We start from the raw sequence: 144,179 nt of genomic DNA, 5'->3' as shown, positions 1-144,179 counted from the left end.
GAACGCCTTGAATTTGATGAAGAACGACTTGAATATTGTAGAGAGAATTTTCTCATACGGTTTTTATTCTTCTTGAGTTGTGTCTTGAATTGTGTAGGGAGGGTCCCTATTTATAGTGGTAGAATAAGAGTCCTACACAAAGTCTTCTTGATGACGTGGCGCGATTTGATTGGCTCTCTTTAAATTGATATTTATCTCTTATAACTTGGAAGAGAAGAAACAATCCTATTGGTCAATAATTAATTGATAATTATCTCCATGACTTATTTTGCAAGATAAATTATAATCTTGGGATTCAATTTAATATAATATAAATTATATTAAATTTACGTGTCTACAAATGCCCCCTCGAGACTTGTTCACGGACAATGCGTCTTGGAGTGAATGAGTCTCGATAATTGTTTAACTTCAATTGCAGCTTGATCTAGCAAAGCACATACATTTTTTTGAAATCATGACTGGACTTAGAGAGATTCTAAGTTGCCTACGTACCCTATAGAGGGATCAAGTCATAACGTAGTTGAAAATATATCCTTTTGGGGGATGTCATGCACAGTTTACACTCATGTGGACAAGGAGAAACATTTGCAGTTTAAGCTCGTGCTGAAGGAGCATTTGACTTGAATTTGTAGATAGTTTACGCTCGTATCAAGGATCCTTGACTTGATTCCGATATATAGATAGTTTATGCTCATATCGAGGAGCCTTGACTTGATTTGGATATATAGATAGTTTATGCTCGTATCGAGGAGCCTTGACTTGACTTGGATATATATATAGTTTATGCTCGTATCAAGGAGCCTTGACTTGATTTGGATATATAGATAGTTTATGCTCGTATCAAGGAGCCTTGATTTGATTTGGATATATAGATAGTTTATGCTCGTATCAAGGAGCCTTGACTTGATTTGGATGTTAGAGTAGGTGACCAACAAGCCAACTTGTGGCTGTGGTCTTTCGTATTTATTATTGTAATAAACGAACCTTTATTCGTATTAATGATAAAACATCTTGGCATTCTATATCTTTGTCCCTTTGTCACAAGCATAGATATAGTCCTTACAGTTATTACAAGTACTAGTAATTGATCGTTAGGATCGTGAGATATTTACTTAAGTATTATAACTGTTAAACGTGTTCCTAGTCGAAGGGTTACGCCACCAATGAGGATATCGGCCTTTCCCATTAGAAGACTAGCACTTAGTGTATGTGTACTGCATCTCATCAGTAAACGGTATTGTGATATCGGCATGCATAAGTGGGTGCTCGTAAGTTGACGAGTTCACTGAACTCCCTCACCCTAGAAATTTCTAAGTGGTTCCCAATAATCGAGTAGAGATATCTATGGTATAGTTGTACACCATTAGTCCTTATGACCTAGACATCACCGTGACTTCACTAGAGGACCAGCTGTATCGTGACCTGTCCCTGAGTTCCACCGAGGACCATCCCAAGGGCCAGTGTTCGTGCAGTCCGAAATCTAGTGGGAGGTCTGTGCATTGTAGTCGGGGATTCGATCGCTAGAATAGTCTTGGATGTCCTGTGTGTTCTGAAAGTTTGTAGTCATTCTAAGTCTCTGGCCAGAGCTGACTGAGTGATGATTAGAGAATTCGATTCTCTAAGTCATGCACGTAAGGATTACAACACTTAGAACGATCGCACCGTCATCGAACATATAAAGAGGTCTCGATGAACCAATGCCTCTAGTTCGATCCGGACATATGTATCGAAGGGACCGTACTGTACGTTAACTATATCTGAAGGTTCTTGCAGGCACTTCATTTGTATCTAGGGAATCATGACGCGTAGTTGCTAGACGCCAATCTTGATTCGTTGGGTGATTAAGGTGAAACGAGTTTCATCTTAATCGTAACTCTAAGGGGACGAGTTTTGACCACAAAGGGTTGTGGGCCCACGGCTAGCTTACACCTGAACCATCGAGGGTCACACTGCTCGTGTACATGAGATCTTTGAATAAACGGTCAGAGATAAAATAGTTTATCTTTGCATGATTGGAAGTCAATATGATTGGATCCAACATTCGTAATTTAAATTATGAATGAGAATAAGAAAAGGAAAAGAATAGGCGAACGTGTTAGTGAACTTTCTAAATCGGGAAGTTTCCAAATTTAGAAAGTGCACTGAACTAGGGTTTCCACTTTTGGAAAGTTGGAAAATGAGAGTTGACACTCGTAATGACGAGGATATTATAATGATTCCGAAAATGTAATTGTTGCAATTTTCCGATCATTGAATTGAGAGAGACGAGCGAGTAAAAGAACTAACAAGCTTAAGCTGTTGGGCCCGGTCCAACTTAAGCCCGTTAGGGTTTTATGCAAGACATATAAATACTTGATTTATAGGTCTTGCACACACATAACTAAGTGAACACACGTTCATAACCCTAGCCGCTGCCTCTCTCGATCAGCCACCCTCTCCCACGGCCACCACCACCGCGCCGTCGCCGGAAATTCGCCGGAATCGGCCACCCGTTGGCCGATCTCTTTCGGTATTTCTTTCCTTCTTTCTTTTCTTCCGTTATTCTGACTATTACGTGTCTAGTGCCACGAGTTTAGTAGATCGAAGTATACGAGGTGAAATCCAAGAGGAGGAAGATCGAAGAATCGAAGATGCGAGAAGGCAATTCCGAAAAACTGCTCTCGGATTTTCTGCGCTGCCCACCGAGAAAATTCGCCATAAATCAACCAGTCATCCGATAGACGTGAAATTTTGACAGCAGCTTCAAGACTCATAAATCTACCATCGTCCAGAAGGAATTGTTCATCCAGTAAATACGCATGGAGATACTGAAGTCGGAGCAAGGCTGTAATTTCAGATCAGCAAACAAGTTGGATCAATAGGAGTGGGAAGAGCAGCTAGCCATCTTCTCTGCGCGTGTACCTCACGCGCCGCCGTGGCTGATTCGCCGCTGCTGCCGCTGCACCGCTGCTGCCCCGATTGTACGGATTGGTTTCCGTAGCAATCTCGACTTGCTAAACGCTCCTACCTCACGCTTCAAGAGGTAAATATACGAAACCCTAGTTTCGATTCGTTTATGTTTAAACTATGAATTCATGTTTGCTATCGTATGATTTTATGTGATTATGTGTAATCGTTTTAATCTTTGCAAGCATGATTATTGGTTTAAACGCGAGCATGTTAATTGATTTAAATTCGGTTAAATTATTTAGCATGTATGTTGTTTTTAATTTCGCTGGAAGCGCAAAGGTACGCAATTAATTGATTTAATTTGTCGGACATGTACTTGTGTGCTTTAAAGTCGTTTAAATCACATTAAATTTTTGTTTTTCGCTGCGTATGCGTGCCCGAAACCCAACAGTGGTATCAGAGCTCGTTGCGTAATTAATTGCGTTGTATAATATGCTATGATTTTATGCATGTTCGATTTATTAAAGTAGTGATTGTTGTATTATGTAATTGGGAGTTTTCGTAAGTTTAAAATATTTTTGAAATATTGTTTAGAATTTTTCCAGCTTTAAAATTGTTTAAAATTGGAAAATCGGATCTGAAATTATTTTTAAAACGTCGGTTTTTAATTGTTCGGATCGAACCGGTCGAACCGACCGGTTCGATGGTTGTGTGCGATTTAGTTGACCGAATCCACGTGGATTCGGGTCGGTCCGACCGGTTCCCGGTCCGACTGACCCGGCCCACTGATTTGGGTCAGCTGGACCGGACAGAACCGGACCGCTTCGGTCCGAACCGGTCAGACCGGTTGGGCCGAACCGGTTCACTGAAAAAAAAAAAAAAAAAAAAAAAAATATTTCAGATTTCTAAAATTAAACTTAAAACAAATTGATTTTAATTTTTGGAAAATTATTTTCAATTAATCCCAATTAGATAATTGGATCAACAATCATCTATTTTAGTAAATAGGTGTTGGATTAATTAATTAATTTAAATTGTTAAATTGATTTCAATTAATAGAACACATATATAATATTGATTATAGTTCAACTTAATTAGTAGTACCTCAACATTATTTGAATGATTTATGCTAGTTGAGGTTCTATAATTATTTTGAAAACCCGATAATTAATTAATGTAATTAATTATGAAATTAGGTCGTATGTTCCTCTTAGGACAATATGCGTTTCCATATACCTTTAGAGAACATAGATGTAAGAATCACATAGACCAATCCAAAACCTTCTGATGAGATAAAACATTATAATAAAAATCCCTCATTCTTAATTTAATTAAGAATCATTTCAAGCTATAAAGAAAAACCCAATCTGTTGAGTTATTTCTTTCCTTCTGCCAACGGTTGGATTATGTGTAGCCCTTTGCTGTAGTGCAGTAAGCCGTGTTAGCGGGGAGTGCTATGGTAGAGTAAGCTGTAATTCAATTGACATAACGATGAAGGTAGCCATAGAAAAGGGTTATGTTGGATTAACGTGGTCGGCTAGATTAACTAGGGACTGCATTAGTTTGGCATAATCAAGTTCTATGAGCATCTTTGATTGGTAGGTTAGACTTGACACACGACGATTTTGATATTCGCGAGATTAACTTAGGTCATTATCAAGTGTGAGGAAAATAGATTTAGGGTCATATTGTGGATATGATTGATTGTGATCTACCTTTGGGCAAATATAATCGGGCTAGATTAACTACGGGTTATATTTGTCTATTGGACCTAAAGCCCATTAAGAAAAATCAGTTTTCTCGTTTGTCTACTAGAGGGAAGTGGAACTCGATAAAATTAGTGGGAGAACAATTAAATAACATAAGTCCAAACATTTAATTGTAATAATCATTTAACGCGAATCTCTAATAATCCTCTTCCCTATACCTCTCAGATAATCATGTCTAAGAATCCCATAATGTCAATCCTCGACAATAAACTCAATGGCCCTAATTACCTGGATTGGTTGCGTAGTCTTAAGCTTGTGCTAACCGATGAGGGGCGTCTCTATGTTTTGAACGAGAGACTTCCCGCCACTATACCTGCCACAGCGACTGGTGCTGAAAAGGAAACTTATGAAGCTTGGAAGAAAGATGACACACATGCTAGGTGCTATATGATAGCCGCCATGGAGCCCGCGCTTGCGAGGAAATATGAGTCTCACATGCATGCTTTCGATATAAAGGCTCATCTCGATAGCATGTATAGTGAGAATATTAGGGCATCGAGGTACATTGCTACAAAGGAGTTGATCACAGCGAGACTGCGCGAAGGGACTTCGGTCCACGAGCACTGTCTCAAAATGATCAGTCTCCTTGAAAAGCTAGTGCATCTCGATGTCACCCTCCCGGCCGAGCTCTCGTTGGATTTGATCCTGTTGTCTCTTCCTAGTTCCTATGAATTGTTCATAGTGAACTTCAACATGAACAAACTAGATCCTCCCTTAGATTAGTTAATGAACATGTTGGTCAGTTTCGAGTCCACCATTAAGAAAGAGAAGTCTGTTCTCATTGCTGTTACTTCTAGAAAGAAGAGTTCTTCCTAAAAGAAGAAAAATGAAAGAGTTCCCTTTCCAAACAGCAAGTTCGAAGTGGGTGAAGGTAGTGGGGGCCCCTAAGGCGAAATTCAGCAAAACGTAAGGAGATAGGTCAAAACCCCGCACAACTTTGGCACGCTAGATTAGGTCATGTCACTTTAAGAAGGATGAACGATTTTGTTAGTGAAGGACTGTTCTCTTTGGAGGACGTGAAATCACTACAAATTTGTGAATCTTGCCTTAAAGGGAAAATGACCAAGTCACCCTACAAAGGGAAAATGGAACGAGCCGAGGGTCTTTTGGATTTGATCCATACAAACGTATGTGGTCCACTAAGTGTTAGTGCGAAGGGTGGATATAACTACTTCGCTACCTTTACCGACGATTATTCTAGGTATGGGTATGTGTACTTGATGAAGTACAAGTCTGAAACATTTGAAAGGTTCAAAGATTTTAGACACGAAGTGGAAAATCAACTCGGACGAAGTATTAAGAAGCTGCGATCCGATCGTGGTGGAGAATACTTGAGCATCGAGTTCATTGACTATCTTAAAGAGAATGGGATACAATCCCAATGGACTCCACCGGGAACTCCTCAACTTAATGGAGTCTCCGAACGTCGGAATCGAACTTTATTAGATATGGTTCGATCAATGATGGGGTTCACAAACTTACCGGCATACTTGTGGGGTCATGCACTTCGTACTGCCGCGTATTTGCTGAATAGAGTTAACACCAAAGCAGTTAAATCCACACCTTATGAACTTTGGCATTCCCGGAAACCCAACTACAAACATATTAGGATATGGGGTTGTCCCGCTTATGTGAAGCGATTAGTGGGAGATAAGTTGGATAGTAAATCCGACTTGTGCTATTTTGTGGGGTATCCCGAAGACTCGATGGGATACGAGTTCTACTATGTCAAAGAAGCAAAGACGTTTGTTTCGAGAAACGCCACCTTTTTGGAAAGGGAGTTTCTATCCGATAGAAAGGGCAGCATAATAGAACTTGAAGTAGTTCAAGAACCACAAAGTGAAGTTCAAACGCAAGAACAAGTAATCGAACCAATACAACAAACCACTAATATACCTCCTGAACCTACGGTACGTAGATCCGAAAGAGTTCGGAAAATGCCGGATAGGTTATTCCTCCTCGAAAATGATGAAGATCATGTTGATCTTGGACAAGATCCAAGAACATACAATGAGGCCGTATCGGATACGGACATGGGACATTGGCTAACTGCCATGAAATCCGAAATGGACTCCATGTACTCCAACAAGGTATGGACCTTGGTAGATCCACCCAAAGGAATTGTTCCTATAGGCTGCAAGTGGATCTATAAGAAGAAAATTGGAGTTGATGGAAAGGTATCGACCTATAAAGCTAGATTGGTAGCAAAAGGATACACTCAAAGGCAAGGTGTTGACTATGAGGAAACCTTTTCGCCAGTCGAGATGCTGAAGTCCATTAGGATTTTGCTGGCCATAGCTGCGTGGTACGACTACGAAATATGGCAAATGGATGTGAAGACCGCCTTCCTTAATGGAGATATTGAGGAAGAAATTTACATGGCGCAGCCGGAAGGCTTCATATCTTCTGGAAGTGAGCAAAAGGTTTGCAAGCTCCAGCGATCCATTTATGGATTGAAGCAAGCATCCCGTAGTTGGAACATTAGATTCGACTCAACTATCAAAGAGTTTGATTTTGAGAAGAATCCGGAGGAACCTTGTGTATACAAGAAGGTTAGTGGGAGGGCAGTGATATTTTTAGTGCTTTACGTTGATGACATCCTACTCATTGGGAATGACGTAGGAATGCTGCAACAAACGAAAGCATGGTTGTCCACACGTTTTTCAATGAAGGATTTGGGAGAAGCATCTTACGTATTAGGAATACGCATCTATAGAGATAGAGCGAGGAAGATGCTTGGCTTATCCCAAAGCCTGTACATAGACACCGTTATGAAACGGTTTAGCATGGAAGAATCCAAGAAGGGATTCTTGCCAATGTCCCATGGGGTTCGTCTCTCGAAATCTATGTGTCCGCAAACACCTAGTGAAATCGAGGAGATGAAAAGGACGCCCTATGCTTCTGCCATATGAAGCATAATGTATGGCATGCTATGTACGAGACCCGATATTGCGTATGCTGTGAGTGTCACAAGCAGATATCAGTCTAACCCCGGCCCGGCTCACTGGAAAGCCGTGAAAGATATCCTCAAGTACTTGCGAAGAACTAAGGATATATTTTTGGTCTATGGGGGTGCCGAGTTGAAATTAGAGAGTTTTACTGACTCTAGTTTTCAATCGGATGTAGACGACTCAAAGTCGAATTCTGGATTTATATTCACGCTTAATGGTGGTGCCGTGTGTTGGAAGAGTTCCAAGCAAAGCACGACGGCCGATTCCACTACCGAAGCGGAATACATTGCAGCGTCCGAAGCTGCAAAAGAAGGGACTTGGATAAGGAAATTCATCCAAGAGTTGGGTGTAATTCCTGATGCTAGTGATCCAGTACCGTTGTACTGTGATAACACCGGAGCCGTGGCGCAAGCTAAGGAGCCACGATCTCATCAGAAGTCGAAGCATATTCTGAGGAAGTATCACGTGATCCGAGAGATCATTGATAGAGGTGAAGTTAAGGTTGAACGAGTCACCTCGGAAGAGAACGTTGCAGACCCCTTCACGAAGCCTTTACCGAGATCGGTCCATGAGAAACATCGAGAGTCGATGGGATTGCGATTTATGGGTAGTTGGCTTTAGGTCAAGTGGGAGATTGTTAGAGTAGGTGACCAACAAGCCAACTTGTGGCTGTGGTCTTTCGTATTTATTATTGTAATAAACGAACCTTTATTCGTATTAATGATAAAACATCTTGGCATTCTATATCTTTGTCCCTTTGTCACAAGCATAGATATAGTCCTTACAGTTATTACAAGTACTAGTAATTGATTGTTAGGATCGTGAGATATTTACTTAAGTATTATAACTGTTAAACGTGTTCCTAGTCGAAGGGTTACGCCACCAATGAGGATATCGGCCTTTCCCATTAGAAGACTAGCACTTAGTGTATGTGTACTGCATCTCATCAGTAAACGGTATTGTGATATCGGCATGCATAAGTGGGTGCTCGTAAGTTGACGAGTTCACTGAACTCCCTCACCCTAGAAATTTCTAAGTGGTTCCCAATAATCGAGTAGAGATATCTATGGTATAGTTGTACACCATTAGTCCTTATGACCTAGACATCACCGTGACTTCACTAGAGGACCAGCTGTATCGTGACCTGTCCCTGAGTTCCACCGAGGACCATCCCAAGGGCCAGTGTTCGTGCAGTCCGAAATCTAGTGGGAGGTCTGTGCATTGTAGTCGGGGATTCGATCGCTAGAATAGTCTTGGATGTCCTGTGTGTTCTGAAAGTTTGTAGTCATTCTAAGTCTCTGGCCAGAGCTGACTGAGTGATGATTAGAGAATTCGATTCTCTAAGTCATGCACGTAAGGATTACAACACTTAGAACGATCGCACCGTCATCGAACATATAAAGAGGTCTCGATGAACCAATGCCTCTAGTTCGATCGGGACATATGTATCGAAGGGACCGTACTGTACGTTAACTATATCTGAAGGTTCTTGCAGGCACTTCATTTGTATCTAGGGAATCATGACGCGTAGTTGCTAGACGCCAATCTTGATTCGTTGGGTGATTAAGGTGAAACGAGTTTCATCTTAATCGTAACTCTAAGGGGACGAGTTTTGACCACAAAGGGTTGTGGGCCCACGGCTAGCTTACACCTGAACCATCGAGGGTCACACTGCTCGTGTACATGAGATCTTTGAATAAACGGTCAGAGATAAAATAGTTTATCTTTGCATGATTGGAAGTCAATATGATTGGATCCAACATTCGTAATTTGGAATTATGAATGAGAATAAGAAAAGGAAAAGAATAGGCGAACGTGTTAGTGAACTTTCTAAATCGGGAAGTTTCCAAATTTAGAAAGTGCACTGAACTAGGGTTTCCACTTTTGGAAAGTTGGAAAATGAGAGTTGACACTCGTAATGACGAGGATATTATAATGATTCCGAAAATGTAATTGTTGCAATTTTCCGATCATTGAATTGAGAGAGACGAGCGAGTAAAAGAACTAACAAGCTTAAGCTGTTGGGCCCGGTCCAACTTAAGCCCGTTAGGGTTTTATGCAAGACATATAAATACTTGATTTATAGGTCTTGCACACACATAACTAAGTGAACACACGTTCATAACCCTAGCCGCTGCCTCTCTCGATCAGCCACCCTCTCCCACGGCCACCACCACCGCGCCGTCGCCGGAAATTCGCCGGAATCGGCCACCCGTTGGCCGATCTCTTTCGGTATTTCTTTCCTTCTTTCTTTTCTTCCGTTATTCTGACTATTACGTGTCTAGTGCCACGAGTTTAGTAGATCGAAGTATACGAGGTGAAATCCAAGAGGAGGAAGATCGAAGAATCGAAGATGCGAGAAGGCAATTCCGAAAAACTGCTCTCGGATTTTCTGCGCTGCCCACCGAGAAAATTCGCCATAAATCAACCAGTCATCCGATGGACGTGAAATTTTGACAGCAGCTTCAAGACTCATAAATCTACCATCGTTCAGAAGGAATTGTTCATCCAGTAAATACGCATGGAGATACTGAAGTCGGAGCAAGGCTGTAATTTCAGATCAGCAAACAGGTTGGATCAATAGGAGTGGGAAGAGCAGCTAGCCATCTTCTCTGCGCGTGTACCTCACGCGCCGCCGTGGCTGATTCGCCGCTGCTGCCGCTGCACCGCTGCTGCCCCGATTGTACGGATTGGTTTCCGTAGCAATCTCGACTTGCTAAACGCTCCTACCTCACGCTTCAAGAGGTAAATATACGAAACCCTAGTTTCGATTCGTTTATGTTTAAACTATGAATTCATGTTTGCTATCGTATGATTTTATGTGATTATGTGTAATCGTTTTAATCTTTGCAAGCATGATTATTGGTTTAAACGCGAGCATGTTAATTGATTTAAATTCGGTTAAATTATTTAGCATGTATGTTGTTTTTAATTTCGCTGGAAGCGCAAAGGTACGCAATTAATTGATTTAATTTGTCGGGCATGTACTTGTGTGCTTTAAAGTCGTTTAAATCACATTAAATTTTTGTTTTTCGCTGCGTATGCGTGCCCGAAACCCAACATTGGATATATAGATAGTTTATGCTCATATCGAGGAGCTTTGATTTGATTTGGATATATAGATAGTTTATGCTCGTATCAAGGAGCCTTGACTTGATTTGGATATATAGATAGTTTATGCTCATATCGAGGAGCTTTGATTTGATTTGGATATATAGATAGTTTATGCTCATATCGAGGAGCCTTGATTTGATTTGGGTATATAGATAGTTTATGCTCATATCGAAGAGCCTTGACTTGACTTGGATATGTAGATAGTTTATGCTCGTATCAAGGAGCCTTGATTTGATTTGATCTTGTAGACATTTTAAACTCGTGTCAAGGAGTATTTCATTTTTTTTTTTTTTTTTGGACATGTAGACCTTTTAAATTCGTGTCAAGGAGTGCTTCATATGAACTTGAATTTGATATGTGCTCGTAGACCTTTTAAACTCGTGTCAATGAGTGTTTCACTTGACTTGGACTTGTAAACCTTTTAAACTCGTGTCAAGGAGTGCTTCATTTGATTTGGATATGTAGACCTTTTAAACTCGTGTCAAGGAGAACTTCATTTGATTTGGACATGTAGACCTTTTAAACTCGTGTCAAGGAGTGCTTGATTTGATTTGACTTGTCATATTGCATAGGGTGTTGTTTCTTCAAAAGACTTGCCCCCGTCCTCGTGATCTTCTTGTTCTTCTTCGACATGTTCTTCATTGAGCTGGTACGACTTTTGGAATGAAGGTTCTTTGACTTCATTTGCAGTTATGCTCAATTCCATATCATGTGCTCGAGTGGCCAACTCTTCAAAACTTTTAGGTTGAATTCCTTGAATGATATATCGGAGTCCCCATTGCATTCCTTGGATGCACAGTTCAATAGCTGATGTCTCGGGCAGTCGATCCTTGCAATTAAGACTCAAATTTCTCCAACGGTTGATGTAGTGGATGACAGGTTCCTTCTTCCATTGGCGGGAATTGGTGAGCTCAATCATGCTGACTGTTCTTCGAGTGCTGTAAAAGCGGTTGAGAAATTCTTCCTCTAAGTGCTTCCAACTATCGATGGAGTTTGCCCCCAAATCAATGTACCAATCAAACGCATTGTCTTTGAGCGATCGGACGAATTGCTTGACGAGGTGATCTCCGTACGTCCCGGCATCATTGCAAGTCTCGACGAAGTGTGCCACATGTTGCTTGGGGTTGCCTTTGCCGTCAAATTGTTGAAACTTTGGAGGTATATAGCCCATTGGCATCCTTAGATCATCAATCCTTTGCGTGTATGGCTTGACATAGGTTGATGGAGACTTCGAGCTTCCTTCCAACTTGTCTTTGATGGTTCCACTGATCAGCGTTATCACTTGATCTACATGAATCATCCCTTCTGGAGAAACTTGAAGTTCTTGAGCTGGAGCCTTCTCGTTTTCAACTGGTTGTTGCTTTGTGGATGTCTCGACTTCGTCTTGAACTTCTATCTGATTCTCCACAGCTTGACTAGCATCGGCTTTGTCCATCTTGTTGATCAACTCGGCAATTTGAGAATCTCGTTGTTGAACATGCTTTGTGAGTCCCTCAATTGCCTTTGTCAAACTTGCAATTTGCTCCTCCATGGTTGTAGCGTTTGTTGTCATGACGGATGCCACCTCTGAGTAGCTTGATGTTGAACGAGGCGTGGGCTGTGAAATCTTTCGTTTTGAACCTTCCACGTCTGCGCTTGTGTTGACAAGAGGTGGTAAGCCTTTCTGAATGGTTTGAGGCGTCGAGTTAGTCTCGGAGGACGCTTGCAGCTGCAACACTTCGAGGATCTTCGAGAGAGAGAAGAGATGAGAGGTAGAGATGTCCCCACCGGGTGTGCCAAAAATTTGTAGCAACAAATTCTTATCTGCGAATTTAACAAACAAGAAAATACTTGCACAAAGATAATTTATTGAATTAAAATAAAATATTGCGGGTTACAAACTCTAATTTAATCCTCTGATTATTCTCTCAAGAAAAATATATGATTGACTTTGAATTTCGGAGACGAGTCGTTGACTTGATCTTCTCCGGATTTGATTTGGATTTGAATAACGTCTTCCGAGGGTCTTGCGACTTGAATCTCGGATCGAACGCTGAACTTTGACGGATTTTGACTTGAAGATCTTGGAGTTCTTGATGGATTTGGCCCTTCAATCTTCCTTCGATCTTGATTTGATGTTAATAACGTTAATTCGAGGGTTTAGCACCGTAATCTCGAATTAAACGCTTTAACGCCTTGATTTGATGAAGAACACCTTCGATTTGATGAACTCCTTCGATTTGATGAAGAACGCCTTGAATTTGATGAAGAACGACTTGAATATTGTAGAGAGAATTTTCTCCTACGGTTTTTATTCTTCTTGAGTTGTGTCTTGAATTGTGTAGGGAGGGTCCCTATTTATAGTGGTAGAATAAGAGTCCTACACAAAGTCTTCTTGATGACGTGGCGCGATTTGATTGGCTCTCTTTAAATCGATATTTATCTCTTATAACTTGGAAGAGAAGAAACAATCCTATTGGTCAATAATTAATTGATAATTATCTCCATGACTTATTTTGCAAGATAAATTATAATCTTGGGATTCAATTTAATATAATATAAATTATATTAAATTTACGTGTCTACAGAGGGTATGGTAGGTTGTTTATGGAGGCGGGTATGGTGGCAACGGCGGGTATGGTGGCTATGGCGGGTATTGCTGGACTGGTTGAGGCGGTTCTCTGGTTGTGGGGCTTGGATATGAAAACTGCTATGATGGTTGGTGGACCTAGCAGCGACTATGGTGACGATGGGTATGAAGGCGGCTATCGTGGATGACGGACTGGCGAGACGGCTATGGAGGCTGTTAGGGTGGTGGTGGATCCGATTACAGTGGGGAGTGGTTATGGGAAAAAAGGTAAGACGATGGCTATGGCGGCGACGCGGCTGTGGTGGTAGATCTGTGGTTGTAGATCTAGGGTTTCATTTTTTTTACGATTTCGTTTTTTTTACGAGTGTGACTACGAATGACTATGGTTTACTGTGCCTACAGATGGATGGCGGCTAGGGTTCAAAGGCAAAGTTAGGGTTTGTAAATTGTGAGTACGAATGACTATGGACAATTACGATTACTACGGGTTCCTATGTGTGTCTACGATTACTATGGGTTCCTATGGGTGTCTACGATTACTACAAGTTCCTATGGGTGTCTGTTGGTGACTATAGCAGAAAAAAAAAACAATCATAATTTTCAATAATATGTAGAATAAAAGGGGGAAAAAGATTTTTATAATACTGAAAAAAAAAAGTAAAATGAAGAACAAAAATCCGTGTTAAACGTAAAAATATCAAAATTATTAGATGCAAAAATTAAAATGTATATAGCAGATTTTTTTTTTATAAATGCAGTTTAAAATATTATTTAGTGCAGATTTTATTTTTTGTGTATGGAGGGCATTTTTGGAATAAAATTTATAAAGGATGTGAAGCAAATTTTAGTTAGACTTGTCATTTAGTTCTAATAAGGTTTGGCACCAGGGACTTATATCTTAAGACCCCTTTAATCTTTTATACATCTCTAGACAACATGTGGACTTTTCTATTAAAAAAATTATTTGGACCCCTTTATTTGTAATGAATAAGGATGCCATGATAGGCTTATTTGTAATGAATCCTATTTATTATCATAAATCTCAATAGACAATAAAACATTACATCAATTTATGGCCACTTGTTTATTTGAAGCATATGGTTTGATGGTGTTTCATCATAACCAACGTAGAAACCTTGGTTGTTCACTACGTAAGTATATGTGTGATGAAATCCCTTTGTTTCCCAACTAGCATCAAACACATCGAAAGCGGTCGTCTTTTGGTCCCACCAGAATCGGCAAAAGAAAAGAGTTGATCCCCAAAAGTTGGTTCTGAACGACCAGTTGAAATCCTGACCTGTATAAAAGGTACGATTTCCGAAATCGTCATCTTTGGACCCACAATGAACTGTTAATGGTGGAGTACCTTGAGACATACGGTTGTAGATTTTAATTAGATGTCTCTTCTTTAGATTAGCTTCAATCTCATGACAAAAGTTCAATGATAAAAAAATTAAGAAGAAGACAGTGATGCTTGGAAGAGACATGATTAAACTAATGATTTATAATTGTGTGTGGTTAGTTATATTTGTCTCTCTTTCACCATTTTATAGCTATATATTTGTATGAAATTAGTGAGAAAATAGTTTAAATTTTAGTTTAAAAGCCTAGATTTCCGTTGACTAGATTGTAATTCAAGACTCTAGTCAACTAAATATATTTATGGAATCTGATTAACTTGATTACATGTGTAGATTAACAATTCTTAGTGGGATTATCATTACTAAAACTTCAAATAACGATGGTGCCTTCAAGATTTCATCTTTTTAAATTGATGAAAAGATTGAATCGATAATATTTGTAATACTATTATTAATATTTTTAAGCAATACAAAAGATTTGTTTTAATGTTAGTATGTACAAAAAGACTTGGGTTTCAAAGTTTTTAAATATAATTCCAATTAATGTTAGTTTGTAATACTATTATTAATATAATATTTTTTTTTTTTTTAATATAATTCCAATTAAAAAAAAATTGGAATAACAAAAAGTGATTGTGCAATGGGGCTAGCCCAATCAGCTTAAGTGGGCCGAAGTAGCACTGACCCGTAATCCTTCCACTGTAGTGTATTTTCTCGGAAAAAAATAGAATTTTTTGGGATTTAATTTCGGAAGTAAATCGGTGCGGAAATCCCAACTTTTTTTTAAATATAATTCCTATTAAAAAAAATCGGAAAGTAAGCCGGTGCCAAAATCCCTTTTTTTTAATGTAATTCCATTTAAAGCAAAAATAATATTTAATTTAAATCAAGTAGTTATTTTTTTTAGGAAAATAATAACAGTATTATTAGGCAATATTCGCCAAAATAATGGAAGAATGGCCCATTCGTTACACGAGTAACCATAAGGTCCATAACGCGTAGCTGTAGAATGTGCCATACCATTACCTCGGCGGTTTAACAAATTAGAACGATAGCACGAGCGCACCGTGAAGTTACCATGAGTCATGAGATGCCTTTTTTCAAGTATGAGAAGATGCCTTTTAAATATATTACAATTTACCCCTTAAGTAATTAGCATGCTTATAGTTATTCAACAATAGCAAAAATGACATTTTCAGAGGTCTTCCATGGAGTAAAAAAGATTCCGTAAAAGATAACATCTTAGGGGGACTGTGCAGACAATAAAATACCTCTGAGAGAATTTTCATAAATACGCAAAAAATGACTGGAATTTTTGTAACTAAATTTTACCTCAAGGGGTTTCTCATAATTTACCCATTTGCTAAATCAAATAGGGGTTATTTTACATACCCCCTAGCCACCAAATAAACTAGAGATAAACTCAAGCCCAAATCATCCTTTGACATACCCCTCTGGAGAAGCAAAAGTACTATACTACTCTTATATACAATTTTCAGCCAAACTGCATTCAGCATTTCTGGTCCTGCATTTATCATTTTCGCTGAATTATTTATTATTATTTTCCTTTTTTTTTCTTTTTTAATAATAAACCTGTTTGTTAAATTTATATATATACATTGATTTTTTTAATTTTTTAAGTTTTTTTTAAAAAAATTAAAAAAAATATATATTTTTTTAAATTAAAAAAAATTAATTAATTAATTAATTTTTTTTTTAATTTTCAAAACAATATGTTTACTGTACTGAAAATAACTACACGTAACTATAGTAATTCGTAGTTATGTTCGTTTTTTTTCCCCATATTTTTAGTCGATCAATCATATACACACACGAATACTGGCTTATACAAAAGAAATTCATAAAACCCCAACAAATATTTACAAATTTTAATATTTTTACTATAAATCACCTCAAAACCAATAAAATACAAATCGAAAATACGCAAATATAAGCATATGTAACTACATGTTACTATAGTAATGTACAGTAATGTATACAGTCTGTTGAACAAAGCAGATGTAACTTCAAACAAAAATTTTGACACCACTACTAGAAAGATCGGCTTTCATGACGCCTTAAAGCGTCACTACATCGAGATATTGTGACGCTTTGACTTTTGTGACGCTACACAAAAGCGTCACATAGGTGGCCGTCATAATAGATTTTTGTGACGCTAATCGTCGTCTCCAAAGCTACACTATTATGACGCCTTATCCGTCCCAAATACATAGCTTTTACGATGCTAAGCGCGTCACATTATGAATTATTTTGTGACACTGATAGGCGTCACATTATATGAATATAATGACGCTTTCGAGTGTCTCTAGAAGTTTAACACGTGTCTTAATAACTATTTGTTGCGACGTTTTATGTGCCATTAGAAGAGTAGTGGTGAAGCCTTAATTCGTCTCATAATATTGTTAGAAGATTTTATTCTCGTTTAGAGAGAAGCCTTAGTACAGTAACACTTCAATCATTCAACATAATCCACACATAAACAATCATAAACCATTTACACATCACTTGCATAGTAAAACTTGTTCTTAAAATGAATTCATTCATTTCAATGGTTCAAAATTACAAAAAAATATTAACAAGCATCCCAATATCTAGAGAATAAATCATCTCCACTTAATATTCTCATGTAAAACTTACACACCTGTACTTTTTCAATTCTTGTAAAAAGAAACTTCTAAGATTTAATTCATGATAATCTACACTGGAAAACAATCTTCAAATATGCATACTAATGTACGACTTGCCCATAAAACTGCTAGCAAAATTTTCTTCGGTATTGTTTATGGATCCATAGTAACCTATTAAAATAATCAGATATCAGTGGAATTCAAATAAATAAAAAATCAAAATGTAAGAGCGTTTAATAAGAGATCAATACCAAGTAATACGGCCAAGTAACTTCAATCGTATAACGACTATCTTTTGCGTTTCCCATTACTGCAAAATAATTATCACATTATAAATGAATAAAGTAACCACTATTTCACATCTGTAATCGAAAACATACTAAAACTTTAGATTAAAAGCACATAAATTAAATAACTTACAAAATAAACCCGAAGAGGTTGTGTAATAGGACCTCTCAGATATTTTTATAAAATCTCATTTTTATAAGGTTAATATGAGTAACATCCAATAAACTGGTACCTAACCTTTAGGTCAACATGCCCACGATGGATACATTTATTTGATTAGAAAGATCGAACATATTCAACTGGTCAGTAGATAGCAAATGAATAAGTTCATGGATAACTCTAATCTCTACGGAGAGATTGGTTAACTCATCTTCTTCAGGTCAAAAGAATAAAAATAAAAAGCAATTAAGGTCCTGCAAATTTCATATGTGTTTAATTTTCCCATTTATATAGCTTGTAATAATAACTTACAAAATTCTATAACAAAAAATGGTAGATTATATAAAACATAAAGTCTACATCATACCTCGGAAGTTGTCAATCATGAAATTCATAATCTCTTGACCTCGAAAACTTTATTCTATGATTACCTATTAGGAGAATCAAATAAATTAAGGAAAAATGAATAGTCATATTAAAAATAAATCTCTTTTAATAATCGAACTTCAATTATAATAAAGTGAGAAGATGAACTTCAATTCATACCATCAATTCGACATCAAGGTACATTTCCGCATTCTATTGCTGAACAAAGTTTGCTTTTTTGTATAGATATATATCATCACAAATTAAATCACCCAAGCAAATCTCAGGTCTCATAATTTTTTTTTATTTAAAATCAACTATTATAAACCAAAAATATCACCGTCTCAGTGTCTCTACTGTAAATAACCTGCATAAAGCACATAAAACTAATACACGATTTTTCTTAACCACCATTGCACCAAATCAGTCCATTTTATACCAAAACCTATAAAAGAAACCAATATTGTTCATGCATACAAACACATAGATACACAAACACAAAATCATATCTTCAGATTTTCAACATGAACAAATTTTACCTCATCAATCTTAACAACATTAGCCAGCTCTAGCCGCAGTCCTGCCCCCCTATTAACAAAGAAACAAACAAACAGCAGGGGCATGGATTATTCCACAATATTACACATTATAGCTAATATTAAAAGACAAAATATTCTTATTCTATCAAATATAGAAGTTAATTATTTGAAGAAATAGAAAAATGTTGAAGCCACATACACATCGCACCTTACACAAATTGAGAGATTCCACACTAGGGCATCATGAGAAAAATAAAGTCAAAGTTAAAATCATTTTTGTAATTCGTAAACACCAAAGACATGTATAAATACCTAATATTGAGTCCCAGTGTCCCACGAATCATATGAGCACTACTCAATTTCAATTATAGAAAAATAGGGTTTTCTTTTTCTTTTCTTCCATCTCAAAAGACTGAAATCAACCTCTGGTATCTCAGCTTTCGCCGGGCCAAAATTAAAACCCTAGCAAAAAAACAAAATCATAACAATAACAATTTAGTTGTACCTCGATGGGGTTACTAAGTAAAAACTCGCGTACGTGTCATCTTCGTCGGATTAGAGAACGCAATTGTGCAAAAGATTGAGAATATGGCATCCATTTGCAGCGGCGTTATAAGAAAACTAAATTGGCAGAAGAGGAGAGAAATGGGATAGAAGGGTTTAGGAGAAAATTGAGGGAATTGAATGGCTACGATAATTTTTGGTGAATATAATGTTTGGTGAAAACTGAAAATGAATCTGAATTATTTTGGTGAACACTGAGCGCTAATTCTACGTTTTTCCTTTTTTTTTTTTTTTCTGTTTTTTTTAATTGAAAAAGAATTATGTTATGACGCCCTACAAGAAGTGTCGCTATAGTGCCGCTATTTTATGGCACTTTTAGTTGAAAGCGTCACAAAATATAAATTTTGATAAATAAAAAAAGGAATAATAAATTCACGTGACCAAAGTACCGCATTTCTAGTTTAAGGCGTCATAATTGTATAGTTATTGATACGCCTTTCTAATACCGTCATATTAAGCCGTTATTAGAGCGTCACAAAAGACTATTTTTCTAGTAGTGCACCTTCAAGGAAATGATCAATGGCCTTCATTAAAGCTGCAATTGCAAAATCAAAAAAAAAAATTACTTTAGTGCAAATCAACAAAATTTTAAGAAACATCAAAACACTAAAAAATCAACAAACCTAAGAGATCGAGAGATAGAGAGAGGTTATTGCTGGGAAATGCTACATATTTTAAATCAAACAGACAGTGACTCTTCACCCCCTCGCCTCCTACCAAAACCCTAGGCGCTGCTAATAACCACCCATGGTTCCGCGCGCCCACAAATGCAAAAAAATATAGAAATAAATCAGAGAATATAAAAACAACGAAATTACCATCAAAATATAGATCTCGACGAGAGGAATCCGAGGGTGGGTAGCCCGTCAAATTCCGAAGGGTGGAACACAAAATATACCTCCGGCAAGACCACCGTCGTCGAATGAAAAAAAATTGCAAAAACAGATCTGCGCTCCAAACTGAATGAAATCACCACCAAAAGAAAGAGCTTGACGAGAGGAATCCAACGGTAGTTAAACCATCGAATTCCGACCACTGGAGAGAGAGTTATGACTCCGGGAAGCTATTTCGCCGGTGGGAGGTTTGTGGAGGCGGGATTTTGAATTTGGGAGAAGAAGAGAGAGACCGAAATGTGAGTGCTAGGGTTTAAAACTGATTTTAGAAGGGTATTATAGGAACTTCAGGGTGGCCCAGGGGGGTGTGTCAAAATATTTTCGAAATGATGGGGGTTTCCCCTAGAGTGTAATCCACTTGGTAGTTAGTTCTATATAATTTGGAAATGAGGGGGTCTACAAAATAATCCCAATCAAATATTCCACCATCAGAAATAACTAATAAGGGAGAATGGCAAAAAGGCCCATCACATGGGACTTAAATGCATTTTGGTCCACACAAAAAACAGTCTCTCAATTAAACCCATCCCCATGTCTTTAGTCTAAAATACCCTCCATAATATAATTCTTATCAATTCCATCCATTATGCTCTAACTTCCTTAATATTACACATTGACCCCGGATTTAAACAAATATATCACATTAACCCCCAATTTCTTTTTCAGAAAATAATTTTTTTTTCTGATTTTTTTTTCCAGCCAGATTCCGGCGTTGACTGCCGGAGACCGCCAGTCTCCGGCGTTGACTTTTTTTTTTTTCTTTTTTGAAAACTTTTTTTTCGCCCGGTCAACCACCGTTGATTAAGAAATATTATTTTTTTTCTGAAATATTTTAATTAATATTACTGTCTTGGCTACTAAATTGCTGTCTCAGACAGTAATATTAGTGTTTGCGACAGTAATATTATGAATATTATTTTCCCGAACAGTAATATTATTAGTATTATTGTCTAAGACAGTTAAATTACTGTTGGATACAGTAATTTAGCAGCCAAGGCAGTAATATTAATTAAAATATTTTTTAATAAAGAAAATTAAAAAAAAGTCAATTAACAGTTAAATTACTGTCTCGGACAGATAAATAACTGCTGGAGACAGTAATTTTGCAATAAATACAGTAATATTAATTAAAATATTTTAAAAAAAGTCAATTAACAGTTAAATTACTGTCTCCGACAGTTAAATAACTGCTGGAGACAGTAATTTAGCAACGAATACAGTAATATTAATTAAAAATATTTTTTTTAAGAATAAAAAAGTCAATTAACAGTTAAATTACTGTCTCCGACAGTTAAATAACTGCTGGAGATAGTAATTTAGCAGCCACGACAGTAATATTAATTAAAATATTTTTTTTAAGAAAAAAAAAAGAAAGTCAATTTACAGTTAAATTACTGTCTCCGACAGTTAAATAACTGCCGGAGACAGTAATTTAGCAGCCAAGACAGTAATATTAATTAAAATATTTTTTTAAGAAAAAAACAAAATTATAAAAAAAAAAAAAAAAAAGGTCAACGCCGGAGACCCGGCGGTCAACAACAGTTGATCGGTCGGAAAAAAATTTTCAGGGAAAATAAAGTTTTTCAAGAAAAAAAGAAAAAAAAAAAAAAGTCAACGGCGGCTGACCGGCGGTCTCAGTTGGTGGCAGGTCAAAATTGAAATTAGGGTTAAAATTGGTTAATTGATGAAATTGAGATAAATTGGGGTGTAAATCATGAAATTGGAGTTGAATTGAGTTTCAATGAATTTGATGTAATTTTGGTATATATAAAAAGATTTTCTTTATTTGCAAATAAGTTTGAATTAGCTGGATTTATTTGAAAGACAAAAAAATTTGATGTCCCTCTTTTAATTAAGTGCCCTTGTCATAGGCCTTTTTGTGATTACCCGAAAATAATTCTTCTCGTATAATAAAAATTGACAAATCTTGAAATTCTACAAAACATTTCCATTATTTAGTCGGGATAAGCCAATGAACAAAGTTCGTGTTGGAGTTGTGCAATATATATATAATTAAGAAGGAAAAAACATATGAAACAAATTTCAATAATTTTTTATCATAGATCCCAATATTTTTAAGCACAATATACATCAATTTTATGGCCAAGTCTGGATGAACCTCATATGGTTAGATGGTGTTTCATCATTACTAACAAAGGCACTGGCTCTATTCACTTCATAAGTATATGTGTGATGATCATATCCCCTATTTTCCCAAGAAGCGTCAAACACATCGAATGCAATCGTCTTTTGGCCCCACCAAAATCGACAAAAGAAAAGAGTTGTTCCCCAAAAGTTGGTTCTGAACGACCAATTGAAATCCTGACCAGTAGAAAGTGGACGATATCCTAAATTATCATTTTTAGACGCACATTGGACTGTTAATGTTGTACCTTGTGGCATACGATTGTAAATTTTAACTAGAGCCTCTTTCTTAGCTTCAGTCTCATAACAAAAGTTCAATGATAAAATAATTAAAAGAAATATCGTGATTTTTGGAGGAGACATGATTGAACTAGTAATTTGTAATTGTGTGTGGTTATATTCTTTTATCTTTTCCACCATTTTATAGCCATATATTTGCATGAAATTGGTAGGAAAATAATTTAAATGCTAATTTTAGGTGCCTTGATTTCCTTTGACTAGATTCTAATTCAACACTCTAATTAGCAACATAATATGTGGGATCTAATTAACTTAATTTTATATAATACGGCCTTGTTTGGTTATTAAGATAAGCCAAGATTAACTAAATAGTTGGACTTAATTTGATATTTGGTATCCCCAATAAATTGCCGGGTCGACCTGCCAAAATTATGTAATCTTGGTTTGTCTTGCCTTCTAGTGTGTTTTTTTGTTGTACGTCGCAAACTCCAATAAAATAATTAAGTTTCATTAGACTATTTAATCTTATATTGACTAATCTTATCTTGCCAACCAAACGGGAATGAGATTATCACTACATATACTCAAAATAAGGATGGTGCTTTCAAGATTTTTTTCGGTTGAGATGAAATAATTGAATCAATAATACCAATTGATAATACTAGAGTAGTACTAATATTATCAAGAAATACAAAAGATTAGGATTTTAAAGTATAAAATTAATATTTAAGTTTAATCGGTATATTATTTCTAGATATATGTATTCTAGCTAATCTTATTCAACAACCGATTATATATATCACTATGAAATTAAAGTATTGAACTAAATAAATGGCTTCAATCATCCATACTCATTAATTAAATAGTTGACTTGCAGAAATTTAAGACGCATAATTTTGAAATAAGTTGCTTCATACATCCACTTATTCATATTTAATGTTTCTCCCATTCCTTATCACATCTCATCACATCAAGATCATTCTACCAAGAACTATGTTGCCAACACCATTGAAGAAGATATTCCGTAAGAACCAGTTATTAGAGTGCGTAGAAACAGGCAGGGACGGAGCCGGAGTTTAAATGTAGGGGGGCGAGCCAGAATTTATTTAGGTTCAAAAGACATTGCAAAAATAATTTTATATGGCTAATTATTAATTAAAATAGTATATATTATAATTTTATCATATTTTAAGCATAAAAAAATTCTAAATAAATTCAAATTATTCTAATAACGTACTGCACTTAATATTCTGGGGATTCATGGCATCGTCTCATATTATTTTTTAGAGACATTGAAAAAAATATTCAAAAATATAATGTCAAATACCTAAAAAAAAGCGAATAAGAAAGAAGTTATCAGGGTTAAGACTATTATAATCAAATAAGAGTAATATTAGTATTATAATATTACTAACGTGCCAAACTCCTAAAGGAGGTTCTCACAAATTAGGAAAAAAAAAAAAAAACAGGGGGTTTTCTCTCACGGAAATTTGCCAAATGAGGATGATGAAGTCCATTTGGACCTCCTCATCGTATTTCGTATATTTGTATGTATTTTGGATATAATGTGTGTTTTTGGTATATTGTATTTCTTCTATGTGGTTTTTGTGGTCATTTTTCTCATGAATCTCCTTCACTCATTTCTTATCTCCTTATTTATATTAACTCGAGAGAGAAGAGAGGACAGTGGGCTGGACCTCTAGAGGGTATATAATTGGCCTTTAGGGGGTAGGCAACTGGTTTTTCGGCCTAGGCAAAATAGCCCGGATCAGAGGAGGTCCTGCTAATTTTACTTCATAATAATTATATCCTTGAATATTCATAATTATGATTCGGATATCAAACTAATAAACATAATTATAAGAGTAGATGTTTACCCAATGCACATATAAATTAGTTGTTGGTTTTTTTAGTATTACAAAAAGAAAAAAGATCATAGTTTTTGATTTGGACAGTTGGCTTAATATTTTTGTTTTGTAATTTTCATTCACGTATAGAGGGTAAGTATATATAAAAATTCGATAGTAGAAAATTAAAATGGTCGTAAAAGATATTTTAACTTCGGATATTATCGCGGAGATCATATAAAATTCAGATTAACAACATATATTGTAGCTATGTAGCTAGAAAAGAAAATAAAGATAAAACCATTAAACTTAAAAAAGAAAGTGACCATTGTAAGAAAGATAAAAATTTCATTAATTTCATATCATAAATATTAATATTTTGGAGTACGATTTACATTAAAATATTACATTCAATTTATGGCCACTTCTGCATTTCACGCATATGGTTTGATGGTGTTTCATCATAAGTAACAAAGGCACCATCTTTGTTCACTACATAAGTATACGTGTGATGAAATCCATCCGCTTCCCAAGCCGCATCGAACACATCGAAAGCAATGGTCTTTCGGCCCCACCAAAATCGACAAAAGAAGAGAGTTGTTCCCCAGAAGTTGGTTCTGAACGACCAATTGAAATCCTGACCAGTATAAAGTTGACGGTTTCCGAAATCATCGTCTTTAGACGCACAATGAACTGTTAATGCTGGAGTACCTTGTGGCATACGATTGTAAATTTTAATAAGATGCCTCTTTTTAGCTTCAATCTCGTGACAAAAGTTCAATGATAAAAGAATTAAGAAAAATATAGTGATGCTTGGAGGAGACATGATTGAAAACTAGTGATTTGTGATTGTGTGTTGTTACATTTTAGTTTTTTTCACCATTTTATAGCCATGCATTTGTATGAAATTAGGAAGAAAATAATTTAAATGCTAATTTTAGGAGCCTTGATTTCCTAGATTGTGTCTCATCACTCTAATTAACAACATGATTTATGGAATCTATTTAAATTAATATTATATAATACATATATGAACAAACCGTAATGAAATAATTGAATCAATAATATTAATTGATAATACTTAATTGAATCAATAATACTAATATTGTTAAGCAATAAAAAACATTTTTGTAATATTACTAAATAATATTTAGACCAATACAGAAGATTAGGGTTTTAAATTATATTATTGTATAAAATTAATATTCAATTTTACCCAATATATTATTTCTAGATATATGTATTCTAGCTACTTTGATTTAGCAACCTACTGCATATATCAGTTGGTGCAAGGTAAATCAAACTAAATAAACTGCTTTAATCATTCATTCTCATTAATTAAATAGATGATTTGATGAGAGAAATTTGAGAGGCAAATTTTTGAAATAATTAAAATGGGGGGAATCAATTAATAAACCATCCCATTTATCATAAATATACTATTAATTTCAAAATTGGAGATTATGATTATCCAAAGACAATCATATAAGATTAGGGGCTGCATGATTATTAAACTTATAAAAACAATAAACCCAATCAATACAAGATGTCAACTAGCGAAAATGGAGTCACAAAAACGTAAAAACAATATATATATATATATATATATATATATATATATATATATATATATATATATATATATATATATATATATATATATATATATATATATATATATATATATATAATTTTCAAATACATTCTCAAGTAAAATTACAAATTTAATTTTAAAGCTATAAATTTATTAAATAAAAGGACGAGAACCCTAGTGATGGACTGATGGTATAATGTTTTGAAAAAAGAATAATAATAATTAAAATATTATTTGGAAATTAAAAAAAGGATTAAAAAAATAAAATACATATAATTTGGATTTTGATTAAATAAAGGAAAATGTGGGAAATCGGAATGGAATAATAATTACGTAACGAGAATTTTCCGGATCGAAATCGGTATAATTCTAAAATTTTGTTATGATTTCCACCCTTAATGGATTTTTTTTACGTCATTCAATCACAGTTAATAAGATGAAACAATTGCGATGATGGTGAGACAAACTAGGGTTATTTTTATGCTACACCTGGTGATGACTAATCGGGTGATTTTTTTACCGTTGATCTACATATAACACCGTGTGTGTGTGTGTATTTGTGTTCATATAGATGATAATAATCTACCCGACGTATCATAATATTATACTCCCTATGTCCCATAATATTTCTTTTGGGGTAGTTTTTTGGTCCAAATACATTGGTCACTTTATATTTTCAATGAAGTATTAACTGCATTTTTTTCAATTTTTCTCTGAGTAAATTGCAAATATCACCTCTGTGTAATACTTAATTGTCAAATACCCCCGTTAAAAAAATAATTCACTTATACCCCCTTGTGTAATATTTTTCGAAGCACACTGCACCAATTGGTAGTTTAATTGTTGACCAAGGGTGAAAGGACATAAATGCCCTAGGGTTTTTTTGTAATTAGTAAAACTTACAATTATTTAACAAATTTTTAATAATTTTATTGTTTTAAATAAATAAAATATTTAACAAATATAAATAATAATAAGAAAAATTGAAGGAAAAAGAAAAAAGGAAAATAGTCATCTTCTTCGCAGCACCCCATAACCTGCACACCACCCTACCCCATTCACCCACTCACAGCACCATCCACCATTTCTCCCAGCCCTCCGCGTTGATTTTGTTGACTTCTTTACTAGCTATTGTTACACAAAGTCCACCGCTGGCGATTGAAGACGACGGCCATGGTGTGCCGCCGGCGAAGATGACTGCAAATCTACAGCTGGAATTTCGACAACCATGGATTAGGAGTTTTTGACGGAGAGGGGTTGATTGGTGACGACGATGACGAGGAAAGAAGAAAAAAAAGATGTTGGGGGCAAATATGTCATTTCACAAAGCAAAAGTGAAGAAAAATCGCACAACTCGCGCATGTGAGACACGATTTACCCCCGGGGTCTTAATGCTTTGACTTTGATTACACAGGGTGGTTTGAGTGAATTTTTATTTGACAGGGGCACTTGACAATTAGATATTACACAGGGGTGGTATTTGCAATTTACTCATTTTTCATTATATATATCACCCTTCATTAGTTAGTTGATCAACAATTAATAATAATGGTAAATTAATATTTTTTTATGTATACTGTTATAGTTTATGATATTTATTGATTTTCTTAATATGAACAACCATAAAAAAAAAATTCATTTAATGTAAAATAGAGAGAGTTATACTTGATCTAAAGCACGGAAATTTGGTCTAAAAATTAAAAAAACAAAAACAACACCAAAAAAGTGTTTTGATTCACTCTTTTGCTATATAGTGATACCACACACATACTAAACATATCAAATTATTTGTGACAATTTATTACAACTATATATTTTATTATGAATGTATACATCAATTGAATTGAAGTACTAAAATCAATTAAAATTGAAAATTAATTGCAACAATCATTCGTCATCCCATCTGAGTATTTCAGTTAAATCACTTGTTGGATTGTCATCATAGCCAAGATAGATGCCCTCATTGTTCACTATATAGCTATACGTGTGGTGATAACTATCCACATCCCATTCTGCTCTAAATACTACGAATTTCCGCAAATAATGTTCCCACGAAAAAGAACAAAAGTACAAAGTAGTTCCCCAGAAATTGACACGAAAATTCCAAGTAAAAGTCTGGCCAGAATAAAAGGTCTGGTCGCCAAAATCATCTTCTTTAGACGCACAGTGCAGATAGAGCGGGTTCGATTTTTCGGGTAAGCGATTATAAACGTGGATTGTGTGCCTGCGCATGAACTTCCTTTGAGCACCAGTTTGATGGGCAAAGTTCATTGAGAGCAAAAATAAAAATAAAACGGTGTTCGTGATTGTGCGATCCATCCTTCGAATTTTGAAAACACGCACGAATTTATTTTCTTGTATTTGATTATTTAGAGTTTCATCTTCCCCAATTTATAGTGAATGATGGCGAATAGAAGGTACAATGATTTCAAATCCATAATATTTGATTTAGTATTATGTCAATCATTGCCTAGATAATTGGGATATTACAAATAATTTGGAAAATCAAATGTTAGATAGCTAGAATGAAATTTAGAAGTGTGAAATCTGATCTTAAATTTTTAGCATTTGAGTTGATGATACAAATGATGGAATACTAATACATAAATAAATTATGTGAACTTATTTGAAAAGCCCCCTAAATTATGCAATACAAGCAAATTACATTTGATTTTTATTTTTTTTATTAGGTTTTTTAATTTAATTTAATATAAATTTTTTTTTGGTATTCTTTGATGGTTTTATTCAAAATTAACTATAATTGATGTTTTTTGTTAACACAATTATAATTATATTTAAGCCTATTAGATTAAGGAACGGAGTAGATAACAGGTACACAGAGTCGGTCCTGACATTTCCGAGGCCTTAATGAAATTAAAAGATATGATTTTCACTTGTTTTAATATTATTTAACGCTTTGTCATTGTAGATAATGTTTTAATAAATATCTTGTTAACTTCATGAAAAATAATTAATCTACTAAAACAACAAGAATTTTTTTTTTATAATGGGCAAGACAAAAGTATAATTTTATTTAAACATTACGTTTATAACATTTCTTTTAAACTTGATACATATATAATATTAGTTGTAACTATTAGTTTGTTTGTTATTTCTTTAGGGCCCCAAATTAAAGTGGGCCCTAATTGGCGGCATCTCTGGCATCACCTCAAGACCGACTCTGTTGGTACAGGTGAATAAATAAAACCGAAACTTCGAACCAAAAATGAAAAATCGAGCCATTTCAAACTGCTTTGTTAGCAAACAATTAGTACAATTTAATTTTATCGTTGAATGGAATTATTCGGTTCATTATGGTGCAAACTGCAAAAGGTCAAAAACCAAACTGAAATCGATTTTTCGAATTTTCTATATTATTTTATATCGTTCTCAATTTACTCATATTTTTCTCTACCTTTTAGTTTTTCTTGATCTTTATAATGTAGAGTAAACTGCAAAAAGTACCCCTGTGTAATCTCTAAATAGCGAAAACCCCCCTATGATAAATAAACTAGCAAAAACCCCCCTTGAAATTATTTAAATAGCACACTCGGCCCATTTCTCATTTGAGTGTTGACTTCATATAAAAAGACACAAATACCCCCGGAATTTTGCAACTAATAAATTCTTATGTTCTTTTAAATATTTTAATTATTTTATTTTTGTTATATTTATAAAGGTACAATGGGGGTAGTCTTTAATTTATTTTCATTTTTATTATCACATAATTTTTCTATATATTTTAAATTATCGCTACATCAAAAGAAAACTTTAATTCCATTATTATTTATTTAAAAAATCTATACTTAATTTGATTAACAAATTTTTTGATTATTTTTTAATTTAATTATTTACTATTTTTTAACAATATTTTAATTTCTAAACAATCAAATTAAAAGGAAAATATATATACATATAATATATATACATATAAATACATTTTTAGGGTCAATTTCGTCATTTCACATCCAAAAACCAACTACCAGTCGCGCAACCCGCGAGTGAGCCACACTTAAGTCAACCAGGGGGGTTTTTGCCTTCGACTAAATTTCACAGGGGGGTTTTTGCTAATTTTTTTATCACATGGGGTTTTTGCTATTTAGAGATTACACAGGGGTACGTTTTGCAGTTTACTCTTATAATGTATGTAAAATTTATATCGTACTTTTCACTTCATCTCATTTGCTTTTATTGAGCGTAATAAAGTATTTTAACAACCTTTTTTTATTGAATTATCATAAAACATATTTTAAAAATAACTAACATGATCAATATGTAACACATATCTCCAATAACGAGATTTTTTGATCGAAATTGGAATATATATGAGATTCCGATTTTCGATCCGATTAAAGTTCTGAAAATAATTCCAAAAATTCCAATTTCTTTTTCCGAATATTACAATTAAAATAAAAATACTATTATGCATTTTATATTTAAGGTGAGAAAAAATTAAAAAAAATTCCAAATTCCAAATTCCGCCGATTCCCATTCGAAATTTTGCAATCTTGGAACAAGTTTTTTCGCTCCAATTTCCAAAATTCCGATTTCCGATTTTTTCCTATTTTTTTTTTGGAACGTAATTGGAACTAGTACTTCACTTCTGAAAAATCGGAACTTTTCCGAAAGGGCTAATTATGATACTACCGATTTACTATTTCCGATGATTCTCATTGCAGAACAAAACAAAATTTTCTCTACTTCAACTCTCTCAACCAAAGCAAATGATAAACAAAAGAAAACTAAACACTAGAATTTGGTTAGACCATACAATTCTTTTTGTTACCCTAAAGATAAATTAAAGTTCAAATTCTAGATCATCATATATCTAAACGGCCAAAATGCAAGAAAAAAAAAATCACAAAGTTTCGAACAAATAATTCATCGACACTACTCGGCATTTGTTCCACCTGATCTTCAATCGTAACCGACACTCCGTCTCGGTTACTATCACCAAGGACAGGATCGTCATTAATAATAATAATATTTTTAAGCAATAAAAAAAAAATTTGCAATATTTACTAAATAATATTTAGACCAATATGAAGATTACGGTTTTAAAGTATATTATTGTAAGAAATTAATATCCAATTTTAACCAATATATTATTTCTAGATATATGTATTCTAGCTACTTTAATTTAGCAACCTACTACATATATCACTAGGTAAATTGAACTAAATCAATTGCTTTATTCATTCATTCTCATTAATAAGCTATCCCATTTATCATAAATATACTATTAATTTCAAAATTGGAGATTATGATTATCCAAAGACAATCATATATTAAAATTAGGGGTAGCATGATTATTGAACTTATAAAAACAATAAACCCAATTAACAACGCCTCCCAATAATCAATACAAGATGTCAACTAGCAAAATGGAGTAACAAAAAACAATAAAAAAATTTATGGAAATTTTTATAGAAGTAATAAATAAAGAATTGAAATTATCCCTAAAAGAATCAAGCATTGTGTATATACGAAGTGGCCCGTGATTAATTGGAATATATACGAAGTGGCACGTGATTAATTGGAGTATATACGATGTAACCCGTGATTAATACGAAAATCGTAGAACTTATTAGAAGACCAGTGTGTATTGTAAGCTAAAGGAAGAAATGGAGCCAAAACAAATGACTCAAGTTTGATGGAACAAATAATAATACTCCCTTATTTTCTTAATATTTGTCACTTTTGTTGGTTGCACACATATTAAGAAATTCAATAAATATGCATAGATAGTAGCAAAGAGTATAGTAAATCACTAAAATGCCCATGCCATTAATTGATTTTTAAATAATTATATTTCAATTAATTATGAGTGAGAAAGGGCAAAATTGAAAATTAATTGCAATTAATTATTCATTAGAATAGTAAAATGACAAATAATTTGAAATATGAAAAATAGCAAAAGTGACAAATATTAAGGGAAGGAGGGAGTAATAATCACATAGCTACACAAGTCATTATTATCAGAATATTAATCCGGTGGTTATTACGGGTTTATTCTATGCTATACCGGGTGAAATATACCGGATAGATCTTTACTATTCATATACATACAAACACAAAACACCGGGTACAGTCTTCACCGGGTGTAATATAGAAATAACCCCTAGTTTGTGCAATACACTCGGTGAAACACATTGGACGATTCTGCATCATTGATATACGCATAGTATAACACACACCCATGTGTATATATATGTTTAATGGATGGTTATTTATACAAAAATATGATACAAAATCACCCGATATTTTTTTATTTATGACCAACAAGATATATTATTTATGAAAATTTATTACTACTTTGATATATTTTATTATGAATGTATACATCAATTGAAGTACTAAGATCAATTAAAATTGAAAATTAATTGCAACAATCACTAGTCATCCCAGCTAAGTATTTCAGTTAAATCACTTGTTGGATTGTCACCATAGCCAAGATAGATGCCCTCATTGTTCACTATATAGCTATACGTGTGTCGATAACTATCCCCATCCCAACCAGCTCTAAATACTTCGAACTTCCGTACATAATTTTTCCACGAAAAAGAACAAAAGTACAAAGTAGTTCCCCAGAAATTGACACGGAAATTCCAAGTAAAAGTTTGACCAGAATAATAGGTGTGGTCGCCAAAATCATCGTCTTTAGACGCACAGTGCAGATAGAGCGGGTTCGATTTTTCGGGTAAGCGGTTATAAATGTGGATTGTGTGCTTACCCATGAACTTCGTTTCGGCACCAATTTGATGGGCGAAGTTCATTGAGAGCAAAAATAAAAAGAAAACGGTGATCGTGATTGTGCGATCCATCCTTTGAATTTCGATAACACGAGTTTGTTTTCTTGTATGTGGGTTATTTGCACTTCATCTTCCCCAATTTATAGTGAAATGCTGGCGTGTAGAAAGTACAATGATTTCAAATCAATTATATTTTGATTTAGTATTATGTAAATCATTGCCTAGATAATCGTGATATTACAAATAATTTGGAAAGTTAAAAGTTAGATAGCTAGAATGAAATTTAGATGTGGGAACTAATCTTATTTTAAATTTAGGCATTTGAGTTGATACAAATCATGGAGACTAATACATAAATAAATTATGTGAACTTAATTGAAAAAAGCCCCATAAATTAGGAAATACAAGCAAATTACATTTGATTTCTTTATTAGTTTTTTTTTTTTTATTTTAATTGCTGTTTTTTTTTTTTTCTTGGTATTCTTTAATGATTTTATCAAAATAAACTAAAATTGATATTCTGCTAAAAAAAATGATGGTTTTTTGGTAATACAATCATAATTATATTTACCCCTATTAGATTAAGGAGCGGAGTTGATAACCGGTACACAGAGCTGGTCATTTTCGGAGCTTAAACAAAATTAAAAGATATGGCCTTCACTTGTTTTAATATTATTTAACGCTTGTAGATTTTTGTTTAGAATGGCTTGTTAACTTCATGAAAAATAATTAATCTACTAATATAACAACAATTTTTTTATAAGGGGCAAGACGAAAATATAATTTATTTAAACGTTACACTTATAACATTTCTTTTAAACTTTATAGAATATTTCTTTTAAACTTTATAGTTGTAAATATTAATTTTCTTTTAGGGCGCCAAATTAAAGTGGGTACCTAGGTGGAGGCATCTCTGGCATCCCCTCAAGACCGACTCTGTTGGTACGGGTGAGCAAACATAACTGAAAAACTCCGAACCAAAAATGAAAAATCAAGTAATTTAAAACTGTTTTGATTAGCAAACTACTAGTACGAATTATTTTCGTCGTTAAACCGAATTATTCGGTTCATTATGGTGCAACGGGTCAACAACCGAACCGAAACCGATTTTTCTCTCGATTTTTTTATAACGTTATGGATTGTTCTCAACTTACTCATGTTTTCTCTACCTTGTAGTTTTTTCTTAATCTTTATAATTTAGGTTGAATTAATTTTACATTCTTCCTAGTGATAAGATTAAAGTATTTTAACAACCTTTATTTTATTATTTCAAAAATAACTAACATGATACCAACATGTAAAACACATCTCCAATAATGAGATTATTTTGATTGAAATTGTAATATATATGACATGCCGATTTCCAATCTGATTAAAGTTCCGAAATACTTCCAAAAATTCCAATTTATTTTTTTATTTTATTTTTCCGAATATTACAATTAAAAGAACAATATTATTATGTGTTTTATATTTAAGGTGAGCAAAAATTGTAAATTTCCAAATTCCGCCAATTTTGGAACAAGTTTTTCTGTTCCAATTTCTAAAAATCCAATTTTGAATTTTATGATTTTTTTGGAACGGAATTGGAACTAGTACTTCACTTCCGAAAAAATCAAAACTTTTCTGAAAGAGCTAATTCCGATTCGTCCGATTTACTATTTCCTACAATTCTCATAGCAGAACAAAACAAAATTTTCTCTACTTCAACTCATCTCAACCAAAGCAAAATAATAAACAAAAGAAAACTAAACACTAGAATTTGGTGAGACCATGCAATTAATTTAGTTACCCTAAAGATAAATTAAAGTTCAAATTCTAGATCATATATCTAAACTGCCAAAATGCAAAAAAAAAAAAAAAAAAAAAAAAAAAAAAAAAAAAATCACAAGTTTGGAACAGATAATTCATCGACATTACTCGGCATTCGTTCCACCTTCTCTTCAATCGTAACCGACACTCCGTCTCGGTTACTATCACCAAGGGCAGGATCATCATTAATGTCAATACGCTCATTCGGCTGTCTTGTCTGCAAATCGAATGCTTCGTCGCCCATAACCTCGATATTCACATTCTTCAATTCGTTCGAGTATTCGCCGAAATTATTATCGTAGTCCTCCTTATCTCCTCCACTCTCGTCGGAACTCGTCTCGTTTTCCTCCGTGTAGGCGGCAGAGGCGGGCCCGCCACCTCCTTCGGATTGAATATTAATCATATTAAGATCCGTCAAATTGATCGGAACCTGAGGAGGCCGTTGTTGTGTGGGCCCCACGGGACCCACACATGGTATCGTTTGACCGATTCTCAATCTTTCACGGTACCCCTCCATTTCCATCTTGTATCTCTCCTTGTCTTTAAGAGCTTTCTCCTGATAAACCTAAATCAAAAAAAAAAAAAAAACATGTGAATGCAAAAAACTTAAGATTTTTTTTCTTTCGTCCCTCTACTATATACTTTACTACTAAAAAAGTTTTATTCGACGAAAATAAAAGGGTTTTATTTGCATTCAACACCCCTGTAGTTTCTCTACTCCTCAAAATACCCCCATATTAATTTATTACCAAAAAGAACCCCATACAAATCAACTTTTCTTAGCAAACTTAACCCCAAGGACTTCTTTAGGGGTACCAAACATTTGAAGAAAGTCGAGAATATTATATTTTTTTCGTCCCTCCATAATTTTAGTCGATAGAAACCAAAGGGTTTTATTTGCATTCGGCACCCCTCTATTTTCTCTAATCGTCAAAAAACTCCTTACGTAGCAAAAAACCCCTAGATTCAACTTTTTTTTAGCAAACTATCCCCTAAAAACTTTTCTTGGGTGGTGTGTGCTTCAACAAATGCATTACAAGAGGGGTTTTGCTAATATTCATAGCACGAGGATTTTTTTTTAACAATTCGATATTACGAAATGCAAAACCAACTCAAGAAACCAACTCGACAAATAAATGAAACGATCAATCAAAAGACAGTGAATTTTACCGATCTATCAGGTTCTTGAAGTTTGTTCCAAGATTCTCCGATAATCCGACTAATCTCTCTATCTTTCCCATGGTAGAGCGGTTTGAGCCGTGCATGCTGCTCGGCGAAGAAGAAATTGTAGCCGCTTCGGTTGGGCTTCGGGTGGGCCGGGTCCCGCTTTCTGATCTCGCACTTTTTCCTACGCTTTCTGCGAGGTTGTTGTCCTAATTGTAGCGGTGAAGGCGAAGATGAAGCATAGTTGTTCATTGATGGTTTGATTGATTCTTCGCCTTGGCGGTTTTCGTTTTCCGGGATTTGGTATAGAACGCCTTTGAACTCCTCCGTGCCGATTTTGACGGTGATTAGATATCCACCGTCGAATTTTCCGTCGATCACTCCACAAACTCGAGTACCGGATGACGATGATTCTGCAAAACACTCGAAATGTAGTAGAAAGAAAGTTAATTACTATTTCTTACGAAGGTGTAGATTCATTTATACACACACACACACAAAAAAAAAATTGAATCTTTACTATGTTTACATTCAAGAAACTCGAAAAAGATCGTGAAATAATAGAAAAAAAGGAACCTATGGGTATTGAAGTTGAAGTATTCACATTCGGTTGTGGTGAGGCTGTGTTGATTTGTTGCGCCACGTATTCATTCGGAGCTGCTGTCACTGTCGCTATAGCATCTACGCAAGATTTATATATATATGCTCAAATTAATTATTAACTACGAAATGCATTAATCGAACAAGACTAATTAATTTAAACTCACCGGTAGGCGAACGAGTCCAACATTTGGCGTTAAAGAAGTAAATTTGTTCGTAGTGATAAAGCAGCGAAACGTAATACTTGCGCAGTATGAACGAAGCGTTTGTAGCTGACGAGGGGAAGTTGAACACTGCAGTAACTTCTCTCCATCTTCGATCCTTCAAAACCTGATTTGTTTTTTTTTTCGATAAAAATAAAATTAATTAGTTAATTAAATGAATGAATTAAAATTAAAACAATTAACAATATACAACAGAATAAACTGACCTTTGTAATGCCACCACGTGACGTAACTTCGACAAAGAGACGATGCAAGTCCAAATCCCGGCCCCCCACGATCGGATTCCTAAACCAAATTATACGAACTAATTTAAATTAAAAATAAACAATCTTGGAATAGAAAAACCATATATGTATATATATGTATGTATATATATATATATATATATATATATATATAGCAAACAAAAACTAAGCAAGTTGAAGAGTAATAAACTGCAGCAAGTAATGATCTCTCTTCACACAGAATACATGCTATATAAAATTTATCGAGACGAACATTAAATTGCATATCGAATAATAATTCCGATTCAAAATAAATAAATAAATTACACTAAATTTAGTTTTATTGCTGTCTTGGAGCTTCAACAATTGTTTTATTGAACAAAAATGCCTCTATGAATGTTTATTACATTCGATTTGCACCTTCGATTATGCTTATTTGTTCGATTTTACGACAAATAAAATGCATCGATAATTACCACACCTTAAGTTCCACATTAACATACAACAACCCTTTTGATTTCATTACAATCACAAAAACACAATAGTACTACTACCAATAGCAACTACACAGATTTTAATTTGTGATAAAAGTAAATATAGTAACCCCCAAATTCAAGAAAATAACATATATATAATATATATACATATGTATGTATATATATATATATATATATATATATATATATATATATATATATATATATATAGATACAAATAGTAAAATCTTACATGAATTTAGTACCCATAGAAAGATGGAGCTTCTTCAAAGTATCCATGAATATTTGAGAAGAAGCAACTACATTATCATATGTTGCTAATGGAGATGGATATGGATGATAACCAGAAGATGACTGTTCAACCATCATTTCTCTATTTTCTGCATCAAACATTCTAGAGAGAGAGAGTAAAGAGAGAGAGAGAGAGAAGTTAGTGAACAGTGAAAATTAGTGTGCAAAAAAAAATGGTAAATCTTGAATTTTTGCTAAATAGTAAAACCAAAATTTTGAACACATAGAAACACAGAAAGGACAAAAGGGCAAACACCAGATTTGTAAATACAGTTGTGAATAGTAATTACACTTCAATGATAAATTTAAATAAATAAATAAATAAAATTATTAAATCACAAAGCCCAAGAAGCAAGCAACCAAGAAAAATTAATGGCATTGTAGCTGCTAATTTTCTGCAATAAATTACTTAGAGAATCACAGCAACAGTTACCAGCTTTCTCAATGAATCTTGTTTAAATCAATATATAAAAATTATAATATATATAATATATATAGATCACTAATATGTCCAAAAAAGAAAACTCAGTTGTGCAGTAAAATTTCATGGAAAAAGTAGTATTCTTATAAATGTAAGAAATTGAATACAGAAGTAGACCTTTTCTATCATCCTATGATGGCCTTCCTAAAAGCATATAATCTTGATTCTCTCTCCTCTCCCTCTCTCTCTAGAAATCTCTCTCTCTCTCTCTAGAAATATGCGCATGCAAAAGGCTATAAATGAACTGGATATATACTGCAGGTCTACGTGGGCTACACAATCTTTGGCTGACAATCGAAGATATGACATGGAATTACTGTAATTAAAAACACAGTCTTGACAGAAAAAAATAAAATAAATAAATAAATAATAATATTAAATTAAAGTAAGTATTGCTTCCATTAACACAAAGATCCAGAGGTCTATTCTGTTCCATCTAAGCCCTTTTCTGCTGACAGTTTTTTCAGATTCCCGAACTAAGATTTCTTGTGGGCCCACTTCCCAAGATTCAATTTTTTTTCTTCTTAATTTTCTTTTCTAGGGTCAAATCAAGATTCGATTTTTTTTTAAATCGGTAAATCAAGATTCCAAATTGAATATCAAGAAAGGGAGAGAGAATGGATTAATACGGAACCCAGATACCAGAATGAAGAAAAGAATAAAAAAATGGAAAAAAGATTTCATTTTTTGTAGCGTGAAACAAATTTGGAGAGAGAGATTCAGAGAGATTGAGAGAGATGTGGGAATAATATATGGTATGTTTTGGCAGATCAAGAAAATGTGAGAGATATAACCAAACGTGACACAAAAACAATTTGCATGTGGGGGAATTAAAAGAAAATGACATGAGAAAAAGGGCAGAATCATTACCTTGTTTTGTTTTTTTTTTTTTTTAGGTTTTGCAATGTTTATTTCGTTGGTTTCTGAGGGAAATATTTGTATAAGATGGTAATAAATAATGTAATAGTTTTGAATGATGATGATGATAATGATGAAGAAAGCATATCAAATCTTATATAACCCTACATATCTATCTCTACTAAATGTGTGTGTATATATATATATATATAACATATATATAAGTGTTGATGATGCCCGATTTTATACGAGAGCCCTTCTTTATCTCAATTTATTTGATTGAGATCAATTCTATTTTCTTTTTTTCTGGTTACTCTTTGAGTGTTTCTTCATTTTCTTTTTATTTTTAGGGCAAATTACGGTTAATACCTGAAGTAAGGTAGAATTACGAAAAACAACATCACATTTTGATAATTACAACTAGGGTAAATTTACACCTAGGCCTATGAAGTATGTTAAAATAACTTCAAGGTCCATGTGATGTCGGTAATTACAATCACCTCTGAAAACATTGTTATAAACTTTAGGGTAAATTACACTCACACCCTTGAGGTATGCCAAAATAACTTTAATATCCATGTAGTATCAGTAATTGCAATTACCCCCTAAAACATTGTTAGAAATTCTAATGGGATATGCATTGGATACATTATTCCGATAGAGTTCTAATGGACTATTAGTTTTAGGAGTGGTGGAGACAACATAGAGCTATGGGTGATTTAAGAAATGTTGGGAGAGTCGTGTCACCCTCTAGTTCTATGTTGTTTCCACCATTTACTGAAATTAATAGTCCATTAGAACTATGTCGAAATAACGTATCAACTGCATTATCCCGTTAGAGTTTCTAACAATAGTTCAAGGGGGTGATTATAATTACCGGTATCACATGGACCTTAAAGTTATTTTACCTTACCTCAGGGGTGACTGTGTAATTTAGCCAAATAATAATGCATGTGAGGACATAAATTTTGGCTTTGGTAATTGTTTTAGGGGTGTGACTGTAATTACCAATACTATAAGGACCTTAAAGTTATTTTAGCATACCTCGGGGGCTTAGCAATAACTTACCCTTACAAATAACTATGTATTTTCTTACGAAAAAACCCTCATTCAATTGGTAAATTTAACACTGTAAGCATGAACGTGTAAGGCAACATATAGTTGAAGGGATAATTGTAATTATCCGAACATGATGGAGTTTTTCGTAATATGACCTTACCATAAGGGGTGGTCGTAATTTATTCTACTTTTTATTTACTTGAAAATTGAAATTGATTGGCTTCTTATAATACAAGTTTGATTTTGGTTTACTAATTAAGCAGGCTGAAACTAGCTACCATGCTTCTTTTTTTTTTTCTTTTTAGAAGGAAAAAATTAATTTTATTCATAACTCATCTCGGAGAGAATGATATTTTTGATGTTCACATGGATATCATAGTATTCATAGGACCGATCTTTTGATAGCGCTGCTATCACATGTGCCGCTTTATTTGCTTCCCTAAGAATATGTTTAAATTGAAATTGCTCAATGATGTTCCCGAAAATAGCTCGTGAGCTTGAGCTTTCTCCAGTGGCTGTGATCACCGTCTTCGAGTCACCGTCAATCACAACTTTTCTCCAGTTTTTCACCCTGGCCATCTCTATTGCCATAAGAGCCGCACTTGCTTCTGCCGATGTAGGGTCATAAGGTTGATTTATACAACCATCCCATGCACTCTTCCGAGTTTGACCTTGCCACAACTCCAATACCACATGTCCCATTCATCGCCGGCCACGTCGAAATTTAGCTTAATTGTCTCGGTCTTGGGGGGGGGGGACGCCATTTCACATCAGTCCTTTGAATGCAATTTCTCTTAAAACCATTCAAGCTTGAACCCAATACTTGCATTGTAGCAGCTTGTAGGTCATGCCAATACCTACTAGCAAAATCAAATTGCGTCCATTTCAGCCCCCTCGAACACTTTTTTTTATTTCCGGCATGCCAAAGTGCCTAACGCAATATTATGCTTCTTTCCAAAATATCCATTTTTGGGTTTTTCTTTATCTTCGGCATCCATTCTCGTATATCCCCATGTGTCACGGAATATTTTGAGAAAGGTATCACTAGTAGAAAAATGGTTTTTTACTACGATCATTAACCGTAGCAAAAGGTATCAAATTCGTAGTAAAAAGGTTTTTGTTACGAATTTACCCCGTAGCATATACGGGCGTGACAAAAGCTTTGCTACGGTAAATGGCCGTACGAAATACTTTTAATTTGCTACGGTAAATCCTAGTATTTAGTACGACTTCAAAATTGTTCCGTAGTAAAAAATACATTTTATTACGGTTTTTCACCGTAGCAAACAAATTCGTAGTAATAAGCAAATTTTCTACTAGTGTATATTGCTTAAAGCCCAAGTTTGACATGATGGGTGGCAAAGAAACAAGCGATGCAATATATTTTCCCTAGCTTCGTTACATATAAGACACCTCTAGCGATCCACGATTTTTCTTTACATTAGGTTTTCACTAGTAGGCAGTAAATTTTTGCAAACTCTCCACATAAATATTTTAATTTTGCTCGGCAAGTTTAGCGCCCAAAGACATTTTCAATCAACATCGCTCTGAGCACTCGAGCTACTTCTTTCCCCAACCCCCACCTCTCTGTTCATTTGCATTGCAAGATGATATGCACTCCGGACAGAAAACATACCGAATTCCCCTTTCCGGAGAGAGTGCACCAAAGGAGCCTCCATTTACCACAAAAGAGTATGTAACCGTAATAACACAAGTCATTATCATATTAACAACTGAACTAATTGCCAGCCCCAATTTTTCCACCACCCTTCGCAAAAACACCCGTTCAATGCGATCATAAGCTTTGCTAATATCCTCCACTTCAACATCTTTCTCACACCACAGCCATGCTGAGAGTTTCGCAGACCATTTATTATATTTTTCTTTTTTCGAGATGATGCCCTTGCATGGAAAAACTTTGTATTTTTATCGCCTTCGGTTATCCAATGCGATTTAGCCCGTTGTCTCCACATCATCTCCTCTTTATCCTGAAGATCTTCCAATTCCAGACTCTTAGTATTAATTTGATTAAGCCGGAAAATTTCTTTGTAACTCCCCCAAATAATATTCTACTCCAATTGATCAACTTCCTTTTACAAATATCCAGAGTCCTCTCTTGTTCCCCAATCCCATTTTCATATAGTCGTTGAGTCTAAATCTCCTCGATGAATTTTTCACATTCTTCATTACTTAGCCACATGGCCTCGAATTTGAAATTATTTTTCCTTCGGCTATTACCCCTACTTTCTTGACGCTTTAGCACAGTCAAGATCGGAGAATGATCCGAGTTCATTGCATGCACGCGAGAATTCGGAAAAACATTTTTCCGTTCATTGGTAACACATGCTCGATAAATACGCTCTTTTATTGTGTATGGGTGTTTTCTATTTTTCGTCCAAGTATAAGGGTATCCACTGAACCCATATCATGAAGCTTTGTATCACTTTTAAACACCTTCGGAACTCAAGAATATTACTAACCGAGGCCATATTTCCCCCAAAAAAAGAGAAGATGGAATTCTGCCAATTTCGATTCAATTTCTTTTGGACCTATTTTTGCTTTTCTATTTCAGATTTTCTGAAAATGTTCGAAGCGAAATTGGAATTATATATCAAAGTTTGAAATGATATTCCATTCGATTTTAACTTTTTTTTTTAAATATGGCTTAATTCCACTTTCTTCTTCTTGAAATATACCATATTGGCACTTTGCATTAGAAAATATAATTTCGACTTTTGTTTAATTTTTGACTCCCGACCGGCAACTCAAAATACAAACAAACGTTAATGTGTTCTTTTTTCTTTTTCCTTTTTTCCAAACTCACCTCAACTCCAAAAACTGAATAAAATGTGCTTGAAAGTCATAATTCTCATGTTGCTGCTATTTTAAGGAAAAAAAAAAGGAATTCATCGACTCCGAAATAATGGATCGAAACGAGGAATTTAAGCGTAGCCAAAACATTTCAATATTAATTAAAAAGAAAAAAGAAAAAAAAAAAAAAGGAGAGGACTAAATCAACTATATGTACAAAAGTCTCATCTCAACATGCAGAGAAATGACCTCTACATGGGATGGACAAGAACACAATAATTACTCATACATCCCCACAAAACAGGAATTTGCATACATCTTTCCTGAACCATGTCTACCAAAACACCACCCCCGTTTCTCAACCCTCGAGAAACAATTTGCGGATCAAAACTAAAATTATCCAAACGAAAAAGAAAAAAAATCACAAAAAAAATAAAAATGAGGTCATCATCTTCCTTCGTGTAGATCTTCAGAAAAAACAACTGCCCTAGAAATATTATCATTCTCCAAAGCACTCAATCCCGAGTAAGGACCAGAAGAGAATATCGAAGATGTTCCGTCGGACTCAAACGTCGTCGAAGACTGTCTGAGATTGGGTGCTGTAGTAGTGTTGGATGATGTCACTACTGCAGAATCGTGATACTCTGTAATTCTTTGAACCATTTTCAGAGACTGGACCACTTCTCCCATGGTGGGCCGTTGGTTAGCTTCGGGTGCCACACAAGCTGCTGCAATTGTGCATACTCGGAAAAAGTCTTCCTTTGGGTATTTATTTTCAAGCCTCGGATCTGCTAGTTCCTCTAGTCGGTCTTTTTCTCTTAGAATTGGCCTTGCCTGCAATAAATTAACACGGCTATTTTACTAAGTGATAAGACTATATAATCCGACTTTATCACATGTTTGGTTGCCTTTACTAGGGCCTTTAATAGATAAAGAGCCCGATATCAAATCACCAAATCAACTGATTATTTGTCCACCCAAATGAGGTGGGATTGTACAATCCAACATTTTTTTACGACTTTATTGTATCCATATTTACTTTTTTACATTAAACATATCACATTAACCAAACATGCATTTTGGATTGATAATCTTTGTTTGAAATTTGAATAGCACAATCCTATGATTATTTCACAATCTACATAATCCTATTCTTCAAACCAAACGAGCCTGAATTGGGGAGAATTTTTTGAGAAAGAAAGCAGTGTTTGTATTTTGAGAGACACTATAGCAGTCAAATCTGGTGATGTTATGATAAAGGTATTTTGGAGGACGAACCTAAAAAATAAAAGTGATGTTTATTTGTATTTGAGGGAAACGTCTTATTATAACAATTAAATTACCGTGTCAAGAGAAGCCTTCGATTTTTTTCCCCCCCAAAATTTCGAAGAATGGTTTAGAAGCTAGACAAGCAGAATTTCGTTTTGGAGGAAGAATGTGAATGAATTTGAGAAGTGAGGCCAAACATTGCCTAAACTTTCTTGAACTTGTCATTCTATTTGTAGATAAACAAAGTAGGGTTGTTTTGATCTTGTTAGCAAATGATCCTATTAATCTAATGATAATTGGTTTAATGAAATTAGATATCAATTATTAAAAAAATGAAAAAAAAATAAAATCAAATCAATAACTAACCCATGTAACGAGGTTCTCCTGGCCTGATGGTTGTGCCATGTCAACAGGCCTTCTTCCAGTCAACAACTCAAGAAGAACAACTCCATAACTGTAAACGTCACTCTTCACCAAAAGATGCCCAGTCATTGCATACTCAGGGGCAACATATCTGTAAAAAAATGGTTTAGAAAACGATCGATGCGTTAACCCAAAAAAAAAAAAAAGTAATTAAAAATCGAGTCTTGAATAGAAATTAGAAAGCTTAATAAGACTTGGAACAAACAGACTAACCCGAAAGTTCCCATTACACGGGTAGAAAGGTAATTCACTCTGCCTTCAGGAGCAAGTTTAGCAAGCCCAAAATCCGCAACTTTTGCATCAAAATTATTCTCGAGCAATATATTCGACGCCTTAAAATCTCTATGAATAACACAAGGCTGCGAATCCTCATGCAAGTAAGCAAGACCTCGTGCAGCATCAAGAGCAATTTTCATCCTCGAATCCCAATCGAGCGGGCAGTTTAATCCCAATGGCCCTATATATATCAAACAAACAAAACCCATAATTATATATAATATATATATAAAGTGATTTATATTTTTTACAAAAATTACGAAAGATACCATGTAGCCACCCTTCCAAACTTCCATTTGGGACAAGCTCATAACAGAGTAGGTTCTGCGATGAGTCTCGATTACTGTAATATCCGACGAGTTTTACGAGGTTACGATGATGGAGGCGACTAAGCATTTCAACCTCGACCAAGAATTCTTTGTCGCCTTGTTGACCGCCAGTGCTTAGCTTCTTTATTGCTACGGCAGTGCCATCGACCAAAACGCCCTTGAAAACTCTACCGAAACCGCCCTCACCGAGAATGCACGAGGGTTCGAAGTTATTTGTGGCATCTTTGAGTTCTTCGTAGGTGAGAAAGCGTGTGCTGGTTGGGTGGCGAAGTGAGCCTATGTCTGGAGCTGTTTCTACGGTTCTTTGTTTTGCTGCAACACAAAAAATATATAAACATGTGAAATTCAAAAAAATAAACATTAAAAATTAAAACAGAACACGAAGGAGACAAAAAAAGTTCTATTTCAATATTTGTTGGGAAGTGCTTTATTGAGTAGAGAAGATGGCAAAAAAAGAAGAAACAAGAGTGTGTGCTTCTCCTCTGCCAGCAATCAAGTATATTAAAAAAAATGGGTTTAATTACACTTGCCTCCCCTGAGGTTAGGTCAAATTGCACCTAGACCCCTCAGGTTTAAAATTTACATATACTTCCATTGAGGTTTGGTCTAGTCCAAAAATCCCAACCCAAATCCAGCAATTGATAATGTTATCGACACCATAATATTTTTTTTGATTTAAAAAGAGTATCAAAAACTATGGTCTGAGGTTGAGAATTGTTAATTTGTCTTCACACAAACAATTGAATTACGACTTTCATTGGTTAAAGGTTTTATTTTTCGAGCAAAAACTACATCAAAAGAGAATCCAAACATTTTATACAATAGTTGTATTGAAAGCATTATACACTGTACTGTATCATGCGATTACGAGCCAAAAAAAAATCCGAACACTTAATAAAATAGTTGTATTGAAAGCATTACAAAGACAAAGAACATAAAGCTGCGGAATAGAAATAAAAAACACTCAGTGCAACTTGTTTTACGTACCAGTTTCCTTGAAAGACTCGACAGGCTTCCCTTGACGAGATACACATAAACAAACTATAACCACAGAAACGATAGCAACTATCAGAACTACAGCTCCAAGTCCAATAACTAGAACAAAACTTGGCCGTTTGACTTTTCCCGAATTGACTTGTGCTGTGGGAGTTGATGGAAGCTTTGGCGATGCTTCTGCTGGAGATTTTGCAGAATTCGGAGCTATATAGAAAACAAAATATGGTTACTTATAACTGATGTGCTATCTATATCCATGTTTGATATTTGATAGCATGTATAAGAAGTTTGGATTATTTTCTTCTCTCCAAATTTTTGTCAATGCATAACAGCTAATTAAAACAAATAATATTAATGCTATCAAATAGAAGGGTGTATTTGTCATTTCATTTGTAATGTAACAAGCATTAATAGAGCAACTCCGAAATTCGGTATCAAATTTGTTTACAACCATTTGACCCTTCAAAATAGAAATCATTATTAAATGTCACAAAAATTAATAGAAATTGATTTCGTTTTTTAAAAAACTCCTAACATTTAAAACTAATAATAAATTTGTTTGATACTTGTGGTTCCAATACACTAGTTTTATAGAGGTGTTGAAAGTATTTTCGTAGATATCAAATAAGCATTTGATAACACAATTGATATTTATGCAACTTTTTCACGTACCAGTTTCCTATCAAATAAAAAATTAGCCTCGATTCGTGACATATCAAGGTTAATCAAAGACTACCAATGGAGGCCTAAAAGAACGTAAAAAAAAATTATCACGAAAAAAATCAAACATTGCTAAAATAAAACTCCAAACATGAATATTTATTTACCTTGAGGCATAACTGGTGGTTTGAACCAGGTTAGGTTTAGAAGCTTGTAGTCACCCACCAAAGAAGGATCCAAACGGACCTTATGCGTCGATAGTGAAGAGTTTATTCCAGAAGCTTCTCTGGCAGAGAAACTTAAACCAGTATGTGGAGTAATGTCCATCGATATATTAAGTCCCGATATACTGACCATGTAAAAGTTAATTAGCTCAATCTGTGACACTCGTAAACCGAGCTGTGAAGCAAATTGCTCCAGAAAAAGATTCCAATTAGGGTTAGAAGAGACATTCGTGAGAAGAATATCGAGCTTTATTGGATACACGCAGTGGCAGCCTTTGCTCTCACGTTTGAGAACCATGTCTGGTCCACAACAATCTGCCAAAAGGAAACAGAAATCCATACAAAAATTTGATCACAGAGTTATATCGAATTGCTAAAAAATTCCTCGTGTTATTAATATTAGCAAAAATCCCTCTACAGTGAGTTTATTTTAGCATGCAGCCCCATAAATGGTGAGGTTTTAGGGGGTAGTTTGCTAAAAAAAAGTTGCATTGAGTTTTTGCTAGCATTAATAACACAATGAGAGTAAACACGGGGGTGATAAATGCAATAAACCAAAACGTAAGGGGACGAAATATAAGTTACTCTCCACTGAAGAAAGATCGATTCACATTGTTTAAACTTGAAAACGGATATAGCAGATAGTCAATCGTAAACACAAGGGTGTTGAATGCAATAAACCCAAAATGTAAGAGTGATTGTTAAAGCATGAACTATATAAGTAACTCTCGACTGAAGAAAGATCGATTCACATTATCTGTTTCAGCTACAAAATATAAATATAAGCAGATAATCAAATCTTACTAGAGATGCTTGAAGATATTGGTGGCTGAGTTAAGCCAGCAGGTATGGTGTTAGGCTCGGGCTGAGCTGGCGGAATCTCCGAAGGTGAAAGGGTGGCGCCAGCTGGCACCTGTCCGTTCTTCTTCATCGAGGGTTTGGACAAACGAGAGCTTGAAGGGGGGACAGAGATAACGAAATGGCCGTAATTAGGAGATTCCGCAGGTGCACCATAAGGGCTCAGGTGGTTACGGCGAGGCCTCTGAAATAAAGGCAGATTTGCAGATAGGGGCAGCTCAGGCATGGCAATAGCTGGAGACAGAGCTTCTCTTTCCAACATTTTGTTCCGTAAATTAGCATCGGTCGAAGACAGTATAGAACACAAAATAAGCAAAATTCTCATAATAGACCACTGGACCTCATGTAGCAATCCTGTAATTCACATTGCAAACAGGTGACAAACATGTAAGTATTGTGTTACATAATGACAGATTAAAAACACCCTTGTATCAAGAAACTATATATATATATATATATATATATATATATATATATATATATATATATATATATATATATATATATATATATAGTAGAACCTCGATAAATTAATAACCTCGCTTAAATAATAGTTTCTCTCGGTCTGGACTGGGTGAAAACGTGTTAGATTATTAACTCGATAATTTCATAATTCGCTAAATTAATAGAATTTCCCTATTTATAGAGGTTTAACTGTATATCAGATGCTCACTCACACTAATGCCAGCACCACGCATTAACCAAAATTAACTGAAATACTACTAACCACACACATTTTTGGAAATTTAATCAGAAGTTACTAGATAATTCTAAAAATAGACAACAAAAAAATTAAAATTAAAAAAATTGGCGTTTTCTAACTACATTTAAGGGGAGAAGAAAATGCTAAAAATCAAGGAACATTCGACCTTAAAACCCGCAACAAATTCTCAACAAAGAATCATCAAACTCAGAAACAGCAAAATACATACATGTATATATGTGTGTGTGTGTGTGTGTGTGCGCCTTCTTAAAACCCTCGAACTGAGAACTCACCACCGCCGTGAACGAAGAACCGCGATTTATTGTACGGCAACATCACCGACAAAAGTCGAACTCTGCTTAGATCTAAAACAAATACAGGCACACAAACAAAACCGACGGCCCAGATTTCAATGCGGATTCAATTCAATTCAACCCCAATCAATCTACGAGCAAAATCTGCATCCACCGCAGCCAATTGAATTAAAATCGAACATCGGCGACGAAAACGCCCCAGCAAAAACTCCAAACGTATGAATTAGCCAATTCCCCATATTTCAGCTCCAATATATGAAAAAAAATAAAAAAAAATTGAAATGCTAAATCCTAGAGAGAGAAAGAGAGGAGAGAGAGTGATTGTGTGCGTGTGTGTGTATGTATCGGTAGCTGGGTTTCACTGAGATATATCACACTGCTTTTAATTTATTTATTTATTTTTCCTTGTAGGAGGGAAGAGTGTAGGGTACGATGGAGTTGCTGCAAATTTTTTTGTTGGATTAATTTATTATTATTATGCTTTCGGCTAACGTGCGCCGTTGACGGTGGTAATTTAACAGTGGACGTCAGTCACGTCAAAGTGTCTTGACTTGAATGAAGATTAGAGACGGGAGTGGGACTTGATTGACTGTGGCGACGGTTCACCGTTGATGTCGTGGACCTCTTATTCAGACAGAGCCGTTAAAGTGGGTTTGGATGTTTTTTGATACAATATATTTTTGTCTAAATTCCACTTTCCCCTTGTACTTTGGTTTGATATCACTTTACCCCTTATTACTCTCAATTGCATCGATTTACCCCCTAGTACTCTGGCTTGATATCACTTTACCCCCTTCTACTCTCAATTGCATTGATTTGCCCCCTTTTACTTTGGTTCGATATCACTTTACCCCCTTCTACTCTCAATTGCATCGATTTGCCTCCATGTACTTGAAAAACTGTCTCAATGTGGCCCTCGCCGTTAGTTTTCACACATTTGACCTTAACACCGTTTAATTTAAGTTTGAAAATTACAAAAATCCACCCCTCCCAGTTTAAATAGTTATTAAAAAAATAAAAAAAAAAAATTGTGGTTGTCGTCGTGGACTATGTTTTCTCGCTGTCTTGATTTTTTTTATTTTTTTTTATAATTATTTAAACTGGGAGGGGTGAAAACTAGTGTCGATGGCCACATTGAGACAATTTTTCAAGTACATGGGGTAAATCGATGCAATTGAGAGTAGAAGGGGGTAAAGTGATATCAAGTCAAAGTACAAGGAGGCAAATCGAGAGTAGAAGAGGGTAAAGTGATATCGAGCCAAAGTACAAGGGGGCAAATCAATGCAATTGAGAGTAGAAGGGGTAAAGTGATATCGAGCCAAAGTACAAGGGGAAAGTGGAATTTACACAAAAATATATTGAGCCAGTACAGAGGATAAAATACAAGGGCCACATTGAGACAATTTTTCGAGTACATGGGGTAAATCGATGCAATTGAGAGTAGAAGGGGGTAAAGTGATATCAAGCCAAAGTATAAGGAGGCAAATCGAGAGTAGAAGGGGGTAAAGTGATATCGAGCCAGAGTACTAGGGGGCAAATCAATGCAATTGAGAGTGGAAGGGGTAAAGTGATATCGAGCCAAAGTACAAGGGGGAAAGTGGAATTTACCTTATATTTTTGGACAAAATGTAGCTCCACCCCCTATAACTTTTTTATTTTCGCACTTTCCTCCCTAGAAAATCAAAAAAGGGATAACCCCCCTCGAAATATTGTTTTGCTTGCACTGTGCCCATACATTTAATTTTTGGTGGGCATCGTGCAATAAAAATCATTTTAAGAAGGCAATATGCAGAAAATAATATTTTTAAGGGCAAATTACGGCCGCCCCTGAGGTATGGCCAAATTACGAAAAAAACCCTCTTATTTGGGTAATTACAGCCGCCCTCTGTTTTAAAATATTTTTACATAAAATTTATGTAATTTGGTTATTTACTGAACCAAATCATATATTCAGTTCGGTAAGCGGTATGAAATGTTGGGCGTACTGAAATTTTGGTTCGATTTTACCGATATAAACATCCCTAAATTTACATTTGGACGGGTTTTTTTCGTAAGATAGTACATAGTTAATGGATGACCGTAATTTACCCTATTTTTCAATGACTACTTTCAACAAAAATAACATTTAAAGGGGCAACGTGCAACAAAAACACTAATTTCCGAGGAATATCCATTGGAAGTTTGCTATGGAGCAATGTCCAACAAAATTAACATTTTGAAGATGGCATTTAATTTAATTTAAATATTTGAGGAAGTAAAGCTCGAAAATTAGACCCTATATATAATATATATAATGAAGCACCTATAAAAAAAACCATGAAATATATATTTCAAATATACCAATTTACCCATACATGTGTCGGGGATGTTATTATATTTTTTTCTAATTTATTAGGGGTTAGTTTGAAATAATATTAAATTAATCGGTCCAAAAAATGAAAGTTGATTATCAATAGTGGCTAATTTGTGAATAGTGAAAAAAATTATCAATCTATAAGCATTTTTAGTTTATTAACCTTAGACCTGGTTTTATCTTGACTAATCTTATCTTGACAATCAAAGAAGCTTAAAATATTGTTCATTGGCAGGAAAAAGAAGCGCCATTTGGACAAATATAATGTGGGATTCATTTTTTTAATTTATTGTTGTTTTTTTTTTTTAAATTGGGAGTATTTTGTGTATTATGGGCCACATCTAATGGCTCTTTCTTTTAATATATTTTATTTTAATGTCTCTTGTCACTTTCAAAGTAATTATATTTTAAAGTTTTTTGTTCATTTTCCAAGTCTTACCAATAAAAGGTATTCCCAAAGGTTGCTGGTAAAATAGTAAAAAGGGAAGTTAACAATTACTATTATCATTAGTCATTACTACTTAAGTCTTGTTTGTCTGCTATTATTATACTTCCTCCGTTCCTATATAATTGTCGTTTTTAGCTTGTGCACAAGGATTAAAGATCTCGATAAATGTTGCTTAATTTTAGAAAAATATATGTTCTTATACTAAAATGCCCTTGCCAATACTTAATGTGAGAGAGTGTTGAAGATGGTTAATAAGGGTAAAATTAATAATTACACAATTAATGCAGTATTGGAAATGTAAAGTGACAGATAATATGGAACAAAAATAATTTTAAAAAGGGACAGTTATTGTGGAACAGAGGGAGTATTAGAATGACTGAATAGCAAAAGTTAGTAAGGTGTTTGTCGGTAAATTTTGATATTGCTCAAGTGACAGCTAAAGTAAAAGTCTGCCATTAAATGTTATTTCATAAAATTAGTAATATCCCTCTCCTTATAATTTTGTAGGGGTGATTAAAAAAGGAAATTGCAATTTTATCCTTAAACTAATATCTTAATTTTGTTAAATAAGAGACTTTATAGACAATTACTAGAATCTAACAAATTTAATATAAGATTTAATCGAAGAAACCAAATACGTTACGAACTAAATACTTATTTAATCATTAGGGATTTAATCCAAAGTAATCTAATTCAATATATGTAAACGAACGAGGTCTTAGTAAGCTAGCAATTACTTGTATTTTTCGAAAATATTTATTTTTTCAAATAGTTTAAATGTAACATGATAAATATAAAAAAATAACTCAATATTCTCTCTTATTCGGACAATGCAAAAAAAAAAAAAAAATAGTAATTAGAAAATAAATTGCAAGAAAAGAACACAAAAGAATTCATGAAGTTATTTCAAATCCTGGTATTATTAGCTAGGGTTGCTTGGATGGTTAGTGCTGCTTGGATAATTAGTGGTTCCACCGGAATGATTCGTGGTGGTGGTGCCGCCTGAAGAATTCATCCCTAGAGTATTTTTGAGCACATCTGCCGCCCCGTGGGCCACGTTAGCCGCTCCAGTTACAGCTCCCTCGGCTATGTTCACCGCACTGTGTGCCATGTTCTTAACGTTTGTACCGGTCTTTCGTATGAAAACAAATAAAATTATGATCAAGGCACATTTTATTAGAGTTTGTATTTACTTTCAGAAAATTGAGAAAATAAGAGAATTTTGAGTTATATATATATGAAATGAAAAAAAAAAGTAATTAAATTGAATGAAAAGGGAAAGATTAATTTCAAGATTTTGTATACCTCTTGAAAGAAGTTGGTGGCTTGGGCTTGGCTATGGATATCAGATGGTTCATTCCTTGTCATCTGCAGTTAATTTATTTTTCAATGAATTATAAAAAAAAAAAACAAATATTATAATATATCAAATTGCTAAAAAAACCCTACTAATAATATTAATATTAGCAAAACAAAAACACATGTGTGCAAATCACACCAAATATTCGCCAAATATAAATTTACAAATAAATCTCGAGAAGTAACTATAAGCCAGGTTTATTTTAAATTTCATGATACAAATACAGTTAAATCTCTATAAATTAATATTGTCGGGACCAGATGTTTATTAATTCAGTGAAATATTAATTTAAAAAAAATATATATTTAAACGAGATTATTAATTTATCGAGGTTCTACTGTAATTAATGTTCATAAAAAAAACTAACCTGAGCTTGATTCATATCTTGTCCAGCATTGAAGGTGTTGTTGGGGTGACCTTGGTTTGCCATTTTTCTTGATTTTAGGGAATTTCTTTGTATACTTAGAAAATGAAATTAAGTTATTGGATGAATATTATTTCATTATTTGGCTTTAATTTATAGATTTAAAGATATGTTATTTTTAGTAATTGTTTTGGCTAAATAGGTGCATCGGTTAACACATGGAAGTGGTGGTGTTGATTGGCCCTCTACCATAGGCTCCGGGCAAGAATGTTTCAAATTGTTTAATTTTAGGATAAGTAAAACTAAATTAATTATTTTTTTTGGTTAATAATTTTCTTAATTGATGAATGCACCAATTAGGAGTGTTGGTTTGTAACACAATTCATTTTCATCCTATCAAAAATGTGTTTTTAATGCATGTGGTTACAAATCCTAACAAATGAAACGAGGAAATTTATACATTTTTTTGACGAGAATAGAATTTCAGAGTACTATTTTTCGACGCGGTCTTAATTTTGTGAAAAACGGCCATCGGTGTTTTGAACTAACATTATCTATATTACATATATTTCAATCTATGACACTAAAATTTAACACTTGATTTCGCCATTTGATTGAGTTGATAATTTCCCCCTTCGATTGAGTAATTTAATCCGACTTGATAATCATTATTGCAGAAACTATTTCCATGATGCGAAACTATTACTTAATGCGATTGCGACGAGCAAAACTTGGTGAGATTTTGGGAGGCCATGGCTACCATAAAAAAAGACGATGGAGTGGACTCAATTTTTCAAGGACAAGCACACACCATCAAAAGAACTTGCCCTTGATCCAGTTGTATGGCTTGATGACTCGGATGTGTTAAGGTTTGGGGATGATAACGTTGAGATTTTGGAGGCGAAGGGTATCTTCCTTGTCGTGGAGTACTTTCTGGGGAAATTTCCGGGCAAAGATGCCAATGGTGATATTCGAAAGAAATGGGGGGTCCATGCCGAAAATTTTCAACTCTGACATAAATGAGATGTGTTTTGTCCCGGTGTGGGTGTTGATCCGCAACATCTAGTTGTACAACCAGAAGTCATTAAGCATGATTGCTCAAAAGATTGGTCGACCGGTGCACATGGACAAGATCACCAAGGATATGGCGAGCCTCGCGAGGATCCAAGTAGAGAGGTTACGTTGATGCCTCTAAACCTCTATTTAAGTGACACATAATTTGAATAAATTATTTCTCTAAAATGACAAACAAAATCGAAATGGGTAAGTATAATATATCCTTCACTACACCCAAACAGGCATTTTCTAACAAACTATAACCGTTACAATAAATATTACTAACGGCGTAATTCTGTTAGAAAACGCATGTTAGAAATTTAGAGGTTCAAATTACTAACGGAATTTGTCCGTTAGAATAAATAATCAGACCCGTTAGAAAAATAATTAAATGTAACGCTTATATCCGTTAGAAGTTATATTGTAACGGTATTTATTTGAACACTATTGTTATTTGTTCTAACGCATATTTCCGTTAGCAAATTAATTAAGCGTTAGAAAAAAAATTACTATTGCTAACAGTTAGATTCGTTAGAAACAAAAATACACCGTTGGAAACGTAAATAATACTAACGGTTAGTTGTGTTAGAAAATCAATTGTAACATATTGTGATGTAACCCTTGTTAATTTGCTAACGGATATAATCGTTAGAAAAGTTAAATAATTTTGAGAAGTTTTAATAATACTAACGCTTAGATTTGTTATAAAAAAATCAGCTTTTCAAAATCTTTATTTTTTTGTCAATTAAAATTATTAAAGCCTCGACATCATTATAAAAAAACGAGCTTGGGCAGAATATGACCCACATGTTTCCACTGCACCTGTATTACATCGTTCAAAGTAACAACAATTCATATGATGTACATCACAAGTATTCATAAATAAAAACAAAATCCAAATCTCTAATAAAACATAGAATGTAACCATCCATCAAAATAATCATTTATCATAAATAAACTGTTCAACTCAAGTTATCCAGAAAAACAAAATAAAACAAAATTCGATGGACCATCAACTATTAGAACAAATTATCCACCATTCCAAGTTAATCATCTAAATAATCCATGTAAAACTAAATTATAAACTCAAATATTTACTAACCAGCTCTGAAACCAAATTACAAATCCCCTTGGACGAAGCCTACCAACGTATCATAACCCCCTTGAGGAGGGTCCCACACACGAGCATTAGGATCAAGTACTTCTTCAATATAATCTTTAGGGTTAACTGCAAAAAATCCCCTAAACTTTGGACGTTTTTGCACTTTACCCCCTGAACGGAAAAAAGTTGCACGAGCATACCTAAACTTACTAATTTGTAGCATCGGAACAAAAATTGTCTATTTTTAGCAAAGAGTGATCGGAATCCACAACACGTGGGAAGCACATGTTTTGAGTTGGGATAAATTGGTCTTTTCCTAATATTACTATTTTCTTCATTTTTTTAATAAATATAAATAATTCTTTAAAAAAAAAGGAAAAAAGATCATCTTCTTCACATCACCACCACCAAAACCCAAAATTACTCTTCGTCCTTCAGCCCACCGCCGTCCACCGCCCCGCCGACTCTGATTCGCCCCCAAACGGAAATAGAGAACTACTCAACCACATTGAAATAGAGGACCCAATTCATCAACCCCACCATTCTATCGCCGTCGATTTCCCGAACCCAATTCCCCCGACCAGTGCACCGTCGCCCCGCTCTTAATCGTCAAACAATTTTCTTGACTTTTTTCCGGTCGCCATTGACAACCAACCCCCAAAAACTGCGTTATTTCCTTTCAAAACCCCCAAATTGTGTTATTTCCATTCATCTTGTGGACCCCTGTAATCAGCTCAGCCACGCTACTTGACCATGGTATCAACCGATATGAATTGATTAGTTGTCGGTCGGAACCGGTTGTAATGGGGAAGAAGAGGGAGAATGGGCACAGCCCCACCAGCAGCCCGCGTTTCCGACCCGAAATGAATTGAAAATGAAAGAGGAATCTGTGTGCACTATCTATGGAGTGGAGTGACTATCCAACATCTCCTCTTCCCTATCTCTCCCTTTTTTGCCTTCGGCTATTACCGGCTGGCAACGCTTGGCCCAAGATTGGATTTGTTTGAATGCTCCAAGGGTGGATGAAGATTAATTTGGTGGGGGTGTTGGTGACGGGAAGAAGATGATTTTTTTTTTTTTTTTTTTTTTGTGATTTATTTATATTTAGCCTCTTGTCAAGGAATGAAATTGGTGTTGCTGTTGTGGTGGTGGTGGTGCAGCGGCGGAACAGAGATGGTGGTGGTGGTGTCTGATTTTTTTTCTTTTGATTTATAAGAGGTGAAAACCTCTTCTCCCATGTTCGAAGATGCAGGCCAATTTTCTCTCTTTTTTTTCTTTTATTCTTTTTTCTTTTTTCTTTTTTCTTTTTTCTTTTTCTTTTTCCTTTTTCAAAAACCTTGTGAGGTGGCGAAATTGCCCCTTTATTTGCACGTGTGAGTTGCACGTGTGCATTTCAGGGAATAATTTGGCTAAAAATGGTCAATTTCAACACCTGTGCTACAATTTAGTAAGTTGAGGTGTGCTCGTGCAACTTTTTTCCGTTCAGGGGATAAAGCGCAAAACACCCAAAGTTTAGGGGATTTTTTGCAGATAATCCTAATCTTTATGTTCCTCAGGTCCAACAATTTTGAAGTGACACACCCTGGAGGTATCATTGTCACTACATATCCCCTGGCTATTTTTCTTCCAAACTTATCACACTAGTAAACTTGAGGATTTGGAGCGTTGGCATTGGCAGGAGGGGCATGCAATACAGTAGGGATGTTCAAATGTTGAGTCGAATAAATAGGAGGACTCATTGAATTGGATCCAAACTCACTTGAAGATGCAGAAGTATAACTCGTTTTATCAATCTTTGAAGTAAACCTTCAAGACCGTCAATTCTGGAGATAATCTCATCTCTAGCATCTTTAAGAGCTTTTTCATTTTGTTGAATCCTTGACTTTGCTATCCCAAGATGAGTTAGTTGTTTATTGGAGATACATGAACCTACTGCACGTACTCCTGCCTTTCTCTCTTTTCCAAACTCATCTGCTATTGCACTGTATCAATGTCATCATAAGGCTCTGTACCTTGATCTCCACTCGAGTTTTGGATTTTTCTTTTATTTACAGCAGCTTTTACTTGCTTCTGTTATAGTCAAATAAGAAGATTTGTGAGATAATAAACAATATATAAGAAAATCATGTAATCTATAAATTACAAAAAAAATATTGAATACAATGGGATGTGGTAAAAAATAGGAAACGTGAAGGCGAGGAGAAAACAATTGATGATTACCTCCACTAATGGATGATTGACTGAAACTCCCGAACAAATACGGTAGTAGCCACGAATTCCTTCTCTTCTAACTCTGCTCCCGATTTCTCTCTGCCGCCACCAAGTAATTAGGAAGAATTTTTTTTAGTGAAAAAAGGTTAATTCATATTAAAAATATACCAATGTTTTAATTATAACTCATATTGAATATTTCTAGTTCAAGCGTAGATGCATTTTCCTCGTAATATCACAACTTCATCTACAATTCCACATTACACACTGACCCAAAATATTAACACTACACTATAAAACAACCCCGAAAGATTGACTACAGAAACTGCCATAATCGGCAGATTCAGACTCGCTCGTTTCCCACTTCGAACAGACCGTAAAACTCTATCAGCAAGAGTAAAATTCAGAACATCCTTAAACTTCTCCATGCTATCTACTATTTTTAAGAAGACACTGTTTTCAAATTCTAACGCTAAACCCCTCAAATTATGCCCAAAAAACGAAGGCGGCAAAAGGTTTATTATTTTTGAAATTCCGCCGATTCAACTGTCGTATTAAAATTGGTTTCGTAGTTCGTACAGTAGTCTGAATTTGGGGAATAATTGTTACCCCTATAAAATTTGGCCTGCTCAACATCTTTCTAAAAGAAATAAATTCGAAATTCAAAGTCTAATTACCTCTAATTTCGGCGACCACCACCGGAAATTAGCTTATGTCGAGGGCTTCCTGCAAATGTATCCTGCTCGCCAAAACTCCACCGAATCGGCTTCAATTAACGATTTCTCCTCTTTATCAATTGAAACCCTAGCTCCCTTTTCCTTTGATTTGCTTTCAATTTCTCTGGATTCTCTTATGAATTCAATTTCCTGTGAAGATATGGAGAAATTGAATGAAATAAAAGAGGCAGACGAGAGAGGGACGGATTTTGGAGAGAAAAAAAATTTAGAGGGGCTGAAATCGTGGGAGAGAGGGACGGGTTTGGGGGAAAGACAAAAATAGCAGAATTGAGGGCTACGGTGGTTGAACCCGTGAGAACTCCTTCTCTATTTATTATTAAAATAACTAATTTATGAACAAAAGATTAAATATAAATAACTTATAAATTATTAACAATAGCTATATTTATAACTCATTATCCGTTAAAATCCAACATTATGTCCGTTAGAACAAAATATAAATAAAATAAAAATGACTTATTACAAATACTAACACATAAGTTGTATTGCTAACGGATATAAGTGTTAGCAATTAGTAACGGGTATATCCGTTAGATATCATAAAATATTGGTGTTAGAAAATTGCTCATTTGGTGTAGTGCTTGATGCGATTGCAACGAGCAAAATTTAGTGAGATTCTGATTACAAATCAATCTAATTCAACTTGGGTAGATAAAGTTAAAGTCATTAGCTACAATCTATACAATAATCGATCAGAAAATAAGTAAGAACGCATTCTTGTTAGGACGGTGAACTTTAATGTTGTAAACGTAAACGATGCCCGATTGACTTTTAATCAAAATCTTATAACCATACGAGTTTTTTTACTATTGATACAATTAGGACTAACTGCCCCAATAATTAATCATGTACCTCATGTAATGAATCAAAGATTGTAATAGTTGGAGCAACTGAACTTGTATCAACTGACTCAAATTCGAATCACCTTGCCAACGGTCGCTAGGCCGAGTTCGTTACATATGGTTAGCCTATAGTGGTTTTACGTCTCTTATATATGTTGCAACCTACTCCCTCCCGTCCCATATTATATGTCGTTTTGGGAGGCTGCGCTAATAGATAGTCAATAAATATGCATAAATTATACCAAAAATAATTTTTGAGATAAATAATTAAGAGCGATAGGAGGTAAAATAGATAAAAGTGCTATTGAAAATCTAAAATGACAAATAATTTGGAAAAAAGAAACACCCCAAAAAGACATATTATATAATATGAGCCGAGTATTATAGGAGAGTGTATATTTATCCAGTGCATTTATACAGTTAGCTGCGAGTTTCTTTATTGAATTTTTATTTATTTATAGGCGTGTTAAATTGATTGGAATTTGTAACTTTTTGGGCCTATTAATTTTAAAACTAAAATAAATAATTAATTAATAGGCCTCCTCGGTTAACTTGGCCCATGAATAACCTAAGAAATTCACCGGAGTTGGCAAAACATCAAACACCTCTGATCAATATCAATGCCGAGAGTGAGATTCTTCCCTGCGTGAATTATCAAGAATTCAAAAAATAATGATACTGCCATTGTTTAAGCTCGGCACACTTGCGCTGAGAACACTCTGCAAACCAATTGGTAATCGCATCAAGAAAGAAGCTGGCTTTCACCCCAAGTTCCGACAAACCATCATCAACATTGCCCAGGTTAAATTCTTCTTCACCCCCTAATTCTTCGTTTTTTTATGGCTCGAACAGTTGTAATTACACGATTGTGTAGAACAAAAACACCCATTTGATGGAGGGTTAGTTTAATTATGAGTGAGTAATGCGTCTCCAGTAATGCACGATAGGTGTTTGATGTTTTGTCTGACAGAGTAATTGATTACATTTGATTATTCAAGTCTGTTATATATTGGGGAAAAAGAAAAGGGCTGTGATTGTTTGAGCAGAAGAGACTAGTTTTTTCGTATGATCAGTTCTTGGAATACATGAAACGTATTTAATAATAAAATTATTAAGAATACGATATTTCAATCTACTACACGTAAGATTTCATTTTCGATTGTAGAAGTCATCGTCCGACTGATAGTGGTGTTTGGTTGTGCTTGTAGTGCCCGAGTCGAAAACGGCACTGTGAATAGTCAACCATGTGCCGTTTTTTTTCTAATTTTGAACACGTTCGATGTCAATGTACGGTACTTCTATTTAACGTGTGACGCGTGTATTTATATTGAAAAAAATTCTATCGAGTGATTAAACTACAAATGTTTGATCATAAACTTTTAATAAAATGCTTTGATGAACGTTAACATCTAATGATTTTTTTTTTCCGATATTCTGATTTTTTCTATTTATTTTGCTTGTGACTTGATCGATTGGTTGCTCTAATTGTGTAACAGGCAAATCATCGTCTTACGACGAATTTGCAAAGACGTATATATAGCCGTGCAACAAATGTTGAAATCCGTCCTCTCAATGAAGAAAAAGCTGTTCAGGTTGCTGCAGACCTTCTCGGGGAGCTCTTTTTATTCACGGTATTTTTTATTTTTTTATTTATTTCCGATAATAAGCAAACTATACTTATAGGGTGGTATTTGTACCCGTAAATTTCATGTGAATGTGGCTTTAACATGAAATACCATAGTAGTAAATTTTGTATCTATCACAACTACGCGGTTGTACTTTGGTCGAATTAATTTATACAATAAACACACATTTATTACTTTTTATTTATTCTTTTAACCGTATTCGTCAAACTATACGAGCTTTACCGAGGCATCTTGAATTGAGGATTTCATGATTACTTGCACAAGATTATTATATAATTTTAATTTTTTCCCCTTCGTCGTGACTCTAATTTATCCCTTCTTCTTCAATACTTTTAGACGGACTAGGCCATGCAGTTATTCGAACTATATTAATTACTATTTCTTTTGCAATTTTTCTTGTATAATTTAAGCTCATATTCGTCTGTTTTTTTTTCCAAATATCTAGGCTACTATTAATTAATTAATGAACTCTTTGTTGTATTATTAGGTTGCAGGTGGACTTATAGTTTTCGAGGTGCAAAGAAATTCCCGATCAGAAGCCAGAAAAGAGGAACTTCGCAAGCAGATATTGGAGGTACGCTCTTCAAAAATTTCATTCGATAACGCAATTCTTTTAACAACAAATTATCATTTAAGAAAAAGTCATTTTTATTCAGCCTGATAAATATTTTACTGATCTTTTTTCGTCAATTGAATACGCGACAGGTACTGAGGGCAAGAGACGAAGAACTAGCCGGTGAAATTGAGCAGCTTAAGCAAAGAATGGCAGCACTTGAGCTCCATAGTATATTTAGGTTTAGGCACTCTTCTAAAGGATCTGATGATACAACTAATAAAGAAGCTCAACCATCTTAACGTATTCGTTGCACCGAATTACGCCGCCAACTGTTTTGCGCGTAGTTATTATAACTATTATTTTTTATTTTATTTTTCGCAATTTGCCAGATCGTTTGTTGGCAAATTGTGCATTCGCAAGCATGGCACGAATAAATTGTATAGGTTTCTAACAGCTTAGGGATCAAGAATCGGCTGAATTCTACGTTCGCCTTTAGCTGGAGCATGGAACGAGTTGGATGCTCTTTGTTTTTGCTGTAAATACAGAACATAGTTAAACCTTTTTAGTATTTAGTAGATTTTTTTTCCGACGGACGAATTCATAATCGGTTTCCTTTTATTTTCTTTTCGGCACTATTGATTTAAGATTGTGTGAGATCTTTGTTACATTGAACCTCGATAATTTAAAATTCAAATAATTAATAACATCGTTTAAATAATATTTTTTTGTCGGTTCTGATTCGGGGACACCGTCCTAAATTAATATGAAATCTTCAAAACAATAGGTAGAAAATTTCGAATTACATGGTATAATACATTGTTCCAAGTTTGAAGCCAAAGATCAAACAGTAAATTTATCTTCAAGCCTTTCGGTACTACAGACTACAGAGTTCGTCCGAAAGAATCGACAAAAAATAAAATCAGTAAATGCAATTTTCTAATTACTTCAATTCATCCATATAATCGAACAAAAAATCGATCAAATGTTACAGATCCTTTCTCTTTTCCTTTTCATTTCCGATCCAACCAAATCAGCCATGTAATAAATCTCATTCGACAAAGGATGAGACTTGTCACCCGACGAAAACCCATGCAAATTTACCGATTCGCCCCCACTCCCAACGTCCGCCCAACTAAACCCCACCTCCTTCACCACCCTCCTCCGCCTCATCACTGTCCTAATTCTCGCAACCTTATCCCACTTCCCTTTCTCAGCAAACAAATTCGACATCAAAACGTACGAACCCGATTCTTCCGGCTCCATTTCAATCAAAGCATCCGAAACCCTAACTCCCATTTCCACATCTCCGTAAATTCTACAATTACCAAGCAAGCTTTGAAGTACCGATACTCCGGGCCCACCTGGAATATTCCTCATAAATTCCTCGGCCTCCTGCAGCCGCCCCGCCCTGCCCAACATATCCACAACACAAGAATAATGCTCAGAAAAAGGCTCGACAAAATATTCATCGACCATCGAGTTGAATATTTTAATTCCTAAATCAACCATTCCATTTCGACCGCACGATGTCAAAACAGAGAGAAACGTGATTGCGTCTGGTTTCACGCCTTCGGTCAACATATTCTTGAAATACTTCATGACCGAATCGTGGGCCCCGTGCCTCGAGTGGGCTGATATTATAGCTGTCCAGGAAACTTGGCTTTTTTGCGTTGACTCGTGAAAAATCTTTTCGGATTCGAATATGCTGCCACGTTTTGCGTACATGTCAAGAAGTGCACCGGAGACAATTGGATCTGTGTCCAGCCCGAGCTTTTTTATCCAGGAATGACATCTTTGCCCCTGTTTCAGAGAGATCGATTCCGAAGAGGCGATTGCGTGCAAGACACTACCGAATGTGTAAGGGTTTGGTTGTAATTCTTTCAAAGCCGAAAGGAACACCTGTAAAGCTTCTTGGTACAACCCGTTTAGTGAATAAGCAGCTATCATAGCATTCCACGATATTATCTCTCTGTAATCGAGTTCCTCGAAGACCTTTACACAGTCTTCCACCATCTTAAACTTACCGTACATGGTAATGAAGCTGTTTGCAACGTTGATTTCGGAAAGAAAGTTTGACTTTATACAAAACCCGTGTACTGTTAAGCCTTCTTGCACCATACTGTGTTTTGTAATGGCGTGAATTAATCCGATGAATGTAACTTCATTCGGGTTTATTTCGTGCCTCATCATTTCTTTAAATAAGTTCACGGCTTCCTCGTCGTTTATGGAGAGCATTGTTGTCCAAGATACTACATTGGGATCATGAATATTCTCGAATACCAGTTTTGCGTCTTCGAAAATCTCGCACTTCGAATACATGGACATCAAAACATTACAAACCGAAACGTGCGTATTGTACCCTGTTTTCACCGACAGAGCATGAATCTGCTTACCGGAATTCAAGATTCTCTCTTGCCCGCAAGCTGAAATTACGCTGGTCAACGAGACGTGATCGAGCTTCATGCCTTGTTTGACCATCTCGATAAATCCCAAAACGGCTTCAAATCCACAACCACCCTCCTGAACGTAGCCCGAGAGAATTGCGTTCCAAGAAACCGAATCTCTGTGGGGCATTTCGTCGAACAACTTGCCAGCATCCGAGATTTTCCCACTTTTCGAATACATTGTCACTAGTGCGTTCGCAATGAAAATCTCCGTCTTCAAGCCAAACTTCGAAACAAGGCAATGCAATTGAAACCCGAAATCAAACTCCTGACCGTGCGCACAATGTGCAAGCACAGTCGTATACGTTACAGCATCAAATGCAATCCCAGACGAATGCATTGCGCACGCAAAACGGAGCGCCTCTTTATTGTCTCCAAAACCAGACAGCACTGTATTGTAAGAAACAGTATCAGGGTTCTTCAAGTGCTCGAATATACATAGAGCCCCCTTTAAATCACGCGACTTACAGTACACGTTCATCAAAGAATTACACACAGCAAGATAATCCATAAAACCGGAAACTACAGCCAAGCCATGAATCTGAGACCCGAGTTTCGGTCTCCCAAGACAAGCCTTGGCAGCAATGGCAATCGCAACTTCGTCAATTCTGGAAAGACCCATTTGAAAATGCTTCTTGAAAACACCGAGCGCTGCGCCCGGGCTATTTTGACGTACGAGGTTGAGCATGAACCGGTGAACAGAAACCAGCGTTGTCTTAGGAATTTCATCGAACAGGTGGTGTGCATGGTAAAACGAGCAAGAGTTCTTGATAAGTTTGAACCGTTGTACGAGTACTTTCTGGAGGGTTTCGAGTTTGATGAGTTGGCAGTTTATCATCCGAATCCAAATCTATCAGCACATGTTATACATTTACAAGGCTTGGTTGATCGTTATTTGTACCTGTCAAACAAACAAATTTTTAAATGCTAAATAGAATTTTTAAAGCATACAAACAATTCAAAGAGAAAATTAAAGACTCCCTTTTTATAAATGTAAAGACTCTTTCTTTTTTTCCCTAACACATATTTTACTTGCTTATTATTAGTATTAATTAGAGAGAGAGAGAGAGAGAGTTGATGATTACCTGAGGCGAGGGGCACGGGCGGTGGCGTGTCATGCCCCACAGCATTAGCGGCGGCGGTGGATTGAAGAAGACGAAGAGAGGAATTGGTGGTAAGAAGAAAACGCAGAAAAGAATTTTCCCACAATTGCCTTTTGTGCTGAAGACTAAGAATAATTTCAATTTTCAAGTAGGGCTGGGCATGGTCGGTGTGATCCGCTACCGACCCACTTTCGACCCGCTTTTATCGGCCGATAGTATTTTCCAGAGGAAACTTTGTTGTTGGGCGATCAATATATAAATGGATCAGTCGGCAGTTTTCAATTTACTCAAAAGTCGGTTGGTCGGATATATCGGTGATGCACGAAAACTTCAACCCACACGTGTTTCTAAGTTTCGGAAACGTTCGGAAACCGAAAATCCATGAAAACTGTCGGAAACGTTTCGGGATCGTTTCCATAAATATTTAAAAGTTTCGGGGATGTTTCTGATAATAATGAAAAATTGGAAACACGTTTCCAAACAAAATAAATCCAAATTTTATTTTAAATAAAAACTCCGAATTGCATACGGTTCAAAAAATCTTAAATATTATGTCTCCTTTTCATTTCTTGTGGTTTTTTAATATTTTTGTAGAGGTTAATTCCATACTAAAATAAATTAATATGGCCAATTTGTGGAATGATATTAAACATTGAAATCTTACATATAAAAGAAAAAAAACGCTAGGGTAACCTCATATGTATAAAAGAAAGAAACGCTAGGGGAACCCTAAGAAAATTTTTGTAATTTTTTTTCTCTATTAATTTTTTTATTATTCAGCTTTCCTTTTAATGGAATCTTAAAAAAAAAAATCTATTTTTTCTCTACGAATTTTTTTAATTACTTTTATTTTATTCTTTATTAATAGATTCATTTATTTAATAATCAATTTTATATTAGAAAAATTGAGTTTATATAATCTTATATATAAAAGAAAGAAACGCTAGGGTAACCCTAAGGAAATTTTTGTAATTTTTTTTCTCTACAAATTTTTTTATTATTCAGCTTTCCTTTTAATGGAACCTTAAAAACAAAAAACAAAAAAATCTACTTATTTTCTCTACGATTTTTTTTTTTTTTTTTTAAATTTTTTTCTTTATTAATAGATTCATTATTTAATAATCAATTTCATATTAGGAAAGTTGAGTTTATATAATCTGTTGTTGAATAGGTTTATAATGTATTATTAAATTTTTATGAATGTTGATGTTGTTACTGTCATTTAAATATTACTAATAAATTTTGTTATTATAGTATAAATGTATTTTTATTATAATTGTTATTGTCACATTAAATTAATTAATTTTTCACTTTTAAAAGTGTTATCCCGTGCATCGCACGGAAAAAAAATACTAGTTCTTTTAATTAAAAAAAAACTCTTAATTTTGAAGTTGAGATTTTTGCAATACAAGTTTTCCCAAAATTTTAAATATCTTCCGAGAAAACTTTTAAAAACATCTTACTATTATTAAAAAAAAAATGAATAAATAAATGGTCGATAATACCTACAACTGACCCATTGCTTATCCGACAAAGTCGATTGCCAGCCATTATTCGACCCATAATGGTTGGATCGTGTTGGGTGTCATTAACAACATTACAGTTGTTTTTTGTTACTTTTGAAATTGATTTCATTATTCAACTACAATTTTAGTATATTACATTTGATTAATACCGTGGTTGATTAATATATATCTTTCTAATTGAAGAAGCTAAGATTTGGGTTTCCATGCCGATAATGTGTTGGATAAGCTTGTCTATCAGAATCTGGCCAAGAAAATTAAAAGGTACCGTGTTTCTTCCCGCGATACTTTCCCAATACACACCATCTAGCTACAAATGACACACAAAGTTAAGGATATCATTATTAAGAAATTGCTAGATACAAAAAAAAACTACGATCTTCATAAGGGGGAGTGGTTGATTGACATGTTCATGGTGATAGATCGGGTCCATCTGCAGATCGAGAAGCTGATGCATTCAACATTGATCCATATTTTTATGGGAGAGAAAATGAAGTGTCTGAAATAGTGAAGACGATGACTGCTTTTCCAAATGGTGACCATGTACTCTCTATCCTTCCCATTGTCGGGATGGGTGGACTTGGGAAATCAACGTTTGCCCGGGAAGTGTTTCATCAAGAAGCCATAAATAGTCATTTTGCTAAGCGTTTTTGGGTCTACGTTTCTGAAAAATTTGACGCCAAGGTTCTTTTCAAGAACATTCTTCAATCGTTATGAAGTACGGCCGTCGACCTTGGAAATATTGTGGAAGAACTTCAAAAGGATTTGGGAGCTCAATGATTTCTACATGTCCTTCGACGATGTTTGAAATGACAATCATGAAAAATAGGATGATTTTATAAGTTCCTTGGCAAAAGTTAGTTCTGCTTCCCGAAATGACATCATTGTTACTACAATTCATCAAAATGTTGCTTCACTGGTGAAAACTCTTCATGTATACAAACTAAGTAACTTATCAGAAGATGAGTCTTGGTCCATAATCAAAGCAAAAGTCATTGGAGAAAGAGAAAATGGTATTCCATTCGAGTTTGAGACTGTAGGAGCATCTATTGCAAAATGATGTCAATGTTTGCCGTTGACAGCCAAAGTGGTTGGCGTATTGTTACGCGGTAAGTCGATTTCTAAGTGGCAATCCATTTATAAGAATGAATCTTATGTTTACGATATCAAAATTTTTTCTCGAAGATTTTAAAAGTGAGTTTTGATCATTTGTCGCCACCGTTACTCAAAAAGTTCTTTGCGTATTGTTCCATATATCCTAACGAATGTAAATTTGAAATGGAGGTCTTGGTTGAACTGCCGATGGGTGAGAGATGCCTTGGGGAAAATGATGATATAGATATTTTGGGCAACAAGTTATTTAATGGTCTATTAGGGAATTCATTGTTACAATATACAGGTCGCTGTTAGAAAAAAAATATAAATTATAACATGCATGATCTTGTGCATGATCTAGCATCCTCAATGCTAAATTCAAGCGACCAAGTTCGTTACATACGCGTGCAATCGTGTGCAAGTCTTAATGAACAAGCGAATTGTCTTCGTTCATTATTCTCCAATGATAAAGCATGCGTTCTCATGTTCTTGAATTTCAAATCGATGCATATTTATCTTCTGGAGGACGATTGTGTTGAAAAGTTTCCAAGTTCAGTCAATGAACTATTATATTTTAGATGTCTAGATTTTTCAGAACTAAGTGATTTGATATGTTCAACAACCTCTATTGGTAAACTTACTTGCATATATTAAGAGCATGTGATGCTTTGCAGAAGCTGCCAAATACATTGGAATACATGATGAGCTTAAGACATCTCCACATTCCTCAAATAGAATTGCCTACGAAAATTGGAACATTAAAATGTCTTCAAACATTACCAGTTGTGCTTGCGATAAGTTGATTGCAATTTTCAAAATGGTTTGCATTAGGGAATAAAGACTAAATCGAAACTCCTTTGTGTCTTATTCAGCTCCGCTTTGCTCAAGATGGAACTTTTTAAAATGGAACATTTTAACGTTTCCAAGTCTTGCCCGAAATCAGGTGACGAGGCTGATCTGCCATTGTTTCCTTGAGAATGTTAAGATTTTGGGGTTATGTTTCCATTTTATTGTGGATAAAGATGTTTTAGGAGAAAAAAATGTAAATAAAATAAAGTTTGTTTGTGAATTGAGATGAGACAATTTGTACTGTAGCAACAGATCATGTCTAAAAGGTGTTGGAAAAATGTATTTTGGAAGAAGAATTTGAAAGATAAAGTGATTTTAGTGAAGATAATTTTCACTATAGCGGCCAAATCATGTTTGTTAGAGAGAAAAACATTTGAATTTTTGTGGGGAATTTTTTTGAAAATATTTTAAAATATCTCGATGGGTTCTGGTTCGCACAACTTTTGCCACCTTCGTTTGTTTGTTTGTGTTTTGAGAGGAGACAATTTGTACTGTAGCAAGTCAGATGATGTCTAAAAGGTGTTGGAAAATGTATTTTTGAAGAAAAAATTGAAAGATAAAGTGATTTTAGTGAAAATAATTTTCACTATAGCGGTCAAATCATATTTGTTAGAGAGAAAAACATTTGAATTTTTGTGGGGAATTTTTTTGAAAATATTTTAAAATATCTCGATGGGTTCCGGTTCACACAACTTTTGCCACCTTTGTTTGTTGATTTCTTGATTAAGATTGGCAAAGTGTGGTAGAGTGATCGTTAGTGCTCGTTCCGTAATAACATTCTTCTTTGTTTGTTCGAATAGTCTGTCGGCTCCTTCGACGCTAAATGCCTCTTTATCGGGTTGAGGAACCAACAACACCTTGGTGGATCCTCTCTTTCCCTTCCCCTTTTTCGAAGTGGATGCGTCGCCCGTGCGACCTCTTTTGTTGGAAGACATGATTGGAGGAGATGTGGTGAAGAATTTTATTTCGGGGAAATAGCGAAATAGTTCCAAAACCATAACAAACATAGCCTAAGTTTCTCGGCAATGGAGGACTTGTTTTTGAGAAATTTATTTTTTCTCTAAGTTTTTATTGACCTTTTCTATGTTCATACAACTATACAAGTACTTGCAAGATTCATCTTTTATGTTCATACACAAAAATTGGTTCATACAACTACTTTTTATGTTCATACATAAAAAATAATTTATACAACTCTCTTTTTATGTTCATACATTATAATTGATTTTACACCTACTTTTTTTATGTTAATACAACTACTTTTTTAAGTTCATACAAATACTCTTTTATGGTCATACTTTCACTATGTGCAAATTCATTTTGAGAAAATTGGTCTTCTAAATATTTTCATTTTTGTTTTTCCAAAATCATATTTAAATTGACATTCTTTTGGACCAGTAAGTGACACGTGCAGTGCACGTGATTCCTATGATTTTAGTTAATATATGAAATCTAGATTTTTGACTGATAAAAGGTAAATAGTTTTAGATACTTCATAAATTAATAAATATTGGATAAGAAATTAAAAAAATCATGTGTTAATAAGGACTTATAAATATACGAACTATAAACTTAAACTATTTAATCACTAAACTCAATAAAAATATTAAAATCTAGACATTATAACTAAACAATATGTTACCATGAGTTTCTATTTCTGTGAATTATTCTTTATTTAACTTCTTTACATATGTTATTTTTGACCGATGAATTGACGATTTTGTCGCAATTCGAATCATGTGCGATTTATGTGCAATCACGTGTGAATCATGTGCGAATTTCTTATGAATTTTTTGAATAGAATTTCTTATGAATTATGAACTATGTATAGTATGCCATTGATGATTATTAACGAGAAAAACATAAAGGAGGAAATTTTCCATTTTGAACTATTAGATCTTTCATACGAACAAATAATATTTGATTAGAAAAGTCTTAAAATCTACTACATTCGTTCCAAATTGACTGCCACTTTGGGAAGTTTTTCTTGTTCACTATTATTTGTCACTTTAGAATTCCAATGATACATTAATTACTGTTTTCTCAATTATGCCCTTATTACTCTTAATTTATTGAGAGAGAATTAATTACATGGGTCTTAGTCATATTATATGTCTTTTCGTAAAATCTACACATATTTATTCATTTTCTTAATATATATTCAATAACCCAAAACGTTAATTATTTTGGAGTAGAGAGAATATTTTATTATATAAAAAAATTAAAGTAACTTAGGATTTGTGACAATAAAAATGGAATATAGAATAAATAAATTAAAGTCAATCTTGTTATAAATTAACTAGTAACCGTGCCCTTGCGTTGCACGGGGCCGCATTAAAAAAAAATGGAAGAAAGTAATTGTTTAAATAAATAAAAATAAAAATTGTAATGAAAAAAAAAAATTATCAAAGAATATTAAAATATTTATCTGCCAAATTTAAATTACAGTGCTATTACATTATCAACTGACATGAGGTCCTGCTATTATAGCATATTGTATTATCATATTGTATTTAACTTATCTTAGCAGCACTTGATCAACTGATAGCAATAAATTCGACGCCCAGAGACTGCGCAACATCAGGAAAGTGTTCTCCGTATTACCACCAGATGCTACATTGTATTACGACGCCATTACCAAATCGGTGGTCGATCGTTTACGTTGTTCAAGATTTCGCGTTTCGTACGAGATTTCATCACTGGGTCAAGATAGGCATAATTGGTGGAGAGATAAGAAGAGTGTGTAATACTGCTAAATAGGGCCACAAGTCCACATCTAAAGGCTCGAGGCCGAAATCGAAATTTATGGCGACCTTATTTATGTTAATGTTATATATTGTGAGTTTATTTATGTTAATATCAAAATTAATGATATGATAACATTCTCAACGGTCATAAACCCGTTACTTTTAATAAAGTACAACTTCGTCCCATCGAATCATATATGGGTCTTGATTTTCAAGCACCAAAATAGTGTTTTCAGCGAGTTTAAATCATATGGGTTCATGGCAGCTTCGTAAGAGGACCGATTTGACGGTTCTAAACCCATTAATTTATTTTTTATTTTTTTGTCTATTGATTTACATAACTTTTATTAGACTATTTGCACGTTCAAGTAATTTTACAAAGCAAAATTATTTAAGATAATGCATCAAAATCACATTACTTTAATAAGGGTGAGAACAAATATCTAGTACTACGATTTATTGAAATAATATTACTTGAAATATGAAATGTTAAACTATGCTAAAGGATATTTAAAGAAATTCCTAATATTCAAGCAAAAGTTTGATCCACGTTGGTGATACGTGTACTTTCTCCGTTTCTTTTTAAGTGTCTCTTTACCATTTTTTTTTCATACTAGGTTTCACTTTAGTCTTTCAATGTAGGATTTTTTTAAAATTTTTTTTTTTCAAACTTTACCACAACATTAATGATAAATTTATTAAGTAATAAAGATAAGTTGAAAAATACAAATGTGTAGTTTTGTCAAATAAAAACTTTTTATCCTAAATTCGAGGCTGTTTAATAATTTTTTTAATTGGTGTGCATTAACCTTAAACGATACTTCAAAAGAAATGAAGAGAGTATAACATAAAACTAAAATAACGAGTGCATGCATGTATAATGTATTATACGAATATTTGAAACAACAAAATTTAATTTGTTGGACCTAAACCCACTTATATTCTTTATATCAAGACTTGCCGCTATTGATGAAAATGTTAGTCCGGTCCATATAAGACGAGTTTTCACGGATTTAACGGGTTCATGGGTCAAGCCTCCTCACACCTAGATTGGATGTTACATATATAGACATACGCCCACGGGCTCGTTCCAACCCGACCGGACACGTAACCGGCCCATTGACCAACCGTTCGACCCGTTGACCCTCAATTCAACATGGAACCGTGAATTAACTTGTCGAAAGCGGGTCGGTTGCAATTCATGTATATGGTAATCGTGACTCGCCGAGTCCAATTCGGACCGACCCAGTGGGTCAACCTGCTGGAACCTATCAGAGCAAGGGCCAAAGGATGGAGAGATGCACAAAAAAAACAAGACAAGGTAAAGTGATTATAACAGTTATATAAACTATGTTTAATAAATTACAGTCTTATGACAAAAATCTATATATCTTTATATTAAAAGGGGTAATTTACAGCTACACCCTTGAGGTATGCTAAAATAACTTTAAGATCCCTCTGATTTCGGAAACTTTAATCGAAACTAAAACAAGATATTAATGGGACAAATAAACAGTAACCCATATTTGTATAGTATATAAGAAATTGATATTAAGGTACTAATATCCCCTAATAACCAATTAATTAGTGCCGTTAATGGCCAGCCAAACGGCATTTTTTAATTACAGTAACTCCCGGGGTTACCACGGTAAATTTCAAGTCCTTCTTTTCAATTTTTACCGCGACTTGATCCCCGCTCGAAATGCGGGGAATCGTCAGGCTGTAACCGAAGGAACCTCCTCCCATGTCTTGTTTGGTAATTCGCCCAACTGCATCTGAACTTGTCCCATGCCCTTCAGGAACAACAATTATCATTTTAATTCCCATTTCTTTTTCTTTTTTCTTTTTTTTTTACTAATGAACTATATTTGAAGATAACTAGGATTAAATTGCTATTGGGGTTTTTTTTGTTTTTTGTTTTTTGTTTTGTGTGTGTGTGTGGATTTATATAAGCTACGTGACACAGTCACGCGGAATTTAACATTATGACGCCATAAATGTTTTCGATTGTTTTCCCATGAGAATTTATACAATCGTAATATTCTTGGTAAATAAGATTTTGCCAGGCGCATGCACCGATTCTTGATAATTACTCCATCCGTCCCATATTATTTACTGTTCTGGATTGTGGTTCATGGATTAAGAAAATTAACAAATACGCATGATTAAAGTAACAAATATGTTAAGAGCACAATTGAAAAATCATCAACTATTTCATCATTGAAATTAATTCTCAAGTGACAAATTATTTTGTGATACAAAAAAATAAAAAAAGGCAAATAACTTAGGACGGGGAAAGTATACATACTTAATATTTATTTCTAGATTCGTCCCATGATTATATAAAATGTCATATATATATATATATATATATATATATATATATATATATATATATATATATATATATATATATATATATATATATATATATATATATATATATATATATATATATATATATATAATAATTTTATCGTATTTAAGCATGACAAAAAAAATTTAAATTAATTCAAATTATTTTAATAATGTATCGTACTTAATATTTTGGGGATTCATGACATCGTTTCATATTAATTTTTAGAGTTATTGATAAAAAAATTCAAAAATATGTAAATATTCATAAATTTTATTTCAAATTATACAAGTTTTCACCATTTTATTTTATATTTTTATATAAAATATGACATATATATATATATATATATATATATATATATATATATATATATATATAAAAAAAAACTTTAGGGGGGCTAAAAGTAATATTCAAAAAATACAGTGCCAAATACCTAATTTTTTATTTTTATTTTTAATCTTGGGGGGTCAACAGCCCCCCTCGCCCCTTCTATGTTCCGCCAATGGTGACCACACTTTTAAATCGTAAGATTTAGTTTGTAAATGCTACACTTGATAAAATATAGATAGTTTTCGGTGTTTAATTTACACGACAATTACATGCATACAGGGCCGACTCTAGTGCATAGGCAACTTAGGCCTACGCCTAGAGCCCCCAAACTATCTGCAATATTCATAGGGCTCCCTAAATTATGTGTATTATAAATTAGGGCCCCCAAATTTGAAATATTTTTTTTATATTTTCATAAAACTAAACAAAAAATATTTATATGAAAGCCAAATTGTGGAAAATATAACATAAGATATAATAATTCTAATATTTCCACTTCAAATAATAAGAAAATACCAAAATTATATTTAATTTTAAATTAAAAAAATAATATAAGGGTCCCAAAAAAATTATTTGCCTAGGGCCCCATATGGGCTTTAGCCGGCCCTGCATGCATATGGATCCCTTCTTATTACTATCGTGCAAATATTATTTCGGTGTTTAAGAACGTAACTCTAGAAATTATGTTTTGGATCCCTTCTTATTACTATCGTGCAAAGATTATTTAGATGATAGTTAATTTCCGAGGTGACGAGGATGCGTTTGATAATCTCTACCATGCATACGAACATCGTCATTTGGGGTGTACATTGACGATTGTTTATCGCAAGTAACTATCAATTAATCGAACATTGTATATTTAAGTTTGATAATTGATACTCTCTCTGTTCCATATTATTTGTCTGATTGAGAAATTTTTTTTTGTTCCCAAATTATTCTGTTAATTAACACTTCCAATAATACACTATTTTCAGTTTTACCATTTATCACTCTTAATTAATTAACTGAAAAACAATCAATCACAAGAATATTTTCGTAATTTCCTTTTTCTTTTTTTTTTTGCTGCATCCTTTTCATAGTTTCCTAAACTTTATAATCGCAATTAAAAAAACAAAAAACTATGAATAATATTTCATTTCAAATTACATAGACATAGAATACTATTAAAAAAATGGATCCCCAAATAAAGTGTGTACCTAATAAAATTTATTTATATACACAATAATACCAACATGGATGTGTATATTTTCATTTCTAAATAAATAACATATGTAATATAAATATCTTCTAATAATTAATTAATTAATTAATAAATGCAATTAATAATGCATTTAGCCAAAAGGGCAATATCTGTAAATAATTGCATTGGCGTTATGAACAGTAACTTGCATCCGATTACCATCCAAAAATTTGACCTCAATTTTATTGGCCTGAAAATCAGTTGGAATTGATAGTGTGTAAGATGAGCCTCCTGGCATGGCTTCTTTCTCTATTTTCCACACTGTATTTGTCTCTGTATCAAGCACAATTATCATTCCGATATCCATTTTATTTATTTATCTTTTTTTTATAAATAAATAAATAAATTTGTGGAATGTATTTTGCAAAATGTATAGACCTTAATTTTACTTGAAGATTAAATAATATAATTTTGTCTTTTTAGGTTTTTGGTGGCTTTATATAAGCAACGAAATTATTAATTATGTCATAAATGTCTAGATTTTGTTTTCCCACGAGAATTCATACAACATTAATATTTTATTGTTTAATTATTTTCTCGTGTTCTTGCATCATAAGGCAAAATCCTTTGGCCTGCAGGACTCCATTTTCTGACCCGATAAGTATTTTGTTGGGTTATTTTAATAAAAACAATATATTTTATTATAAATTATAATAATGACTTTGACCACTTTTATGAGGGTCATTAGACCACTATTTTGAAACATTCAAAGTCATTATTTTCCTACATAAAATACCATAATTTCTATATTAAATTGAGGTTGTATGGGGGTTATATTATAAATTATATAAAGGGGATATTGTGGCTTTGCATGAGTAAGAGAGAAGAGAATAAAAAATGAATTTCTAAAGATCCTATATATATTATATGTTGAGCTCTTGTTGTGTGTCGGGTGTAAGTTTCTACTTCACTTGAACGTGCAATTTCGGTGAAGTTACAGCAGAGAGATAGGCTGGGCTGTTGTATCCCATAGGCGACACGATTGGAACATTTTTGCACCTCATTAGAGAAGGGGTCGTGAAATTCGTCTTAAGAAAGCGACCTAGTCTGCGCCTCACCTTGCCTATCTCCATATTATTGTGTATATTATTGCAGCTAATTATCAATTAAGAAAAAGAGAGAGAAAATAGAGGACGAGCTTCAATCCGCCAATTAGGTGATCAATCGTCAAAGTGCAGCCGGAGTTCCAACAAATTTAATGGAATAATGTAAATCCATGATGACTCAACGGTCCGTCAGAGTAGCGGACCTGGGCCTGCTGCCCACAAGGAACTAACCCTTATTGAAATTGAAGTTTTCACATTGCGGTTGCTAGTACTGGATCCTAAAACCTTGCACCAACTTACCATTCCCGAAACCAGTTGAGTTGTACCCATGCGGGATTTTCTCGAGTACGTAAGTAGGATTATGCCACAATGATTTTGTTAGTTTTCGTCAAATGTTTATTTATGGATTGGTTTCGTCATTATTTATATGTGACCGTGAGATTATTTTTAATATATACTAGCATTTTTCCCCGTGTGATACACGAAATAATGTTTTAAAAGTGAAAAAATGATCAATTTAATACATAATAAAAAATATAGTACACTTACATAGTAAAATTTAGAGTGGTGCTATTTCCACCCCCAAATTATCTTAATTCACCACCAAAGATTATAAAATATCATAAATACCCCTCAAATTTATAATCCACCACCCTTCCTTGTATTCACTTAATCCTCATGTGCTCTAAGTTATTTATATTTTATTAATTTTTAATTTTTTTATTATTATTTTTTACAATGAAATATTTATTACAATATATTTGAACTTCCATATCAGATGACCAACATATTACGTAATTTTTTTGTTTTAGGAAACGAAATTATATTAAACCAAACTGGCCAATTCTTGAGGAAGTTCAGGACCTTCCATACAAGCAATTTTAATTTATTTTCAAAAAACGTCAATTCCTGCTCTTTTTGGCCTTCGAAAATAGTTTTCTTCGACAAAAGTATTATTTACTTAAGGTGGGGAGGGTGAGATTTCCAGTGAAAATTTTGGGATTTTTTTATAAATATTTTAATTAGTTTAGTGGTAGATGGTTTATAAATGTTTAAAAAATATAGGTGAAAGAAGAAGAAATTGGTAAAATTGGAAAATATATTTAATTTGGTGGTGAAATAAGATATTTTGAGGTTTGAAATTGCACTTCTCAAAATTTAACAATGCAGGTTAAGATTTAACAAAATCTAATTTCTATCTTTATCTCTTAGGATTTTAGATATATTGATGAAAAATAGGAGATTGAAACTGAATGATACATTGATGAAAAATAGGATTTTAGATATATTGATGAAAAATAGGATTCTTCACGGATTAATTTCAATTTTGATGAATGATACATAATTAAAAAAGGGGACTTTACAAATAAGCCCATTAATGGGTACTTATTTATAAAGAGATCAAGACAAAAAACTCTTTTACCAATAAGTCCACACATGGTCCAGATTTTTGTAAAGGACTAAAATAACCCCTCATACTTTAATATGCTCCAATTTCATCCGTAACTTAATTTAACTTCAATTTGACCCCAAATTTCACAAATTATTCAATTTTGACCCAAAACTTTTTTTTTCAAATTTTTTTTTCCCGCCGGATTCCGGCGTTGACTTTTTTTTTTTTTTTTTTTCCGTTTAAACAGCAATATTGCTGTGATTGACAGTAATATTAACTATCTTACTGTTAAACACAGTAAAATTAACTAAACTATAGTTTAACACAATAATATTGCTATATTAATCTCTAGCACATTAATATTAACACAACACAACTCATTATTATTGTGTAATAAAGTAATATTACTATGTTGACCGTTCAACAAATGTAAACATAATAAAAAAAACCAAAAGAATTAATATTACTGTGAGTGACAGTAATATTACTATAGCAACAGTAATATTACCGTCAACCACAGTAATATTACAGTAATAGACAGTAATATTATTACGATACTCCGTGAATAACTCAAACAAACAAAAAATCCAAACAAAATAATAATATTGATGTGGTTGACACCAATATTACTATAACAACAGTAATATTACCGTCAACCACAGTAATATTATTGTGTTTACAGTAATATTACAATAATAGACAGTAATATTATTACGTTACTCCGAGAATAACTCAAACAAAACAAAAACCCCAAAAAATAATAATATTGATGTTGTTGACAATAATATTATTGTGTTTACAGTTATTTTACTGTCAACGACGGTAATATAATTACGTTAACTAGTCAACAAATCAAACAAAATAAAAAAAAAAAACAATAAAAAAAAAAAATAATAATATTACATTAATGTAATGTCAACGGCAGCACAATTACGTCAATTAACTATCATTGACAGTATAATTACGTTAATTTATTGTCAGTGACAGCACAATTACGGTCAACGTTTAGCGGCGGACGTGGAAAAACAAAACAAACCAAACAAAAACAAAAAAAACTTAAAAAAACACATAAAAAAGTCACCGCCGGAAACCGGCGAAAAAATCCGGAAGAAAAAAAAAATAAGAAAAAAGCAAAATAAAAAAAAAAAGTCAACGCCGGAGACCGGCGTTGACCGCCGGAATCCGGCGGCAAAATTTTTTTTTTTGAAAAAAAAAATGTTTGTGAAAAAAAAAGTTTTGGGTCAAAATTGAATAATTTGTGAAATTTGGGGTCAAATTGAGATTAAATTAAGTTAAAGGATGATTTGGAGCATATTAAAATATGCTCCAAAAAAAAGTCAAAATTGAAACCGGCGAAAAAATCCGGAAGAAAAAAAAAAAAAGTCAACGCCGGAATTCGGCGGCAAAATTTTTTTTTTATGAAAAAAAAAAAGTTTTGGGTCAAAATTGAATAATTTGTGAAATTTGGGGTCAAATTGAGATTAAATTAAGTTAAATGATGAAATTTGAGCATATTAAATTATGCTCCAAAAAAAGTCAAAATTGAATTTTTATGGTCAAAATTGGATTTTTGTGGACAAAATTGATTAAATAGGGGTTACAATTAAGAATTGAGTATAAATGGTTGAGGGTAATATTGGGATATACATGAGTGTTTCCTTTATTTATAATAAATATTAAAGTGATGGGCTTATTGGTGAAAGAGATATGTCCCCTAAACCTAGAATAATAAACATGTTTGGTTGGGGACTTTAACACAAAAACCCCATTAAAAAAAAGCAAGGAAATCCCAAAAATACAAAGTTGGGGTAATTAATGTAATCTGAATTTAATGAGTTTCTTTGGGCATTGTGGGTAATTTGAGTCCATTGGGTTTATGTCAAAAATTGAATTAAAATTTGGATTTATCATAAATGAGAAATTCATTGAGGGGGTTTTGTCACATAACACCTATATATATATATATATATATATATATATATATATATATATATATATATATATATATATATATATATATATATATATATATATATATATATATATATATATAAATATTTTCAAATTTCAATATTGCATCATAAAATATGACAAAAGTCATAATTGCTCATAAAATAACATCAACAGAGTTCAAATTTGAATCCCTAATTTCTAAAAAAAACTAATCTATCACTCATAATCTTCAAGATCAATGTTAAATTTTTATCATTCACCAATTTCAAATGAGTTTATTCATCCTCATATTGATCGATCTCTTCAACTTCATCAACTTCAACTTTGACCTTTCCTTTTTTTCTCTTATTAATATCAAACTTGACGTTTAAATTTCTTGGACCTATTAATATATGTAAAAAGAATTAAATAATATTGAAATCCGTTTTCAGACTCTCATTATGTGAATATTTCGTTTCCTTTTTTTTTCTTTTTTTTTTTAATTTGTTTTTAGTATTTTGACTAATATCATAAATATCGTATCGTATCATATCATGATATGGCGATACAATACGATATCTCGCGATATTTACCGATATTTATGCACAGACGATACATATTATGAGTTGTATCATTTTGACTGGGACTGTACTGTCTCACGATAAATATCGCGGTATCTCGAGAGTTTAACTACTATGCACTAGAGATGGAATTGCCTAGATGCTGGAGGGATCCATATTGGGCGGATTTTGAAAAAAGAAACAAAAAATTTAGGTATTTTTAATTAATATTTTGTAAATATAGGTTTTGGCCCCCAATTTTTTTATAAATATAGGTTTTACCTCTTCACCTTTTTTTCCCTACTCTAACTCTTAACTAATTGTATATATTTTTTTGGGTAAAATTCATTTTACACTCCTGTACTATGCGAAATATATCTCCTGTACTATGCAAAATATCTAATTTACCCCCTGATGTATTGAAACGTCAAACACCCCCTGCCGTTAGTTTTTTTCTTTTGCTAATTTCGTTAGTCAAAGTGTCAAACCTTTTGACCGGCTGTTGCTAAAAGTTGTTGGTTTTTTTCTGACGAAAATACCCCTATAAATCTCTATATATAGACGGCTTAGTTTTGACCATTTTTCACCAGATTTTCAACCCTTTTTTTTCACTTTATTCAATCATTTTTTACTATTTTCATCTTTTTTTCTCTTTTCTTTATGCATAAAAAATTGAAAAGTCGAATTAATAAGAATGCCGCTTTGCAGATCATGAATGCAAAACCCAAAAAAAAAAAAAAAAACTGAAAACCCCTACAATATAAAAGAAACCCTAAAGTTGAGATATAACCTTATGGAAGAATTGTAAATTAAAAACAAAGCTTTCATATTATAATGGTAATGGAAACCCCCAACCCGCACCCCACCCCCCAAAAGAAAAAAAATTGAAAACCCCTAAAATTAAACACTAAAATCGACAAAAAAACCTAATTTAAATGAACGTTTACAATCGTTAAGAATCCACAATATAAACTTCAAAAATTTTGAGATTATATCATACATAAAGCAAGGTAAAAGAGTTATTTATCGCTCAAATTTACATTTGTAGGTTGAACTAATTAATGAGGGCCTGAGTTTTGTTTTAGTTCATTCCATATTAATTCCAATTGTCATAGATAGGACCATGGTTATTAAAATCTTACGATTCAATTTGATTCCTACCTAAATCGATTCAAATTTTACAACAAATCTTTAATGTTAAAAATTGATCAAATCTTACGATTTATGATTCGATTATTACGATCTGAGAAAATTTTAATTTGTTATACTATTGATAATAAATTTCAATTAAAAAGACATTACACTTTAACTAGAATTAGTTAATGTGATTATTACGTTATTGTCAACACTCTATCCCCTGAAATAAGTCAAGTACATGTCAAAAGAAAATCACAATATAGTAGTACTTTTGCTTATATTTCTCATCTATAGTAGGAAAATCAATAGGAATGGATTCAATTCTATGTATTCTAAATAAATATTATTTTATTTTAATTAGTTCTCAAAAGACATTTGTATTTTTACTTGAATTTCTCACACGTCACCGATTTTAATAGCATAAGTGCTTGTATTAGGTCATTTATTTATTTATATTTAATTCAATTAATTCTTTATATTTTTCGGGATACAACTTTTATATTTTGACTTTATAAATTTTAAAAGACATATAAAGTTGTTATACCACTATATAATTTCTTTAAAATATTTTTATGTAATCATTATCTATATTATTATTGAAAGAATTACAAATCTTACTATTTACGATTTGAATTTTTGACAAATCGATTTTCGATTCGATTTACGATTTATCATCCATGGATGGGACTACCCAACTCTTAGACCGATTTGATTAGGATTGCCCTACTTTTTTATGGATTAATTAATCCTAATTAATCTCTTAAAATTTAGTTTTTTTGGATAGATATTTTACAATACATATACATTGTACCAAAAAAGGCGAAATCCCTCGCCTTCAGGGCCCCCATCCCTTGGCTCGACAAGTATTTGATGGAGGAATGTAAATTATGGTGACTCAACGGCCCGTTAAGGTAGCGGACCCGAACCTGGTGCCCACAAGGAACCAACCTCATTGAAATTGAAATTCCCACACTGCGACTGCTAGGATTCGATCATATGTTTGTGTCAAGAATCTTGTAGGTAGGTTTGTCCATAACTCTTCTACTGATTTTATTACAAAAATATTAAGAAATTTAATACCAATGCACTACCAAATATTCGGTACGATACTATATGGTAATTAATGGTTATTATCGAATTTTGGTATAGATTTGGTAAGGCAAGGTAGAGTACTTGTATGTTAAGGCATTTATTATTTTTCAATTGTAAATTAATAGGGGGTTTTGTGCATAAGTGCTTGACCAACCATCTTTGTTATTCTAGGTTCAGTGTTTTTTCGCTAATAAGTCCATCCCTTTAATATGTATTATAAATAAAGGAAAAAATAATGTATATGACAAAATTACCCCCAATCTTTAACCAAATTCTTAACTGTAACCCCAGTTTAACTTCAATTTTGAGCACAAAAATCCAATTTTGACTTTTTTTTTTTCTAAAATATTTTTTTGCCGCCGATTTGCGGCGTTTTTTTTTTTTTTTTTTCTGTAACCTTTTATTGCCGTCGGTTTCCGGCGTTTGACCGCCCAATATGCCTCTAGGCAATTCCATATCTAGTGTACAATTGTAGATGGACAATACAATTATGATTCCTATTTTTGAAAAAAAAAATAAAAAAAAATATTTTTGAGTTTCCTAGTCCATCTAGCCAATCCGGCCCAACACAGTAGAACCGTCACTTTCATTTAATGCTGCAAAATTAATATGGATGAAGAAGCTAGAGATACACCACGAGGGTAGTAATTAGCAAGTTGTGTATTATTTGGTCTCGCTACAATGTGGGTGCCTAACAATGTTCTTTTTTTCATTTTTTTTTACTTATTAGATATTTATGTGAGTATTGAAGATATTAATATTAAATGATATATTTCACTAACAGCTTAAGTTTTTTGTTGAGATGGTCATTGAACATGGTATTAGAGCCAGACCAAATGAAAATGTCTTAAGCTCGAATCCCAACGCCACCCATTTCAAATATTTCAAGTGCAAGACTTCAAATGTAAGAAATTACAAAATTTCCACAATCATAGTTGAATGTGTATAATCTTCAATATCCGACTATTCTTATTAAAAAAAAATTCCGACTATTCATGCTTAGATTGCGGTCGGCCGTCCACCACTAGAATCGGGCGCCACCATGGTCCAATACTAATACACTACCACTATTCGTCCCAAATTCAGCCGACGGGCAAAAGGAGATTTATTCTTTTAAAACCGGTGGAATTCAGATTAAGAAATGAGAGGGCTGCGGATTTTTTGTTTTCTTTGACGAACAAAGGAATCAAATATTTGGCATTGCCGATGATGAAATCTGTTTAGAGAGATATGTTAGTCTTGCGTTTGTTCATTACGACGATGGTGATTCGTGGAATATTAGACGGTGCAAATTAAATGCCTGATCGCGGGGGGTGGGCGACGAATTATTTTGGTTGTAGAAGAAAAGTAAAATTCCGAATTAATAATGAGTGAATTAATGATAATGAATACCGCCAAACCCTCTTCTCCTAGGTAGAATGAGAATCTCATTTCAAAAAATTACTTGTGGTTGGTAAGTGCAAATAACTATAAAAACATGCCCATATTGCACCCTCACATTAAACTAGAGATCATCAATTAATACTGCAAATATCATCAATTTAATTTCTGAATATGGATATACTTCTTTTCTCAATCTTAATACCCATATTGATGTACATCTTCCTGAAACTCATCCTCATAATAACGAAAAAATCAAGCACTCCAAATCTTCCACCCGGGCCTATGAAGTTGCCTGTAATAGGAAATCTGCACAATATCATTGGCTCGGAGCCGCCCCATCGGGCCCTACACAAATTGGCGACGAAATTCGGGCCGGTGATGCACCTTCAGCTGGGCGAACTCTCCACGGTTATCATCTCATCTCCCAATGCAGCAAAACAAGTGATGAAAACTCACGACATCAACTTCGCATCCAGGCCGTCCATTCTAGCGACCGAGATCATGAGCTATAACTCCACAAGCATCAGTTCTTCCGTGTACGGTGACTACTGGAGACAACTCAGGAAGATATGCACACTCGAGCTCTTGAGCGCTAAGCGTGTCCAATCTTTCCGACCGATAAGAGAAGAAGCGTTTCTCGACCTCGCCAGGTGGATAGCAAAGGAGGCCGAGGCCGAGGCCGAGGCCGCACCTGTCAATTTTACTCGGAAACTATACTCTTGTTCGTACGCTCTCACGTGGACGACGACGCTCGGTAATAAAACCGAGGTTAAAGAGAAATTACTAAACATAATCAAACAAAGTATCGAATTGGCCTCCGGTTTTAACGTTGTCGATTTTTATCCTTCCGTCAAGTTGCTTCAAATGGTGACCGGGTTAAGAAGGAGGATGACCAAGCTGCACCGAGAATCGGATAAGATTTTTGATCAAATCATCGATGACCACAAGAAGATTAATGATGATCACCATAGCCGCCATAACAAACAAGAAGACCTACTCGACGTTCTTCTCAAATTCCAGGATGACGACCGCGGGCAAGAGATTTCGTTGACTACGGACAATGTTAAAGCTGTACTCATGGTTAGTTTTCTTCAATAGATTCAAATTCGTTTGGGAATAATTTCTTTAGCTGGAACTGCCATGAATTCGTCCAATTCAAGGGCATTTGCGTCTTTTTAGGGATGGATCGCCCTAATATATAGCTTCTAAATGAAGATTCTCATAATTTAGTGACCACAATATATAGGTACAATTTGTTTTGGTAGAAAAAAAACCCACCCTAATTTTGTTTTCTGAAATTAGAGAAATAGGATGTTTTTTTTTTTTTTTTTTTTTTTTTTTTTTTTTTTTTTTTTTGTGTGTATATTAATAGAAGGGATAAGGATACATTAGAACATCGATAAATTAATGCTTGATAAATTAATACCCTCGCTTAAATAATAGTTTTTTCTGGCCCCAACTCGGTAAAACCCAACTAAATTATTAGTTCGATAATTTAATATTTCGCTAAATTAATAGAATTTTGCTAGTCTCTACTGTATTAATTTATAGATGTTTAACTGTATTAGGATTTGGATGAGAATAATAAAATGACTCAAATGCCCTCAAAGTGGAAGGATAAATGATAATTCGGCTAAATATTACGCCAAAAATTATGATTTGGGGCAAAGTGCAACTGAAACTAAATTTTGTAATATTCATATGATGATGATGAGTTAATTACTATTTTATGATTTCAGGATATGTTGGCTGGTGGAAGTGAGACATCAGCCACGACACTAATTTGGGCAATGGTAGAAATGCTAAAGAATCCAAGAATAATGGAAAAGGCGCAAGATGAGGTGAGACGAGTTTACGACGACAAAGGGTACGTCGACGAGTCCAAAATTCACGAACTCGAGTATTTAAGGTCAATTATCAAAGAGACTCTTAGGGTTCATCCACCAGCAGCTTTGTTGAATCCAAGAATATGCACCGAAAAATGCGAAATAAATGGATACGAGATACCCGCGGGCACCAAAATCATTGCGAATACATGGGCTATTAACAGGGACCCCGAATATTGGGAAAACGCGGATTGCTTTGAACCCGAAAGGTTTCTTGATAGTTCGGTGGATTACAAGGGTAATCATTTCGAGTACATCCCATTTGGTGCCGGAAGGAGAATATGCCCTGCGATAACGTTTGCTCTCGCTAATATGGATCTACCACTTGCTATTTTTCTCTACCATTTCGATTGGAAATTGCCCGATGGAATGAAACATGAAGAATTGGATATGACGGAACGGGTCGGGGCGGAAATTACCCGTGTCGAAGATTTGTATGTTGTTCCGGTTGTTAAAAGACCAGTGCCGCCGCATGTCACGTGATGCAATAAATTAAATGTGTTAATTAGTAATAAAGGGATGCAAGAGTACGTAGCTTGCCCGCCTGTGGTTTAATTATTTACATGCATTGCTTAATTAGAAATGTGTTCATTGATCACAAGAATCACTAGCTATTTCGTTGTTACTTGTTCACCATGTTTGATTGTCTTTATTATATTTATGAATAATAGCATCTTCTTCTTTTTATTCTCCTTCTTCTCCTCCTCGGTTACGTTCTCTTGTTTCCTCTTTCTTTCTCCATTTCTTCTCATTGAAAAAGTTTTGTAAATGCTACACCTGGTCATCATGTACATTGATCTACACATAATAACACACACTCATGTGTAGTGTACTTAGTGGACAGATATTTGTATAGAGTTGTGGTGCAAAACCCTTTGAAAACCCATTAACTTGATCCGAACCACATCTTTCATTTCAAAATCAACGGGCAAATAGCTATGATGTATTGCGTGTATGTTTTACACTCAATTTATAATTTCTTATGAGGATTTTTGTGGAATTATATCGATTTAATGATGCTTAATGATTTGGTTGTTATATTCTAAGTACAAATTGAAGAATTGAGCTCTTGAGGAGGAAACAGACAATTACAAGCAATAATCGGACTTACAGTAGTCGCTGCCACATGAGACCCCACTCTGAGAATCATGAAGAATTCTCAAACCTCAGTCTAAGAATCAAAGAAAAGGAAGAGAATTCACTGTTGTCTTAGACCGCGGTATGAGTTTGTGGTACAAATTTCATACCACGGTCTCAAAGAAGGAAATAACAAAGAAATTGGAATCTCGGACCGCGGTCCGAGAGATGAAAGAGTGGGAATTTGACTTAAACATGGAAACTTAATTGGGCCATAAGTTTTAATATAAATAAGAGGTTTCCAAGAGAAGGGAGGGAGTTTTTTTGAAGCACTAAAATTCACATCTCGCAAGAAGCAAGGAGAGCGAGGAAACGAAGAATCGAAGACGAAGGCTTGACAAATTTTCATCATATATAATTCTTCATTTATTTCTCTCTTCTAAATCTATGTGTTTTTATTTAAATTATTGCTTTTCCCTTAAGAACATGAGTAGCAAAATTTCTTAATCTACGATTTTGTTGGAATCCAATGTGAAAAAAACATTTAGAATAAAAAAATGGAATGTCAACTAATGTTGAAGTTAACTAATGCGAAGTCAGCAAATCGGAGCTCCGACCACCCAAGCCACCGTCGGGAAAAAAATATTTAAAAATAATTTTAGAATTTTTTTAAATATTTTTTTAATAATAAATAAATAAGAATAATAATAATTAAAATAAATAAGATAAAACAAACCCTAATTTGAATTTGAAAATGATAAAAATTGTATAAACTAATTATTTGGGTTTATATCAAATGAAACTTGCAACAAATGAATTTTACTCAAAAACATAAAAAAACTTGGGTTTATCCCACATTATATGTAAGTTAATGAGGGGAGCTATCTCAAATAAACCCTAAATAAAAAGGAATATTTCATATCATGAAGATAACATAAGAAGAAAACGTAGAAGAAAAGAAGTTTTTTCTCTGTCAACAGTTGTATTTAGGGCTGGAAAAAAATGGCAATTACCATTTACCATGGTATACCAACCAAGAATTATCGACAATCTACCAAAAGAAAGGTTACTATTACCAAAAAACGGTTACCATTGTCCACGACTCTACGGTAAAAGATTGTTGAGTGTATGATTGTCACTAAATTTATACGTTCTTACGAGGATTTTTGTGCAATTTTATGAATATAATGGTGCTTAATGATTTGGTTATGTTCTCAAAATTAAGTTAAGCATGTTTATGATTTTAATTTTGAAACCTATTCAAGTGATTTTAGGTTTGAAATTATAAACTTGAATAGGTTTGAATATATATAACGTACTAAATAATTTCTGCCGGTCTGTAATTTGGCTCCCTGTACCATCGTCTTCAAAAATTGTCCTCATCCCACACGATTTCTTCTGCGCCTCAGCCCAGGATTCGTTTGCATAAAAAATTTCGTCGCCGGCGTTTGTTGCTGGTCCTGGTTTGTAGGTTGTTCTATTATAAATTATGAAAATTATTTATTTAGTTAGCAACACCAAATTAAATTCAGAATTTGAAAAAGGCCAGTAACTTTTTTGGCTTTTTACCTTCCCGCGCTGCTGCATTCAATTCGTTTTACATCTTCTTATTTGCTCATACCTCACCTTGATTCTTTGCTTTTCCGGTTTTCACATCGCTTATTTTTGGGTTTCGGGTTTTGGATTTCAGGTTTCGGGTTTTCGAATTTCGGGTTTTTGAGTTTCGGGTTTCGGGTTTCGGGTTCAGTACTGAGAGCTTTTGATCTAGTGCCTCGCCTGAAAAATCATATGATACAAAAATATCAAATTTCACAACGACTTTTAGCCCAAGTGCTAAACACAAAATTTGCAGAGATAAATTGCTCTCTGAACTATCAAATCTTTGCATTCAGAATATATACATATCAAAAGAGAAAGGAACAGAAACCACAATATATCCTTCTCGAGTATATGAGAGTTCATAAATTAAACTAAGATGCCTATGCGGGTATAACATTATTTAGAAGTTTGACGAACAAAAAATACACATTCAGGTTTGGTGTGGATTAGCTAAATAACAATCGACCTACAGTTCTTCCTACAATTCTTCCATCTATTATGTGCCTTTACTCGTGACAACCTTTTCGGCAACAGAGGCATTTGCAAAAACAATAAAACTAAAGCTACTTCGATAAGAAAAAAATTGCCTAATCTTATTCACTAAGGGACCATCCGATCTTTAATAGATCGAAAAACCAACAGCTCGATAATGCAAAACCCCTGCAAATCTCGAACCTTTAATGTACCACTAAGAAAAACTACAAATAGAAAATTAAAAACCAAAGAACATAGAAAATCGAAAGATAAATGAGAAATAGTGTTTTCCGGATTATCACCGGAGCTAGAACATCTGTTATAAAAGAGAAGAGAGAAAGTTATATTCATAATTAGAATTGAGAGCAAGCTCAATGTATGGTTTATATATAATACTTTGTTCGTAAAAGGGAGTGCGTATATACCTATTGAGGTGCCTTCAGTAGTGAAAGGGTCCATCTATGTGAACTTGAATCAAACCACATGGCTCGATTGATCTTAGCTACAAGTTCCAGCAACATCGATCGTTTGTCAACTTGTCGAAAATAATTTACTAGTCACTTTAATTTTTTTTTTTTTTTTTGAGTTTCTTACTCTTAATTACTCGATCAACTCTCTCCACAATATTTTGTGCATGTGCAACATTTATTATTGTGTCCACTTTACTCGATATAGAGGGGTCAATAATAATAATAATAACATATCCAACTTTAATAGAATAAGGTCTCGTTCGGTTACCGTTATAAAGTTCTACTGACTAAATAGTATGAGCTAATAACATGTCCGGTTGGCAAGATTCACACTTTTTCAAACCCGCTACTAATATCAAAGTCCGCTATTAAATGCTACTATTTCATTAAATTAGTAACACCTCTCCCCCTGAGATTAATTTAATAGGGGGTGACTAAAAGGAAAATACAATTTAATCCTTAAAATCATATTTTGTTATTGTAAACTAAGTAGTTTAATAGAAAATTCATATATACTAATTGATTTTTAATAAATTTAATAGAAAATCTAATCTAAGAAACCGAACATGCTACTAACTAAATAATTAATTAGTCAGTAGGGAGTTAATTCAATCTCATGTAATACAATCTAATCCAATATAGGTAACCGATCGAGCCCTAAAAGGAAAAAAAAATACATATTTTGAAACATTAATTGCTTCGAAGTTAAACAAAATAGAAAATTAGGTAAAATACTTGGTTATATGAACCGGCCTTTTCAGCCGACTCGAGTATAGTCCTTCGTAATCAAACCGGTCCAAATCGAGTAGCTGCGTAATCAAACCGGTCCAAATCGAGCGTGTACAGAAAACTCCTGATGTACCGTAGAGCTGACTGTCAGCGCCGCCGCCGCCGATGTGGCGGATTGGCTACTCGATAAAATTTTATCGGGCATATTTTTCAGTGAGTGGGCGCGTGGAGTTGATCAAGGTGGTGGGTGGTTGATTTAGACGCGCGCGTATATATGTGGCGGTTGTTTTCATGCATGGGAACACGTGGACATGGTCGTGGTATGCACGTGTGTGGAGACTGGAGATTAATTAGCTATATTATTAACCTTAATTAATTGCCAACTCATTCCGGAAATTAGAGGCACTAATTGATTTATGGGTATGTGATTTATTCGGAATAAATACTCATTTTATTTAGTTTATATTATTCTCAATATGTTTATGTTTATCGATGATGAAACAAATAAATAATACAATTGTTCTCCTAAAATAATAAATAATACGCAATTTTCTAATAAACGAAACCAAGAGCCCATTATTCCCAAATATACGAACGGGCCCAAAAAAATTGGACCTGCTTCGAAAAAATGTTGGCCCAAAGGATTGATCTTGTACAGCGATCTACATACATGCATACACACATACATACATCGTAATATTGAAGTTATAAGTGTACTTTTTCGGCATGTGTTTGTGTACATGTCTTACGATCAATATACAATGCGTCGATGAGGTGGTTGGTTTTATTTGTAATAATGATTTATCGATTTACTAATATATATCGAAGGATAACTAATTCCAATTACTCGGTGTAAACACGCCACGTCTGACAAATTTTCCGAGCTCGACCGTGTCGATCTTGACGAATGCGGACATTTTTTACACGCATTTACATGTATGCTCATAGAACTTTCATGTTCTAGGCTCAACCTCAAGCTCAAGTAGATTTATCGAGCTCAACTCAAGCTCAACTCATTTTTGTTTTCTAATTTTGATATTACTATTACTTTATTTTATCAGTATAAATTATTTATACGACTACAAAAATATATTTTTTGATATATATATATATATATATATATATATATATATATATATATATATATATATATATATATATAAATAAATAAATAAGAAGCTCACTAGCAAGCGAGTTGTCTGTCACAGCCCACCAGTTTGGCCCAACCATTTTGCCAATTTTCCTTGGGTTGGAGGTTAAGAAGCCCAAACTTAGCTCAAATAGGATTAGGCCAAGTTGGCCCACTGTATAGAGATAGTTAGAGACTTTTGGAGGATTCTAGAAAATTTTATAGAACGCTCCATTTGTAGATATTTTGTAGGAATACTTTGGAGTGTTCTAGTAAACAACTCCTAGCCGTGAGATCAAATAAAACTCCACAAATATTTTGTATGAATACTTCGGAGTGTTCTAGTAAACAACTTCTAGCCGTTAGATCAAATAGATCTCCACCGTCCATTAAGGAGGTGGCCTAGTATAAATACGGATAGGGACTTCATTTGTAATCAGGCTCGTCGAGCTCGTTCAAGTTTTTATCGAATCGGCTCATCGAATGAACAAGCCCAACTCATTTACCACCCCTAATTATAATTACCAAATAATTTGCTAAATGCAAGAATCGGTTTATTATTCGAACATTGTAGAACGCAAAAACCAACACAGAAAGCCCAAAATAACCTCAGATTTTTCAAAAGCATAAATTCTTCAATTTCTTCTCTCTACTACCGCTGATTAAAATCTGCAATTATGAGCGGGAACGGAGAATGCACGACGATCGGAATCGATATCGGAACCACGTACTGTTGCGTGTTGCGTCGCCGTCTGGCAACACGGCCGAGTTGAATCATACCAAATGACCTGGGTAACCAAACCACGCCGTCTTATGTTGGTTTCAGTGAGAGGTTTATCTGCTGCAGTAAACCCTAGTAACACCATTTTCGTTAAGATCGATGCTTACTTTTACATATGTTTCAATAGCCTTGTCACATTATTATTTTGCGACCATCGTGGAATTGAATCCAACTGTCCTAAATCTAACTTTTCTCCAAAATACTTGGGCAGTTAGTTGGATCGAGAAAAGCACTTTCAATCAAGGTTTCTCATCCAATAACAAGACCTGCATTTCAGTGCAAAGCAACGAAACTCTTATACACACATTTCATCACAAAGACGAACATTTAAGTAATCATGATGTTGACTCACAGGAAACTTGTGCATATGTCATGCTTCGAGTAGTTATTTGTATTGTGTCTATTTTTCATTTTAAATGGAAATATATTGAACCAACGGTTTATTTTCCTTCTCAGAAAAAAAAAAGGTTTTATCTATGTCAAAAATCAACATATTTTTAGTATTGATCTTGACTTAATTATAGTAGATAGACTAGACTGATAGTCGGTTCACAAAATGACTTGCATTAACCGTTTCACAAGCTAAAGGACAACATAAAGTTGGAAATGAACTCACAATTTCAAAGTTTATGGAATCCATCTCCTTCAGTTTTTGCACATGATCTTTACTATTGTGATCAAATCACTACAACAAAACATATATGTTACGACATTTTATTTGAGATACTTATTTTGAGATGTCCCAAAAAGAGAGTATCGGGACTATAGTTAAATTGTGTCTCATTAATAAGATTTATTAGGACACTTAAATAAAAAAGGATATTTTTAATTAAATATATTATAATAAAAGGGGATATTATATTCCCCGGTAGTTTTATTTTTAGGGATTCTTTTAAGTTTCAATTCTTTCCTTTTGCTTCTCTCCTCTTCGGCTCATCCGTTTCTCTTCTTCAAAATCTTGTCCAATTTCACATCTATTTCATCAAAATTATCAGACCTAACTCTGAAAATTACACGGGGTTTTTTTTGTTTTCCCGCTTTTCTACCAAATTGTCATACCTAAACTCCAATAATTTCTACAAAATTATTGCACAGGTTGTGTGGGTTCGACTAACAGAGCTAGGTAACTTTACGGTGGCAATTGAGTTGTTTGATAACGGGTCAAGGGTTTTTCTGCTTGGCCGAGGTACATTCTGATTCACTTCAATTTTTTATTTTGATTCTCTTATTTCATTCTTTTTATCAGTCAATTTTGATGAATTCTGCTGTTAAAAGAATTTTCTCTTGTCGGAATTTTTTTTTCTTTCTGGTTTTTTGGCTTGCATTTACTGAATGTCTATCGATTTTTGTGTTGTCGCCTTGAGTTATTGGGGTTGATTGAAATTAACCCTAGTTATTGGGGTTAATTGAAATTAACCCTATGAAAGTAGTTATGTTGTGAGAATCTTAGAATTGTGCTCTTCACTGGAAGACAATGGGCAAAAAGTCGGTGCTTTGGGTGTGGGGGTGTGGATATATGGGGGTAAAAGATACACTTTTTGAAGTAACGTTGGGGGTGTAAAGACTACAATGGAGACATGGTGTGAAATCATGTTTGTAGTTAATTAGGTGTGATCATTTATGCAGTAGGTTCAGATTTTTTGAAATCTATATTGCAAATTATTGATTTCCTGTACGATTTTGAAAATAAAAAAACCAGTGTAGTAAAATCAAACAACTCAATTGTCACCATAAAATTAGAAGACTTATTAGTTCTTATTAGCAAGAGAACTAATAAGAAAATTAGAAGACTTGGGTAGTATTGTATATTTGATAACGAAAATCTTGTATATGCCTTCTCAAGTTCTTGTATTTTATTTTCTCAGTTTATAAATTCTAACTTTTTGCTTATATATTTGTGTTTATATCAGGATTACTGCTAATAACTTTAAGAACCTTTCAGTGCATCAAGTATTTCTTTGAAGGTGAGTGTTGATTTTTATTTCATAAGTGAATATTAAATTAGAAATTGCCTACTTCGATATGTGTAATTGTCGATGTGTAGTATTTATTTTAGTAGGCTACTTCGATATGTGTAATTATTTTCTTTATTTAATAATTCATAAAATAGTTTTTACATTAACGTTTATATTAATTGCTTGTGCAGATAATGGCTCCAAACACTAGACCTCGTAGCAAGCGTGTAAGTTGTGAAGTGTTTGAGCAGCCTGAACAACTTGCAAACTTAAGCTCTCAAGACAATTGTATGGCTCAAATTGACTGGTCTTCATTCTTTCTTTTTAATTATAACTTTGTCTAGTCAATTATATAATTTATGTGTTTGCAGGTCAGCGTGGTTTGAGTTCAATTCACGCTAAATCAGTTCGGACTGAAATAGCTCTTTTGCAGCGTAATGAAACGATTGAGCAACCTAATTTGCATTCTAACTTAAACTCCCCACACAATAGTATGGCTCTGAACTTGACTTGGTCTATTGCATTTTTTTATTTTTTTTTTATTTTATAGTTTACTAGTGCATCATATCATTTATGGGTTAAATTCCTTATTAAATTTTAGATCACCGTGGCACGAGTTCAATTCAGATTGAAGAAAATATTTTGCAGCATAACACAAGTTGTAATAGAACTACTTGTGATGCAACTGATGACCTGTTGGAAGATGAAATTGTGCGGATTAATGAAGGTGATTCTACTGATAATACATATGAGATTGGTAAGAAAAGTTTTACCAACAAAAATTTCATTTTTTTTTATACTTAGTGATCCTATAATATTAATTATTGTAGTCGTCAATAAGAAGAAGAAGGTAAGAGGGGCTACTTGTATGCCTAAGGTTTGGGGACAACAACCAAATGAACTTGTGGTTGTTTCATTTAATGACCTTGGGCAAACCAAATGATCAAGATAAGACAAGCACGTTGTCACATTTTCTGGGTACGATTGCGAGGAATGGAAGGTATTGCCCACTTAACTTTGGATGATGAATTTCATTTTTGATGCAGTGTGGGGTATGATGGAGCTAAATTAGATTTTTCAAGTATGTAGTCATAGATTATTAGAATGATTAGTTAAAGTCGGCATTTTTTTGCTAGTGAACTTATTCAAGTATTGAAGTTCGTTAGTTGATATTTCAGGATGATGCTATGATATTGTTGACTTGTTTTGAGGATTGATTATACTAGTATTCATTGACATTTTGAACCAAATCCAGTTGATAGTTTTTTTCAGTTGATAATTGAGGATGTTATGTTTGATTTGGTGTATGTTATTTTTTTAAAAAGTAGTTTCAATGCATAATTTGTATATATATCTGTAGGGAAAAAAACATTAATTATTATTATATTTATTATTTTCCGGAACAATTTTAGGACATTTATTTATGTCCATTCAATAAAATTGTTTGTGTCGTAAAATATGTATTAGGACATTTGTAAGTGCCGATAAAAGTTTTCCAATACATAAATTTATGTCTCAAAAAGAGTTTAATAGGACAATTGTTAATGCCTTTATAACTATATATTGGGACGTGTGTAAGCATCTTAATAATAGATTTTATGGACACATGTAAGTGTCGTGAAAAGATTTCCAGAAAAAAACAAAATTAATATAGGGTATATATTAGTGCCTTAATAACCCTTTATTGGGACACATTCAATTGCCTTAAAAAAGTATTTATAATGAGACGGATAATAAGTGCCTCGTGACCTATTGCAATGCACAACTACGTGACATATAGTTTATTTGTCCCAATAAGTCCAAGTGTCCCAACATACCATATATTAAGGCATTTTTTTGTGTTTGGAAAGCAGATTTTTGTTGTAGTGAATAGACACTCCCGATGAAGCAATGGGAGACGTGAGCAAAATCTCGAATAACTGGAAAAAAGTAAATACAAATAATGACCCTTGGATTTAAATCTTCAGAATTCAAACAGATAATTTCAACGTCATTGTGAAAAATCATCCACCCTTGGGTAATTAATGTCTTTAAAGTATAAAACGAGCACCTGATCACTGACTTTGAGACGACAAAATCTTCAATCTTCTCTTCTTCCAACACGATCAAAACTGAGGTTGATATAGAAAATAGAGTATTAAGCTTCACAAGGGTATCCCTGTGCTTCAGAATAACTTTAAATTATACTTTAATATGCAGCATATGGTTTAAGTCACTTAGCTGCCACAACTATACATAAAATACTCATGGTACTTCTTACTTAGTTACCAAAAAAGTTGGATATTTCATATCTTATGCTACAGTAAAATCAAAATTTCGAAAGCCTAACAGCTTCGTGTAAAGAGGCATTTATACAGAAACATATATATTATGTACGATCAAGGAAGAAATAAGAGGGAGAAGAGGGTTTAATAGCTGGAATGCTTCGAAGAACTTGTTGTGCTTTCTCTAGATTTGGTAATTGTGTATGTATGGCTGGGAGTTGGGTATGTGTTAAGTGTATATTTTTACACTTTATCGTACCTTTTTTATTTGAGCTTTTGGTGTGTTTTAACGATAATTGGTGCTTACAAAGTTGATTTATTGTATTTTAGGTACAAATTGAAGAATTGGAAAAGTATAGGGTAAAAACTGTAATTTTGGAGAAAATATGGGCCAAAAGTGAAAAATCAAAATTCTGAAGATTTAAATCTTGGACGGCCGTCCGAGTTTTAGTTCAAAATATGGGACGGCCGTCCGAGACCATGAGGCAGCGCAGTAAAGGGATTTTAATTGCACAAGGAAACTGTCTTCTTCCCAAGTTTTTCACCATATATAAGACCAAGCCAAACACACAATTGGGGATCGATCTTCTACGCAATTTCAAGAGCAATAAAACAATAACGAAGACGAAGAATTCGAAGACTTCAAGCATAGATTAATCGTTTATGACTTATTTTATTTGCGTTTTTCCTTTAATCATGAGTAGCTAATTTTCTTATTTCTAGGATTTTATTTTGAACTCTATGTGGGATTTATGAACCATTTTCTATGATTTTATACAAGTTTTAATTCCGGATTATTTCTTCTACTTGTTTTATTAAGTTCATGAAACTGGCCACTTTATGTGCTTTTATGTTATTGTTAATCGCATAAATCGGAAGATTGGGTTAATAATTAGAACTGTGGTAGAAGAGCCTTTGTGGTATTAACATAGGAATATAGTTAATATCTTAGGTAGCCATTATTGAGATTTGTGCTTAATGATGTGTTCTAGAATTAATTGCGTAGGAGTACAGTAATTGAATCTAGAGTATTAGAATCTAATACACGCGAAGCGGGTTATGATTAATTTAACATCTCAGGTTAATAATCCGGGTTAATTCCTTGCATGATTGAAGAAATTGGGGGAGTAATAATCACATAGGGGGGAGAACAAAATCCTAGGCTTGCTTACCTTGATTAAATCTTCGTTTTAATTTGCTTTCTTGTTTTTGCTTGCCTTTTAATTTAGTTTAATTTAGTTAATTCTCTCTAAATTCGACTGTGTAGGGTGGGCTTGGGTTTATACTATGCTACACCGGGTGCAATATTGCTGTGATTGACAGTAATATTAAGTATATTACTGTTAAACAAAGTAAAATTAACTAAACTACAGTTTAACACAATAATATTGCTATATTAATCTCTAGCACAGTAATATTAACACAACAAAACTCATTATTATTGTGTAATAGAGTAATATTACTATGTTGACCGTTTAACAAATGTAAACATAATAAAAAGCCAAAAGAATTAATATTACTGTGAGTGACAGTAATATTACTATAACAACAGTAATATTACCGTCAACCACAGTAATATTACAATAAAATACAGTAATATTATTACGTTACTCCGTGAATAACTCAAACAAACAAAAAAATCCAAACACAATAATAATATTGATGTGGTTGACAACAATATTACTATAACAACAGTAATATTACCGTCAACCACAGTAATATTATTGTGTTTACAGTAATATTACAAAAATAGACAGTAATATTATTACGTTACTCCGTGAATAACTCAAACAAAACAAAAAATCCAAAAAAAAAATAATATTGATGTTGTTGACCGTAACATTATTGTGTTTACAGTTATTTTACTGTCAACGACAGTAATATAATTACGTTGACTTGTCAACAAATCAAACAAAATAAAAAAAAAACAAAAAATAAAAAATAATAATATTACATTAATTTACTCTCAACGGAAGCACAATTACATAATGTGTATTGTCAACGGTAGTACAATTACGTTAATTAACTGTCATTACAGTATAATTACATTAATTTATTGTCAGTGACAGCACAATTACGGTCAACGTTTAGCGGCGGACGTATAAAAAAAAAAAAAAAAAAAAAAAAAAAAAAAAAAACTTCAAAAATCACTAAAAAAAGTCAACGCCGGAAACTGGCGAAAATATCCGGAAGAAAAAAAAAAAAAAAGTCAACTCCGGAATCTGGCGGCAAAAAAAAAAAATTGAATTTTTTTTTTTTGAAAAAATGAAAGTTTTGGGTCAAAATTGAATATTAGTGGAATTCGATTTATATTAAATATCGTCTAACCCTAATTATAATTAGCGTGATTTATTAAGAGTTAAGATTTAAGAGTGACACATGTCAAAATATCAGTGGAATCTGATTTATATTAAATATCGGCTGATCCGTTCAAAATTTAATCTCTTAAATGAAGGATAATTTGTCATTTTATTCAAGTCAACTATTAAATTTGATAAAAGGGCCGGTGTGCTATATAAAACACAATATAAGGGGGTCTTTGCTAATTCTTTTCTCACGAGCGCTTTTATGCGAATTAGAAACAAAACAGGGGCATGTGCTATTAGCTCCTTTTCCTTACATTAAACTTGTACCGAATGTTATATGGAAATGCTATTACAGATGCACTAAAGAAAACACACACAAAAAAAAACGAAAAAGATCGACAGAGTTTTTTTTTATTCTAGTTAGTTTATTCCTGTGATCGGGCTAAACACACCATTATTAAACGCATGCAGTGTTGGTGGTTAAATAAATTACTTAATGAACTCCATAATCCACATCCCGTACACATAAGAGACAACCTTAAACTCTCCGAAACCGGAATTAAGTGCCAAGTCTTGAAATTCGTCGTGTGTCCTTTCTTTACCTCCAAACATAGCTGTCATTACAAAGTCCATTTGAGAGGCATACATCGCATGAATATCGGTCTGAGTTGTGTTTGGCATAATCGAATCCATAACTATCAACTTTCCTTTGTTTGGCAGTGATTTGTAGCAGCACTTCAACAACTTCCCGCATGCCTCATCACTCCAGTTGTGCAGTATAAACTTTTCAATAGTACGTACATGCATGCATATTCAAATTATTATGATATTAATTAGGGTAAATTACGAAAACCCTCCTTAACTTAGGCTAAATAACGAAAAATACCTCCACCTATCTGTAATAACCAAAATCCCCCTTTGGTTAACTGTTGATCGAGTTTTTTAACATAAAATTTGCACAGGCTATTACATCTTTTGTTAAATAGGTGAGAAATAGAACAAAATATCTGAAATTGTGTAAAGTCTATTCCCTGAAATAAAAAAATATCCGGTGAAAAGTCACAGTAAGAAATATCAGGGTTTTTTTGGTAATTACAAATAGATAGGGTGTTTTTCGTTATTTAGCCAAAGTTTAGGGAGTTTTTGTAATTTACCCTATTAATTAACATATGATATGGTGGAATAAGAAAAATTGTTGTACGTACGTACCTTCAACAAAATTGCATCTCCTTTTGGTACTTGAGCAAACATGTCTCCACCAATGTGCTCTATGCCTACACACACGATAAAAAAAAAAAATTACGTAAGAATATTCGGGTATTTTTTAAATCTATAGATAATAAGAATATAATTAGCCAAACAGGGTCTTAATTAAAGAAGAAGAATATATATATATATAAGCTCACTGTTGTAGTACGGCGCGGTTTTAACGATGTGGGGCAAATCAAAATTGATGCCGCGAATAAAAGGATATTTGGAAATGATAGTAGCAAGAGCGGTACCGGTGCCACCTCCGACATCAACGAGACAGCTCAAACCCTCGAAACCTCGGTACGTTTTAACGACCTTTTTCATTAGTACAGCTGAGTGCGACCTCATCGCTTCGTTAAACTTATTACTTATTTCCGCGTTACTATTCAAATGCTCGTAATATGATTTCCCAAATAGCTTTTCAGATAAATTACCTCCTTCCACAATTACATCTTTCAAACTGCGCATACATGATTTTTTTTTTCTTTTTAATGTTAGAGTAGTCCACATATATGGATTAAATAAAGATATTGGAAAAATCAAATCAATCTACCATTAAAAAAAAAGTTAACGTTACTTGGTACTATAAGAGCCGGCTCCTGAGTTTGATGAGCCGACTCGACAAAAACTCGAGCTTGAGTTTTTTCTTAGTTGTTCGTAAGCTTGGGAGCCTACTTTTTTCTTTTTTTACTTTATATATAAATATATTTTTTTAATTTAAATCGTATATAATAACATAAATTATTATAATAATATAAAAAACACATTCAAAAATTAAAAAAAAATTACAGTTCATTATTTATTTTTTATTTTTTTATCATGTGCTTTTAGGAAATATTGGTATAACCAATGCCAGAACTTATAAGGGGCACGGTGCTGTAGACCCCAACATTAAATTTTACACACACACACACATATATATATATATATATATATATATATATATATATATATATATATATATATATATATATATATATATATATATATATATATATATATATATATATAAAATAAAATTGTTAAAATTTGTATTAGTTTAAATAAAATTTATGAATATTTACTTATTTTTGATTTTTTTTATCAATAACTCCAAAAAACAATACGAGACGATGCGATGCGATGAATCCCCAAAATACTAACTGCAATACATTATTATAATAATTTGGATTTTTTTATCATGCTTAAAATATGATAAAATTATAATATATATGCTATTTTAATTAAAAATTATCAATATAAACTTATTTTTGCAACGTGTTATGAACCTAATTTTTTTCCGGGACCTGCCCCGAATTCCGAAATTCTAGTTGTCCCCCTATGTTTTGGCGATCCCAGGTCCGCTCCTGGGTATAACAATAATTATTATTTACAGGTACAGCATTAATTAATTAATTAATACCTTGGCACCGTTGATGCTCCTTCGGGACGGAACAACAGGTACTGACAAAACGACGCGCCGCCGCCGTCATTCGCGAAGAACTTTCCGGCCGGAGCAATCCCATACCTTCGTTCAGGGCCGCCAATATTCTCGCAAATAAGCAAAGAGTGAGTTGCCAACAGCTTCAGCATGGAGTCGAGCACGACGGCTGCTCCATCGGCGGCAGGGGTCGGAAGTCGAGACACGATATCGGAGGTCGAGAGGCGGGCCCCGTCGCCGGCGCAGGAGAGGATCTCGAAAATGTCGAGCTCGACGGCGGCGTACAGAACCATCTCCAGTATGGAAGAACCGCAAGCGGCCAATGCCGTGACAGCTGCATCATCGTCCTCCCCATGCTTGTAATTATTATTCACAACCTCCATTTTTTTTTTTTTTGTTTTTTTTGTTTTCTTCTTATTATTCTTGGGAGAAAAGGATTAATACAATTTTGGTTTTTGCTGTGGTGGTGTTAAATACTGTTTGATAATCAAGTTGCCGTGTTCTATAGTACCGACGAGGTGTGATGAGGTGTTCATTCGGTAATACCGTATCAAATCTTACCCAAAGAATTTGTTATAACTTATAACCTTAAAGAATTTAAAATAAAAGCAAAAAATAAATATTTATTAAATATTTTGGTATTCGTTACCGCTATGATTTACCGGATATCAATACCATATACCGGACTGAATACCGGAATTTCAAAAAATATTTACAGAATACCAAACCAATTTTTTGGTTCGGTTTTTGAAATCGATTTACCGGTCGAGTGAATACCCCTTCATAGTCCTAACTTTCACATAATACCTATGAGTAATAGGAAAAAAGAATGACCAAACAATACACAACTTGCTAAATATTACCCTCATGTGTATGTGTGCTTAGTGGTTATTTATTTCACGAACATCAATGGGTGTATTTCACCAGGTGTGCCGCGAAATGAATTGTATTCCAACTCAAATATTTCTCTTAAATCTTTTCCATTTACCAATTTCAAAAGAGTGTCTTCATCCTCATGTTCACCGATCTCTTCAACTTCATCAACTTCAATTTTGGCCTTTCCTTTTTTTTCTCTTATCAATATCAAACTCGACGTTTAAATTTCTTGGACCTATTATTATATGTAAAAAAAAATTAAATAATATTGAAATCCGTTTTTAGACTCTCATCATGTGAATATTTCATTTCCTTCTTTTTTCTTTTATTTTTTAAATTTTTTTCAATCTTTTTAATATTTTGACTAATATCGTAAATATCGTATCGTATCATGCTATGGCGATACAATGTGATATCTTGCGACATTTACCGATATCTATGCACAGACGATACATATTATGAGTTGTATCGTCTTGAATGGGATCGTACCGTCTCACAATAAATATCGCAGTATCTCGAGAGTTTAACTACTGTGAACTAGACATGGAATTGCCTAGAGGCTGGAGCTATCCATATAATTGGGCGGATCTAAATGAGAGGCTGCCAAGATTTTGAAAAAAAAAGAAAAAAAATAGTTATTTTTAATTGGGCACTTTACAATTCATAAAGAGATCCAGACAATAAACTATTTTACAAAAAAGTCCGCACATGGCCTAGGGGTTTGTAAATGACTAAAATAGCCCATCACATTTTAATAGGCTCTAATTTCATCCTTTAATTTAATTTAACCTTAATTTGACTCCAAATTTCACAAATTATTCAATTTTGACCCAAAACACAATCTTATGGACAACTTCGTCCGTCGCCGCCGTTGACCGGCATCGAATTATTATTATTATTTTTTTCTTCTTCTTCCTGATTTTTTCCGCCGGTTTCCGACGTTGCCGGTCTTCGATGTCGACTTGTTCGATTTTTTTTTTCTTTAACATCTTTTTGCCCCCATTTAAACAACAATTTTGTTGTGATCGACAACAATATTAATTATATTACTGTTAAACACAGTAAAATTAACTATACTACAGTTTAACACAATAATATTGCTATATTAATCTCTAGCACAGTAATATTAACACAACAAAAGTCATTATTATTGTGTAATAAAGTAATATTAATATGTTGACCGTTCAACAAAGGTAAACATAATAAAAGGCCAAAATAATTAATATTACTTTGGTTGACAGTAATATTACTGTAACAACAGTAATATTACCGTCAACCACAGTAATATTATTGTGTTCACGGTAATATTACAATAATAAACAGTAATATTATTACGTTACTCCGTGAATAACTCAAACAAAACAAAAAAAACCCAAAAAATTAATAATATTGATGTAGTTGACAGTAATATTATTGTGTTTACAGTTATTTTACTGTCAACGACAGTAATATAATTACGTTGACTTGTCAACAAATCAGACAAAATTAAAAACAAAAAAAACAAAAAAAAAACAATATTGTCGTTGACTCTAATTGTACAGTCAACGGCATTACAATTACATAAATATATTGTCAACGGCAGTACAATTACGTTAATGTATTGTTAGTGACAAATAATTACGTTTATTTACTGTCAGTGACAGTATAATTACTGTCAATGACAACACAATTACGGTCAACCTTTAGCGGCGGGCGTAAAAAAAAAAAAAAAAGTCAACGCCGGAATCCGGCGGCGGAAAAAACAGACCAGAAAAAAAATCGAAAAGTCAACGCCGGAAACCGACGACAAAAAAAATACTTTTGAAAACAAAAAAGTTTAAAAAAAATAAAAGTCAAAATTGGATTTTTGTGGTCAAAATTGATTAAATTGGGGTTACAATAATTAAGAATTGGGTGTAAAAGGTTGGGGGTAATTTTGTCATTTACATGATTTTTTCCTTTATTTATAATAAGGTGGTGTTTGCAAATGATTATTTAAAAGCAGAAGTTAGTGATTGTGAGTTAAGTCGGTTTTAAGTACTTATTTCTAAAAGTTGGGGGTGTTTGCAAATATTCCGGAAAATGAACTTAAATAGAAAAAACAGGGTTATGGGTGTTTTAAAAAAAATAGCTTAAAGCAGATTATTTTAAGATAAGCAAAAACAAAAGTTGATTTTGCAAACACGTGAAAAAAGATTATGAGAAAAAAAAGCTCATAATCACTTTCAAAAAGCTTTTGCAAACACCACCTAAATATTAAATGGATGAGTTTATTGGCGAAAGAGATATAGCCCCTAAACCTAGAATAATAAGATGGTTGGTTAGGGACTAATGCACAAAAACTCCTTTTTAATTAATATTTTGTAAATATAGGTTTGGCCCGCCAATTTTTTATAAATGTAGGTTTTTCCTCTTCATTTTTATTTTTATTTTTGTCCCTACTCTATATAAATTTATGGGATAATTAGCTGGAACCCCCTTATTTGAAACTTATATGGCTGGGGATCCATTTTGTTAGTTGATTATAGCTATAGGTCCCTTGACCAATAAATTTAATATAAATTAAATTAAATTATTTTTCTATTGACATTAATACCCTTAATTATTATTTATATTAATTTAGTTAGTTATTGAATATATGAATAAAATCCCACATTTCACTCTCTCATTTAACTCCCCTCTCTCTCTCCTCTCCCTCACGTCTCCCCCTCCCTTTCTTTTCTCTTCTCTAACTCCTCTCTCTCCTCTCAATCACGTCTATCTCTCTCCTTTTTTTTTATTTTTTTATTTTTTTATTTTCTATTTTATAATAACAAAAATAAATTGCAAAATTGCAAAATACTTGTGTCAAATTACAACAACAAATTGCAAAATACAATTAGCAACTTACAAACTGCAATTTATAACAGCAAAAATAAATAGAAAAATAAATATAATACGGAATCACCTACCATATGTCAAAAATATTTGTTTACAAATGTATTTTCACAACAACACAATATGGAACTAATGATAATTTACTCAAACATCAGAGGTTCAAGTTTATTCTTCCTCGAACAATATAAGATATTTTTAAAATATAAAATATGAAATAAAAGATGATATAACAAACCAACAAACCATTTTTATTTAGGAATAAAGCAGTACATTAAATACAAAATCTTGTAAGATACAAATCAATAGATACAAGCAGTGTTGCAATATAGTCTATAAACAAACTACAATCTATCATAACTGATTATGGCTGGGTTGATGTCATAACGGACATAGTCTCGACGTCCGACTGAATTCACAACTTCCAAACGTAATCGGGGATCTTCTAGAAACATGATCGTGTCAGTAGCATCAACCTCTAATGAATCTCTTGTTTGTTTTCTTCTGGCCTATAGTTGCAGCGACGGTAAAATACGAGTTCAACCAAAAAAACTTCCAATTAAAATATGCACAAATTTGCATCAATGCATATTACAATATCAAAACGCATCATAGAATCCCGATAGAGAAATACAATGTTCGAAGTTGCAACAACGAGATGCAAAAAAATACAATTACTCGCAATATGCAATACATTATGAAACGGGAAAATACAAAAGAAAAAAAAGCCACACACGCATTAACTTTAATATGAGTTTAGGAAGATAACCAAAAAATATGTGAAACCTTTCATAGTTATTCCCAAAGAAGAAAAAAAAAACTAATATTAATTTGCAATAACGAGCTGCAAATTAAAATATGCAGAACTGCAAAAGTGAAAATGAAAACCGTCTAAAGGGACAACATCAACAAACTTCAAGTTGCAGACAACAACATAAAAAATATAAACTTCAACAACATCAACAAAATAGTGGCAACAACAACCAAGTAATAGTATGCAAATAACTATATCCAAATGCAATTGTCAACAACAAACTGCAAAATGCAAACGATCAATGATAATAAGTTATTTTCAACAAGTATTTTGTTATGATAGATGAAACCATTTGTTAAGACACCAAACTGCAAATATTACAGTAAAATGCAACTTATACTATGATAACAACAAAATTGAATTGAAATATAATATAAGAGCAAAATACGCATTATATAAGCAAAACCCAAAATAAACAGCAAAGTGCAAAATATACAAAAAACAGTAAAATCAAGGGCAATACCCAAAATAAACAGCAAAGTGCCAAAGTGCCAATTGTAATTTCAAATAAACAACAAAGTGCCAAAGTGCCAATTGTAATTTCAAATAGCAATACACAGATTCAAAATTGCAACAGAACTACCAACAATACAATAGGTTTGCAAAAATTGACATGGCACCAAAAGTTAATGAAATATACAAAATACAATATACAATACGACAGCAAGTGCAAAACACATAATAAACATCAAAGTGCAAAATATACATAAAAACAGCAAAATAAAAAACAAACAAAAAAATATTATTTGCAGAAAACAAAGTTATTACCTGAGGTCGTAGGCTCCAAATCTCTGTCTTTGACTTCATTCATAAAAACACCCATTGTATTTCGTCAATGAATCGCGATTTAAAAAAAAATACAAAAAAAATGAAATATATAGCAAATTACCTGTACGTTTCCGATTTTGCGCCATCTTCTCGGATTCAAAACCTACATCAATCTCAGCAATAAGGTGCTATGATTACAGAGTTTTGGTTGAACGAAATGGAGGAGAGTTTTTGCATGTTTTAATTTGACCAGATTTGCAGATCTTTCTCTTCCGTGGCAGTTTGCAGAATTACAGTTCTCCGTCGATCTGAGAAGTAGGCCTATTGGGTAAATTGAAAGAGAACGAGAAGTGAGTAAATTGAAAGAGAACGAGGCAGTTTCTCCCTTCGATGGCGGTGTGAAGATATACAGCAATTTTTGTCGATTTGAGAATTAGGGCTATTGGATAAATTAAAAGAAATGAGAGGTAAGATTTTGCAGTTTCAATCTCACGAGATTTCTTTGCCTCCTTTTTAGCTAAAAAATCTGATTTGGTGAATAATTATTTTTAAAAGAAATTTTCCTATTTTATTGCAAAGGACAAATCAGCCAAAAAAATTAATAGGGGGTTTAGAAAAATAGGACTTATGACTTGGACTAGGACCTATACAATCTTAGAGTGGAGGGTTTATAAAAAATTACCCCTAAATTTATATCTTTTTTTCTCACATTTATCATTTACAATTTATAATATTATGGTTAAATTTAAAAAAATTTAAATAAATTTTTAAAAAGTTGATAAATAACATATTATTATTATAATTTTTTTTAAGAAAAATCCATAATTAGATGACCGATAATGCAAATCAACCCATCCATTGTTTACCCGACAAAAGTCGGTTGTCAGCCATTATCCGACCCACAACGGTCGGACCGATAATGATTTTCAATAGTCGGTGAATCGTGATAACAACTAAACTATACGTTTGTAGGTTGAACTAATTAATTAGGGCATGAGTTTTGTTTTAGCTTCTTTATTGCATATTAATTCCAATTGTCATAGATAGAAGGACTGCTCAATTGTTAGAGGGATTTGATTAGGACTGCCCTACTTTTGGATGGATTAATTAATCCTAATTAATCTCTTAAAATTTAGTTTTTTGATAGATATTTTATAATACATATCAAGATTTTATATTTATGTCAAGAATCTTGTATTAAATTTTGCTGCACATTAAATGACAGTGACGGTGCTACTGTGTTGGGGAACGAGTTTCCTGGCGAGTTCGGTGAATGAATGGGATTAGCTAAGTGGACCATGAACTTGGGTTTATTTGATGCTACACCCGATGAAACACACCGGATGATTATTAACTGTTGATGTGATGAAATAACTTGTTAGTTTCCACTAAGCACACATACACATGGTCAGGGGCGGAACCAGGATTAAAAAGTAGGGGGGGCTAACTAAAATTTTGGGGTTCGGGGAACCAGGATAAATTGATGATGTGCAGCGCCCCGAAAAAATTTTAGGTTCACAAGACATTGCAAAAATATGTATATATTGCGAGTTTTAATTAAAATAACACACACACACACACACACACACACACACACACACACATATATATATATATATATATATATATATATATATATATATATATATATATATATAATTTTATCATATTTCAAGCATGACAAAAAATCTAAATTATTCTAAATATATATTGCACTTAGGATTTATGGCACCGTCTCATATTATTTTTTAGAGACGTTGATATAAAATCAAAGATCGGATAAGTAAATATTCATAAATTTTATTTAAAATAGTATAAGTTTTAACCATTTTATTTTATATTTTTATATTAAATATAATATACATCTATAATTTATATAAAATTATGGAGAATAAACAAAAAAAATTAAGGATTAAGATACATATTTACAAAACTTTTGGGGGGCCAAAAGTAATATTCAAAAAATATAATATCAAAATAGCAAAAAAAATTTTTTTTTTTTCTTGGGGGGTCAACTGCCCCCCCTGCCCCTTAGAAGTGCCGCCACTGCACATGGTGAAATAACTTCTGAGTTCGCATTAAACACAAATATATCGGGTGATTATTAACCGTTGACATGCACACAATCACACACATAACCATGGTGTATGTGTGCTTAGCATGGGAACTGAAAAGTTATTTTACCACATAAACGGTTAATAATTACCCGGTGTAGCATTTCAAAGAACGAAACTTGGTGTGCCGCGGCTCAAATATTTCTCTTTTTTACTTTATTTTTCAAAAAATAGGCTGTTATTATGAATCAAGACTCTTACTTGCCCATCCACATATTGGGCGGATCCAAGGGATGGGGGCCCTGTGGGCGAGGGATTTCGCCTTTTGGTGCAACATATTGGGCGGATCTAAATGAGGGGCTGCCAAGATTTTGAAAAAAATAAGAAATATAATTAGGTATTTTTAATTAATATTTTGTAAATATAGGCTTTGGCCCCCAATTTTTTATAAATATAGATTTTGCCTTTTTCATTTTTTTTTTGTCCCTACTCTAACTCATAACTAAATTTATATATTTTATTCACATTTATCATTACAATATGGTTAAAATTTATAATATTTTAAATAAAATTTATAAATATTTAATTATTTTTGCTCAATTTTATGCATTTCTCTAAAAGAAATATCGGGGCGATGCCCCTAAACCAACATATTTTCTTCAAATTTAGAGATATTCAGCAAAGTCTCTAATTTGTTTTCCTAAATTTAAGATTGTTTTTGGTGATTGTAGAACAATCAATAAAAAGACTCAATTTGTAGAACAATCAATAAATATCTTTTGAATTTTTTATTGGGTTAAATACAGTTTGCACCCCGGTACTATAACCACTGTCGCCCACTGTCGCATTTACCCCATGTACTATGAAATGCGACAAAACAGCCCCTCGCCTTAACAATCAACTCTCACGTCTCTAATACTCGCCTTAACAATCAACTCTCACATCTCTAATAACGTTAGTTTCTATCGAATCGGAAAATATCGGCGTATCGTTTTCCTCTGTGTATCGTATAGTATCGTATTGTACGATATTTAACCAACTATTAAAAATAATAAAATATATATATCTACATAATAAAAATACTATAAAAATGTAAAATTTAATATTTTAAAGTCAAACCACTCATTCATAATTTCTTAAAAAAATAATCTATCATAAAATATATCATAAAATAGGACAGAAGTCATAACTGCTCATAAAAATAACATCAACAAAGTTCAAATTTTGATCTCTAATTTGTAAAAAAACTAATCTATCACTCATAATCTTCAAGATCAATGTAACTTAAATTTTTTTCATCCACCAATTTCAAACGAGTGTCTTCATCCTCATGTTCATCAATCTCTTCAACTTCATCAACTCCAACTTTGGCCTTTTCATATTTTCTCTTATCAATATAAAACTTGGCGAGTAAATTTCTTGGATGTAATATATGTAAAAAAACATTAAATAATATTGAAATTCGTTTTCAGGCTCTGATAATGTGAATATTTTGTTTTCTTCTTCTTTTTTTTTTTTTTTTTTTTTAATTTTTAATTTTTAAACTTAATTTTTTTTTTATATTTCGACTAATATCGTAAATATCGTATCGTATCGTGATATGGCGATACGATACGATATCTCGCGATATTTAAGCATAGCCGATACATATTATGAGTTGTATCGTTTTGATTGGGACCGTACCGTCTCGCGATATATATCGCGGTATCTCGTGAGTTTAACTACTATGGTTTCTGTAGTGCAAATCACATATTATTATTATAATAATAATTAGAAAAAATCCATAATTAGACCGATAGTGCAAATCAACCCATCCATTGTTTATCTGATAAAAGTCGGTTGTCAACCATTATCCGATCCAAAACGGTCGGTCGGATAATGGTTTTCAATTGTCCGTGAATCGTGATAACAACTAAACTATACGTTTGTTAGTTGAACTAATTAATTAGGGCATGAGTTTTGTTTTAGCTTCTTCATTGCATATTAATTCCAATTGTCATAGATAGAAAAGACTGCCCAACTGTTAGACGGATTTGGTTAGAACTGCCATACTTTTGGATGGGATTAATTAATCCTAAAGTAATTAATCTCTTAAAATTGAGTTTTTTTAGATAGATATTTTATAATGCATATCCAGATTGTATATTTATGTCAAGAATCTTGTCGATAGGTTTGTCCATAACTCTTCTACTGATTTTATTACAAAAATATTAAGAAATTTAATACCAATGCATTGCCAAATATTCGGTACGATATTATATGGTAATTAATGGTTGTTATCGATTTTTTTTAGAGGATTATTATTGAAATTCGTATAGATTCGGTAAGGCAAGGTAGAGTACTTGTCTGTTAAGGCATTTATTATTTTTCATATTGTAAATTAATAATATGTTCGCCTAAATAAAAAAAAAAAACTTAAATTTTTTTTAAGAATAAATTATATTTTCCTTAAATCTCTTTTATGTTGCAAAAAAGCATGCACCAAAGCCCCTATTTAAAAGTAACATGCATATAATTCTTGTTCTATAGGAGGAGTTAGATGCTATACACCTGTTTATTTTCACTGAGTGGATTATAATTATAAATTTTATTAAATAACCACCCATTTATAAGTACACATACATACACATGAGTGTGTATATATGATATTTATGGTGGAAATTCTTGTATAGTTAACGGTGTTAATTATTAATAAATAAATAAATAAGTGAATGGCAAATAGGCCCATGACAAGGGACTTAATTGCACATAGGTTCATACAAAAAATAGTAGCAAATAAACCCATATCCATGTCTTTTATCTAAAATACCCTCCATAATATTTTTTTTTATCATTCCATCCATTATACCCGGATTTGAACAAATAAATCACATTAATCCCCATTTCCATAATTTTTTGAAAAAAAAAAAAAAATTCAGAAAATAATTTTTCATGTATTTTTTTTTCGGGCAGATTCCGGCGAGGATTTTTTTTTTTTTTGAAAACTTTTTTTTTCTGAATTTTTTTCCGGCCGGTCAACCGTCGGTTTCCGGCGTTGATTTTTTTTTACTTTATTTTTCTCTCTAAATTACTGTGTTAGCAATAAAATTATTGTCTGAGATTCTAATATTACTGTTCCAACCAGTAATATTATTGAATGAGACAGTAATAGTACGGTCGAAGACAGCAAAATTGCAGATCAAGACGAAAAATTAATTAATACAGTAAAATTACTGTCTCAGACAGTAATATTACTGTCTCGGACAGTAATATTACTATCTCAGGCAGTTAAATTAGTGTCTCCGACAGTTAAATTTCTGTTGGAGACAGTAATTTACTGTCAGAGACAGTAATTTAGCAGTCAAGACACTAATATTAATTAAAATAATTTTTTTTAAAGAAAAACAAGTTTAAAAAAAAAAGGTCAACGGTGGTTGACCTGCTGGAAACAAAATTTAGAAAAAGAAAAGAAAAAGTTAACGCCAGAGACCGGCGGCTGACATGCGGTCTCCGGCGGTGGCAAGTCAAAATTGGTTAATTGGTGAAATTGGGCTAAATTGGATGTAAATCATGAAATTGGAGTTGAATTAGGGTTTCAAGGAACTGGGGGTAATTTTGGTATATATAAAATGGTTTTCCTTATTTGCAAATAAGTTTGAACGAGCTGGATTTGGAAGACAAAAAAGTTGGATGCTCCTTTTCAATTAAGTGTCCTTGTCATGGGCCGATTTGTCATTTACCCATAAAAAAATGGAATTTCACGCACAATGAATCACATATGCAAGAGAGTTTTACGTAACAAATAAATAAATATTTATTAAATATTTCGGTATTCGGTATCAATACCTTATACCAGAATTTTAAAAAATAACTATAGAATACCGAACCAATTTTTCGGTTCGGTTCGATTTTTGAGATCGGTTTAACGTCCGAGTGAATACCCCTACATACGAAAAAAGAATGACCAAACAATACACAGCTTGCTAAATACTACCCTCCTGGTGGCTTCTTTATCCGTATTAAATTTTGCAGCACATTAAATGACAGTGACGGTGCTACTGTGTGGGGAACGAGTTTCTTGGCAAGTTTGGGGAATGAATGGGATTAGCTAGGTGGACCACGCACTTGGGTTTATTTGATGCTACACCTGGTAAAATATACCGGGTGATTATTAACCGTTGATGTGGTGAAATAACTTTTCAGTTGCCACTAAGCATGCATACACATGGTGAAATAACTTCCCAGTTTGCACTAAACACAAATACATTGGATAATTATTCGGTGAAATACATCGGGTGATTATTAGCCGTTGATCTCCACACAATCTCACACACACACCCATGGTGTATGTGTGCTTAGCGTGGGAACTGGAAAGTTATTTCACCACATAAACGGTTAACAATTACCCCGTATATTTCACCAGGTGTAGCATCTCAAAGAACGAAATTTGGTGTGGTGTGGAATTAATTATATTCCAACTCAAATATTTCTCTTTTTTACTTTATTTTTATTAAAAAACAGGCTGTTATTATGAATCAAGACTGTTAATTGCCCATCCACTTATTGGGCGGATCTAAATGAGGGGCTGCCAAGATTTTGAAAAAAGTAAAGAAAAATAATTAGGTATTTTTAATTAATATTCTGTAAATATAGGCTTTGGCCCCCCAATTTTTTATAAATATAGGTTTTGCCTCTTCATTTTTTTTTTCTTTTCTCCCTACTCTAACTCTTAACTTTTTTCTTTTTGAGAAAACTCCAACTTTTAACTAAATTTATATATTTTATTCACATTTATCATTACAATATGATTAAAATTTATAATATTTTAAATAAAATTTATAAATATTTAATTATTTTTGCACAATTTTATGGATATTTTAAACATATAATCTTTTTTATAGATATAGGAGTATAGGACTCCCCAACTGTCATGGATTCATTAGTATCTTAAAATTTAGTTTTTTTGGATAGATATTTTATAATATATATCCAGATTGTATATTTATGTCAAGAATCTTGTAGATAGGTTTGCCCATAACTCTTCTACTGATTTTATTACAAAATTATTAAGAAATTTAATACCAATGCATTATCAAATATTCGGTACGATACTATATGGTAATTAATGGTTATTATCGAATTTTCTTTTTTTTGATAGGATTATTATTGAAATTTTGGTATAGATTCGGTAAGGCAAGGTAGATTGCTTGTCTGTTAGGGCATTTATTATTTTTCATATTGTAAATTAATAATGTACTCGCCTAAATTAAAAAAAAAAAAAAAAAAACTTAATCTTTTTTATGAATAAATTATAGTTCCTTTAATCTCTTTTATGTTGCAAAAAAGCATGCACCAAAGCCCCTATTTACAAATACCATGCATAGAATACTTGTTCTATAGGTGGATTTAGATGCTATACACCTGTTTATTTTTACTGAGTGGATTTTAATCGTAGATTTGATTAAATAATCACCCACTTATAAGCACGCACACATACACATGATCAGTGTGTGTATATGAGATTTATGGTTGAAATCCCTGTATAGTTACCGACGTCAATTATTAATGAAAAATGGGATTTCGCGTATAGTGAATCACATGCAAGAGAATTTTACGTAACAAATAGAAGAATGAATCCTTGTATCGTTAACGGTGTTAATTATTACTCACGATAGAAGGTCCCTCCCTATATGTAAATATTTGTATGTGTATATATATATGATCAATCAGGCATCTAAATACATATCACCTATCTGTCATAATATACACTCTCTCTCTCTCTCTAGAAAGAAAAGAAAGATGATGAAGATGATGAAGGTGGAGGTGGAGAGGCGAAAGCTGATAAAACCGTTGACGGCGACACCATCACACCTCCGCAGCTACAAAATATCACTAATCGATGAGCTCAACCCATCTATGCATGTTGTACGAATCCTCTTCTATCCGTCTGTCCCCGGAGAAAAACTTCGGCCTATAATCATCAACTTGGAAGAATCACTTGCTCGAATACTGCCGTTTTTCTACCCTCTCGCCGGTAGATACATCAAGGAGAAACATTTGGTTGATTGCAACGACCAAGGCGTTGAGTTCTCCGAAGCAACGGTCGACTGCGACCTTCTTGCCGTTACCGGTGCTGGTGGTGGTGCCGAGCACCTCAACCACCTCCTCCCAATCGATATATGCTCCGCCGACGAGCCCACCGACCCAATCCTGGCGGTTCGAATCAACAGGTTCCGCTGCGGAGGGGTGGCCATCGGCGTCTGCGTTTCCCACAGGATCTCCGACTCCGCCTGTCTCGGAATATTCCTGCAGGCCTGGAAAGATGCTGCTACGGGCGGCAGCGGCAGTGATGTCATCAAACCTGATTTCAACTCGCACGAGTTCTTCCCGTCTGAAAACCTGCCTCCGTTGCATTTTGGTGTTTCGAGGACGCGGGACACCAGCGTTATCTGCGAGAGGTTTATGTTTGACAAGGAAGCCATTTCCGTACTTAGAGATATATATACCGCGGCCGCCTCCACCACACTGGAGGCCGGCGGCCGGCCGCCCTCCAGGGTGGTGGTGGTATCCGCCGTCCTGACGCAGGCTCTCCTGCGTGCAGACAGGGCCAAAAAGGGCGGCGTATCAAGCGCCGCCCTAATTGCACAGGCAATCAACGTCCGCAAAAGGACCGTACCGCCGGTGTCGAAGCATGCATGGGGCACATGGGTTTCGTTATCCTACCTGGAATATAGTGCGGAAGAGGCCCGCCTTAACCTGTTAGAAAACGGCGATTTTCCAGGCCTCGTTCGTAAAATGCGCGAGACCACCATACAAGGTGTTAAAGACTGTCCGAGAATATTATCGGAGAGAGAGTTTGGGAGATGGGTTTTGGTGGATAGCTACTTTGAAGCAGCTAAGAAAGCATCAAACCCTAACTATAAGGTGATATGGATTACGGATTGGTCGAAATTCGGTGAGTACGAGCTCGACTTTGGGTTCGGGAAACCGGTGTGGGTGAGCTTGGCTGATGTTCCTCTTAAAGACATGTTCATATTGATGAACACCAAAAGCAACGATGGAATTGAAGCATGGGTTTATTTGCACGAATCCGATATGCCTTTTTTCGAACACGAGTATCATCGAGTACTAGAAACCCTCCTTACTACAGCACCAACCACATAAATTTATGAACTATATATATATATATATATATATATATATATATATATATATATATATATATATATATATATCCAATAAGCAGTGAGCCATGCATTAATAAATTCCATGATCGATGGATCTGCCGGCTTCTGCATGCATGCATATTTATAATTTGTGTTTTTTTTTTCCCTTCTGAGTTCTGATATTGTATTTCAATAAAATAAGCTTCCTTTGTAGCATGTATCCTAATTAATGAAAGTATGTTTTACCTTTATTTGACGACCACGTGCGTATGGCTTAATAATTATTGGGAGTAGTAGATTGTTGTGCACGTATGTTTTACATTCTCAAACCCTCTATCTTTATACATAAATAATTTTGTAAGGGGCATTTTCGGAAGATGATTTTACAAGGGATTTTGTATAATGGGAAAGAATAAATTTAGAAATACTTTTTATCCAAATTTAGTACAAAAACCAAGTAGCATGTACATCTCAATTCTCACACATGAATATCTATCGTTTAATTTACACACACTCTCGCACACAAAGAGTACATTCAGTCGGACAGAGATGAAACAATTATTTCACAATACGAGGTCAATAAAAAATTTAAACTATACCATCGAGAAGATCATTTTATTATCCCCTATTGCGCAGCTCCGCTAGAACACCTTGTAACTCCGCAGCGGCACTTTCCGGCAGGCGGCGCGAAGCAGATCAAAGTACAACGGCAGCTGAGCCAGTGCGAAAAGCGCCACCGGCACGCTAGCCACCGCGTATATCGGCACCGCCGCGAACCTCAGGCTGTCCTTGAGTATAAACTTATGGCCCGCGCAGAACGACAGCAGAATCGACGCGATCGAGGCGAAGAGGGAAGTGAGCCCCACCAGCAGCTTTCTCGGCAGGCTTATCCCGAAATCCCGCTCCTGGCAGCGGGATGTGATTATCGCAAGGAAGAAGACGAGCGCCGTCACCGACAGGCAGAGCGCCGCCAGCGAGGCGACGGAGAATATCCCGAACGAGGGACTGTCCCTCAGGACAGGGTAGCCGGATTCCTCGTCCAGGCCGCCCGGGACGGTGGATGACGTGGCGAAGGCGACGGCGGCGATTAGGGCCGCCACGACGGAGCACGACTCGGAGGTTTTGATCAGCCAGTTGATGCCGGCCTTCATTAGGTTTTCGTGTGTACGTGTGAAGATCCTCTTCGGCGTCTCCCCCTTTGCGTTTTGCTGCGCCACACACTGCGGTTGGGCTTTGCTCTTCACGTACTGCGGTTACATTTTTGCATTAAGTACTAAAAAAATAAATACAGGGGATTTTTGCTAATAAAATAACATATGGGGTTCTTTTTTAACAATCAGAGAAAAACAAGGGGTCCTGGATGCAATAAACCCATAAAAAAACGAGTTATTAATTTCCCGGCTTAATTTCACCTTGCACACTCGAAATATACAATTTTAGCACTTTGCATCAATGGAAATAATTTATGGCACTTTACATCCTCAAAACACATGTTTAATCGTTCAAATTGCATCCTTCTTTATTTTTCCGGTTTGAATTTTCATCGTTCACCTATTTTCTGATCGTCAACATTGTCATTGTTGCTCGAAAATACATTTGCATTTTGCACCCCGAAGAAAAAAACAATTGAATAGAAAAAAAAAATGACGATGTTGACGATCATAAAATAAGTCGACCATATGAAGTCCATTTTCTCGGACATACGATTTGGATCCATTAATTGTTTCATAATTTAGGAAAAAAAAGTAGTAATTGAAAGACCAAATTGTATATATATTTGAATTACCTTGTACCATTTGATCTCCCATTGCATTTGGAGAGCAGCACCAGGAATCCGCCATGGCTGGAGCTGTTCACCAAGCATAGCTGCATGGTGAAGTATGTTGTTTCCTTCATTATCCAAATGATGAAACATGTACGTCGGGATTTTTCTCGACTTCAGCAAATATTCGAAAACACTCGTTTGCCTGTTTTCTGCTGCAAGCATCAATATGTTCTTCCCTTTCGAGTCCAGGTCCTGAATTGCTACCGGGCATTTGCTAATTATTCTCTCGACTATTTCAAGAATTCCTATTTTCGCTGCCACTAATATTGGAGTGTCCTTAACTTGTGTGATATTCGCCGTTTTCTTCTTCTCTGCATCAAATAAAATTCAACCAATAGTATTAAAGAACGTCGCAGTGGTACATATTCTTGTATGCATACATCGATTATTTTTTATCGCTACGGTTAGGCGATTAGGTCGCCAATTGATCAATATGTTGGAAGGTAATGCACTAGACTCTTCGAATAACACATCAAGGAGTAATAACAGTCAAATGTATCTATCTCAAATGTATCTAGCATGTGTCCATTTGTCTTCTTCTAGTCTAGAATTTTCTATTGTTAAGTATATATATGTAAGCATTTTGCTATGTGAAGTGTAGAACGAGAAAAGCCAATTAGAGATAAATAAAAAGATTAGTTTTGAGCTCTGCCGCAGCAACTCGAGTGAAATATTTTCTTTCTAAGTTTGTCTTTGCAAACTCACAAAGTGGTATCAAGAGCGAGGTTCTTTTGTATGAACTGGGAGTAACATTAAAAAAAAAAAAAAATGTCAGCAGAATCATCACATTCTTTCATTCCAGTTTTTGGGGGAGAAAATTACGATTTTTGGAAAATTAAAATGAGAACGTATCTCATGTCAGAAGGATTGTGGAGTGTCGTCGATAGTGGATTCGAGGAGCCAGAAGATGCAAGCCAACTGTCAAATGCAGAAAAGAAAAGGCTTGATGAGACGCGTATTGCCGATGCAAAAGCACTCTCAAAGTTACATAATGCAGTAACCGCACCAATGTTTCCGAGAATAATGGCGGCTTCTAATGCTAGAGCTGCCTGGCAAATTTTAGAACAAGAATTTCAAGGTGAAAGCAAGCTAATTGCCTTAAAAATCCAAAGTCTTCGAAAGGATTTCGAGAACTTAAAGATGAATGAATCTGAAACCATTCAAGACTACTCATCAAGAGTCACGGAAGTAGTGAATCAACTTTATTCACTTGGAGAAAACTTATCAAGCCAGACCATTGTGGAAAGAGTCCTGAACAGTTTGCCGGAGAAGTACGATGATATGGTGGCTGTGATTGAAGAGACGAAAGATCTGTCTACACTAACCCTGCAGCAACTCTTGGGTTCATTAAAAAATCATGAACAGAGAAAATCGAGGCGCAACACTCACTCAATTGAAAGTGCTTTCCAGTCAAAGTTGTCGTTTGGATTGCACAAGAAAAACGACTCCAGCAAAGGGGCTGATCTAAGGAAAGATCGGGGTGGTCCAAGAAAAGATGCTTGGCACAACAGAAGTACGGAATCAAAATACGAGAAAGGTACGCATTCCAAGGATTCAAATTTATTTTGCAGAAAATGCAAAAGAACGAACCATGATACACAAGATTGTCGATATCTTGGTCAACCGCAATGCCATGGGTGTCAAAAATTTGGTCATCTGAAAAAGGATTGTCGTGTCAAATACAAAAATCAGCCTAGATTCGAAAATCGTGCAAATTTTACAAAGGAAACAGAGATTGAGGAGGCAAATTTGTTCTATGCTTGCCAATCGGCTCTAGAAGAAAATTCAAAAAAATGGCAGCTTGATAGCGGATGTAGTAATCATATGACAGGGAATGAGAAAATATTTCTCGATATGGATAAAATCAGCTCTAAAGTTCGACTGGGCAACGGTGCACTTGTTCAAGCTAAGGGAATGGGCACTATTTCTATCGAAACAAAAAGGGGAAAAAGGTACATTCATGAGGTCCTATTTGTTCCTGATATTGAAGAAAATTTGCTCAGTGTTGGTCAATTGATCGAGAATGGTTATCATCTCCATTTTGGTGATAATGCCTGCAAGATTTTTGATAAGAATAAACAATTCATCGCACACGTCACAATGCAGGAAAAGAGAAGTTTTCCTATTGAATTTCATTATGAAACAGTTCATGCTTTGAAAGCTGAAGTCTGGCAGGATTCCTGGTTGTGGCATAGACGTTTTTGTCATCTAAATTTCCATGGATTAAAGCTTTTAAGGCAAAAAGGCATGGTCCACGGGCTGCCGGAAATAGAGATAGCTGGTGAACCTTGTGAAGAATGTATAATGGGTAAGCAAGCTAGGCTGCCATTTCCAAAAGGAAGATCTTGGAGAGCCAAAGCTCCTCTCGAGCTTGTTCATACAGATATTTGTGGGCAAATGAGGACTCCGTCTTTCAACGACCACAAGTATTTCTTGACGTTCATCGACGATTACTCAAGAATGACTTGGGTGTATTTCTTGAAGCAGAAGTCTGAAGCTTTCGGCGTCTTCAAACAATTCAAAGCACTTGTTGAAAACCAAAGTGGTCTGAGAATCAAGCTTATTAGAAGTGACCGAGGCGGCGAGTATACTTCCAATGAGTTCGAGAGTTATTGCAAGAATGAGGGCATTCGAAAGCAATTGACAGCAAGCTACACACCGCAGCAAAATGGTGTTGCGGAGAGGAAAAATAGAACAATTGTTGATATGGCAACGTCAATGCTAAAGGAGAAAGAATTGCCAAAGATTTTCTGGGCCGAAGCTGTTCACACAGCTGTTTATGTTCTAAATCGCTGTCCTACTAAAGCAGTGAAGAACCAAACGCCATTTGAAGCTTGGAGCGGTGTGAAGCCGTCGGTAAGTCGTTTTAAAATTTTTGGTTGCATTTGTTATGCTCATATACCTCCAGAAAAAAGGATCAAATTTGATAACAAAAGCACCAAATGTATTTTTATTGGCTATAGCGACGAAACGAAAGGCTACAGATTATATGATGTTGAAACTGAAAAGTTAATTGTTAGTCGAGATGTTATTTTCAATGAAAAAGCTTCGTGGGATTGGACAAATAAAAGAGTGCAGGAAATGCCCGTTGTTTTGGTTCAAAATCGTAAAGAAGTTGCCAGAGTACAAGAAGAACCAGCTTCTCCTCAAACACCAGGCTCTGAAACTTCATCATCCTCTTCTTCTCCAGGGTCCTCTCCAAAAAGGTTTCGCAGTTTGAGAGAAGTCTACGAATCGTGCAATTTCTCTGCGATAGAACCTGAATCTTTTGAAGAAGCTGAGAAACAAGATGTTTGGGTCGATGCTATGAACGAAGAATTGCGAATGATTGAGAAAAATCAAACGTGGGAACTAGTTGATAAACCAACAGGCAGGGACGTTATCGGCTTGAAATGGATATTCAAAACAAAGTTCAATCAAGACGGAAGCATTCAAAAGCACAAAGCCAGGCTTGTCGCTAAAGGGTTTGTCCAGAAACCCGGCATTGATTTTCACGAAAGCTTTGCTCCAGTTGCTCGCCACGAGACAATTCGTACCCTGATTGCACTTGCGGCACAAAAGGAATGGAAAATATACCAACTTGATGTTAAGTCCGCCTTTCTAAATGGGATGTTGAAGGAAGAAGTTTTCGTCGAGCAACCACAAGGTTTTCATGTTGAGGGAGCTGAAAATAAAGTTTACAAGTTAAGAAAAGCACTTTACGGGCTCAAGCAAGCACCGCGTGCTTGGTACGAAGAGATTGATAAATATTTCATGAAGAAAGGATTTGAGCGAAGCAAAAGTGAGCCTACACTTTATGTGCTTCAGAAGGGAATTCACATTCTCATTGTGTCCCTTTACGTTGATGATTTGATTGTTACCGGAAATGACGACAAATTTATTCAAAGTTTCAAATCCGACATGATGAGCACATACGAGATGAGTGATCTGGGGCTGCTACATTATTTTTTGGGTATTGAGGTTTCCCAACTCGATACTGGAATTTTTATTGGACAGCAGAAGTATGCTGAAAATATGCTACGGAAATTTAAAATGGAAGGCTGCAAAGATGTTGCAACACCTCTTGTTGCAACTGAAAAGCTGAAAAAGGAAGATGGGGCAAAAAATGCAGACGGTTCAATATATAGAAGTCTCGTAGGCAGCCTATTATACTTGACAGCTACTCGGCCTGATATGATGTTTGCAGCAAGTTTACTCTCTCGTTTTATGCAGCAGCCCAGTCAGAATCATTTTAGAGCTGCAAAGCGAGTTCTTAGATATTTGCATGGTACACGAGATTATGGTATTTTCTATAAAGCAGGAGAACCATTGAAGCTTTACGGGTATTGTGACAGCGACTGGGCCGGATGCCTCGACGATATGAAAAGCACATCAGGTTATGTGTTTTCCCTTGGTTCAGGTATTTGTACGTGGGCCTCAAGGAAACAAAAAACAGTGGCGCAATCTTCTGCCGAAGCAGAATATGTTGCTGCAGCCAAAGCTACTTCTCAAGCAATATGGTTGCGAAGGATTATGGAAGACATGGGTGAAAAGCAAAACGAAGAAACCGTGTTGTTTTGTGATAACAAATCTGCGATTGCAATGGGGAAAAATCCAATAAGTCATGATCGGACGAAGCATATTGCCATCAAATATCATTTTATAAGAGAAGCCGCTGAAGATGGTGAAATTTGGCTTGAGTATTGTAAGTCAGAAGACCAACTTGCCGACATACTCACTAAGCCTCTTACCAAAGAAAAGTTCATCTACTTGAGAACATTGATTGGAGTAGTAAAGAAAGTGCATTAAGGGGGAGTGTTGGAAGGTAATGCACTAGACTCTTCGAATAACACATCAAGGAGTAATAACAGTCAAATGTATCTATCTCAAATGTATCTAGCATGTGTCCATTTGTCTTCTTCTAGTCTAGAATTTTCTATTGTTAAGTATATATATGTAAGCATTTTGCTATGTGAAGTGTAGAACGAGAAAAGCCAATTAGAGATAAATAAAAAGATTAGTTTTGAGCTCTGCCGCAGCAACTCGAGTGAAATATTTTCTTTCTAAGTTTGTCTTTGCAAACTCACACAATATACTATCAACAAAAAATGAATTAGTTTACATTATATTAGTAAATACAAAATATTGTATATAAGTCTACAAATAGTGTCCAGGAATTTGCTACATGGTGGGCTAAAGTTTGGAGGCAGTGTGATACGAACCACGCCAACCTCGTGACGAGACCCGATATCAATACTTCGGATGTCAAATCCCGGACCGTCCAAAGAAGGATTCAATGGGGTGGAACCGCGACCCATTGCCTATAAAGAGGCAAGAACCTTGGTATGTGAAGACGCCACAATCGATTGCGGAAGATCGATTGATAAGTCGGGGTGAACAAACGGAATCCACCGAATTGTTCGAACGGTTCTTAAAGAACCAAAGAGAATAATCTCCATTTAAATCATCAAAATTCGTCCATTAAAATCAGCCAAATTGGCTACATATTTATAAGATCTAAAAAGACTCCTTTTTCACAAGGAAAAGGACTCTTACCTAATCTATAATAAGGAAACTAATAAATAAGAAAATCCTAGCCATAACTAACTCTAAAATAATATAAATATTATAAACCTAATATAAAAACGTAATATAATAAAATCTAAACTCCAAATATCAAGTCGACGACACGAACATTCTTCATAACTCGAGTAGACATTTGGCTGTGCACGTGTCCTCACTTCAAGCTCGATTTCTGACCTCTTCCACTCCGAATCTCTCTCGGATCAAAACAGCAAAGTTTTAGATTTTTAAGTTGGCTTTCTGTATCAATTTGAATCACCTTAATTGGACTTCAGATGAGAAAGTTATAAGCCAAATAGTGTACTCTGCCAGAATTATACGAGACTTTCGGGATGCATGATTTTTGACTTGTCCAACGAATTTCCCTCTTCCTTGTCTTCCAATTCTTCGTGTTGGATGTATGTAGGATCATATCATTCTCCCTTTCTTCAAAAGAATTCGTCCTCGAATTCGAATCCTTTGAATGAGCGTGTAGTATTGAAAGCGAATCCATGAGGCAGAAAGTTCTTCACTGTAATTGGAACTTTTTTTTTTTCTTTTTTACGAACAATTAATAATGAAATTCCCCATCCAATAAACAAGATTAAATTTTCCTTGTTAGCACTCCGACCTAACGTTTATATAGAAACGCAAACCGAAAGTATGGAACAACCAACTTGACCCAATGGCTATATAGAACCACGAACCAAAGTTATAATGTTGACGCCACAAGAAAGAAACTTAATAGAGTTCACGAGATTAACGAATAACAAAATTCACTCGTTCTTTCATTTTTTTTTTTTGATTTTTTTTTTGTGGACTCTAGACAAACAAAAAAAAAGACTAGAAGACTCAACAACAATAGACACAAAACGAAAAACAAAACGAAGACACGAAAAAAAAACAAAAGACTGACTCAAAAATAAAGATAAAGGATAGGCGAAACCTTCTTAGGAAGATGGCTCTGAGTACCAAATGATACGAACCACGCCAACCTCGTGACGAGACCCGATATCAATACTTCGGATGTCAAATCCCGGACCGTCCAAAGAAGGATTCAATGGGGTGGAACCGCGACCCATTGCCTATAAAGAGGCAAGAACCTTGGTATGTGAAGACGCCACAATCGATTGCGGAAGATCGATTGATAAGTCGGGGTGAACAAACGGAATCCACCGAATTGTTCGAACGGTTCTTAAAGAACCAAAGAGAATAATCTCCATTTAAATCATCAAAATTCGTCCATTAAAATCAGCCAAATTGGCTACATATTTATAAGATCTAAAAAGACTCCTTTTTCACAAGGAAAAGGACTCTTACCTAATCTATAATAAGGAAACTAATAAATAAGAAAATCCTAGCCATAACTAACTCTAAAATAATATAAATATTATAAACCTAATATAAAAACGTAATATAATAAAATCTAAACTCCAAATATCAAGTCGACGACACGAACATTCTTCATAACTCGAGTAGACATTTGGCTGTGCACGTGTCCTCACTTCAAGCTCGATTTCTGACCTCTTCCACTCCGAATCTCTCTCGGATCAAAACAGCAAAAATTTAGATTTTTAAGTTGGCTTTCTGTATCAATTTGAATCACCTTAATTGGACTTCAGATGAGAAAGTTATAAGCCAAATAGTGTACTCTGCCAGAATTATACGAGACTTTCGGGATGCATGATTTTTGACTTGTCCAACGAATTTCCCTCTTCCTTGTCTTCCAATTCTTCGTGTTGGATGTATGTAGGATCATATCATTCTCCCTTTCTTCAAAAGAATTCGTCCTCGAATTCGAATCCTTTGAATGAGCGTGTAGTATTGAAAGCGAATCCATGAGGCAGAAAGTTCTTCACTGTAATTGGAACTTTTTTTTTTTTCTTTTTTACGAACAATTAATAATGAAATTCCCCATCCAATAAACAAGATTAAATTTTCCTTGTTAGCACTTCGACCTAACGTTTATATAGAAACGCAAACCGAAAGTATGGAACAACCAACTTGACCCAATGGCTATATAGAACCACGAACCAAAGTTATAATGTTGACGCCACAAGAAAGAAACTTAATAGAGATCACGAGATTAACGAATAACAAAATTCACTCGTTCTTTCTTTTTTTTTTTTTTGATTTTTTTTTTGTGGACTCTAGACAAACAAAAAAAAAGACTAGAAGACTCAACAACAATAGACACAAAACGAAAAACAAAACGAAGACACGAAAAAAAAACAAAAGACTGACTAAAAAATAAAGATAAAGGATAGGCGAAACCTTCTTAGGAAGATGGCTCTGAGTACCAAATGATACGAACCACGCCAACCTCGTGACGAGACCCGATATCAATACTTCGGATGTCAAATCCCGGACCGTCCAAAGAAGGATTCAATGGGGTGGAACCGCGACCCATTGCCTATAAAGAGGCAAGAACCTTGGTATGTGAAGACGCCACAATCGATTGCGGAAGATCGATTGATAAGTCGGGGTGAACAAACGGAATCCACCGAATTGTTCGAACGGTTCTTAAAGAACCAAAGAGAATAATCTCCATTTAAATCATCAAAATTCGTCCATTAAAATCAGCCAAATTGGCTACATATTTATAAGATCTAAAAAGACTCCTTTTTCACAAGGAAAAGGACTCTTACCTAATTTATAATAAGGAAACTAATAAATAAGAAAATCCTAGCCATAACTAACTCTAAAATAATATAAATATTATAAACCTAATATAAAAACGTAATATAATAAAATCTAAACTCCAAATATCAAGTCGACGACACGAACATTCTTCATAACTCGAGTAGACATTTGGCTGTGCACGTGTCCTCACTTCAAGCTCGATTTCTGACCTCTTCCACTCCGAATCTCTCTCGGATCAAAACAGCAAAGTTTTAGATTTTTAAGTTGGCTTTCTGTATCAATTTGAATCACCTTAATTGGACTTCAGATGAGAAAGTTATAAGCCAAATAGTGTACTCTGCCAGAATTATACGAGACTTTCGGGATGCATGATTTTTGACTTGTCCAACGAATTTCCCTCTTCCTTGTCTTCCAATTCTTCGTGTTGGATGTATGTAGGATCATATCATTCTCCCTTTCTTCAAAAGAATTCGTCCTCGAATTCGAATCCTTTGAATGAGCGTGTAGTATTGAAAGCGAATCCATGAGGCAGAAAGTTCTTCACTGTAATTGGAACTTTTTTTTTTTTTCTTTTTTACGAACAATTAATAATGAAATTCCCCATCCAATAAACAAGATTAAATTTTCCTTGTTAGCACTCCGACCTAACGTTTATATAGAAACGCAAACCGAAAGTATGGAACAACCAACTTGACCCAATGGCTATATAGAACCACGAACCAAAGTTATAATGTTGACGCCACAAGAAAGAAACTTAATAGAGTTCACGAGATTAACGAATAACAAAATTCACTCGTTCTTTCATTTTTTTTTTTTGATTTTTTTTTTGTGGACTCTAGACAAACAAAAAAAAAGACTAGAAGACTCAACAACAATAGACACAAAACGAAAAACAAAACGAAGACACGAAAAAAAAACAAAAGACTGACTCAAAAATAAAGATAAAGGATAGGCGAAACCTTCTTAGGAAGATGGCTCTGAGTACCAAATGATACGAACCACGCCAACCTCGTGACGAGACCCGATATCAATACTTCGGATGTCAAATCCCGGACCGTCCAAAGAAGGATTCAATGGGGTGGAACCGCGACCCATTGCCTATAAAGAGGCAAGAACCTTGGTATGTGAAGACGCCACAATCGATTGCGGAAGATCGATTGATAAGTCGGGGTGAACAAACGGAATCCACCGAATTGTTCGAACGGTTCTTAAAGAACCAAAGAGAATAATCTCCATTTAAATCATCAAAATTCGTCCATTAAAATCAGCCAAATTGGCTACATATTTATAAGATCTAAAAAGACTCCTTTTTCACAAGGAAAAGGACTCTTACCTAATCTATAATAAGGAAACTAATAAATAAGAAAATCCTAGCCATAACTAACTCTAAAATAATATAAATATTATAAACCTAATATAAAAACGTAATATAATAAAATCTAAACTCCAAATATCAAGTCGACGACACGAACATTCTTCATAACTCGAGTAGACATTTGGCTGTGCACGTGTCCTCACTTCAAGCTCGATTTCTGACCTCTTCCACTCCGAATCTCTCTCGGATCAAAACAGCAAAAATTTAGATTTTTAAGTTGGCTTTCTGTATCAATTTGAATCACCTTAATTGGACTTCAGATGAGAAAGTTATAAGCCAAATAGTGTACTCTGCCAGAATTATACGAGACTTTCGGGATGCATGATTTTTGACTTGTCCAACGAATTTCCCTCTTCCTTGTCTTCCAATTCTTCGTGTTGGATGTATGTAGGATCATATCATTCTCCCTTTCTTCAAAAGAATTCGTCCTCGAATTCGAATCCTTTGAATGAGCGTGTAGTATTGAAAGCGAATCCATGAGGCAGAAAGTTCTTCACTGTAATTGGAACTTTTTTTTTTTTCTTTTTTACGAACAATTAATAATGAAATTCCCCATCCAATAAACAAGATTAAATTTTCCTTGTTAGCACTTCGACCTAACGTTTATATAGAAACGCAAACCGAAAGTATGGAACAACCAACTTGACCCAATGGCTATATAGAACCACGAACCAAAGTTATAATGTTGACGCCACAAGAAAGAAACTTAATAGAGATCACGAGATTAACGAATAACAAAATTCACTCGTTCTTTCTTTTTTTTTTTTTGATTTTTTTTTTGTGGACTCTAGACAAACAAAAAAAAAGACTAGAAGACTCAACAACAATAGACACAAAACGAAAAACAAAACGAAGACACGAAAAAAAAACAAAAGACTGACTAAAAAATAAAGATAAAGGATAGGCGAAACCTTCTTAGGAAGATGGCTCTGAGTACCAAATGATACGAACCACGCCAACCTCGTGACGAGACCCGATATCAATACTTCGGATGTCAAATCCCGGACCGTCCAAAGAAGGATTCAATGGGGTGGAACCGCGACCCATTGCCTATAAAGAGGCAAGAACCTTGGTATGTGAAGACGCCACAATCGATTGCGGAAGATCGATTGATAAGTCGGGGTGAACAAACGGAATCCACCGAATTGTTCGAACGGTTCTTAAAGAACCAAAGAGAATAATCTCCATTTAAATCATCAAAATTCGTCCATTAAAATCAGCCAAATTGGCTACATATTTATAAGATCTAAAAAGACTCCTTTTTCACAAGGAAAAGGACTCTTACCTAATTTATAATAAGGAAACTAATAAATAAGAAAATCCTAGCCATAACTAACTCTAAAATAATATAAATATTATAAACCTAATATAAAAACGTAATATAATAAAATCTAAACTCCAAATATCAAGTCGACGACACGAACATTCTTCATAACTCGAGTAGACATTTGGCTGTGCACGTGTCCTCACTTCAAGCTCGATTTCTGACCTCTTCCACTCCGAATCTCTCTCGGATCAAAACAGCAAAGTTTTAGATTTTTAAGTTGGCTTTCTGTATCAATTTGAATCACCTTAATTGGACTTCAGATGAGAAAGTTATAAGCCAAATAGTGTACTCTGCCAGAATTATACGAGACTTTCGGGATGCATGATTTTTGACTTGTCCAACGAATTTCCCTCTTCCTTGTCTTCCAATTCTTCGTGTTGGATGTATGTAGGATCATATCATTCTCCCTTTCTTCAAAAGAATTCGTCCTCGAATTCGAATCCTTTGAATGAGCGTGTAGTATTGAAAGCGAATCCATGAGGCAGAAAGTTCTTCACTGTAATTGGAACTTTTTTTTTTTTTCTTTTTTACGAACAATTAATAATGAAATTCCCCATCCAATAAACAAGATTAAATTTTCCTTGTTAGCACTCCGACCTAACGTTTATATAGAAACGCAAACCGAAAGTATGGAACAACCAACTTGACCCAATGGCTATATAGAACCACGAACCAAAGTTATAATGTTGACGCCACAAGAAAGAAACTTAATAGAGTTCACGAGATTAACGAATAACAAAATTCACTCGTTCTTTCATTTTTTTTTTTTGATTTTTTTTTTGTGGACTCTAGACAAACAAAAAAAAAGACTAGAAGACTCAACAACAATAGACACAAAACGAAAAACAAAACGAAGACACGAAAAAAAAACAAAAGACTGACTCAAAAATAAAGATAAAGGATAGGCGAAACCTTCTTAGGAAGATGGCTCTGAGTACCAAATGATACGAACCACGCCAACCTCGTGACGAGACCCGATATCAATACTTCGGATGTCAAATCCCGGACCGTCCAAAGAAGGATTCAATGGGGTGGAACCGCGACCCATTGCCTATAAAGAGGCAAGAACCTTGGTATGTGAAGACGCCACAATCGATTGCGGAAGATCGATTGATAAGTCGGGGTGAACAAACGGAATCCACCGAATTGTTCGAACGGTTCTTAAAGAACCAAAGAGAATAATCTCCATTTAAATCATCAAAATTCGTCCATTAAAATCAGCCAAATTGGCTACATATTTATAAGATCTAAAAAGACTCCTTTTTCACAAGGAAAAGGACTCTTACCTAATCTATAATAAGGAAACTAATAAATAAGAAAATCCTAGCCATAACTAACTCTAAAATAATATAAATATTATAAACCTAATATAAAAACGTAATATAATAAAATCTAAACTCCAAATATCAAGTCGACGACACGAACATTCTTCATAACTCGAGTAGACATTTGGCTGTGCACGTGTCCTCACTTCAAGCTCGATTTCTGACCTCTTCCACTCCGAATCTCTCTCGGATCAAAACAGCAAAGTTTTATATTTTTAAGTTGGCTTTCTATATCAATTTGAATCACCTTAATTGGACTTCAGATGAGAAAGTTATAAGCCAAATAGTGTACTCTGCCAGAATTATACGAGACTTTCGGGATGCATGATTTTTGACTTGTCCAACGAATTTCCCTCTTCCTTGTCTTCCAATTCTTCGTGTTGGATGTATGTAGGATCATATCATTCTCCCTTTCTTCAAAAGAATTCGTCCTCGAATTCGAATCCTTTGAATGAGCGTGTAGTATTGAAAGCGAATCCATGAGGCAGAAAGTTCTTCACTGTAATTGGAACTTTTTTTTTTTTCTTTTTTACGAACAATTAATAATGAAATTCCCCATCCAATAAACAAGATTAAATTTTCCTTGTTAGCACTTCGACCTAACGTTTATATAGAAACGCAAACCGAAAGTATGGAACAACCAACTTGACCCAATGGCTATATAGAACCACGAACCAAAGTTATAATGTTGACGCCACAAGAAAGAAACTTAATAGAGTTCACGAGATTAACGAATAACAAAATTCACTCGTTCTTTCATTTTTTTTTTTTGATTTTTTTTTTGTGGACTCTAGACAAACAAAAAAAAAGACTAGAAGACTCAACAACAATAGACACAAAACGAAAAACAAAACGAAGACACGAAAAAAAAACAAAAGACTGACTAAAAAATAAAGATAAAGGATAGGCGAAACCTTCTTAGGAAGATGGCTCTGAGTACCAAATGATACGAACCACGCCAACCTCGTGACGAGACCCGATATCAATACTTCGGATGTCAAATCCCGGACCGTCCAAAGAAGGATTCAATGGGGTGGAACCGCGACCCATTGCCTATAAAGAGGCAAGAACCTTGGTATGTGAAGACGCCACAATCGATTGCGGAAGATCGATTGATAAGTCGGGGTGAACAAACGGAATCCACCGAATTGTTCGAACGGTTCTTAAAGAACCAAAGAGAATAATCTCCATTTAAATCATCAAAATTCGTCCATTAAAATCAGCCAAATTGGCTACATATTTATAAGATCTAAAAAGACTCCTTTTTCACAAGGAAAAGGACTCTTACCTAATCTATAATAAGGAAACTAATAAATAAGAAAATCCTAGCCATAACTAACTCTAAAATAATATAAATATTATAAACCTAATATAAAAACGTAATATAATAAAATCTAAACTCCAAATATCAAGTCGACGACACGAACATTCTTCATAACTCGAGTAGACATTTGGCTGTGCACGTGTCCTCACTTCAAGCTCGATTTCTGACCTCTTCCACTCCGAATCTCTCTCGGATCAAAACAGCAAAGTTTTAGATTTTTAAGTTGGCTTTCTGTATCAATTTGAATCACCTTAATTGGACTTCAGATGAGAAAGTTATAAGCCAAATAGTGTACTCTGCCAGAATTATACGAGACTTTCGGGATGCATGATTTTTGACTTGTCCAACGAATTTCCCTCTTCCTTGTCTTCCAATTCTTCGTGTTGGATGTATGTAGGATCATATCATTCTCCCTTTCTTCAAAAGAATTCGTCCTCGAATTCGAATCCTTTGAATGAGCGTGTAGTATTGAAAGCGAATCCATGAGGCAGAAAGTTCTTCACTGTAATTGGAACTTTTTTTTTTTTTCTTTTTTACGAACAATTAATAATGAAATTCCCCATCCAATAAACAAGATTAAATTTTCCTTGTTAGCACTCCGACCTAACGTTTATATAGAAACGCAAACCGAAAGTATGGAACAACCAACTTGACCCAATGGCTATATAGAACCACGAACCAAAGTTATAATGTTGACGCCACAAGAAAGAAACTTAATAGAGTTCACGAGATTAACGAATAACAAAATTCACTCGTTCTTTCATTTTTTTTTTTTGATTTTTTTTTTGTGGACTCTAGACAAACAAAAAAAAAGACTAGAAGACTCAACAACAATAGACACAAAACGAAAAACAAAACGAAGACACGAAAAAAAAACAAAAGACTGACTCAAAAATAAAGATAAAGGATAGGCGAAACCTTCTTAGGAAGATGGCTCTGAGTACCAAATGATACGAACCACGCCAACCTCGTGACGAGACCCGATATCAATACTTCGGATGTCAAATCCCGGACCGTCCAAAGAAGGATTCAATGGGGTGGAACCGCGACCCATTGCCTATAAAGAGGCAAGAACCTTGGTATGTGAAGACGCCACAATCGATTGCGGAAGATCGATTGATAAGTCGGGGTGAACAAACGGAATCCACCGAATTGTTCGAACGGTTCTTAAAGAACCAAAGAGAATAATCTCCATTTAAATCATCAAAATTCGTCCATTAAAATCAGCCAAATTGGCTACATATTTATAAGATCTAAAAAGACTCCTTTTTCACAAGGAAAAGGACTCTTACCTAATCTATAATAAGGAAACTAATAAATAAGAAAATCCTAGCCATAACTAACTCTAAAATAATATAAATATTATAAACCTAATATAAAAACGTAATATAATAAAATCTAAACTCCAAATATCAAGTCGACGACACGAACATTCTTCATAACTCGAGTAGACATTTGGCTGTGCACGTGTCCTCACTTCAAGCTCGATTTCTGACCTCTTCCACTCCGAATCTCTCTCGGATCAAAACAGCAAAGTTTTAGATTTTTAAGTTGGCTTTCTGTATCAATTTGAATCACCTTAATTGGACTTCAGATGAGAAAGTTATAAGCCAAATAGTGTACTCTGCCAGAATTATACGAGACTTTCGGGATGCATGATTTTTGACTTGTCCAACGAATTTCCCTCTTCCTTGTCTTCCAATTCTTCGTGTTGGATGTATGTAGGATCATATCATTCTCCCTTTCTTCAAAAGAATTCGTCCTCGAATTCGAATCCTTTGAATGAGCGTGTAGTATTGAAAGCGAATCCATGAGGCAGAAAGTTCTTCACTGTAATTGGAACTTTTTTTTTTTTTCTTTTTTACGAACAATTAATAATGAAATTCCCCATCCAATAAACAAGATTAAATTTTCCTTGTTAGCACTCCGACCTAACGTTTATATAGAAACGCAAACCGAAAGTATGGAACAACCAACTTGACCCAATGGCTATATAGAACCACGAACCAAAGTTATAATGTTGACGCCACAAGAAAGAAACTTAATAGAGTTCACGAGATTAACGAATAACAAAATTCACTCGTTCTTTCATTTTTTTTTTTTTGATTTTTTTTTTGTGGACTCTAGACGAACAAAAAAAAAAGACTAGAAGACTCAACAACAATAGACACAAAACGAAAAACAAAACGAAGACACGAAAAAAAAACAAAAGACTGACTCAAAAATAAAGATAAAGGATAGGCGAAACCTTCTTAGGAAGATGGCTCTGAGTACCAAATGATACGAACCACGCCAACCTCGTGACGAGACCCGATATCAATACTTCGGATGTCAAATCCCGGACCGTCCAAAGAAGGATTCAATGGGGTGGAACCGCGACCCATTGCCTATAAAGAGGCAAGAACCTTGGTATGTGAAGACGCCACAATCGATTGCGGAAGATCGATTGATAAGTCGGGGTGAACAAACGGAATCCACCGAATTGTTCGAACGGTTCTTAAAGAACCAAAGAGAATAATCTCCATTTAAATCATCAAAATTCGTCCATTAAAATCAGCCAAATTGGCTACATATTTATAAGATCTAAAAAGACTCCTTTTTCACAAGGAAAAGGACTCTTACCTAATCTATAATAAGGAAACTAATAAATAAGAAAATCCTAGCCATAACTAACTCTAAAATAATATAAATATTATAAACCTAATATAAAAACGTAATATAATAAAATCTAAACTCCAAATATCAAGTCGACGACACGAACATTCTTCATAACTCGAGTAGACATTTGGCTGTGCACGTGTCCTCACTTCAAGCTCGATTTCTGACCTCTTCCACTCCGAATCTCTCTCGGATCAAAACAGCAAAGTTTTAGATTTTTAAGTTGGCTTTCTGTATCAATTTGAATCACCTTAATTGGACTTCAGATGAGAAAGTTATAAGCCAAATAGTGTACTCTGCCAGAATTATACGAGACTTTCGGGATGCATGATTTTTGACTTGTCCAACGAATTTCCCTCTTCCTTGTCTTCCAATTCTTCGTGTTGGATGTATGTAGGATCATATCATTCTCCCTTTCTTCAAAAGAATTCGTCCTCGAATTCGAATCCTTTGAATGAGCGTGTAGTATTGAAAGCGAATCCATGAGGCAGAAAGTTCTTCACTGTAATTGGAACTTTTTTTTTTTTTCTTTTTTACGAACAATTAATAATGAAATTCCCCATCCAATAAACAAGATTAAATTTTCCTTGTTAGCACTCCGACCTAACGTTTATATAGAAACGCAAACCGAAAGTATGGAACAACCAACTTGACCCAATGGCTATATAGAACCACGAACCAAAGTTATAATGTTGACGCCACAAGAAAGAAACTTAATAGAGTTCACGAGATTAACGAATAACAAAATTCACTCGTTCTTTCATTTTTTTTTTTTTTGATTTTTTTTTTGTGGACTCTAGACGAACAAAAAAAAAAGACTAGAAGACTCAACAACAATAGACACAAAACGAAAAACAAAACGAAGACACGAAAAAAAAACAAAAGACTGACTCAAAAATAAAGATAAAGGATAGGCGAAACCTTCTTAGGAAGATGGCTCTGAGTACCAAATGATACGAACCACGCCAACCTCGTGACGAGACCCGATATCAATACTTCGGATGTCAAATCCCGGACCGTCCAAAGAAGGATTCAATGGGGTGGAACCGCGACCCATTGCCTATAAAGAGGCAAGAACCTTGGTATGTGAAGACGCCACAATCGATTGCGGAAGATCGATTGATAAGTCGGGGTGAACAAACGGAATCCACCGAATTGTTCGAACGGTTCTTAAAGAACCAAAGAGAATAATCTCCATTTAAATCATCAAAATTCGTCCATTAAAATCAGCCAAATTGGCTACATATTTATAAGATCTAAAAAGACTCCTTTTTCACAAGGAAAAGGACTCTTACCTAATCTATAATAAGGAAACTAATAAATAAGAAAATCCTAGCCATAACTAACTCTAAAATAATATAAATATTATAAACCTAATATAAAAACGTAATATAATAAAATCTAAACTCCAAATATCAAGTCGACGACACGAACATTCTTCATAACTCGAGTAGACATTTGGCTGTGCACGTGTCCTCACTTCAAGCTCGATTTCTGACCTCTTCCACTCCGAATCTCTCTCGGATCAAAACAGCAAAGTTTTAGATTTTTAAGTTGGCTTTCCGTAGCAATTTGAATCACCTTAATTGGACTTCAGATGAGAAAGTTATAAGCCAAATAGTGTACTCTGCCAGAATTATACGAGACTTTCGGGATGCATGATTTTTGACTTGTCCAACGAATTTCCCTCTTCCTTGTCTTCCAATTCTTCGTGTTGGATGTATGTAGGATCATATCACAGTGCCCCCGAAAAAATATTAGGACATAATCAGAAAATAGGAAATAAAAGAAAAAAGAAAAGATTTTTTTTTTTTTTGAGAATTTGTTTTGCATTAATTTGAGTTTTTGGTGGGCTAAATAATAAAAATTGGTGGGCTAATGAAAATGTATGTATTATATGATGGAAAAATTTGTAATCTGAATTTGAAAAATTTCATGCATGCATATACATCCTAATATCTTATATAGATATCAGTTCTGTATTTATCAAGATAAAAACAAGGTGTACATACTTAATTACCTGATTTTTTGTTCTCATTGTTAGATACATCGGGTGCAAAATCCGGAAGCTTGGTTTCCGGAAATTGTTCCATCTCCACCTTTCGGTTAGGGCGCTGACCTGTACTCTCATACTTGTATCTCGATTCCAGCTCGATCATTTCCTTCATAACATCCGATGCATGGGAATACAATTTTTTTCTTTCTCTAACATTCTTTATCCTCCAAATTCCTTCATGTATATATATATTGTTAGAATCCTTTGGATTCTGACTTTGCAAGGAAACGTGTAAAAGAGTTGTAGCACAAGTCTAGATATGCCGTGATATAAGAAGGGGAGTTTCCTTGTGTTTTAATTCTTTTTAATTTGTCATTAATTGATTAATATTAGGAATTATCTTTATACAAAGAGTTTTCTTATTTTACAACTTATTCTCATACGTGAATAAGAATCCTAACCTAATGGATTTTATTTCCTTGGTGTTTTAATAGTTAAGGGAATTAGTTTTTAGATAAGGAATGATTAGTTGTATTTTCCTATACAACTCTTTTTAACGTGAATAACAGATCTAATTAGATTTGTATTCTCTTGTGCAGGAAGAATTATGAACGTATAAAGAGGACTTCAAGCATCGTTATCTGTATGCGTTTTATTGGAGAGAAAAAATATTATTTTTCTGCTCTTATTTTTGCTGCTCCCGGAACGTCTTTGATCGAGAGAAATTTTTCATAGAAAATATTTTTCCTCTCGTTTTTATTGTTCCATCGTGATACGTGATTTTCATAGAAAATATACCGGCTTTAAGGCTTTGTGGTGAAGACACCAAGATTCAAGGAGTATCACAAGTTTGCTTCTTCTATACAAAAAGAAGATCGGTTCTTCGGGAGAGGGGCTTAAACAGATCTCGGGAGGAGATCGATCCGCCGACTGAGGGATTCAGCGTTGAAGGGAGTTCAACCGTGCGGAGCAAGGGACGTGCTGCAAATTGAAGATTTATAATTCAACGTAGTATACAAGAACGGCGTCAACAAAGAGGGAGTCTTTGTATTTTGATTAAGTCCTATTATTGTATTCGTAAAACTAAAAATTAGTAAATTTTATTTGCAGGTCCCCGTGGATGTAGGGTACAATTGTATCTGAACCACATTAAAATTTGTGTCTCGTTTATTTCTGTTTTTACGAACTGCTTCACGAACTGTTGCAACACTTCACGCAACAGTAACGAAAAACTGAATCTGACACAAATAATTTATATCTGCACGAAATAAATTCTATCAATTGGCATCAAGAGCCTGTCACTAGATACACTTAGTGAGATTTTGGGATTTAATTTTTTTATTTTTTTGTGCAGATATGAATAATCATCGTGAAGGCGCATTCCTACCACCTGTCTTGGGTGAATTGAACTACTCTGATTGGAAAATAAGGATGAAGATGTTCATCAAATCTATTGATGAATGGGCCTGGCGTGCGATTCTAATTGGTTGGACACCTCCTACCTCAATGAATGAGTCATACGAAATCATTCAAACACCAAAAGAGAAGTGGAGTGATGAAGAAGTACGAAAAGCAGATTATAATTCCAAGGCAACCAATGCTATCTTGAGTTGTATCGATGAAGAACAATTCAAATTGATATCAATGTGCAAATCAGCAAAGGAGGCATAGGATGTTCTACAAGAGACCTACGAAGGAACCACTCAGATAAGCGAGTGCAAAGACACTGTCGCTGAAACTGTTGCAACAGTTGGACAAACTGTTCAGACAGAACTTAGGTATGATAAGTTGCATTCAATATCTGATAAAAGAATAACTCCGTTAAATCTTGCAGGTGATGATTGGGATTCAGAAAACAACAGCGATGATGACGCGTCATTCTTGGAAGAATTAAAGGAGTGCTATGAAAGGATGTACGAAAAATTTCTTCAGGTATGCGAGTCGAATAAATTCTTAGAAAAAGAGAAGCTTGTCCTAATTGAGGAAAACAAAGTATTGAAGGTAAGAATTTCTACTCTTGAACAAAATGTTATTTCTGCTAGTAGAGAAACAGATAGTTTGAAGGCTAAATTTGCTAAAACCCAAGATTCTATTTCAAAATTAAATACAGGTAAGGTAAACTTGAATGAAATTTTGAGAACAAATCAGCCGAACTATGGTCATCTAGGTGTAAGGGGTAATAAACTATCTGATGATGCTTTGAAACAGAAAGAAGATCCAATAGGAAAAATCAATTTTGTTAAACAATGCACTGTTTCACAGACTGTTGCGACAGTTGCGCCAAAACAGTCATTTCAAAGAAAACGTTTTGTGCCTATTTGTCATTTTTGTCATGTTGCTGGTCATATACGACCCAGATGTTTTAAGTACTTTAAAATGGTTAAAAGAATAATGGCCTGCTCACCTCTTTCCGCTAAAATTGATCACACTTTTGTGTCGTCTCAAAAACCCAAGATAAAGGTTGATTTAGTGAATAAAACTCAACAAAAAATCTGGGTAAAGAAGTCTGATCTTAATTGTTTACCTGCCATTACTTCTTTAAAATCGTGTGATGATAGTACTAACTGTTCCAACAGTTCTGTTGACAAAATTGGATTGGGGCATAAGAAACTTGATCTTCTGAATTTTGATAATTTGAGTGCGAAAAATAATTCGATGAATCCTATTCAGCATTCAAGAACTAAGCTTACTGATATTTGTCATCATTTCATAAGGGGCTTGGTTGAAAATGGGGTTGTCTCAATTGATTATGTTGCAACGGAGAATGAATTAACTGATGCTTTTGCAAAAACCCTTGATGCACAGAGATTTGATTCCTTGCGAAAATCGCTGGGAATTTATGGTGTTTAATCTGATGCAGTTGCATGAACTGTTGCAACTGTCTGTGTGTCCAGACTTGCAACTTTTAGTGGTAGGACACTTCATATGTTTTTGCATCTCATATAGGACCTGCATTAAGCATACTGCATATGATTGAGACAAATGTGAGTTTGATACTTCGTGTTTTTCTAAATTTTGTGGGGGTAGAACTTCACCAATTCCCAAAATGATTACTTAAAAGGCTCCAACTTATTTATTTCTCTGAATAGTCTTGTCATGGTTGGATGTTTTTATAGGGAAAAGCTGCCTCTTTTAATGAGTGAAAGCTACTCTTGAACTACTGTTATTAATATATATATATATATCTACAACCATTTGGTCAGTGAATAGTTCGAAGCCTTTTTGAGTCGAGCCAGTAAATCACGTGGCCGAAAGCTCGCTACAAGGCTCAATTAGAAAGCCCAGGGAACTACACATTGCACGACCAATATAAATTATATATATGGTCAGTGAATAGTTCGAAGCCTAGTTGAGTCGAGCCAGTAAACCACTTGACCGAACACTTACTACAAAGCTCAATTAGAAAGCCCAGGGGACTACACATTGCACGACCAACATAATCTCGTTCCTTTTAATTGCTCTGTTTTTCATGGGAAAAAGCTACCATTAGACGTGTGTGTACGCTACCTAATAAGAGCATCTTTGTGTTTGACTTGGGATTATTAAGTTTATTGGTTGCATTGGCAGTCGGATTTTTGGGGATTGCGCTTATCGTGAATGTGAAGATAAATCCCATATGTTTTGTTTGTCCATGCAGTATCCTATTCACATATGTCTCTTCACTCATGTCTATTTCTCATGTTTACTTTTTGTACTGCATTAGGCATTATTTAAAAAAAAAAAAAAAAAAAAAAAAAAAGAGAGAGAGAGACGGGATTTTTGTTTATGTGCCGGTTAAATTTGATTTTTTTTGTTGCAACCGGATCGATTGGGCTTACTCCTCACATTTCCACGTTTCTTATGAAGTTTGGCAAAGTCTGTAGTCTTTGCTATTTAATGTTGGATTTGATATCACTATCCTTTGATTTTCGCATTGCAATTATCGTGTGGTATTGAGTTTGTGAGTTTGTGATTTTCTGTGCACGTTATGTATAGTGATTCTTCTCACTTCCTTCCAAGATTCTCTCTTCGTTTTGATCTTTTTGTTAAGTGTTTGAACAGCTTGCTTGAATCATCAAGATCATTAGTCCATGTTGAGTTATCTCTGCATGGTGATTGCCCAGAAAGGGGGAGAAAAGAACAGTAACGATGGCATGAACACAGGGAGAGTTTCGACAACTGTTGCGACAGTGCATCAGACAGTTGCTGGAACAGTGCAGGAATGCAGGGGGAGTTCCGACAACTGTTGCTACAGTGCATCAGACAGTTGCTGGGCAGAAATATAGGACAAATAATAAGCATTGTGCAGAGAAGTTGTTTCTGCTACTGCATATCCTTTTATCTCGTGCTTATCTGAACGAATTATCTGCCTTTATTTTGGAACTATGGTTTATTTATGGTTTACACTATCTGCTGAACTGTTTGATAAACTGTTGCAACAGTTTATATGTGCAGATGTTATTCTGAATTTGCTAACCCTTGTTCATGCAGGTATCATATATTTAGGGGGAGTAAATATTCTGACCAATCAATGCCAAAGGGGGAGAGTGTTAGAATCTCGGTGGGATTCTAAGTCCACAACACCAAGTGGAATTCTATGGAGATGTGTATTAATATGAGGAACATATTTTCCTTAGTTATCTCATTAGATAATTGAGAAGAAATAAAGAATCTCTCCATATTAATCACCTGAACGTGTCAAGAAGGAATTCCATTTTTTATTATTATTGTGGTAATTGTCATTAATTGGTTTCCTTGTTTAATTTCTCCAGAGCTTCACAAGAATATAGAAGGAGGAGCTAATGCCGACGTTATTTGCTGAGTCTCTTATCACGTGGATAATTTACCACGTTGTCATCCACCGCCTTCCAAGTCTATCAAGCCAAGTAAGCAAAGGGGAAGAATGAATGCATTTACAAGAGGAGCTGCCTAAGGATCATTCACAGAGGGAGATACAAATGCAGGGGGAGCTGACTCCGCTGTGAACCACCTGCCGAAGCCACTACTGCTGGAACAGTTGCTGAAACTGTGGCACTTGCTATTGCAGCAGTTGATGCCACTCTTGTTGTTGGATGTTCCTTTAATGCTGAGGATGATCCTTCGTTTTATTGTGGCACTTGTTGGAACAGTTGTTGAAACTGTGGCACTTGCTATTGCAGCAGTTGATGCCACTCTTGTTGCTGGATGTTCCTTTAATGCTGAGGATGATCCTTCGTTTTATTGCTTCCGTCTATCATTTGATTGTTTTCTTTTCAGATTATTTTACTCAGGGGGAGAAAATGATTATAATCAATAAACGACAAAGGGGGAGATTGTTAGAATCCTTTGGATTCTGACTTTGCAAGGAAACGTGTAAAAGAGTTGTAGCACAAGTCTAGATATGCCGTGATATAAGAAGGGGAGTTTCCTTGTGTTTTAATTCTTTTTAATTTGTCATTAATTGATTAATATTAGGAATTATCTTTATACAAAGAGTTTTCTTATTTTACAACTTATTCTCATACGTGAATAAGAATCCTAACCTAATGGATTTTATTTCCTTGGTGTTTTAATAGTTAAGGGAATTAGTTTTTAGATAAGGAATGATTAGTTGTATTTTCCTATACAACTCTTTTTAACGTGAATAACAGATCTAATTAGATTTGTATTCTCTTGTGCAGGAAGAATTATGAACGTATAAAGAGGACTTCAAGCATCGTTATCTGTATGCGTTTTATTGGAGAGAAAAAATATTATTTTTCTGCTCTTATTTTTGCTGCTCCCGGAACGTCTTTGATCGAGAGAAATTTTTCATAGAAAATATTTTTCCTCTCGTTTTTATTGTTCCATCGTGATACGTGATTTTCATAGAAAATATACCGGCTTTAAGGCTTTGTGGTGAAGACACCAAGATTCAAGGAGTATCACAAGTTTGCTTCTTCTATACAAAAAGAAGATCGGTTCTTCGGGAGAGGGGCTTAAACAGATCTCGGGAGGAGATCGATCCGCCGACTGAGGGATTCAGCGTTGAAGGGAGTTCAACCGTGCGGAGCAAGGGACGTGCTGCAAATTGAAGATTTATAATTCAGCGTAGTATACAAGAACGGCGTCAACAAAGAGGGAGTCTTTGTATTTTGATTAAGTCCTATTATTGTATTCGTAAAACTAAAAATTAGTAAATTTTATTTGCAGGTCCCCGTGGATGTAGGGTACAATTGTATCTGAACCACATTAAAATTTGTGTCTCGTTTATTTCTGTTTTTACGAACTGCTTCACGAACTGTTGCAACACTTCACGCAACAGTAACGAAAAACTGAATCTGACACAAATAATTTATATCTGCACGAAATAAATTCTAACATATATATATATATATATATATATATATATATATATATATATATATATATATATATATATATATATATATATATTAAATTATCGAATTAAAATTGTACACTTACCAACTCCTAGAGAAATGAAGATGACCTTCATTGCAAATCTGAAAAGCAAGTTACAAGTAGTGTAATTGGGAGGGAAGAAACCGTCGTCTTTGCCCTTTCTCTCGTCGTCTTTTGCTGCAAAATATAATGTCCCGCAAATCTCAAGTCCTTAAGTACACATGTTATATATAAGGATATGTATATATATTTTTTGAATTAAGATTAAAATGTAGAATTAAAGCTTTTAACAGTATCAATCATACTATCGGCTTCATTTTCTCGACTACGTTGATTTTCTTCGTCGGGTGATTTGTTTTTTTGTTTGTTCCAGAATGAAGAGCCTGCAGGAAATTAAATAATGAGGTAAATACTCTTACATATATTTTTTATTTTTCCGGAAATTTTGGTTATTTTATTGAGAAACAGGACATAAGTTCAAGCCTAATATTGAATAGTTAACCTGTAAGAAGAAGAGTCCCGAGACGAAAGAAGTTCAGACATGTCGTGTAGTTTTCCGGCAAGTTAATTTTGCGACCGATCGAATGATTAGTTTGGCTGGCTTCTGCTATATTATTATATGTCACATTCTGCTTCTTCAGCTCATCGACAAATACACCTAATTCCGTAAACAAAATCATAACATGATCTAATTAATTAGTCGTGGCTCGTAGTAATTATGAATTTTGAAAAGAAAAACAAAAAAATGGTATAGTACGGGGCCATGGCCCCCCACTACTACTTAAAAGACGTACTGTTTATTAATATAGAGATTTGTTATTTTTCAAGCAGTATTAGTATTGTCAGCCAACTAAAGAATTAATTAATTTTCGTATATATTTGCCCCTATGCAAATGAAAAAAATATCTTACATCGGTATATAATCGAGTCGTAGAATCCCATATGTTTGCTGCTTAGGAATACATTAGGCTTTCGAGCTAAAACATGAAGTGGCGATTCTCCAACGATGTTTACGGAATTCACCAGCTTCGGATAATATCCGATTATTTTGTAGGCTAGCCCTGCAAGAAGAAGAAAAAAAACACTTTTGAAAATTGTGACAAAAATGTGTCATAATCAAAGGAAATGTGTAAAAAAGAAAAAGGTTTTGCATTTAATATCGCTATACTATATTGAATTGCTAAAATAAAGTCCCCATGTTATTAATATTAGCAAAAAAAACCCTTATAATGCATTTATTTTGCACACAACCCCCTCAAAAGTGGGGTTTTATGGGTATAAATGAGGAAATTTTTTTAACAATTAGAGTAAACACATGAGTGCTGAAGTAAGCAATAAACACAATATATATATACATTAATCCAAACTATGCGAAAACGAATTTTCTTACTAAAGTACTCTCCGGAGATAGCCGAGTGCAAAATCGTGTTTCCATCTTTATTCCTCCTCCAAAAATTCTCATCGGGCTCGTTACCTTTCGTACCTTTATTGTATATCTCGCGTAGACAAAGAAAAGATCGTGAGTTTCCGCAATGGACCGCAGGAAAAAACGGAGTCTCCCCATTCACATTGCGAATTCGAACGAGTTCCCAATTCTTCGAGGCTATAACTTTGCAAATGTTTACCCATCCAACCGCGGCAGCAAGATGGAGAGGCGTCTCTCCTCTCACGTTCTTGATCGACAATATCTCGAAAGACGAGCTGATGTGGGATATCATTTTCTCCACGAGCTTTTCGTGGTTGGAATTTTTGGAGCGGCTATTATAAGTGGAGATGGCTATATGCAACGCCGTGTCTTCGGATTTAGTGAGCCTGGTTTCGTGGGCGATGGGGTGTTTCTCGTAAATATCGACAACTTCTCGCCATTTCCCTTTCATGGTGAGATTGTACAAATCATCCTCCAAACTCTTTGGTGGATTTTTTAACTCTCTTCTTATCTCCGTACTCATGTTTTCTTTCACTTAATAGTTAATACAAAACTGTATAATGTGAAAGTAAAGGTTAAATATATAACTATAAAAGAACAAGGGCTACAATTGTAAATTCACTCAGTTCAACATTTTTGTAGCATTGTTGCTTTAGAAGCCCTTTTGAAAAAGCAGAATGATAACATGAACAAGTTATTCTATGTTCTTAATTCTCTTTACTTTAAAAAGATACACACACACACATATATATATATATATATATATATATATATATATATATATATATAGAGGGCCGGTCCTGGGTGATTGGAGGCCCTGAGCAAGACTTAAAATCAAGGCCCTAAATTCCGACATATATAT

General features: G+C 34.2%; 9 protein-coding genes and 2 long non-coding RNA genes across 12 annotated transcripts; 4 read left to right on the top strand and 7 right to left on the bottom strand.

Moving 5' to 3' along the window:
- Positions 1–34,362: 34,362 nt before the first annotated feature.
- Positions 34,363–39,014, bottom strand: LOC105964648 (high mobility group B protein 15). Its single transcript, XM_088820794.1, has 7 exons — positions 38,849–39,014; positions 37,439–37,600; positions 36,692–36,770; positions 36,429–36,591; positions 36,238–36,342; positions 35,668–36,074; positions 34,363–35,062 (listed from the first exon to the last, which is right to left on the bottom strand). Exons 2-7 carry the CDS (start codon positions 37,597–37,599, stop codon positions 34,571–34,573), a joined length of 1,407 nt encoding a protein of 468 aa, XP_088676920.1. The 5' UTR covers position 37,600; positions 38,849–39,014; the 3' UTR covers positions 34,363–34,570.
- Positions 39,015–42,836: 3,822 nt separating this feature from the next.
- LOC105964647 (Protein kinase superfamily protein) lies at positions 42,837–49,222 on the bottom strand. 2 transcript variants are annotated; one of them, XM_012989148.2, is made up of 8 exons: positions 48,738–49,222; positions 47,688–48,095; positions 46,827–47,198; positions 45,991–46,203; positions 44,944–45,315; positions 44,612–44,855; positions 44,342–44,489; positions 42,837–43,540 (listed from the first exon to the last, which is right to left on the bottom strand). In XM_012989148.2, exons 1-8 carry the CDS (start codon positions 48,778–48,780, stop codon positions 43,154–43,156), a joined length of 2,187 nt encoding a protein of 728 aa, XP_012844602.2. In that variant the 5' UTR covers positions 48,781–49,222; the 3' UTR covers positions 42,837–43,153. The 2 variants fall into 2 exon arrangements, with proteins under 2 accessions (XP_012844602.2, XP_088676921.1); XM_088820795.1 differs by having other exon boundaries at positions 46,827–47,596; positions 47,654–48,095; positions 48,738–48,978.
- A 3,053-nt stretch (positions 49,223–52,275) lies between these two features.
- On the bottom strand, positions 52,276–53,412 carry LOC105964624 (uncharacterized). Its single transcript, XM_012989130.2, has 3 exons — positions 53,287–53,412; positions 52,865–52,927; positions 52,276–52,691 (listed from the first exon to the last, which is right to left on the bottom strand). Exons 1-3 carry the CDS (start codon positions 53,347–53,349, stop codon positions 52,482–52,484), a joined length of 336 nt encoding a protein of 111 aa, XP_012844584.1. The 5' UTR covers positions 53,350–53,412; the 3' UTR covers positions 52,276–52,481.
- Positions 53,413–59,763: 6,351 nt separating this feature from the next.
- Positions 59,764–62,037, top strand: LOC105964645 (OPA3-like protein). Its single transcript, XM_012989147.2, has 4 exons — positions 59,764–60,032; positions 60,728–60,862; positions 61,365–61,451; positions 61,583–62,037. The coding sequence occupies exons 1-4, from the start codon at positions 59,904–59,906 to the stop codon at positions 61,730–61,732; spliced, it is 501 nt and encodes a 166-aa protein (XP_012844601.1). The 5' UTR covers positions 59,764–59,903; the 3' UTR covers positions 61,733–62,037.
- A 167-nt stretch (positions 62,038–62,204) lies between these two features.
- LOC105964644 (Pentatricopeptide repeat (PPR) superfamily protein) lies at positions 62,205–65,218 on the bottom strand. The gene is made up of 2 exons (XM_012989146.2): positions 64,963–65,218; positions 62,205–64,778 (listed from the first exon to the last, which is right to left on the bottom strand). The coding sequence occupies exon 2, from the start codon at positions 64,713–64,715 to the stop codon at positions 62,412–62,414; it is 2,304 nt and encodes a 767-aa protein (XP_012844600.2). The 5' UTR covers positions 64,716–64,778; positions 64,963–65,218; the 3' UTR covers positions 62,205–62,411.
- An 18,557-nt stretch (positions 65,219–83,775) lies between these two features.
- On the top strand, positions 83,776–86,193 carry LOC105964609 (salviol synthase). The gene is made up of 2 exons (XM_012989117.2): positions 83,776–84,746; positions 85,406–86,193. Exons 1-2 carry the CDS (start codon positions 83,838–83,840, stop codon positions 86,033–86,035), a joined length of 1,539 nt encoding a protein of 512 aa, XP_012844571.2. The 5' UTR covers positions 83,776–83,837; the 3' UTR covers positions 86,036–86,193.
- Positions 86,194–93,722: 7,529 nt separating this feature from the next.
- LOC148769015 (uncharacterized) lies at positions 93,723–94,501 on the top strand. The gene is made up of 3 exons (XR_016031996.1): positions 93,723–93,775; positions 94,138–94,257; positions 94,368–94,501. It is a non-coding gene; the product is annotated as an uncharacterized LOC148769015 (long non-coding RNA).
- Positions 94,502–98,733: 4,232 nt separating this feature from the next.
- On the bottom strand, positions 98,734–101,427 carry LOC105964613 (caffeic acid 3-O-methyltransferase). Its single transcript, XM_088820793.1, has 4 exons — positions 100,990–101,427; positions 99,754–100,047; positions 99,546–99,621; positions 98,734–99,119 (listed from the first exon to the last, which is right to left on the bottom strand). Exons 1-4 carry the CDS (start codon positions 101,388–101,390, stop codon positions 98,826–98,828), a joined length of 1,065 nt encoding a protein of 354 aa, XP_088676919.1. The 5' UTR covers positions 101,391–101,427; the 3' UTR covers positions 98,734–98,825.
- Positions 101,428–104,976: 3,549 nt separating this feature from the next.
- LOC105958229 (uncharacterized) lies at positions 104,977–106,784 on the bottom strand. Its single transcript, XR_016031995.1, has 3 exons — positions 106,440–106,784; positions 106,319–106,351; positions 104,977–105,245 (listed from the first exon to the last, which is right to left on the bottom strand). It is a non-coding gene; the product is annotated as an uncharacterized LOC105958229 (long non-coding RNA).
- Positions 106,785–114,109: 7,325 nt separating this feature from the next.
- On the top strand, positions 114,110–115,776 carry LOC105964560 (pelargonidin 3-O-(6-caffeoylglucoside) 5-O-(6-O-malonylglucoside) 4'''-malonyltransferase). The gene has a single exon (XM_012989069.2). The coding sequence runs from the start codon at positions 114,151–114,153 to the stop codon at positions 115,513–115,515; it is 1,365 nt and encodes a 454-aa protein (XP_012844523.2). The 5' UTR covers positions 114,110–114,150; the 3' UTR covers positions 115,516–115,776.
- A 134-nt stretch (positions 115,777–115,910) lies between these two features.
- On the bottom strand, positions 115,911–143,880 carry LOC105964643 (uncharacterized). The gene is made up of 8 exons (XM_012989143.2): positions 143,282–143,880; positions 142,803–142,952; positions 142,394–142,549; positions 142,197–142,274; positions 141,955–142,068; positions 135,556–135,765; positions 117,304–117,653; positions 115,911–116,764 (listed from the first exon to the last, which is right to left on the bottom strand). The coding sequence occupies exons 1-8, from the start codon at positions 143,838–143,840 to the stop codon at positions 116,159–116,161; spliced, it is 2,223 nt and encodes a 740-aa protein (XP_012844597.2). The 5' UTR covers positions 143,841–143,880; the 3' UTR covers positions 115,911–116,158.
- Between the last annotated feature and the right edge of the window lie 299 nt (positions 143,881–144,179).

This window comes from Erythranthe guttata, chromosome 7 (assembly GCF_056151865.1).
Source record: "Erythranthe guttata isolate IM_541 chromosome 7, IM_541, whole genome shotgun sequence".
NCBI classification, from domain to species: Eukaryota; Viridiplantae; Streptophyta; class Magnoliopsida; order Lamiales; family Phrymaceae; genus Erythranthe; species Erythranthe guttata.
Note: the sequence above shows the minus strand (reverse complement) of the source record. Positions and strands in the feature narration are given on the sequence as shown.

Excerpts from the sequence above, each read along its gene's own strand:
- LOC105964648 (XM_088820794.1), bottom strand. The coding sequence starts at position 37,599 with ATGTTTGATGCAGAAAATAGAGAAATGATGGTTGAACAGTCATCTTCT. Across the intron at positions 36,592-36,691 it reads CACGTGGTGGCATTACAAAG|GTTTTGAAGGATCGAAGATG; the intron begins GTCAGTTTATTC and ends AAAACAAATCAG. Across the intron at positions 36,343-36,428 it reads TTGGACTCGTTCGCCTACCG|ATGCTATAGCGACAGTGACA; the intron begins GTGAGTTTAAAT and ends AATCTTGCGTAG.
- LOC105964647 (XM_012989148.2), bottom strand. The coding sequence starts at position 48,780 with ATGTTGCCGTACAATAAATCGCGGTTCTTCGTTCACGGCGGTG. Across the intron at positions 48,096-48,737 it reads GTTCTTCGTTCACGGCGGTG|GATTGCTACATGAGGTCCAG; the intron begins GTGAGTTCTCAG and ends TGTGAATTACAG. Across the intron at positions 45,316-45,990 it reads CGAGTCTTTCAAGGAAACTG|CAAAACAAAGAACCGTAGAA; the intron begins GTACGTAAAACA and ends TTTGTGTTGCAG.
- LOC105964624 (XM_012989130.2), bottom strand. The coding sequence starts at position 53,349 with ATGGCAAACCAAGGTCACCCCAACAACACCTTCAATGCTGGACAAGAT. Across the intron at positions 52,928-53,286 it reads AAGATATGAATCAAGCTCAG|ATGACAAGGAATGAACCATC; the intron begins GTTAGTTTTTTT and ends AATTAACTGCAG. Across the intron at positions 52,692-52,864 it reads CCACCAACTTCTTTCAAGAG|ACCGGTACAAACGTTAAGAA; the intron begins GTATACAAAATC and ends TTCATACGAAAG.
- LOC105964645 (XM_012989147.2), top strand. The coding sequence starts at position 59,904 with ATGATACTGCCATTGTTTAAGCTCGGCACACTTGCGCTGAGAACACTC. Across the intron at positions 60,863-61,364 it reads GGGAGCTCTTTTTATTCACG|GTTGCAGGTGGACTTATAGT; the intron begins GTATTTTTTATT and ends TTGTATTATTAG. Across the intron at positions 61,452-61,582 it reads TTCGCAAGCAGATATTGGAG|GTACTGAGGGCAAGAGACGA; the intron begins GTACGCTCTTCA and ends AATACGCGACAG.
- LOC105964644 (XM_012989146.2), bottom strand. The coding sequence starts at position 64,715 with ATGATAAACTGCCAACTCATCAAACTCGAAACCCTCCAGAAAGTACTC.
- LOC105964609 (XM_012989117.2), top strand. The coding sequence starts at position 83,838 with ATGGATATACTTCTTTTCTCAATCTTAATACCCATATTGATGTACATC. Across the intron at positions 84,747-85,405 it reads ATGTTAAAGCTGTACTCATG|GATATGTTGGCTGGTGGAAG; the intron begins GTTAGTTTTCTT and ends TTATGATTTCAG.
- LOC105964613 (XM_088820793.1), bottom strand. The coding sequence starts at position 101,390 with ATGGAGGTTGTGAATAATAATTACAAGCATGGGGAGGACGATGATGCA. Across the intron at positions 100,048-100,989 it reads GGAGCATCAACGGTGCCAAG|TTTGAAAGATGTAATTGTGG; the intron begins GTATTAATTAAT and ends ATGTATGCGCAG. Across the intron at positions 99,120-99,545 it reads GAGATGCAATTTTGTTGAAG|TTTATACTGCACAACTGGAG; the intron begins GTACGTACGTAC and ends ACTATTGAAAAG.
- LOC105964560 (XM_012989069.2), top strand. The coding sequence starts at position 114,151 with ATGATGAAGATGATGAAGGTGGAGGTGGAGAGGCGAAAGCTGATAAAA.
- LOC105964643 (XM_012989143.2), bottom strand. The coding sequence starts at position 143,840 with ATGAGTACGGAGATAAGAAGAGAGTTAAAAAATCCACCAAAGAGTTTG. Across the intron at positions 142,275-142,393 it reads CGGGACTCTTCTTCTTACAG|GCTCTTCATTCTGGAACAAA; the intron begins GTTAACTATTCA and ends AATTTCCTGCAG. Across the intron at positions 117,654-135,555 it reads CAATGAGAACAAAAAATCAG|AGAAGAAGAAAACGGCGAAT; the intron begins GTAATTAAGTAT and ends TATTTGATGCAG.